General features: G+C 34.6%; 1 protein-coding gene across 1 annotated transcript; it reads right to left on the bottom strand.

Moving 5' to 3' along the window:
- Positions 1-6,170: 6,170 nt before the first annotated feature.
- LOC145248847 (peroxisomal biogenesis factor 19-like) lies at positions 6,171-114,272 on the bottom strand. The gene is made up of 8 exons (XM_080110568.1): positions 113,980-114,272; positions 32,667-32,794; positions 30,098-30,302; positions 27,588-27,673; positions 23,573-23,776; positions 15,578-15,754; positions 14,810-14,854; positions 6,171-6,976 (listed from the first exon to the last, which is right to left on the bottom strand). Exons 1-8 carry the CDS (start codon positions 114,158-114,160, stop codon positions 6,902-6,904), a joined length of 1,101 nt encoding a protein of 366 aa, XP_079966694.1. The 5' UTR covers positions 114,161-114,272; the 3' UTR covers positions 6,171-6,901.
- Between the last annotated feature and the right edge of the window lie 12,589 nt (positions 114,273-126,861).

Genomic DNA, 126,861 nt, shown 5'->3' with positions numbered 1-126,861 from the left:
TAAATGCATTTAGGATTTGCCTTAGGAATGAAACATGAACGTTTCTGTGTAGCTTACTTGCCATATATATATATATATATATATATATATATATATAAGGTCGGTGCAAAAGTTTTGTCTGCAGAAATGGCATTTTAAACCATTGTAATCTATTTTGTACATATTGTTATTACTTAAACTTGGGTGAGTCAACAGAAAAGGAGTCATCTTCCATCATGATAATGCTCGCCTCCACACAGCACTACTGAGCAAAGATCCAGCACAATTTGGTTGGGAAATGTTGCCCAATCCTGCATAATACCTTCACATAGCTTCCTCGAATTACCACTAATTTCTAGGATTACAAAACCATGTAGATGGCCTTAATTTGACATCACGAGGAGACGGAACACGAGTTAGATTCATGTTTCACATCAAAACTTACATTTTACAAGCGGTGTATTTATAAGCTCGTTGGCAGATGGAACCAAGTTATAGACATCAAACGTCGTTATTGTTATGAATAAAGATTTTCCTTTAAAAAAATAAAAGCAGTTTGTCATTTTCAAGATTAAATTTTAAAATCGGCAAAACCTTTGGAACTGTCCCATATATATATATATATATATATATATATATATATATATATACACACACACACACACATAGGCAGCATTTTTTTCTCTATAGCATATTTTATTAAATAAAATAGACGTTTTTTTTGTCTATTAATGCTATTTTCGATCCTTTCTGACTTCTGAATAACAGTCTTCACTTCACATCAGCCAGTTCCTGTCAGAAGTGAAGACTGTTATTTGAAAGTTAGAAAGGATCGAAAATAGCATTAATAGACAAAAAAACGTCTATTTTATTTAATGAAATATGCCATATATATATATATATATATATATATATATATGCGCGAATAGTTTGGTGAAATATTGTTTAAGAAATGCAGCATGTGATTATGAAAGATTTAAGGAAATATTTATTTTCCTATTGGAACTGTAGACGTAGGAGGGGGGGGGAAAAAAAGAAAAAGAAAATCGAGATTATTATAAGTATGCATGTAACTGATGTATAAAACACTGCTCTCGTGTCAAGTTTGCTGACACATTTGGTTTTAATATACCTAACATTCAAAATTATACTAAACTAACTAGACAATTCCTAAGGAAATTAATACCATTATTTTCTTGAACCATAATTTTCATGCTCATTCTTTATATTTGATAAGTGGACCTTAGTATCCTTCAGATCATGAGAGTCAATTCGAATGATGGCATGAGCTTCTACGTAAAATGTTAACCATTTAGTCCTAATGAGAGACAAAAATCCTAACCTGACTGCACAACGTTCTTTTGCAGATAATTCGACATTACATACAAGGTCTATGAACCACTTTAAATTTAAGATTTCAAATTTTAGTTATCTTCCGGCCAAGATCAAAGTGTAGTATCTGTTCTTCAGATGCTACACTTCAATTTTTTGTTCTGTCAGTGGAGGAGAAATCTTTCACGACTGAGACTATTTAAAATTTTTGTTCCTTTCTCCATGTTAAAAAACGACCCTGGTATCTGCCTCCCCACAGGACAGAGTTAAATTCAAAGATTCTATTGTTGGCATTGGTTTCCCAGATATTTTTTTTTTTTTTTTTTTTAATCAGAATTCATTTCACAAAGACTTACGAGAGGGACCATGTGAAGATTGCCAACATCCTAAGTGAAAGTGACCTTACTGGATTCGAACCTGGAACACTCAGGTTGCCAGTTCATGTCGTTAACCACTTGACCACCGTTATCTTCTAAAATTTTAGTAATGAGGACCTATCGATGCAGGCAATACAAAATGAAGATAATTATTTCCTACTTATCTTTATTTTGTATTCCTCATGTGCGAACAATTAAAGTTGTAAATCATAATTTGCTAAAGTTTTAACTCCTTTCATTTTTATATATATATATATATATATATATATATATATATATAAACAGGATAATGTGTAAGGACACTTCTCAACCTATATACTCAATGAATTTTTGATCTACAGACTTGAAATTTGGTATATAGAGTATTCAGACACGTGGAAACTTTTCATCCAACAAAATGGGTTGCTAAAGGATCCAAATTCAAAATTTTGTACTGGGGGGGGGGGGGGGATCATTGGATTTTTTTATCTGTCAACTGTTTCATGACTGCGCATGCATGAATCTTCCACATGACATCTTCCTTATGTTAAGAAGAAGTAGAGTTGAAAACACTTTAAAGGACGTGGCAAGCTAGCCTAATGGTTATCGTACTTGACTCACTGTCATAAGTTTTGATTCCGATCTCAGCTTGAGCATTTTTTTTTCTTCTTTTTTTTTTTTACTACTTACAAGAAGTGAACTCTAGAAAAAAAAGCATAATACTCACATGCACATGTCTCAGTTTATTTCCATTTTTTTTTTTTAAGGAATTTAGCATTACGTTAAATACTGGACAACGCCAGGTAGATCTGCTAGTATATATATATATATATATATATATATATATATATATATTTTTATGTGTATGTGTGTTTAGTTGATTCTGTTGGATGGAAAGAATTCAATAGAGTGCAATATTATGATGGAAATAAATAAGTTTAAATGGTTTCATGAAACCATGGAGTCTGTTTATAAACTTGCTAAGCACTATCCATTGTATCACTAGGCTTTACAGATCATATAATAACAAATTTTTAAGATTATTTGTGAACCAGTAGCTTTATGAACCTATCTACAAGATTGCTGAAATGAATTTATTACATATATTTCGAAATAAAATGTTTCAGTTTTGTATTCAGATATAAATATTAATGAGACCATTTTATTAATATTTCTATTTGAGTATAAAATTAAAAAATTTTATTTCTGAAAAGGTATTTAAGTTTGTTGACATCTAAATTTCGCTTACATCGTAATGTATGATAGCGCAGGGGGGTAGAGGCACAGATTGTCAGCTCAACTGTTGAGTTTTGATCCTGGCTTGAAGCACTTGCTTATCTAGCCACACTGATGAGCTGTAAACAGCGAAACACTACTGTCTGTGGAGGAAACGCACATTGTTTGAAATACATATAGAGGGTTTAATTGTATGTATAAAGAACTATATTATAAGATTTGCTATGAAATGCCTTCGGGTTCAATAATAAAAGGTTTCAAATTTAATCACAAAAGAATGTAATAGGTCTGATATTTTTGCTACAAAAAAAATTGTGATGCCTTTTTTCTTGAAATTTTCGTATTGGGCTCATAAACATGATCTTGTGCATCTACGAAGAATTTATCATCGTTAAATCTGGTTTAACATTCATTTTACATGTTGGATAACTTTAAGAAATTGACCTTCAAACTAACCTTTCCCTCGAGTCCATCCTTATATATTAAAAATAGAAGCCTCAAATGTGATTGCTGTTGACTGTATAATAGTATTTTTTTTTTTTTATTAGGTTGCAGCATAATACAACTGTAAAATCGCAAGTATCATAATGCTCTATCATATTGTTATTGAGCACTATCCACAAAGACAGCAAACTTAATTTTATTTATCTTGATGAACTAATATCCGAAGAAAAGGTATGACATCAGAGCTAATGACAAACTTCAATCATTAAGGTGTAGCTGGGCTCTCGGTTGTATAAGTGGTTGGCCATCGATGCTGGAATTACGATTGGTTAGCCATCTTGACAACCTTGCTCAGAATTACCATGCATGAGTTGCTATAGTGCAGTAAAGTGACTCAACCTGATCAGATTGAACACAGTTACAACAGCATATGCACGTACAGTGCAATTTTATATTATGTTGGCAGATGTTGGACAGCTCAGGGTTTTTGATTTGCACTTTTATACAATGATCCATGAAGATTTGTTAATATATGCCATAACTATTGCTTCATGTTTTTTTTTTGTGATTTTCAGATGGCCTGATGGACGAGTATGAGATAAGAATCTTTCTCCCATTTTAATAGAGAAAAAAAAAAATTAACATACCTTAATTTTATCCGAAATTTGTATGTTAATTCATCTTAAGACTGCAAAATCATGGTTAAACAATTATACACACACTTAATATAAACTTTTCCAATTTTGTATTCAAATAAATATTAATAAAACAAAGTTCATTCAGATACCTCGATAGTGCAATATTAGAGCTATTTACTATAAAAGCATACAATTGTTTCAGCCCATACTGATATTTCTTTTATATATATAGTTCTCTGCATATATGCCCTTTTATTATTCTTATATCAGTGTGGAACTCATCAGCGCTAAGAATATACATAAAAAGCAAAAAGTTACATTGACCTAGAGATGCTTGTCACAGACAGTCCGATACATTCATAATTTGTAAGGTTTGTTTTGTTCACTTTTATGTACATTCTTAACGCTGATGAGTACCTGCACTGCTATAATAAAAAGATATATGGCAAGAACTACATATAAAAATATCAGTAAAGGATCGAAACAATTTTACATTTGTATAATAAATAAAACTTAACCTTTTTTTTTTTTTTTTTATATGAGCATAAAAATGAATATCTGTTCCCAGTGAAGCAGTGCATTATAAAAAGTATATATCGTATAGACAAAGTGATATTTTCAAATGGTATCACTTAACCTACTAAATCTTTATAGTATTACAGCAAAATTAAGTCTACATGACAAATGACACCATGTTATACTTTAAAATATTTAGAACATTGATGAGGACCATCTTCTAACAATGCAATTTGCAACCCCCTTCAATCCATTCGGATGGAATAAAAAAAAAAGGAGGCATTACTTTTGGAACGCCCTTCGTAATTATTATTACATATTACTCAGTTGTTATAGTTTTAACGATGTAAGTTTTTTTTTTTTTATTTCAGAAATTACTTATCAAAATGAAATCATTTTGAGACCAAAAGTATACATGATTGGATTGTGTCGGAAAAGAAACATAAACGGCCAGTTCATAAACATAAGTATAATCAAAAATATATGCAAGGAACTATATATAAAAATATCAGTAAAGGATTGAAACACTTGTATGCTAGTATAATAAATAAGATTGAACCTTTTTTAAGATGAGCATAAAAATGAAAGTCTGTTCCGAGTGAAGCAGTATACTATATATCTATCTATATATATATATATATATATATATATATATATATATATATATATATATATATATATATATATATATATATATATGTGTGTGTTTTGAGGACTGGTTTCTTCTGTGGAAAGCAACCATTTATTAAGTCGTCAGACGAGGACTTCTGTTTTTTTTTTTAACTGATCATTTTTCTGAAACTTAGCATATCTAGTGTCGCAAACATGTAAACTTGTTTATATTAATAAAAATATATCTTGCTCTTTTATTGAGCACTCTTAATAACCTTGTTTAATTCATTAGTTAACAATCTTTGAATACCTACAACTTTGAGTGTGTGTGTATATATTATATCTATTGCTGTATTGCAACAAGTATAATATAATAATATACATATATATACATATATTATATATATATATATATATATATATATATATATATGTAAAATAATGCGCCAACTGTCGTTGCATGTCCTAACCATCCTCAAGGAATGTAAACAAGTTAATTATTTCATAATTAATTTGTTTTTGTAATTTTAATCGACTGTTTAATGTAAACACAAACCAGATTGTTGGAGGCTGAGATTGTAGTATGTCACACAAGTATCGCCAGGCTACATTGTATTATCTATCTATATATCTATAAACTTGAGAATGTGTGAGAGCACAACTCTCAAGCAACAAATTTTTTGATCTATAGATTTGAAATTTGATATATAGGGTATTCAGACATGTGGAAAACTCTTGAATAAGTTTTCATCCGAAAAAAAAAAGGGGGGGGGCTGTTAAGGGGTCAAAATTGAAAAATTGATACTTGAGAGGTCATCAGAATTTTATCTATTTGTCAACTGTTTCACAACTGCACATGCATGAATCATTCATATGACAGCGTCCTTATGTTAAGAATAAGTAGGTTTGAAAGCACTTTTTAAAGATCGTGGCAAACTGGCCTAATGGTTATCGTATTTGATTCACTGTCTTTAGGTTTCGATTTGGATCTAGGCTCGAGTATTTTTTTTTTTTTATTATAAGTGAACCGTTTAGAAAAAACACTCGCATGCACATGTCTCAGTTTCTTTCTATCTTTATTATTTTTATGTAATTTTTTATAAACGAATTTAGCATTACGTTTAATATCGGGCAATGCCAGGTACATGTGCTAGTCATTCATAAAAGACAGCCAATCTCAGTTTTGTTTTGATTACTTGATTAGAGTTGAGGAATTGCATTGTTAATCATGATTGCTAACAATTATGTAAAAATATTTTTTTAAATCTATAAAAAATTTCAAATCGTATAAAGGCTTTGTAATGACCATGTCGAGTTCATACGCATACTACATAGACAGGCATACCTCACACATTCTCACCGACAATAACTAGGTAGTGGGATGGAGGAGGGGAAAGGAAAATGTAAGTGGGTTTGGGGGTTATGGGAAGCGTTTAACACAAATGGGTTTTCGAAGAACCAGAAATGAATGAAAAGATCACAGTTTGTAATTGTTGTCCAGATGTGTCCATTACACCTGCATTTGATTAACCGATTCTGCTTTTTTTTTTTTTTAACGTTACTTTTTATTTTTTAGTCCTGTATCTCTCTTTCTCTTCATCTGACGTATTTTTCTCTCACCTCTTCGCTCTCTCTCTCTCTCTCTCGCAAGTTGAAAGAGAGGAGGAAGAAGAAGGAGCAGTCTCGAGAGAGGAGATGGGCGCAGGTGAGCGATGTATCGCCGTCACTGATATTAGTTTCTCTCTTTGAAACGTGAAAGAACAGGTTACCATGGCAATCTACATCCAGTTACATTATCGTACACTGATCGTTAGAATTCAATAATTTAGGAAAACCATTCGCATCAAATTCTAAACCAGGAGCCTGAAATGGTAAAAACAAAGAAAAAAGTATTAACTCTGTTGCAAAAACAGTATTAAAACGGTTACAAAATGCAAGCAGTTTATTAAAACTGGTACAAAATACAAACAGTATTAAAACTGGTACAAGCCACAAACAGTATTAAAACTGGTACAAGCCACAAACAGTATTAAAACTGGTACAAGCTACAAACAGTATTAGTATTAAAACTGGTACAAGCTACAAACAGTATTAAAACTGGTACAAGCTACAAACTATTAAAACTGGTACAAGCTACAAACAGTATTAAAACTGGTACAGGCTACAAACAGTATTAAAACTGGTACAGGCTACAAACAGTATTAAAACTGGTACAGGCTACAAACAGTATTAAAACTGGTACAGGCTACAAATAGTATTAAAACTGGTACAGGCTACAAACAGTATTAAAACTGGTACAAGCTACAAAGTATTAAAACTGGTACAAGCTACAAAGTATTAAAACTGGTACAAGCTACAAACAGTATTAAAACTGGTACAAGCTACAAACAGTATTAAAACTGGTACAAGCTACAAACAGTATTAAAACTGGTACAAAATGCAAACAGTATTAAAACTGGTAAAAAAATGCAAACATACTATTAAAACTGTTATAAAAAGAAAATGTTAAAACTTATAATTGTATACAGTAATTTCAGTGGCTCTTAAAGGACTTAAAATTGCATTAAAAAGCAAACTAATGATTATATTGTAAGCTTTCTGTATTTGATTAAACCATATACAACATTAGTATATATGGCAGAATCGCATTGACACAACAGTTCTCAATAGATCACTAAAGTTAAGCAACATTGAGCTTGTACCAAATGGGTGACTATTTGGGAATACCAGGCGCTGTATATAGGACATCAACACCTCCCTGCAAAAACTGCAAAAAAAATATAACATTGTCTCAATCTCCTAGCCAGAATATATATGCGACTGAAGACCACTTGTAAATTTTATATTCCTTGGTCACTTCCTCTTTCAGGGGAAGTTGGTTCAACCCACCTGAATTAATTATTATTATGAAAAAAAATATATACAATTAGTCTGGAGAGTGATTAAAAGTTAGTCAAAAACTTTACAAATAAAATAAAAATAAAGCAAATTCAAGGAAAGCGTATGACGTTTACATTCTTTTATCTGCCTTTAGTTTATTAAGAATGATCCATGAATCAAATAGACTTTGTAAATCTATCTCATATTCAAGGAAACATGCATGAATATATACTTAAGATGAAACAAATATAATATTTCCTACAAACTAAGATGATCTTGCTTTTTAAAAAGTAATATTTCTTGGTTGAAAGAATTATTTGTGACTAGCCAGGGTGTCAGGCGTTGCCCGGGTGTGTGTAAGTTTAGCAAAAAAAAAAAAAAAAAAAAAGTGGTAGCAAGCAGGCTCGAACCTGTACAACGAAGGAGGAAAAAAGAAAAAAAGTGACGTCTTTGCCGTTGCGTCCATCTCAAAACTGGAAGTGGCGAACATCAAAATTAAGGCTAGTCAATCATAAAGAGTGGATGACTTGTGAAAATATCTGCAAAAAAAAGCGACCCCTCCTTGTAGAAAAGTGGCCAGTTGAGGGTGAAGGAATTAATGCTTTTGGCCAATTTTTTTGATATTTGTCCGAAAGTTTGAGGTTAAAAACAATACCGGTTTCATCATGTTCCAACGCGTCCAAAGTTTTAACAGACACACAGAATTTTGCCCTTTATATTATAGATACATGTATATCGATATTAAGAAAAAACGTAGGTTTCCTTTGCCATTCCATACCAAAGCAGCACTCATCTTAGGTGGGTTGAACTGGCTTCCTCTAAAGGAGGAAGTTTCATAGATGCATGGAATTCCCAAGCGTTCCCCATGTATAAAAGAAATGCTTACAGAATCTGGTATTCCCTATCTAAGTATTTACCAGGCTCTACATTGCTTAACTTTGGTGATTGGACAAAACCCAGCATTTTCAATATGATATGGCTGTAGGAAGAACAATTTCACCTGATTTTTACGTTAAGGTGAAGAAAGACGCATTTTAAAAAGTTGAAAATTGTTTCTGAATTTTTTAGATGAGGATTGATTAATCATATTTTTTTGATTTTTCGAACTACTGTTCTCATCTTGAACACTGTTCTCACAACATTTTGGCCGATGTAACCTACGACCTTCTTCAGGCATATCTTGTTGAACTCTGCAATGTTTCTGCCAAACTCAAGAATCCGGATGGAATTTTGAACGGAACCCTTTATTCAATCCACAAATGTAGCACGCTCTCGTTCTGTCATCCATAGTTGGATCTTGATAAGTGGAAGTAATTCTCTATGGTATTCAGAGTATCACTGTACTGAGGATTGAATCTTCAACCTGCACAAGTTGAACTTAGAACTGAATTTTATCAAATACTTTACGTACATTATGCCAGGGGTTCTTGTAAATAACTCAAGATGAGAACAGTAGTCTAAAGAATAGAAAATTGAAAATGTTCAGTTTTTCATAAGTTTAATTTTTTTTAATATATTAAAAAAAAAAAGAAAAAATGGAAAGGGTTCCAAATATTAAGAATTATAACATCTATATTTTAAATGCTTACATCATTTTTGGAAGGATATTTAAAAACAAAGACAAAAATGTCAAGAGTTTTCCTAAAGATTCTTACAACTTTTCTTGAAAAGAAAAAATTAAATTCAAAAGTTTTCCTAACAATAAACATTAAAAACTTACAAAAAAAGTTTTTTTAAATACTCTAAAAAAAAAAAAAAAAAAAAAAAAAAGTTTCTATTTATTTGCACAAAATATAAAAAATATTTATTCATGTAACTTGTCAAATTTTATTGTATTGCTTTTCCATTTTTTTTTTAAATTGAAATTAGTATACAATAAATGTCATTTTTTGTTTCGTAGCATATTTAAATTTGATACGCTTTCAGTATATTCCAGCAGCTGCAAGTTTTGTTATTTTTTTTTTTTTTTTTTTTTATTATTATTCAATTTTCACCCCAAACCAGGCACAGTGCCACTTTGAAGTAGGGGCTACTATCAGGGACATAAGTTGCAGGGATATTAAGAAGGGAGTTGAGCAGCAAGATGTCTGTCCACATTACACTTGAACTTCTGCATGTCAGTACAGTTGGGAAAGCAGAATCCCGGAAGGGAGTTCCGAAGTCTAGCAGGAAGAAACTATTGGAGTAGAAGGCTTTCTTACACCTAGGGATCTCTACTGTGTAGGGGTGGGATTTAGCTGCTTTTTGGGTTTTTCGGGTGTAGGATACGAGTGCTTGTAGTTTGTCAGAGCATTCACCATTACAGTATTTGTAGAACAGGCAGAGGGATGCAGCATTTTGTTGATGGGACAGAGGCTGAAGCCTAGATGACAGTTCAGAAACTATCAGGTTGGTGATTCTTTTGAACCCTGTCCAGGAGTGAGAGACAAGTAGCAGATGCACCAGCTCAAATGTGACAACAATACTCCATACATAGGTGAATGGTGGCCTTATAGAAGTACAGGATACTTTCAGGCATAAGTTGTTTTTATTATAGTTTCTTTTTATAATTTAGAAAAATATGCAAGTGAATTAACATCTGTTCATTTTATATTAAATTTAGAAAACAAAACAACTGTTGCCACATCTGGGCAGGAGCTGCTAGAAAGGACTTGTCCTGCCTTGATAGAGTTCAAAATAGACTTCGTAGCCTCGTAGGAGATGTCCTTTTCTCCTCCTTGCAACCTCGATCTCACAGAAGAGATGTTGCGAGTTTGTCTCTGATGTATCGTTATTTTCATGGAAAGTGTTCAACTGAGCTTCAATCTATGGTCCCCCCTCGCCAAACTTTCACAAGAAACACTCGTCTAGCTGTAAACACTATCAATAATTTCCCCCACTCTTTATCTGTGCCTAAACCTAAACGTAGATTCCATGAACAAAGCTTCTTTCTTAGAACTGCACGCCTGTGGAATTGTCTTCCGTTTTCCTGCTTTCCGGCTGACTACAATATGGTTGTGTTCAAGTCTAAAGTAAATAAGTTCTTGATGAGCCGTTCCATATAAGTTATTAAATTTACCAAATTTTCATTACTAATGATTACTATATTGACCAATTTCTACTGTACACTCTTTAACCCTTATCCTTGAGTGGCCTCTGGGCCTTGATAATGTGGTGATGCCTTTGTAAAAAAAAAAACAAAAAAAAACAAAAAAAAACAACAATGTATTGCATTGAATTTTCATTGTAAAAAATTTAAATCTAAATTTTTTAAATCAATTCTTTTTCGCTTTAAAAAGAATTTACTAAAAAATTGTTTTAAAATTTATTATTTGTTTTATTTTTTATTCATAGGTTTTAAAAATTGTCAACTACTGTAGAATTTCCACAGGTTCTGCTAGTAGAAGTAATTACACAATTAATGCAATCAAATTGAACTAAACCCATTTGTGTTGGATATTGGCAGGTGATCCCAGAAAGAGAAACATTCGATGGGTTGCACACACGCAGCTAGATTCTATGTGAGGAATTCTGGATTTTCCACCATTGTCTATTGAAATTTGACCCAGAAATATGTGAGAGCATATCGGTCAAAAGATGGAAACAATAGACAATGAGAAATCTATCTATATATATATATATATATAAAAGTGAATGTATGTGTCTGTGTGTACATTTTCCACCGCAATAACTGTCAATTTTCAGTCTACAGATGCAAAACTTGATATATAGAGTATTGAGATTTGGGAAAATCTTTGTAATCCGTTTTCAGCCAGAAATTTGGTGGTTAAGGAGTCAAAGTTCAACAATTTGACCTTTAAGAACTCTACCAAACTCCTCCGACAATTTTGGGTCTAAACACTTGAAATTTTAGATATAAGTTTCTTCGACATGGATCTAACTTAATAACTTGATTTGAGCCCTAAACAATAAATGTTCAGGGGTCATAATAGGGGTTAAAGTTAAAACAAATTTGACCTCTGCGATCTCTACCAAATTACTCAGACAATTTCTAGTCTAAACATTTAAAATTTGACATAAAGAGTATTCAGAGATAGGGCAAGCTTTTTAATTGGGACAGGGTCGAAAATTTTTAGTTACCAATATATAAATGTATGTATGTTTGCATGTCTGCCTAAAACTTTTGACAGAGGTGACAGATTTTATCAAGATCAGTATTGTTTTGAAGTCCGACCTTTCAAACGACAAATACCGAAAAATTGGCTAAAAACATTAATATCTTCACCTTCAACTGGGCACTTTTCTACGGGGAAGGAGGGGGGGGTCGCTTTTTCGCTGACATTTTTGAAAGTCATCCTCTCCTTTCAATTGTCTAGCCTTAATTTAAACATAAGTCACTTCCGATGTCAGGGACCCCCCCCCCCCGTTCTTTTCCTCCTTTGCGGTATGGGTTTGAGCCTGCCTTCTTACTACCACTTTTTTTTTTTTTTTGCTTAACATACACAATCAAACATCCGGGCAACACCGGGCTAAAATGCTAGTCTATATATATATATATATATAAAAGCGAAAATGTATGTATGTATGTTTGTGTGCCTGCTAAAAACTTTCGACAGACTGAACAAAAATTCAAAAACTTGGTCTCATATGAAAGCCCCATCCTTCGCCCGACAAATATCGAAAAATCAGCCAATATTTTGGAACACTAATGGGGTATGATCCCACACAGTCGGACGATTCTATTTATAAACGATGCTGCTAAGAACTGACGAATCAAATTAATTCACGTTCTACTACCAACCAATCAGAAACCAGAATTGCTTCATAAATATTAAACCTTTTCTGGAGCAATTTCACATGTTCTTTTCCCGGGTTTCGACACGGTAAGAATATTTTGTTCTGTGGAACTGTCTACTACAAACAAGTCACCTCCCAGGACTTGTGTGTAACAGCGAACCATCTGAAACTGTTCTGAAACTCAAAATGGCTTACACTTCTAGAAACGTTAATTTTTTTTCACCCTGAAATCAACACTTTTCTACAGGAGGGGGGGGGGTCAGCAAAAACCGTCCTCTCATGACTAGATCAATTCTACGCATGCGTCAGACGACATCATAACCTGATTTAGTTTAAATATTTTTTCTGTTTTCCAGATTTTTACATTTAACATCGTTCGTTTGCCTTACGTTAGTTTTTTTGTGTGTTTTTTTTACTTCGCTTATTCTTATGTTTTTGGTCTGTATGCAGTTGCGTTAACATCTATCGGCATACGGACAGGACTTGTGATGCAATGGATAATGCGTTTGGCTATGGATCAGAAGATCCCAGGTTCGAATCTTGGCAAGTTCGTAATAATTTTAACCATCATTTTATCCAACGTTTACCCATTATCCTTACCCTTAGTTATGGTATTTTTGTTTTTTCAGTGATTTTGTTTTGTGTAAATGGGAATTTCCCATACTCCGAGTTTACAGGGTAAGCATTGATGGAAAGACGATGTTGAGTGTACTTGATTTTGTGTTTGACTCAGCATTGTGTGTGCCGACATGGTGCAGCCACTAGTTTATGTTACGTATTCATTGCGGCCAATTGTTGAAAATGCATTTGAATTTTTTTTTTCCTCCCTAGATGATTTTTCAGTGCGAAATAAAAGCATTATATTTTATAGATCAACTGTGTTGTTTTACTCGCTGCCCATGTCCATGCTTATACCAGCAATAAAAGTAGATGTTAACAGTTATATAGACTGGACAAATGCATTTTCAACAATTGGCCGCAACGAATACGTAACATTTGGGGGGGGGGGGAATACATTTTGAAATGAAAAAAAAAAAGCATTATAGGAAATTCTGTAAAAGCAGAAAAGCTGAGGAATTAAAAAAAGATTGTTCAGAATTTTCATCCCTGAAAAAAATCATCTGTATGATACACATACCGGTTATGGCAACAAAATATTGTACATCAATAATCACAAATTGATTGAGTAGTTTTATTTTTAAATAAGAAAATAAAATGTATAGCTAAGCAACGAATCACGATCTCACAATGCCATCTTGAAAACAGTCTGAAGGAACATGGACAATAACTCCAAATCGAGATTTTTAAAAGCCATTCTTAACATGGGGAGTGGGAAATGCATTGGGAAAAAACTCAAATTTGCTAAAAAAAAAAAAAAAAGAAAAAAGATTTTCTTTATAAAAATAAAATTACTAGATCAATTTACATGATTTTTGGAATATGATACTTTTCCTTTTGTCATAAGTATGTACATCAAAGATTTTTTTTTTTTTTTACATAGGCGTCACCACTTATCAAGGCCGAGAGGCCACTCACAGATAAGGGTTAAAGAGTGTACAGTAGTCAAAAGGACAATATAGTAATCGATAGTAATGGAAGTTCGGTAAATGTTAACTTAAGTGTAACGGCTCATCAGAAATTTGTTCACATTGGACTTGAAGACAACCATATTATAGACAGCTGGAAAGCAGGAAAACGGAAGACAATTCCACAGGCTTGCAGTTCTAAGAAAAAAGCTTTGATCATGGAATCTACGTTTAGGTTTAGGCATAGATAAAGAGTGGGGGGGAATTATTGATAATGTTTTCAGCTAGCCGAGTGTTTCTTGTAAACGTTTGGCGAGGGCAGACCATAGATTGAAGCTCAGTCGAACAGTTTCCATAAAAATAACGATACATCAGAGACAAACTCGCAACATCTCTTCTGTGAGAAAGAGGTTGCAGCGAAGAGAAAAAGACATTTCCCACGAGGCCACAAAGTCTATTTTGAACCCTATCTTTATTATTTATTATTCTTTATGGGGTAAGGAGTTCTGGATAAGTGTCAATTAACTTTAAAAGAATGTACTTGTTTACATACCATTTCTCCAAGAATTTCTTTTGGAGGCTGACCCAATTCTTGCATCTGAGGGGGAAAAAAAATTCAAATTAAATCAAATACACATCAGATTAAGATGAAACATTGAACAGTTTCTAACTATTATTAACAGTGATAAGATGATTCTAATATTTTTCACAATTCTGATATAATTAGATTCAGATTCTTTTAAAATCTTAATTGGGTGAATGATGGCCTTGTAGAAGGCCAGGATACTCTCAAGTGTGAGTAGTTTTCTAGCACGATAGAGGGAACCCACCTTCCTTACAGCAGCCTTCGCAATGTCCTCAATGTAAAGATTTCATCCAAAATATGTTGGTTTAAAAAAAAATAAAAAATTTTTTTAAATCACCACTCTATACAAATACTGACACTTTCTAGTCCACACACAATATAATGGTGCTGGCTTAAACAGAACCAAGAGGCAAAAGATAATGAAATACCCAAGTCTTATGCACAGCATGAAAAGAAACTGGAATCTTAGTTCAGTAATTATAGTAGCAATCAGATTCATAGAAAGGGATTTTAAAAAAACTAATTGGCAAATATACCCAGTAAGAGAAATACAAACAATTGCATTTAAAATGACAGTTAAAATCTTGAAAAGATCTTTTGGTTGGAGTGTGTGAAATAGGAGGTAAATGCCTAGCATCCAGTAGGATGCTCCTCCTCCACCCAAAATGGTGAAGGGTGAAATATAGAGGGGGGTGGGGTGGAGAAAAAAAACAAAACAAAAACAATCGCACTTACTTCCTGCATAAGTTCCAGTATTCTTTTAAATCTGTGATTTTTGGTATCTTCACTGTCTGCCAAAGTTTCTTTCTCAAATTCTTGACATATGGTTTTCATCAGGTTGTATTGCAGGGTATAATTTTCAATTAACTCCTTGTCCGTCTTTCCTTCATTTTCTTCCAACCACTTAGGATACTTTTAAAATAAACAAATAAAAATAATTTGGAGAAAAGCAAGCACATCCTTGAAAGCATCATTTCGTAAAATTAAAAAAAAAAAAAAAAAAAAAAAAAAAAATTAGAAGACCGAATAATGTTAGAATTTTTTTTTTTTATTAAAAAAAAAAAAAAAAAAAAAAATGAAAATCATTTTTATTTAATTTTCTGAAGCTTTTGGTGGAATCCACCTTAATCATAAAAAACTTTGTAAAATGTGAGTTTTTTGGGTTTTTTTTCATTTTGCTAACCACATTAAATCCATGACCAATTACTCTAGAAGAGAACGTAGACTGTCTGATTTTCATGATGGCTACATTAAAGTCACATCTGGATTATGTGCGTGTGCCACATGGTTGGCATATCTATATTTATGCACAATCTTCTATAATTTAGATAAATTCCACCGAAAGTCTGAGAAAATTAAAAATGATTTTTATTTTAATAATAATGAAAAAAAAAAAAAAAAAAATTAAATCATTACTCAGTTTTCCAATGTTTTTATTTTAAACAAAAAGTAAAAACAAATAAAAATAAGTTTATCATTCAATCTCGTATCAATACCACCCATTTCTAATTGCCTCATGTGTGTGTGTGTATGAGAGACGCTCAAGGGTACAAAAATAAGAATTGTCCCAGTCGTGAAGGATTTCTCCTCCACCGAAAGAGAACAAGAAATGGAAGTGCGGCATCCGAAGAACAGATGCTGCACTTTGATCCTGACCAAAAGGCCAAGAGTAGCGGTGAACCCGTAGAAAAAGAAAAGGAAAAAAAAGGCAGCTGTAAACGACGAAAGGAAGAGAAAGAAAGAGAAAAAAGATAAGATCATAGCTTATGGTGGGAGAACGTGATGACGTTAAATTGGCCATGACAGCCCGTGGGTGGCGAGGATACCAATGAAATTCCGATGTACAAAGCAAACAGTCGACAAACAGCGGGGCGATAAGTGACCCTATTGAAAAGACGCGTGGCCTTTGTGGAATCGGATTCAGCTGTTTTTATGTCCTCTCAAAAATAATTAAGTTGGGCATCTCTGTTTTTACGACCTGTCAAGTTCCATTAGAGAACACCCGAATGCCAACAGAGAAAGAAAGACAGCTCCTTTTTTGGGTATAGGCCGCCTGGCGAAGATTTGACGGACAGTGATCCCTTAATTCTGATTGACCAACGACCTGAAACGGGAAGAGACCCCGTCCACGCCCCCACAATATAAGCAGCGAGCCTTGAGAGATTGACAGTCAGAGTTAGAGAGAGAGCTTTGCTTCCTTGGGTCCGACGAACGAAGATTCCCCCATCGATTGACCCTGTCACGTAGATAATTGAGTTGTCTGTCGGAGAGAGAAGAGAAAACCTCGCAGTTAACAAGTGGCCAGTCCCTAACTAAACAGCTAACTGCGATTGTACCCTGATTGAATACAAAGAAGTTTAAACAAAAAGAAACGCTTATTGACTTGGTCCCTTCATTTGTTTTGCATGACAAGTCTGTTTCAGGAAACCGGCCGTTGACATCATCGCCGAGAAAACACCAGATCCGACAACCGGGGGCATTCCACCACTGGACGACGCGCGGGTGACGTAAGTGTCACATATATATATATATATTAGTGTTGGGACAATTAATCAGAATTGGAAAAATCAGAATATTTGAGGGTATCGGAAAAATTTTACCAATTTTCCGATGCCAAAACAATTCTTTTAATTTTCCTTTTTATTTGATTTTGTTTAAAACAAAATCTTCCATTGCTGATAATAATAAAACAATATACATTTATTGATTTTAAACGACCAGTGAAGCTAAAATTGATAGATCATCCTCCACAAGTGTATTCTTATGTTAAGGAAATATTTGCACATTTAACATGTGTGTTTTTACAGTAATCAGGAAAAAAATACAACTCTATAGTTAAATATTTAGAGATTTATAAAGAATCAGAATCGGTAAAAATATTGGAATCGTTCCATCATATATATATATATATATATATATATATACACACACACACTTCACTGACTTTAGCAAATAGGGTACATACCTTTATAAATATTTGCTAATATTTTCTCTCCTCTGATGAGATGGTAGACATCGAAACCCTATAGGTTAAGGAGATTAATTTTCTAAAGTATTCTTTGTCTTGCTTAGAATAATAAAAATCTTTGATATGAAACTCAACCACTTCATTTCAATAAAGGTTTTTTGAAATTCATTGAATCACAATATATATATATATATATATATAAAAAATAATGTAATTTACAATTTTAAGCATAGTTGCGGTGCTAACTACATAGGTTCAACAACATTGAGATTGGATGGTAGTGTCCAACAGCACATACCTAGCAAAATCAAAAATGGGACATAACGAGCAACAGACAAAGTTGCCAACACATATGCGTTTTCAATAGCTAACCATTTCACTAAAAACCTGTCATGTGCAGTAAACTCCAGCACAAACTCATTTTCAATTCAGAGTTGTGCTCACTCAACCTTCCATCTTAAGATCTTGGAGACTATTCACGTTCGGTTATGGAGACCTTCTCTTTGTAAGCAGAGGGAATGCTTGGGTTTGTGTGATTCACCTTTAGGATCTTCAAAAATGTTTTATTTTAATCGCTTTCCTTTTTTTCCTCTTTATTTTAATAATGCACATGTTTTTGATTTCACCCTTTTAAATCCCTCAACACAGTTTTGAGGAAGTGAGAATGAAACCGGTTAACTGACTCCCCGCTTCATTTTTTGTCCCCCCCCCTTTTTAAAGGTGTTTTACGTATTTTACTTTTAATTATGAATAAGAAAAGTCTTCTCTAAATGATTGCAATATTTAAGTTTTGTAACCCTCTCCCCCAAAAAATCATGACATTAGTGTCTTGGAAGTTTTTAACCTTTAAAACTATACAAAAAAAAAATTGTTATCATTCGTTAGAAACATATTTAGTAAGTCATTCAATCACCTGCAATCACTGCATCAACTTGCTCTTTCGAATTCACTATAGTACTAGTAATAATTGATTTTTTAAGAGATCAACAGTTGTTTACCATGAAACTGTTTATATATATATATATATATATATATATATATATATATATATATATATAAACATATATATAAAAAAATCATGAGATTATATATATATATATATAAATGAGGAAAAGAAATCATGACTGCAAATTAAAATTTACAAGGAAATCTATTGTTTGACAGAATACTCAAAAAATTTTATTTTTTTTTGTCAAACAATAAATTTTAATTTGCAGTCTTGCTTTCTTTTCCTTAAAACAAGCTCTACTTTTTATTGTGGTTGTATTGAGCTTTTTTATTTGGTTGGGATTACTATGTAAATATTAATATTTATATTAGATTTAAGTCTACAATTGCTTTTGTCTGGTAAACTTTTAATTCCTACTGCCTTAAGTGAGATATACATTTTTTTTTAATTATTTATTCAAAGGTAAACAGTTACATTTGGTCGCTACAAACACCCATCAGTTTCAGTCAATGAGACTTCATCAGGCGACCCTGAACCATTCGACGCTATAGAAAAAATATAGCGTTGAATGGTTCAGGATCGACTGACAAAGTATCATTGACTGAAACAGATGGCTGTTTGTAGCGACCAAATGTGTTTACCTTTGAATAAATAAAAAAATATTTTGCTCTTGTTATCAAGCACTATCTAACAATGTCGTTAAGTTCATTAGTTCCTACTCTTGAATATCTCAAGCCTGGATTTATATATAATTATTACTATAATAATTTTTTAAATACCTAGAGACTATAGTGCTTAATCCTTTTGAGAATCATCAGTGTGGGGAATCATGATTACAGCTGGTGGGGAGATTCGAACCCGGCCATAAAACCATCTTCGACTTCATTAACAAGGAACAAATCTCATGGCCAATGTTAAGCACGAGAAAGACAGTTGAAATTTAAACATTTTATATTAAATGTTGAGACGGCCATCCATAGTGATTTAAGGATTATAATATCATGATTTGCAGATGTGAGCTCAAGTGATCAACTGTCACTTCAATTTTAAAGTGCTCAACAATAAGAACCGAGTTCTTTAAGAGGCTGACATAAGTATTACTGTAATCTATAATATTTTTTAAAAATATCTACAGATACTAGTGTTTCATCCTTTCATATATATATATATAACTACTTCATTTATTCATATAAATTTAATATACGAAAGTATAGATTTATGCGTAAACTTAAAGTATTTACTTCAAAAGTGCTCAATACGTAGGTAGAGCTAGTTAGTAATTTATAAAATATATATGGCGATTAAGCTACACTGAATATTTTGCGTTTCATCCAACTATAGGATTCGTCAGGCTTATGCACGAATTTTGTGGTTGTTTCTTGTTTTTATATATGTTGAGGATTTCTAGTTGGCCAATCAGCTTTCTAGTATCCACCGCGCCCCTTCCTATCAGCCAATGGGCATGCATTTTATCAAACAAAGGATCTGTTTTAGAACTAGGTTAGTGGTTTTAGGTAGACGTTCTTTTTTTTTTTTTTTTTATATATACATATAAATATACCTATGTGTACACACATACATGCACATATATATATATATATATATATATGTGTGTGATCGTTTATGTATATTCATGTTTATTTAATTTATTTATTTGTTTGTTTGTTTTCTATTGTTATTGTTAGTTTTAAAGCTATTTTGTATCGCTATCCTAGAGTAAGTTTTATTTTGTGAACACAGTTGTTTGCTATTTCCCGCCTACAGTTTAATAGATTTTGAGGTTCTTTAAAGTACAGGATAGAAAATTTTTCATGGAGGCATAATTTACATGGGTTGTCTAAATGTCTGCATGTGGTAGCTTGTCTCATTATTTTCCATTCGACTACCAGCGAATGTCCGCTTTCTTTGAGTTCCCAGTATTTATTTGCTAGTGTTGTTTTTATACGGTGTTTTTTATTTTTGAATGTGCTTTTGTGGTCATAGTATCGGGTTTCAAAAAAAATAATTACAAATAAAAATATAATTTATTGAATTATCGAGTTTTATCATGCGTTTTAATGTGGAAGAGTTGTGTGGCTAATTCAGTATAACAAACTGATTTATCTCCCTTGACTTACAGGGTCTATTATTTTTAAACATAATTGCGGATGATTTTTTTATTAAAAAATACATTTAGCACGTCTTTACTGGATCATTTTTCATAATTTGTAGAATTTATACTAACTTCAAAAGAAAAAAAAAGAAATGAAAGTAAAAAAACGTTTCCAAAGCAACACCGGATAGGTATGGATAGTAAAATATATAATTTATTAAATACTAGCGAGGGGTACCCGGCGTTGCCCGGGGGTTTGGAGGTATGTGTAGTTTTGGGTAAATCAAAACTTTGGGGTTAAAATAAAAAAATGTTTTGGTAGGTAAGTATGAGGATCGAACCCGAAGCCTTGAGGCAAAGTTGGAAATTAAAGTGTGAAAAAAAAAAAAAAAAAAAAAAAAAAAAAAAAGAGTGCGACGGTTTTAACCATTGGGCCACCGCGAGACGCTAACTAACGGAAAGACGTTTGAATTTATTTAATTACTTGGATTTGGCAGGTGCATGTTTTAATGACTTAATGAGGTTAACTTTTGACTACGGGGTAGCAAGACGTTGGGGGTACTGAGGAAACATTATAGGAAAAGGCCTAACCTACATGCGGTGAGCGAAAACTGTTGAATATTTATCTTCCCGAAGTCGAGCAAATTAAATAGACAGGCGAGCTCCGTTGTTAAATCTGAGATATTACGATTTACATGTGATATAAAAAGTTTTAAAAAGTTGTTAGGCAACCGACCGCTTCTCTGAAAAAAGCCTTTTTTAGACATACGCAAAAAGCGAACATACATTTTCGCTTTTATATATATACTAGCGGGGGTTACATCAAAACTCCGGGGGGGGGGGGGTTAAATAAAAAAAATGTTTTGGAGAGTCGAACCCGTACCCTTGAGTTGGAAATTAATGTGTGAAAAAAAAAAAAAAAAAAAACAGGCAATGTTACCCATTAGGCCACCGTGACATACATTTGAATTTATTTACTGAACTATAAAAACAGGCGTGCGCAATAAAAGTTAACTCTGCTGCTTCCATTTGACCTAATTAAGAAGGTCAAATAGAAGTCACGCAGTTGTTTACCCAAGTTTGACTGTTTTTGTTTTTTTTCCCCCAACAGATGTTGGGGGGAGGGGAACCAGCTCCCAATTATCCAGATTGAATAACAATTGTCTGATGTACAACATTGATCAAAGCTGATTGCTTCTGGACATTTCCCGATGCAATGCCGAGAACGTTGTTAACTTTGAATTAGTTTCGCTTTTTATACGAAAAAGCCTCATCAACATGCGAGAAGCCAAAATAGCAATAATTTTGTAAAAGTCGATGTAAATAAATCTAGATGCGACGCACTTTCCCAAATCGTATATATTATTATTTAGGACCCATATAAACAGTTGTAAGCGATCGTAACGACATCGGAACCATGTGCGAGAAAAGCCTTTTGAAGACATACACGAAATGGTCACACACATTTTGCCTTTTATATATATATAGACTAGCGGGGGCTACCCGGCGATGCCTGGGTGTCTTGAGGTAAATCAAAACTCCGGGGGGAGGGTGTTAAATAATAATAAAAATAAAAAAAATGTTTTGGTAGGTGAGTATGAGAATCGAACCCGTACCCTTGAGTTGGAAATCAATGTGTGAAAACAAAAAAAAGTGCTATGTTAACCATTGAGCCACGGCGACAGACAACTTTAAGCAGGTTTGAATTTATTTATTTAACTATAAAAACAGGCGTGCGCAATAAAAGTTAACTCTGCTGCTTCCATTTGACCTAATTAAGAAGGTCAAATAGAAGTCACGCTGGACGTTTTTTCCCGGCGCAATGCCGAGAACGTCCGTTTGAGCTTAGTTTCAGTTTATTTATACTAAAAAGCCCAATCAACACGCGAGAAGCCAAAATAGCAATAATTTTTTAAAAGTCGACGTAAATAAATCTATAAGCTACATGCGTTCCCAAATCCTAGGACCTATATACACAGTTTTAAGCGATAGTAACGACCCCGGGAGCGTGTGCGAGAAAAGCCTTTTGAAGACATACACAAAATGGTCACACACATTTTGCCGTTTATATATATATAGATAGATAGATAAACATTTTATAATTCTTATTTTTGATGATTGAAATAATAGGTGCTTCTACACTATTGGGACGAAATTTTGTAGTCACTAAATAGAGTTTTCAGATAAAAAACAATGGTTTCTGCTGATTTTTTTATCAAATCTAATAACTCACAATGGTAGCTTCCAAATTATGCAATCGAAATTACTTGAATATTACTGAATTATTTAAAAAAGAAAAAAAAAACTTTAACCGTGTTAACAAGTGAAAAATTGACGCCATCTGGTTTAAATAGAAACGGAAAATCACCCCCCCCCCTTTGAACTTTCCTGTGTCTTACGATCACTTTTATAAAAAAATTTTTTTTATTTTCTTTAATAGATAATTTTCTATTTTATCGATTTTCGTAATTTTTGGATATAATCATCTTAAAAATACGACGAATATGTATGCCATTGTTTTCATGTGAAATTCAGTTTTATGATTTCCAAAATTTCATCCTAAAAATGTAGAAATGCCAAATAATAAAATAAAAAAAAAATAACCGATTAATTTACAAAGAGTAATCTCCTAGTAAACCTAACGTCTTAGATTGGAAGGGCTTACACCGATTATCATTTTTCCGTTTCAGAAGTCAAATTATCTTTTTAATACTAACTTACCTTTTGGGATATTTCTTTTAAGGATGGATAGAGGACTTCTTTTGAGAGGAGCGTTTTCATCATGTTCTGCATGACTGGAAGAATGTCAGGATTATCAGCCCCACCTCCACCACCAGTGCTTCCATCCAGTCCGACGCCAACATTCTCTGGGTTAAGACCCAGATTACTAAATGCTTGGTTCAAATCCTCTTCATTCAAATGTTCCTGGAATTCAAAGAATATAACATAGAGAAAAATGTACAAAAAAAAAAAAAAAAAAAAAAAAAATGTATTATTCATTTCGGTGGATGTAACCTCTGATCTTCAGGTGAGTTCTATTGAACTCGAGAATCTGTATGAAATTTCAAACTGAACCATTAATTTAACATCTCAGGAATTAGATTGTTTTGATTCAGTCAACCATGACAAGGTAGACGTCTTAAGTAATTTGATTTTTTTTTTTTTTTATATCACCTTTAATGGGGATTGAACCTGCAACTTCTAGAAGACTGTTGGAACTGATTATTACTCAGCATTTTATTTTGTTTTGGGGTGAAGTGGATTAAATAAGAAATTCAGTTGGAAATTTTGTACAGATTTGCAGAGTTCAGCAAGATGCGCCTGAAGATCAGAGATAGCATCAGTCGAAACGTGATTGTGACAAGCATGCATGGAAGTGCTCAAGAATTGTATGCAAATGGCTAAGTCAGGCCTACCTATGGCTAAAATGAGTTCATCCAAAGGCTATAAAAAAGCCGATAATAGTTATTCAGCAAGTAACTCCCAAGGTTGCTCTGGTAATGTGCCATGTTGGTCACTGCGCTTGGTATTGTATTGAATTGTCAAAGTGTTCAGATTTGCATCGACAGAGTTGTTTGGGATCATGTCGACAGAGTTGTTCGGGATCATGTCGCGTTAAATCATCAGAGTTGTTTGGAATTGTGCCGTGTCACATTAAGTCAATGGAGTTGTTTGAGATTGAGTCACGTCAAGTCAATGTTCGGGATAGCATTGTGTTACGTCGACAGAGTTGTTCATTATTGTGTCACGTCAAATCATCGGAGTTGTTTGGGATTATGCTGTGTCGAATTATTGGAAGTGACCGGGTTCGCATCAACAGAGTTGTTCAGGATAATATTGGGTCGTGTGGACAAAATTGTTTGTGACTTTGCTACAGTGTGTGATTATTTTTTGTTCTTCCCTTGTGAAACAACAATGATAATATGCAAGATGAGAACAGTAGTCCAAATAATCCAAATTATCAATTATTTAAAACATTTCAAAACATATCAATACTCGTTGTAAATTTTAATAGATATCTTTAATTGCCTGTATATTGCTCTAAACAAAAGAAAAGTTAGTGTTGAAAAGAAAAGAAAAACAATTGTTAACATTAGAAAGCTTAGCAGAAAAAAAAAAAGAACTATGAACTTTTCAACAAATTTGAAATTCAATTTATTCACTATTATTTTTAATGAGTGATAGGAGGATGACTTTCACTGTGAGAGGGTTAGTTCCTCCTGTCACTTCTTACTAATCAAAAATAAAATATTGATCTCGATCAGGATTAAATCTTGAAATTAGAAATATTTTCTTTTAAAGAACATTGACCGATGTTTGTCATAAATAACTGGCAAAACAGAAATAAGTATGTACCTTGCATTAAAAGGAATACATTAATCAAACAGAGAAGACCACATTTCTGAATTTTTGAGATGAGGGTTGATTATTCATATTATTTGGACCCATGCCATAGTGGATAAAGTAAGTGGTAAAATTCGGTTCTGAAGTTACACTCTTCTGGAGGTTGAAGGTTCAATTCTCAGTGCAGATGACACTCAAAAATACAACTGCAAATTACACAGGACATCTACCCAGTCATTACTTACAGGACGATTAAATAAAGGGTTCTGTTTGAAATTCTATGCAGATTCCTTAAATTCAACAGACAGGTTACCATATTCAACAAACAGATTCCCATACTTAACAGACAGAACATCTACACCCCTGATTCCAAACAATGCATTAAACAATAGAGAAAGTATTTTGTTTACTTCTCATAATACTTTTCTTTTTGTAAGATTGGAGATTATAACTGTTGTACATGTTATTCTGTAACTGAAATCTCACTTCATTGATTTCTACATCCGATGATTAAACTAACCAATCAAATCCATCTGTCGTCATAACTTTGGTGAGCCTGGGACCACTGTCAATTATAACTAATTATGGTTTATATATCATTTAATTGGAAGTCATTATCGAGATGAGTATTATTAATTAATTTATCGTGGACTATTATTCTCATTTTTATTGTTGTTTCATGATGTTTCGGCCAATTATTCCGCTGGCCTTTGTCGGGATAAAATCTCTGAATCTCCTAACTTCATTCTCAGCAATTACTGCCATCCATAGCTGGGATATGACAATTATGGATGGCAGTAATTGCTGAGAATGCAATTAAGAGATTTGGCATTCCTATCCCGTTGTGGTTACCACCTAACAAAAGCCAGAGGAATAGTTGGCCGAAATGTTGTGAAACAACAACTAAGAAAGATGAGGATAATAGTCCGTAATAAATAAATTAATAAATATGGTTTGTTTCGTTTAATCCTGTTAAGAGTCAACTCCTGTCTTTCAATCATACGCAGGTCTCTTTTATTCCCCAAGATGGTTCTACTATTTATGGACTTCATATATTAAATCCATTGCTCTTTCTGCTTCTCATAAAATTCATACTCTATTGTTTTAAGCAGTTTCTCAAACCTGAGGCTATTCTAGTATTCTACTATCGGACCATGTATGGAATACGGTTGTCATATTTGGATAGGGTAATCTCTGCTTCATTTAAGCATTCTTGATAAAGTGCAGAAACGTATCTGTAATCTGATCCACCCGAACCCTTTTTCCTCTTTCACAGACGTGATGTTGCTAGTCTCAGTCTTTTCTATAAACACTATTATGGCCGGTGTTCTTCAGAATTGTCTGATCTATTCCCTGCTTCCTTTGTTCCAGTTTGTTTGACTCATTGATCTTGTGGTCTCCAACTTACTGTTCTGATAGCTCATTGTAATACAGTTTCCTTATTCAATTAGCTTCTTTCCAAAACCTGCAATCTAGTGGAACTCTTTCTGCTGACCGTTTTTCTCCTACCTATAGCCTTGATCTTTTTAAGACTAAGATTAATAGGCATCTCCTGTCTTTACAATAATCATCTTTCATTCTTGATAGCTCCTTACATCAAGTGGCTTCACGCCTTGTCTGGAGTGATTTCCATCTATATATATATATATATGTATATGTAGAAAAGCGAAAATGTATGTGTGTATGTATGTACGCTTTTCCTCGATGTCCACGAAAGGCTTTTTTCAGAGAAGCGCTTGCTCGGTTCATAACTTCTTAAAACTTTTTATATCTATAAATTGTAATATCTCAGAGTTACCCACGGAGCTCGCCTGTCTATTTAATTTTATTGACTTTCAAACGTTAATTATTCCACATTTCCTGCATCGGCACGCGTTACATTCTGTTTTCGGTATAAAAAAAGCGAAACTCGACTCTAATAACAGGCCGAAAGCCAGTTGTCTAACGTTTGTTCAATGTCGACTTCGTCATATCGGAATGTAGCTTTCATTTCACTCCTCCTAATAAACAGGGAGCGGGTTTTTAAAAACAAACAAACTGATTTATTCACCTCATTCAAAACTGTCCCGCACAAAATGCTTACTGCTGAATACCTACCGCCGTCACGTCAATCAAAAACACGCACCTGTTTTTTTTTTGTTTTTTTTTTAAACACTTTACTATTTTCCAACTGCACGTCGTGAAGGCTTCGTTTTTTTTCACGGGCACCTGTTTTTTTTCACATACCATGAAAAACACCCAGGCAACACCGGGTACCCCTCGCTAGTTATTAATAAAAACAAAACACAAAAAAAACGATCGGAAATATAATCAACATTTAAAACAAGAGATGAAAGTATAAAATAACAACCTGATGATAAAAAGATCAAAGCAAAAAACTTGTTTCTTATACCTGTAAACCTTCAGCATTTTGTGCCAAACTGCTCAACGTCTTAGCAAGAGTATCAGCAAACTCCTTCTGGGCCTCAGGAGAATCACCTTACAAATAAACAAATCATATAGTCAGTTGTTAAGTCATGCATAACATTTGGTCAAAATTATTGAAAGATAAAAACGTTTTACAAATTGAAATATACATATTAGTGTTGACGCGATTAATCAGAACTGGGAATTGAAAAAAAAAAAAAAAAAAAAAAAAAAAAATTCTTGGGATATTGGAATTACGTGTACATACATTAAAAGGTACTATGGTATTAATATAGAAATTATTTTTACTAATAATAAAAAGATTATCATGACTAAGTTATTTATGAAGAAACTGAAATGCATTCTGGTTGAGTTAATTGCTAAATTAAATTATCCTTTTAGAAACAGGATTAAAATTTTACTTTACATTTTTTATTTCAATCAACTAATAGTAAAAAATAATTTCATTCATTTACCGTCACTTTCCCTTTGTTCAGAGATAAGATGTTTTCAGATATTACGCAGGTTCAATCTCACATTTTCAGACTTCAGCGATTCAACCGTCTTCAAATTCCATTGATTACTTGCTAATCTGACTAATCACTTGCTTCCAAGTTTTCCTTGGCCAGTCAACATTTCTGCAATTTAAGCCATCCTTGCCTTTGCAGTGGTTTATTCAGGAGGATAAATGCTCCATATTGTTACAGATATTGAATGGCTTATGATCGTCTTGGTTGTATAAACAGACAGTTATTTCATTTTTAAATGAATACGAGACTTATTGTTTATAATACAGATTTGGTTTATTTACAATTTACACTTCAAGTAACAGTCATAGCTATCATCATCGCCATGGAGGTTAGAACGAGGGTGGGTCGCAGAGCTTGGTGTCAACCTGTATTTTTCTATGTCTCTTTCTCTGCTCTTTTTATTTATATCACTTTGACCTGTTGATCTTTTTCTCGCCAGCTTGTTTATTGTTTGCAACACTCTGGGTCATAGTTCCTGTTGATTGACCTGTTAACCTTATTTCTGCTAGCATTTGTTTATTGCACTTTCTTGCTAGTTTTAGTCTAACCCATTTAATAATGGTTAGCTTTCCAGGCCGATTGACGTCATGGATATAGGTCATTTTAAATCCCGGGATTTCCCATTGTTCTTTTGTTTACCTGGATCCAGCTTCATAACACTATTATAGGTCACCTTTCCTGGGATTGACTTATTGTTCTTTGATCGCCCGGACTTCTCCCTAACAATATGACCACACTAGCCTAATTGATCGTTCTTAGGATAACGATTATGCTTTCAGCAAATGTTTTAACCTGAGCTCTTGGGTTTAATCAATTCAATATTATTGCAATATTTTTTAATTATATGGTCCCCCACAGGTGGAAGATTCTATTTATAAATGATGCTACTAGGAACTGATGAATAAAATTAATTCACGTTCTGCTACCAACCAATCAGAAACCAGAATTGCTCCATAAAAATTAAACCCTTTTCTTTAGCAATCTTGTAGACATTTTCTTTGTGTCAACACGGGAAAAATCTTTTGGTCTGTAGCTTCCAACTCAATAACTGTCTACTGAGAACCAGTCACCTCCAGGACTTGTATAGAACAACTAACCATCGGAAACTGTACTGAAACTAAACATGACTTACAACTCAAAAATTATCAAAGTTACACAGATATGAGAAAAATGCATTTAAAAATAAAGACTAAAAAGATTAAAAATAATAAAAATCAGACTGAAAGAATTACTACAGTGGATGCTCTTCTAGAACTCGTCATTGATCCGATGGCTACAACGTCATTTTACTAAGAGATTTGTAAATTTTTCATACGAGACTTTAGGATGCTAAAACTAATGCAAATTCAAGAAATTTTAAGAAAAGAAATATGTAACTACTTTTATTTAAAAAAAAAAAAAAAAAAAAAAAAATTGTAAACATTACAAAGTCAAAAAATTTTTATTAAGAAAACTGCAACTTGACTACTTTTATTATTAAAAAATAAATCTGGGATAATTTACAATGAAAAGGTAGCTGTGACTAATTCTTGACAAGAAATAATGAAATTATTTAAAAAAAAAAAAAAAAAAATTCAATTTTGTTGCAATATTTTTGAATTATAATGGGTGGATGGTCCCTTACAATTGGAAGATTCTATTTATAAACGATGCTGCTAAGAACTGACAAATCAAATTAATTCACGTTCTGCTACCAATCAATCAGAAACCAGAATTGACAAGAAATAATGAAATCATAAAAAAAAAACACCAAAAATAAAAACATTAGAAAAAAAAAAAAAAAAGAAAGAAAAAGGTGCAATTACTTTTTTTTTTTTTTACTTTTCTAAAATAAATATGTTAAGGATTTTAAAACTGCAATCTGTAATATTACAAAAGCTAAGGAAAATATTATGATTGTGAGGTGCACATTACGAACTTAAAACATTAGGGTTAAAACGTTAAGAGCATAACTTTCCAGACTCACCGGCCGATTCTGCAGCTTTGGCAAGGATTTCAATGTTTTGCATAAGTTCTGGGTCATCACCAATGAAAGAGCGCATGGCTTCGTCAAGTTGTTCAGCCAGGTCTCTACCAGCAGAGTCGTCTCCTTCCTGTGTTGATGGGAAACCACTGAAGGGAGGCGGAAAGTATGGATTGGTAGAAGCTGAAGGCGGCGACTGAGGATGATTCTGAAATTAAGATGAAATGGTTCTCGTTTAAAAAAAATTCATCACCAAATAAATTTTAAATTTGTGCATGTTGTTTGATAAGTCAGTCAGGATTCAGTTTACAAAAACATTTTCCGCCGTTTGTTATGCTTAAGCATGAAAAAAGAAAAAGAAAAAAGAAAAAAAAGAAAAAAAGAAAAAAAAAGAAAAAAAAGAAAAAAAAAGAAAAAAAAGAAAGAAAAAAAAAGAAAAAAAGAAAAAAAAAGAAAAAGAAAAAAGAAAAGAAAGAGAAAAAGAAAAAAGAAAAGAAAGAGAAAAAGAAAAGAAAGAGAAAAAAGAAAAGAAAGAAAAAGAAAAGAAAGAGAAAAAGAAAAAGAGAAAAAGAAAAGAAAGAGAAAAAGAAAAGAAAGAGAAAAAGAAAAGAAAAAGAAAAGAAAAAGAAAAGAAAAGAAAGAGAAGAAAAGAAAGAGAAAAAGAAAAAGAGAAAAAGAAAAGAAAAAAGAAGAGAAAAAAGAAAAAAAAAACAAAAAAAACAAAAAAAAACAAAAAAAAAAGACAATAAAAGAAGAAAAAAAAGAAAAGAAAATTCCAACCAAGTCCAAGTCTGCCCGGAAGGTTCTCTATGTAAACATGCACCATGCTGTCTTTAGTTGTTAATCATCAATCATGATGATCATAGTTAGCATTCTTCTCCCTGACATCCCTTCATCAAGAATTTCTTCCAGGAGAATATCAGATACTTATAATAGAGACTATGTGAAGGTAGTCAACATCCTTAAGTGAAAGTGTCTCTGCAGAATGACCTGGATTTGAACTTGGCACACCCAAGATGTCAGTTCATGTCATTAACTACAGAACCACTATCACCTCCCTGCTGTTAAGAATAATTCATGTTGATCATAGTTGGCATTCATTTCCCCTGACATCTTTCTAGTAAGGATTTTTTTCTCAAAAGATATTGAGTACTTACAGGAGGGAACCATGCGAAAGTTACTAGGTCCCCACATGAAAGTGTTTCTGTGGAAGGAACTGAATTCGAACTTAGCACATCCAGGTTGTTAGTTCATGTCATTAACCACTGAGCCACCGTCACCTTCCGACATGTTTAATTGTGGGTATAGGTGAAGGCTGAAGATGGTACATCTGTGATAGGAAAATAAACCCTTTAAGAAGAACCAGTTTGTCGTCCAAAAGCAAGAGCAAGATTTGCAAAGCTTTAAACTTTCTCGGTCTCCTGAATTCTGCAGATCTGCTGGCACTATTTTGTCTTCAATACACAAATCTGTACGCAACGCAGGATCATTCGGGTGTTTGTCGGTGTGTGTCTGTAGGAAAAAAGTTTTGGTAGGCAGGTAGGCTCGAACCTAAAGCCTGGAGGTGAAGTTGAAAAAGAAAACGTGACACGTTACCGCTATGCTAAGAGGACAGAGGAAGTGAGAATCGTTGAAATTAAATGCTTGAACATCGGCTTTTCTAGGTCAAACATCACGGCATAGAGAAATTAAATCATGGAGAGCCAGTTAAGCTTTACACTTTCTACATATTTGTTTGTTTCTCCCCCCAAGATGTTTTGAGAAAACCAGCTCCCCACAAAAAGGGGGAGTGTCCAAATGAATAGCAATTGTTTAATATGACGGGTTTTCCCCCGCATTGATCAAAGCTCATTGCTCCTGGACGTGCTGAGAACACACTTCGCTTTCGATTTTTAGTTTTGTTTTTTTATACGGAAAAGCCAAACAAACAGGTGAGAGTAAGAAATAGCGCAAAAATAGTGTGTAAGAGTCGCTCAAATAAAAGATAGAGACGACCTCCTTTTGTAAATCGGCGATATTATAATCTAGGGAGTATATAAATAGTTTTAAGATGTGGTAACTCCCCTGAGTGCCGCCGACCCTGAAAAAAAACCTTTGCCAGACATACAAAGAAGCGCGTGCACACACACACACACAGTTTCGTTTTTATATAATAGATAACACTCCAGATGAGAACAGTAATCCAAATAATATGAATTATCAATCCTTATCTAAAAAATTCCAAAACATTGGTACGGACCCAAATTAATGCGATAAATGGAAAAGTTTTGAAAAACTATATGAAAAACTAGCAAAAATGACTAACCACCTCGCATTCCTATGCAGATGCTGTGATCTTAAGCTAGTTTGTACAGGTTTAACGTTGAAACTGCCAGTCAGTGCAAATAACACTCGAAGATGAGAACTAGTCCAAATATTCAAAATAATATAAACTTGATGTTGATGTTTACAACCACCACAAGAGTATTTGGATGAGTATTTATGAAATGAGAAAAGAAATGCACGATATTTGCCATTGATAAAGTAATCGTTAAGGTCACATGAATGAAAAATGGATTTAGTTTTAAATTACCCTTGATGAATTTGATGCAGCAGACCCCAGTCCTCCAACGCTCACTTCTTCTTGCTCTTCTTCATTTGCACCTAAAACTGATGCACCATAACCACAACCTGGTTGCGTATCAAAATCTTGCAATGCACCTGCAATTACAATAAGTAAAATCATATTAGAAGTTTGCATCTTACACTAGCCACACGTCCGCGTCACTCACATGTTTGCATACCAAAATACATTTGAATAAAAATTAGACAAAGAAACAAACAAAAAAAAAACAAACAAAAAAAAAACTTGAAAAATCAATTAAATTGAACATATTTTGCTGATATTATTTTGGCTTCCGTAAAACCTTAATGAAAAGTTTGAAAGATGTATGTATTAGTGCTGGGACGATTAATTGGAAAAATTCGGAGCTTTTTGGGGTATCCGGATCGGAAAAACTTGAGCCTATTTTCCAATGCCACAATCGATTCTTAAATTATCTTTTTTTATTTGATTTTGGTTTAAGAAACGTCTTCCACCGATTGTAGTAATAAAATAAATATTTATTGATTTAAACCTCCAGTAAGGCTCAAATCTCTATATCATCCCCTCAGAAGTGTGTGTTTTACGTCTGAGAAAATATATGCACATTTAAGATGTATTTTTACAGTAATCAGGACAAAATAACACTGCTATAGTTAAATATTTAGATATTTATAAAGAATTTAGTACGGAATCAGGAATTTAGTACGGAATTGGGAAAAATATTGGAATCGTCCAATCATTAGTGTGTATATACATGTTTACTTTCATTGTGATGGAAAGGATATCTGGATGAAAAGGTGATTGAGGTGGTTCAGAAGTTCTTTTGTTACCTTGGTAATACCATTGGAAGACAAAAAAGAGCTGGTGCTAGTGTAACTGCAATAGTTAGAAGTTCAAGGAACTTCTGCCATCATTATTAATCAGAAAAGTTTCATCGTTGTTCACCAAGGGAAAAGTCTATCAGGCATGGTACATCAGAACAAAGGTATAGAAAGTTGTTCACCAAGGCATACAAAAGGGAACTAAAATAGGATTATTAATCAAGAGCCAAATACACCCTACAATGGAGTACTGTGTTGCCACATCTGAGGAGAAGCTGCCTGGAGATCTTATCCTGCCTGGACAGAGTTCAAAACCGGCTACGAAACCTAGAAGGTGATACTTTTTCTCCTCCCTGCAACTTCTTACCACACAGAAGAGACATTATAAACCCATCTAGTTATTTTCACAGTAACTGCTTGTTTGAGCTTCATTCAATGGTCTCCCTCTTCTCCGTCAAACTTTCACAAAAAGCAATGGTCAAACTACAACTACTATCAACAAGTTTCCCTACTCTATATTAGTACCTAAACACAAGTTTCCATGAACAAAGCTTCTTTCTTAGAACTGCTGACCTGTGGAACTGTTCTACTGGTCTGCTTCACAGCTGACTACAAAGTCCAATGTCAACAAGTCCCCTTTAATTACACTCATTAACCTTTATTCTCGAATGAACGGCTTCTGGGCCTTAGTAAGTGGTGATTCCCTTGTTAAAAAAAAAAAAAAAAAAAATGCAAGAAAAATTGTATTTTCACAAAATATACATTAGCTTAAAAGTCTACCTAATATGGTTAATTATATTTTTTTCAAGTCCGTCTGCTATCTATCATTTTTCTATTTTCTAATATATATATATATATATATATATATATATATATATATATATATATGTGTGTGTGATATATATATACACACACACACACACTGTATTTATTTGCTTCCCCACCAAAGCAAATTAGGCACAAGGCCGTTTTTAATGTGGGGTAAAAATCAGCTTCCCTAAAAGTAGGTAAAAAGGGGGCACTCTGGTTACCAAAAATAATAATTGGCCCAGTATAGAGGGTTTCCCCTCCATTGACTGGTACAAATTATCTGAAGTGCAGAATCTGCAGAACAGATACTATACTTTGATCCCGACCTGAAGGCCAAGATGTATTTATTTGCTTCCCCACTGAGCAAATTAGGCACAAGGCCGTTTTTTAATGTGGAGAGAGAGAGGAAGGGGGAGGGAAAAGGGGGACCAGCTCTCGATGGGTGGGAAATGGGAGCTGGATAGTGACAATTGGTATGTAGGGTTGCCCCTACATTGACCAAGGTCTGATATGTGGAGTTACTCCCACATATGGTCTTTGCTTGCAGTATCTGCCGGAACAGATACTACACTTTGAGATATTAAATTTTTTATTCACAGGAAAAAAAAATACAATTGGGAAAATGAACAAAAAACTTCGGCACAAGGCCAAGTCAAAAAAAGAAGGGGGGGATGGTGAGGTTGGTTGATCCATCTTGTCTCTGTTGTAAATTTTAAATGATTTTTCTCTCGGCCAGCCTCTTTTATCATGGTTACCCCTTTAAATTTGTATTTATGTGTGTGTGGTGGGAGGGGGGGGAGGTCCTACTTAAGCCCAATTTTAGAAAAACGCAAGCCTCTTAGATGAAAATACACACATGTATACATATGCACAATTATATGAACATAGTCTACTATCTCTTTCATCTTTGTATAAATTTTCTAGTGTGTGTGTGTGTGTATGTATGTATATATATATATATATATGCGTGTTGCGTTTGATATAGCATGTATATATATATATCTGAAGCACACATGTATACATATACAAAAATTCCTTATAATATGCATGAACTTTGGCATGGAATAACTCAAAGAGTTTATTTGCTATAAAATTAACCAAACAAGTTATGTAGACAAGAGAAAACTTACAAGAAATTATGGCAATGACAGAAAGGAAGCAGACCACAAATTACAAACAGTATACAAAAGGAAATCGGTTGATTTTTGACAGAAAATCCTATCGATGCAGAAATGATCTAATTTTTTTTTTTTATGGCTATGATGCAAGTAATGTTTTTTCATAGTTTCCTAAAAATTATTACGATATTCTTTAATAATCGCCATAAAAGTCAGAGTATGTAATTTGATTTTTTCATTCAAGTAAAAAATATGAATTTGCCCGATAATCAGATTGATAAGAAAATCAATCTGAAAAAGAAAATAAAACCCATGAGAAATTAACGCAGAAATATAAACAAGAACCGATATTATCACGCTACATCCATTACGTCGGAAGATTCGTTTAACAATCAACTCAAATACCAGCGTGACGGACCAAAGAAAATGCAGTGCTTCTACACTTTATCGCCGAAACTGGAGACGCCATTTTATTTCACGCATTTGTTAAAATCCAAGGGATAAATCAATATTTTAAACTGTGGCCGAAGTTTAGAAATAAATAACAAAAAAATTAAACTAGATAAATTAAACTTCCGGAAAGAACTATGAAAAACAGTAAATAAAGAAAGTGAAAGAGAACATATATCCATAATTGTTTAATTGGAAATGTTTCGATTTAATTAATGAAAACGAGAAAGTTTTTCGTTTATTTTTAGGTTAATTTATTCTTTCCGGAAGCAATCGTTCTCCAGTTTAATTTTTTTGCTATTTATTTCATGCTTGCTTCGGCCATAGTTTAAAATAATGATTTCTCCCTTGGATTTTAACGGCAGGTGCGCGAAATAAAATGGTGTCTCCAGTTTCATCGATAAAGTGTAGAAATACCGAAAGTGCTATTGGAAACACAAGCGCGATGGACCAAAGAAAGTGCTATTGGAAACAAGCGTGACGGGTCAACGACCAGGCTTACAGAGATGGTCGGACACAAAATACAAGGTCCATCCAATCAGCGCATTTTTAGTAATGCAAATGTTATTCTAAACTTAGTTGTGACAGACCAACAAATTGTTTTTAAGACGTAAGGACGCATCTGAAAATGTTACTGAAATAAAAACATGTAAAGCTTAAAAACAAATCCAACAATTATTTTATTATCATCTGAATATTTGATTTAGCAAATCTAGAAAAATTCTCACCACCACCACCGTAAAAAAAAAAAAAAAAAAAAAAAAAAATGAAGCCAAAACAGATTTTGGCAAAAGAAAACTAACTTAGCTTATAATTGGCCCCGAAAGTAATGGCCAAAATAAATATTCTTTTATTACTTTACGGAAGCAAAGGAGGAGGAGAAGGGTCCCGTTGAGAATAAGAGGAAGTATAAAAATGGATGAGACTTATATGAGAAATCAACAGAGAAAAAGGATTGAAGAAATGAAGTGGATAAGACAACCAAACAGACTTCAAAAAAAAAAAAATAAATAAAAAAAATAAAAAAAAGATCAAGAAAAAAATAAGATTCAGTGAAGCATGAAAGAAATGTTGCATTTTCAGTAAAAATAAATAAATACACTTAGGCTCCTTTGAGCAGTATTTTAGAGTTCATAATGTTACAAACAATATCTATTAGTATATAAAAGGAATTTTGTGTCTGCGCGCGCGTGAATGAGTGAGTTAGTTCGCTCCCCATTGAAATGTGCCTGGCAGTGTTCTTTGATATGTTTTGTATGATTGTATCGGAATGTCTTTGATAAGTATCGATAATCAAAATAATCCAATGTAAAAAAAAAAAAAAAAAACTTATCCTCCTCCTTCGCATTTTGAGCAGTTCATAATGTTCCAAACGACAGGCCACGATCAAAGTGTAGTTTCTGTTCTTCAGATGCTGCACTTCAATTTCTTGTTCTCTCTCAGTGGAGGAGAAATCCTTCACGACCGAGACAATTCTTATTTTCTTCCTTTTTTTTTTTTTCTGCGTTAAAAAAACGCCCGGGGTGTCTAACTGCCCGGTAGGGAGGCATTATAAATAGGTACTATTTATAAAAGGAACTTTGCGTTTGCGAGTTTGCTCCCTATAGTCTTGAAAACGGCACGATCGATTTTTATGAAATGTGAAAGGCAGTATTCTTAGATAGGTTTTGTATCGGAAGGTGTTCGATAAGTATCAATAATCAAAATAATCGGATGAAAGAAGGTATAGGCGATTTAGACCTTACACGGCTTAACATCACAAGTGCATTTGAGCAGTTTTATTACCATACAAGCCGAAAGGCCCAACATATAATCAACAGCAGGTTATTCGATATGATAGGGGTGCGTTCAAAATGAATGTTTCTGTTTAGAGCACAATTGCACCAATTATTTGTGACTTTTTTTATTTATTTTAAACTTAAATTCAAGCCATTATCACAGTATGAGCAGAAAGCCCCGGCATATAAAATCAACAGCAGGTTGTTCGATATGATAGGGGCGCGTTTGAAATGAAAGTTTTTGTTTAGACCACAACTGAAGCATGATACTTTTGCATTTTAAACTTTAATTCAAGCCATTATATATAAAATAATTTTTATAAAATCAATAGTAGGTTCTCTACAGTGCAATGTAGACTACAATGTATTGTGGACTAAGTCACTGCGGGTGGGCATGTGAAGCTTCCTTTCGGTGCACTGTGATGAGTCCCCATCTGGAACAGGCAATCAATCGATTTGATTGAAAACTAGGCGAATTCACAGATTTCAATGACAATAAAAATAGAGTGAAAACATTTGTTGATCATCATTCAATACCGGGCAAGGTCGGGTTTCCTTGCTAGTCAGTAGATAAATGATCACAACAGATTGGATAATATGTAATCAAAATTTCATAGGCTGGGTAGTATCCATTAGGCCAGGTATGTCAAAAAATATGCAGCCTGTTTGCCGCATGTGGCCCATTGCAACCTTATTTGGAACCCCCACAGCAACTTGGGAAAAGAAAATATCAAAATATGAGGAGGGGTGTAGAGTAGCAAGAATTTCTCATCCATCCTCACTTTAGGAAAGACTTATGAATCCGTCATGGACAAGGTTTTTTTTTTTTTTTTTCAGGTTATCACTATCCTTATTATCAAGGAAGTCATAGACAGTTATATTACAAAAACTCAAGAGGGATTTACAATCATTCATTTGAAAAGTTTTTCAAAGAACTAAATTAGCGGATCATCATTTGCCATCTGTATCTCTATAAAAATGAGAATTTTTGATCTACAGACTTGAAATTTGGTATATAGAGTATTCAGACATGTGGAAAACTTTTTAATCGGTTTTCACCCAGAAAAAAAAAAAAAAAAAAAAAAAAAAAAAAAAAAAAAAGAAAGAGCCCCTAAGGGATCAAAACTGAAAAATTGGTACGTGGAAGACCACCAGATTTTTATCTGTATTCAACTGTTTGACGACTGTGCATGCGCAGTCAAAAAACAAGTTTCTTTATGTTAAGTACGAGTTGGTTTGTAACAAACTTCCAAATTTTGCTGAATTTGTCAGCTTCTGAATTTCGCCATGAAAACATTTTGCATTATAACTTTCCCCCATCAATTTTTGAATGGCATAAGAGATTCAAGGAAGGCAGGGAGTCTGTGAGGGATGATGAGGTGTGGGAGGAGTAACAAAGTCAGAACATCAGAGTTGATTGGCCAAATAAAGAATTTCATGGATAAGGACTGTCATGTGTGTATAGAAACAATCAGTGCACAGTTTAATGTCAGTGCATGAACGGTACATACAATTAGTCACGAGCAACTGAAGATGCAGAAGATTTGCATGAATGCACTAGTCCACAACTCCATCCTTGTCACAGACTATTTGACCAAAACTTTGCTCTCTCTGACTTTTGGTCATTCCCTCAGCTCTAAGGAAAACCTTTGAGGCTGTCGTTATGAGACAATCGAGGAGATGAAAGAGGCTATGACGAGGATCATGCTCATTGCAGCCAGAGGAGATTACTTTGAAAGGGACTAGAGTTTCATGTGTGTACCATGAATAAAAGTTCCAATACAAAAAAGTCTGGAAACTTATTTAAGACAACTCGTACTTGCATTCTTGAATAGGACCAAACTATTGCGCATCTCCAAACGAAAAAAGTATTCTGTAATAATTTTTATTAAACCACTTCAGTTAGAAATGTAGGAATGCAGCCATTATGACGACATAAACTAACTTCCATGACTCCCAGAGAACTGAGATTGATATGCTTGCATTAGACCATTTATTCACCCCCAGTTTCTTCGTAAGGCATCCTTCCGTAATGATTTAAAAACAACCAGACTGACTTTTCTGAATTTCTGAGATGAAGATCGGTTATTCATATTATTTGGATTCATTGTCTGCAAGGACAAAATCAATTGTAAAAAGCGATATTCTCCTGAAGGTTGAAGGTTCAATTCTCAGTGTGGGCGACCGAAAAATACAATTGTGAATTACTTAAGATCTCTATCCAGTCATGGCTGACAGAACGAGAGCATGCTACCCTTGTGAAGTAAATAAAGTGTTCCGTTCGAAATTCTGTCCACATTCCAGAGTTGAATAAGATATATCTGAAGAAGGTTTGAGGTTACATCAACCGAAATGTTGTGAAAATCACACTCAAAATGAGAGCAGTAGTCCAATGAATCTAAATAATATAACCAATCCTCATCTAAAAAGTTCAGAAAAAGTCAACGATGCCAATATATCAACAAAACCGGCAGAATCTTTTTTAAATACGAAGCAATTACATGATCAAAGATTACATGTAATAAGAAAAATTTCTGTCCTTGTCCTCGTATGTAGTGTTTAATCGTTCTTTTTGAAGAATCTAGTTTAGGTCTGACTTATTACCAACACCTCTGACATCAGCAGATAAACGAGACTTCTAGGACAGGCCTGTTTTCTGGAGGTTGTGGCTTAAAACGCCTGGAAATTAAACTGAACGACTGTCGAATGAGGACAACTGACTTTAGTTGATAACTTAGAGACTGCATCTCGATAAAACACAGACCCCTAATCTGTAATGAGTTATCGTTAGGAAGAGCATCCAGCTGTAAAACCTTGTTTGAAATCTCACCGAGTCTTCCAAAAATAAGACGTGAACATTGAAAACATGTAATTAACGATTTCATGACGAGTTACAAAATACAAATATAGAAACGTATACACAATGCACGTTATTATTACACAAAAATTTACTGAGTAAATATTGTTGGTAATAATGACAATATTGATGCGTGGAACTTTTTTTTTTTTTTTTTTTTTTTGAACAGTCCAAATATTATGAAAGCCAAGAATTGTAAACGATAATTTTTAGTGTTATCAGATCAGGCTGTCTGAAGATACAGGGTCAATTTTTTTTTTTTTTGCCTTTACTTTTACAAAACTCAGTCATGTTCTGCAAAGTAAAAAAAAAAAAAAAAAAAAAAAACAACCACATACTGCTAATAAATATTTGAAGATATAAAAAGTCTAAGCGTAAAACCTTTTCTAAAATTACTGGATTTGGCATGAAATAACCCAAGAAGAGTTAATATGCCATAGAAAAAAACAACCAATTAGATGATAGTTTCATTGAAATATGGAGTGATTTTCAACTTTATTTCAAACTAGCGGGGGGGGGGGCACCCGGCGTTGATCGGAATGTGTTGAGGTGGTGTAACGGAGGGGGGGGGGATCAAAACAACAGTAGGCAGCCCGAGTGAAGAGACGGGTTGTTAAAAAAGAAAAAAAAGTGGTAGTGGTAAGCAGGCAGACTCAAACCCGTAACGTGAAGGAGGAAAAGAAGGTGAAGAAAAAAAAAAAAAAAAAAAGGTAATGTCTTAGCTGATGTGTCCATGATGACACCGGAAGTCAGGAGTGTTGAAATTAAGTCAATTGAAAGGAGACGATGGCTTGCAAAAATGTCAACGAAAAAAATCGTCCCTCCCTGTAGAAAAATGCCCAGTTGAGGGTGAAAGAATTAATGTTCATGGCGAATTTGTCGATATTTGTCGTCTGAAAGACCAATCTTTAAAACAATACTGATTTTGTCATGTTCCGATGCGTCTGTCGGTAGTTTTTGTAAGACACACACACATTTTGCCCTTTTATATTGGACTAGCGGGGGAGGGGATACCCGGCATTGCCCGAGTGTTTGGAGGTGTGTGTGGTTTTTAATGAAAACCTAAGAATAAGCGAAGTAAAAAAAGAAAACAGAAAAACGAACGTTAAAACATAAGTGGGGGGGGGGGTACCCGGGTGGTGTGTTTGTGTGTGGGGGGGGGGGTAATCAAAACATCGAAAAAAAAAAAAAAAAAAAAAACTAACGTAAGGCAAACGAACAACGTTAAATGTAAAAATCGAAAAAAACAAATAAGAAAACAGAAAAACGACCGTTAAAACTAAAAAAAAACAAAAAAAAACACATGAAAAATGGCTTAAATAAGCCTGTTTCAATATTAAAATTTAAAAAATCGGTGGTTATTCCGGGTGTTTTTGGGTGTGTGTGTGGTTGGTTGGGGGTGGGGTGTTAATGAAAACCTAAGAATAAGCAAAGTAAAAAAAAACAAAAAAACAGAAAAACGAAGGTTACGTGAAAAATGGCTTAAATAACACTGGTTTAATATTTAAATATTTAAAAATAATCGAAAAAAAAAAAAAAGACATCTCGCACCACGATTCGAACCCAAAACATTTAGATAATGACCCAACGCTCTAACCAACTGAGCTAACACAACGTACATGAAATTTAGTCAGTTCTTCAACTATTTAAACTAAATCAGGTCATGACATCATCTGACGCATGCGCAGAACCGATCTCGTCATGAGAGGACGGTTTTTGTTGACCTGTAGAAAATTCTTGATTTCAGGGTGAAAAAATTAACGTTTTTGGTCAATTTTTCGATATTTTTTGGGTGAAGGATGAAGCTTCAATATGATACCAAGTTTGTCAATTTTTGTTCTGTCTGTCGAAAGTTTTTAGCGGACACAAACACACATACATATTTTCGCTTTTATATATATAGACAAGCAGGGGGGGTACCCGGCGTTGCCCGGGTGTTTGTAGGTGTGTGTATGGTGGGGGGGGGGGGTTAATTAATAACCCTGCTTAAATATTATAAAAAAGACGATGTAAAAAAAAAAAAAACCCAAAACCAAAACGGAAAAAAAAAATGGCATAAATAAACCTGTGTATGGGGGAGGGGTAAACTAAAAGAATAAGCGAAGTAATAAAAAAAAAAAAAAACGTTGCTCGGGTGTTTAAAGGTGTAAAAGAAAAAAAATTGTTTTGGTCGAGAAGAGGGATTGAATCCAGAAAGCCTTGACGACGCGTAGGTGGAGAACAAAGCCAACTACTTAACGGTCTCGACCACGAGTGAGAGTAATTGATTAGCTGTTAAGTTAAGGCTTATTAAAGCTAGTAAAAGAGGTTTGATTGACAGGAAGACGCTAAATGAGGTCATCGCGGGGTCGTTATTTTTAGTTTTCCCTTCCCCCCAGATGCTGGTGGGAAGGGGGAAAGCAGCGCGAAAGCCGAGCCTAGAACGCAATGTTTTAATTTAATTTCACTGTATTTATACTAAAATGCAGGACAAACAGGGGACAGGGCGAAATAGCGCGAATCTCATAAAAGTCGACGTAAATAAATCTAGAGACGACCCGCGTTCCCAAACCCTAGATATTATGATATAGGGGGTATATAAACAGTTGTAAGCGATAGTAACGAACCCGGGACCTTGTGCAAGAAAAGCCTTTTGAAGACATACACGAAATGGTCACACACATTTTGCCTTTTATACATATAGATAAAGTTCTTTACAATTGTTTTTTTCTAATAAAAATATCCATTTAATAAAAATGTCTTGTTTTAACATTTTCTTTTAGACACCTTATGATTAATAGCTTCCTTAACCTAACTTTCGTCACCTGAAAAGATAAAATAATCAGTTGTCGTCTGCTTGTTCGCTAAATAATTAGGAGAGGGACAAAAAAAAACAAAAAAACTCTGGACCGTTTGGGTTTGTTTGTTTGAATCTTGTTTTCAACGATCAGGTTATTTCATTGTTTAAAAACGAAATCACAAGTGAATTTATATATCTCATCTATATGTAGCTCACTGTCCGTTTGTAAACAGATTAGCAGTTTGAGCACTGTGAAGCGATGGGCAAGTGCTTCTTTAATAGGCACTTAATGAGGGACATTTGCAGGCACAGATTCGTAGCCTTGTGGGTAGAACTGCCATCTTGATGGTTGTAGGTTCGATCTACAGTTGGGGAAAGGTGCTTATCTAGCCACATTGATGAGTTGTGATACGAAATAGTACTTTATGTGGATGCCTATATATATGTCATCCACATACAGTACTGTTTCACAGCTCATCAGTGTGGCTAGACAAGCAACTACCTCAAGCTAGGATCGAAAACTGATTGCCCAGATGACAGTTGGAGTTTCTAACAACGGTTAGAAACTCCAACTATACAGCTGCTGCTATGCGGGCAGTGAATTAATATTTTGACATTGCCCAAATGGCTCAGAGGCTGAGGAATGGGGGTGGAGAGTTGTATGATTTGGTTTCGAATCTAGCTTATGGCCAAATCATATGTATTTTTTTTTTTTTTTTTTTGATCTCACCACTATGTATTAGGTTCAATATAATACTCAGTAGACAATTTGTCTCTATAATAATAAATATGTAATCTGCAGGAATTAAAATATATGTAAGCATATCTTATGACTGGGCAACGCTGGGCAGCCTGCTAGTATATATTTTCATTAACTGACTTTTGAAATACTTCCAGATTACAGATTGTATAATACTGTAAAATTAAAGTCCATATAAATATTAATATCAATATCTATAAGACATCCCAACCAGATACAAAAAGGCTCAATATAGGAGATAGAGTAATAGTATAAATAAAAATTTAGAATTAAATTCTCTGAATAAAAAAAAAAATGATGACAAATTTATTATTCGACAACAAATACAAAAATATTAAATTTTTTCCCTAATCCATGGATTTTCAAATCAATGGACCATCTCATCAGAGTAAATGTTTTCAGCAAAATAATGTTCATAGGCAGCCATAAATTTTGCTATTTAGCACAGATTGAAAATCTAAAAAAAAAAAAAAAAAAAAAACTTGCATGAAAAACCTATTGCACTTTATGGATTTCTCCATATGTATACATTAAAAATCCCTCTATTTGGATTTCTTCATCACCACTTATCAAGGCCCGGAGGTCACTCGAGGATAGGGGTTAATGAGTGTACAGTGGTCAAGGGGAACATGTCAGTCATAGTTAGTAGTGGAAATTTGGTAAATTGGATTACTTAAGGGGATGGCTCCTCAAGAATTTGTTCACGGACTTGAAGACAACCGTATTGTAGTCATCTGAAAAGCAGGAAACATTCGTAATACCCTTCCCTTGACTGGAGAAACAAACCTAGAAACGGATGATCAAGCCTTTATGTGCTTTAGACTAATCATGCAACACAACATTAGCTACTTTTACTTTCTCTACCACTCTCCCTCGACCCAAGACTGCACCATAATAAACAAAGTATCTGACAGCATAGACACAGCACTCTTCTTCGACACTAGCGCCCAAGTACATGTATTTGGTGACTTTAATGTCCATCACAAAAACTGGCTTGGATTCTCTACTTACACAGATGCAGCAGGCAGCGCAACTCATAGCTTCTCTGTATATCACTCCCTATCGCAAATTGTTACTTTTCCAACCCGTTTCCCTGATCCGGAAGAACAACACGCATCACTTCTAGATCTGTTTTTGACCACAGTTCCTGATGATTGTGTAACGAAAGCCGACCGCCCACTTCGGAACGCTGATCATGCGGTGATAATGGTTGAAATCGCCCTAAACTCTAGACCCAAAACTGAAGAGCCAGTGCTCAAAACAACGAGATATTATAAAAAGGCTGACTGGGAAGCCATCAGAGATCTTATCAGAGACGCCCCATGGGGAAATATTTTTTCTCTTCCTGCTGAATAGTGTGCAACCGAGACCACTGAATGGTTCAAAACTGCAATCGAAGCGCATGTTCCCATGCGGAAATTCTATAGCAAGCCCCACTCTCCCCAATGGTTTACTTCGACTTGCGCAACTGCCATTGCTCAAAGGCAGCATGCATTCCGCAGGTTTAACCGACATAAGTCCAGTTCAAACAGACAGAAGTACATAGAAGCTAGAAGTACGTTAAGAAAGAAATAGCGACAGCTAAGAGGGAATTTACGGAAACCACTAAAAAACGCATCAAAGCACAAAAACTAGGAACTCGTGACTTCTGGAAAATCTACAACAGTGTAGTAAATAATGGGCAATCAACAATTCCCCCACTAACCAACAATCACAAGGTTCTTTGCTCAGCAATCGAGAAGGCTAACATACTTGCCAGTCGGTTTGCCTCAAACTCCACACTGGACCCTCTAAACCACCCCCTACCTCAATTTCCTATGCGGACAGACGCCACGCTAGACGATCTGATAATCACCCCTGCTCAGGTGCATGCTATCATAAAAAATCTTGACACTTCAAAAGCATGTGGACCCGATCTCATCCCAGCTGTGCTATTAAAAAAGTGCTCAGCCGAAGTAGCTCCAGTTCTCTCCAAACTCTACAACAAATGCCTTAATGAATCTTGCTTTCCGGGCTGTTGGAAAACTGCTTCTGTGGTACCAGTATTCAAGAATTCTGGCGAAAGAACTGACCCATTAAATTATCGCCCTATTAGCCTCCTCCCACATTTTGCCAAAATATTTGAGACCTTAATTAACCATGCTCTAGTCCAGCACCTTACAGATGCTAAACTTCTGACCGACCAACAATATGGATTTAGACAAGCCCGTTCCACGGCAGACATCCTCACTGTAATCTCTGAACGCATATACCATTCACTGGACAAAGCGGGAGAGGGCAGAGCGGTAGCTCTAGATATATCTAAGGCTTTTGACAGGGTATGGCATGAGGGTCTCCTCAGGAAGATTAGATCATACGGTATCACTGGTAGAATACTTAACATAATTAAATCCTTCTTAGATAAGAGAAAAATCCAGGTTGTCCTCGACGGTCGTACATCTAAACAATATGATATAAATCCGGGAGTGCCCCAGGGATCTATCCTTGGACCTCTGCTGTTCCTGATATTCATAAATGACCTCCCTGACAAAATTGCCTCTGAGATGGGTATATATGCTGATGACACCACACTCTATAGCAGGCACGGCAGGAAAACAAATGAACATATATCTAAAGTAATGGCAGAAACACTAGAGGATGACCTCCAATCAGTAGTGGAATGGGGACAAAAATGGATGGTCACGTTCAATGCCGCCAAGACAAAACTGGTTTCATTCAATAATTACAAGAAACCTTCTCTACCACCTATAGCAATGGCCAACGACTCTTTATCTAAGAGTACGTCTCTCAAGCTCCTTGGCCTAACGTTCACAGGAAACATGAGTTGGAACAATTACATCGAGGGCATTGCCAGGGCCGCTGCGAGGAAGGCGGGCTCTCTCTACCGTGCTAGAAAACTTCTAACACCCGAAAGTATCCTGTACCTCTATAAGGCCACTATTCGCCCATGTATGGAGTATTGCTGTCATATTTGGGCTGGTGCATCGGCTACTAGTCTCTCGCTCTTTGACAGGGTTCAAAAGAGAGTCGCAAATCTGATAGGTCCTAAACTGGCATCTAAGCTTCAGCCTCTGTCCCATTGTCGAAACGTTGCATCCCTTTGCCGTTCTACAAGTATTACAATGGTGAATGCTCTGATGAACTGCAAGCACTTGTGCCCCCACGACGTGAACACCCTCGACAGACCCGACAAGCTGCAAAATCCCACCCCCACACTGTAGAGATCCCTAGATGTAAAAGATCTTTCTACTCCAGTAGTTTCTTCCCCAGAACTGTTAGATTTTGGAATTCCATTCCAGGTCACTGCTTCCCCAACTGTACTGACATGCATAAGTTCAAGTGCAACGTGAACCAACATCTCGCTGCCCTAATCCCTACATGTTACCCCTGATAGTACCTATTTACTATGCCTCCCCACGGGACAGAGTTAGACACCAGGGTCGTTTTTTAACGTGGAGAAAAGGTACGAAAATAAAGATTGTCTCAGTTGTGAAGGACTTCTCCACCGAAAGAGAACAAGAAATAGAAGTGCAGCATCTGAAGAACAGATACTACACTTTGGTCTTGTCCCGAAGGCCATAGTAGCCCCCTACACCAAAGTGGCAATGTGCCTTGTTTGGGGTGAAAATATAATTAAAAAAAAAAAAAAAGTCCCACTGGCGTGAAGTTCTAAGAAAGAAGCTTTATTCATGGAATCTACGTTTAGGTTTAGGCACAGATAAAGAGTGGGGGAAATTATTGATAGTGGTTTCAGCTAGACGAGTGTTTTTTTTTGTGAAAGTCAGGTCAGGGAGGACCATAGACTGGAGCTCAGATGAAAATAATGATAAAGCAGAGACAGGCTCGCAATGTTTCTTCTGTGGGAAAGAGGTTCCAGGGAAGAGAAAAGGGCATCCCCCACTAGGCTATGAAGTCTATTTTGAACACTGTCAAGGCAGGATAAGCTGCTTCTAGCAGCTCCTGCCCAGATGTGGCAACAGTACTCCATCCTTCGACGCACTTGGCTCTTATACATGTAGAGAATTGCATCAGCAGTGAGATATCCACTGGAACGGTAGAACGATCCCACCATTTTCCCAGCAGCTCGGACAACGGATTTGATGTATGTGTTCCATTTCAGATCAGGAGTAAAGGTTAAGCCCAGAAGATTGTCAAAACATGGAGCTTCTTCAAGATGAGAGCCATTCATTTCAATTGATGCCAGACGGGGATCAGAGCGTTGATGATGGAAAGATAAAAGCTTGGAATATCCTTTTATAATCTTGGCTTCTTTCTCCGATTCAGAAGCATCCTGGCTCCAGTGAAAAGCACTAAACCAATTAAGAATAGGAATGGAGTGAGGACCAGATGGAGTAATAAAACTAATCCAACCATCTGTGAATGTGGAGATGGAGCAACACTGCCTTGTCTGCCCTCTGGTACAGCTTGAAAGATCTTGTAGAATGGAACAATAATGCAAAGGACCACATAAAAAGTGGGGAACAGTTGTATAACCATATTCTTCAAAGACATGCAAAGATTTGTAATTACACGCATCTAAAATACAAAAAATTGAGCTTTTTTTACTGGCATACAGATAATTAACCATCATCATTCGTCATTGTTTTTTACAATCCAGATTAAAATTTAAATGTCAGTTTTGTTTAATCTCTATTTTGTATCACAAATAACTTTTAACCAAGTCAATCCACTTAACTGTGACAATTCAAGTAGAGCAGTGAAACAATAGTAATCAAAAATTACTTAAATGTAGAAATCACTTGCAGGGATGCTAAAGTTAAGCAACATTAAACCTGGTTAGAACTAATTGAGTGGCTACTCGGGAATACAAGGCACTGTATGTGGGAGGACAGCGACACTTTGCCGCAAAAACTAACAATGTCAAAATTATCTCCCTCAACTGGGATATATAAATGTGACTGGAGAGTGTTGGTGAATTTAATATTCCCTAGAAATTTCCTCCTTCAAAGAAAGCTGGCTCAACCCACTCAAGATGAATGCTAGACCAGACTAGACTACTCTGAGATACCTGGGATAATCTATAATATAAATCTCACCTGTCTGTTTAAATGTATATATGTATGTCTACCTAAAACTTTTGACAGAGACAACAGAGTTTCATGAAATCTGTATCATTTTTGCAGCTTGACCCTTCGGACAACAAATACAGAAAAATTGGCTGAAAGCATTAATTCCTTCACCCTCAACTGAGCACTTTTCTACAGAGAGGGGTTGCTTTTTTCGCTGATATTTTCGAAAATCATCCCCTCTTTTCGATTGACTAGCCTTAATTTAAACCTACATCGTTTCCGGTTTGGCGATGGGCGCAACAGCAAAGATGGCACTTGTTTTTTTTTTCACATTCTTTTCCTCCTTCGCGGTACGAGTTCGAGCCTGCCTGCTTACAACTTATTTTATTTTTTTTGCTCAACACACACCTCCAAGCACCCGGCCAATGCAGGGCAACCAGGCTAGTCTATTATAAAAATGGCAGTTGTCTATTTTACTTCAGTAAGTTTTAAGAGATCAAGGGGTTAATCCCTCCTGGAACTAACACTTGATTCCATTATGATTTAAATTTATATCTGAGGGCTATTTTCAGAATAGACGCGATTCCCTTTACGGCTGCTATCTGTATTTCATTACAGCTTGGTCTTCCAGGGATTGCTTCTAAGTATTTCTGAAAATTATTTTTTATTAAGCCAGTTGCTTCTATCACAACCGGTATAATGTTTATTTCTTTCAGAGACAATGTAGTTTTTAGATCATATTTTTGTTGTTTGTGAATATGTTTGAATGTCTAATCCAAAACAAAAGTTTATTCAAAGTAGTATTTTCCGTGTTAGAGGCGTTTATTGAATTAATTTTTTATTTTCTTCAACTTATAGCGAGGAAAAAAAAAAGAAAAAAAATTCTGACAATGGAGTATAACTCTGAAATATATTAATTTCAAACAAGTAAATACTTGTTTATTTTCATAATATTACATCGTAATTCGGCTTTCAAACATATTTCATACATACAGTAGAACCCCGGGATATGGTCGCTCTAGGATATGTTTTTACGGTTACGATGTGGAATACAATGTTTTTCTGTGGCCTGGTTATGGCATTTGCCCCACCTTATGGTGTTATTTATGTTATTTGATTATACACATATGTATTATATACTGCACTGTATTTTATTACCAAGTTTTAATGTCGAATCATGGGGTTCTACTGTATTTCAATTTAAAACACAAAGTTTATATTTTCTTGATTGGTTGTTTCCCCAGATGTATAATATCCAAAATTAGAAGAATGATAAATTCCTTAGGATAGAAATGGCAAACATTTCTTTACAGGATAATTAAATTTCATCATACTTTCATTAGTGTGTTTCATCTACTAGAAGAGGGAATATGGTTTTAGTAGTGCTCTGGAGGCCTCTCCAATTTTATAAATTAGTATCCTAGATAGAGCAGGTAGTAACCTAAAATTTACTTAAATTGGTTTTAGCAGTGCTCTGGATCCCAGATAGAGCAGATGCGTTTGAACCCAGCATTGTCCAAGAAACTATTTACTTGCCTCCTCACGAGGGCAGAGTTAGACGGTTTTTAATGTGGGGAAAATCCAGCTTGGATAGAAACAAAATTACCTCAGTCATGAAGGATTCCGTCACCGACCGAGGACAGAAAAAGAAGCGTAGTATCAGAACAGATACTATACTTTGTTCTGAGCCATAATCCATAGTATTCAATATCATCAGATTCCATTTCTTGGAATTGGAAAATGGCCCGGGTTGAAAACATATGTTGAATATTGACGATATAAAATTATTTCTACGTATAAATAGGCTGGTTTCTGTATTATTTTGATTGTGCGGACTACTGTTATCATCTTGGATAATAACGTTTCGATCGATGTAACCTCCGACCGTCTTCAGGTCTATCTTCACAATGCTTGTTATTGGTGAATAGAGAAAAAGAAATGTTTTTGCTATTTTTTTTTTCTAACAAACAAATTCAAATTGTGTGATGTTCATAAAACAGACAAGTGCGTCTAGTCTTTTCCATTTTATAAAATTTAACTTATTTGCAAATTTGGATCCGTACAAAAAAAAAAAAAAAAAAAAAAAAACAGGAAAAGACTTTACACACTCTTTGCGTTTAAAAAGAACATCACACAATGTAAATTCTAACAACTATGGTTGGTAATTCTTTTTCATCATTCACCAATAACATTGTTTGCGAAGATATATCCAAAGAAGGTTGGAGGTTACATAGATTGAAACGTTGAGCTAATAACACCGAAGATGAGAACAGTAGTCCGAACAATAGAAATAATACAAATTATCAATCTTCATCTCAAAAATTCAGAGACAGGTTTGTTTCTATTGTGAGGTGTCGATCCTATAGATAATAATGAACACTTCCACTTAATATAAAGACAGAGAATATGTCTCTCTGTTAACTCACAATTTATACCCAAGTTATGTGTCCTTGGCAGCTGGACTGACATATAACCACACTCCTTATTTGTTATATTTATTTTTCTTTGTTTTCACTAAATACAAACTTGGGTCTTTCTTCCGAAGCCTTACAGAACCACAACAGTTTTGTTATATGTTCAGAGGAATATTTTTAGATATTTGATTTCTACAAATTGGCCACCCGGGCAAAACCAGGTAATTCTGCCAGTCAAAATGGATAAAAGATTCCCACTTCAATCATAGATCTTCGTATCTAATTTCGAAATTATTAAAACTATCCTCATTTGATCCGAAATTATATCAACTGACTATTCATATCCAAATTGTTATTCAATTTCAAAATGGCTGACATAAGTAATAATAGAGAGGATGAAGTACTAAAATAGATAAATTTGTCCCTGCAAATAAGCTGAATAAAATCGGGAAAGTTTCACCCACCTAATTACCCCCTGCTCCTGCTCCAAAGGATAAAAATAGTTAATGCCACAAAATATTGCATTGAATCAGAAATCAATTCATAAATAATGGCCGCATATAAGCTTTTTCACAATCCACGTCTTTTATTTAATGTTTAAAGAGGATAAGCATTAAGTTGCTATTATTAAAACACTGGATAAATCTGATCTCGTGAAAAAAACTTGACGGGACAGAATAAGTACATGTACACAGCAGAAGTAAATGAGAGTTCCAAACAAAACTAATATAGTCATCCGCATACAGTACTGTTTCGCTGTATCACAGCTCACCAGTGCGGCTAGACAGGCAACTACCTCAAGCCAGGATAGAAACCTGTACGACAGTCAAGGCTTCTAACCATTATGCTAATCGGCGGCTGCTGTGCGAGTAGTGAATTAACAATGTTTTGACATCGTTCAAAATACCTAAGCTCGATTTGTTTACACAAAGGCCATCGTTTATACGCTAGTGGTAATTCGTCTATCACTTCTCAATATGCTCAACTCAAGGTAAGGAGCATTATAGCCATCCACATACAGTACTGTTTCGCTGTATCACAGCTCATCAGTGGAGCTAGACAGGCAACTACCTCAAACCAGGATCGAAACCCGTATGGCAGTTAAGGCTTCTAACCATTACGCTAATTGGCGGCTACTGTGCGGGTAGTGAATTAACAATGTTTTGACATCATCTGAAATACATAATCTCTATGGCACAATCATGTTGACACACTGGTTCTCGCCAGATCACCGAAGTTAAGCAACATTGAGCCTGGCCAGTACCAGATGGGTGACCATTTGAGAAGGTTAGGAGGTGCTGTATCTACCGTGCTGAGGCGTAAAAATTTCCAGGTTGGTATTTGGGGGCGCATTAATACACTAGGAGAGATGCACTCTCAGTCTTTGTTAAGACGTGTATCTAGGAGAAGTTGGTTGGTTGGTTGTTTTTGTTTTACGGCATATCAACCCTTTTCAGGTTATTTAATGCCGAATCCGGTGATTTTGAAGATAATTTTTTTAATAGAATATATTTGTTTTTTGCAAGTTGGTTTCTATTGAACCCATAGTTGGGACCCTAACAGGTACTACCACTCTGGGTCAGAGTGGACCTGGGAGCAATGGCAATTAAAGGGTGGCTCCACACTCCCCAAAGCCCGCAAGCTGGGGCCTCACCATCGGATATAGTTTAAGGTCATATCCAGGACCGTATCTAGAAGGAAAACTGATGTAAAAACCTGCGGTCTACTGTATACTCTATCCTGTGGCAGTCATCTGCACTGACAAAGGTTAGCAGTAATACAAATAAAAAGTATGGTTGGTTCTACACAAAGCCTTCACCACTAGAAACAAATCATCGGCGTGGATTTCCGAGCCACTTAGTTCTTTTGACGGAATCTCCTATATCTTAATTGACAGGAGAGCCCATCACCATCATTCATATATATGTGAAAAAGTAACAAACCAAGTTGTGTTCATCAGCATTTCGTTTTTTTTTTTTTTTTTTTTTTTTTTTTACAAAGGCGTCACCACATTATCAAGGCCCAGAGGCCACTCAAGGATAAGGGTTAAAGAGTGTACAGTAGAAATTGGTCAATATAGTAATCATTAGTAATGAAAATTTGGTAAATTTAATAACTTATATGAAACGGCTCATCAAGAACTTATTTACTTTAGACTTGAACACAACCATATTGTAGTCAGCCGGAAAGCAGGAAAACGGAAGACAATTCCACAGGCGTGCAGTTCTAAGAAAGAAGCCTTGTTCATGGAATCTACGTTTAGGTTTAGGCACAGATAAAGAGTGGGGGAAATTATTGATAGTGTTTACAGCTAGACGAGTGTTTCTTGTGAAAGTTTGGCGAGGGGGGACCATAGATTGAAGCTCAGTTGAACACTTTCCATGAAAATAACGATACATCAGAGACAAACTCGCAACATCTCTTCTGTGAGATAGAGGTTGCAAGGAGGAGAAAAGGACATCTCCTACGAGGCTACGAAGTCTATTTTGAACTCTATCAAGGCAGGACAAGTCCTTTCTAGCAGCTCCTGCCCAGATGTGGCAACAGTATTCCATCCTTGGACGTACCTGGCTCTTATATAGGTAGAGAATAGCATCAGCAGTGAGATATCTACTGGATCGATAGAAAGATCCCACCATTTTTCCAGCGGCCTTGGCAACAGATTTGATATACGTGTTCCATTTAAGATCAGGAGTAATGGTCAAGCCCAGAAGCTTGTCAAAACTTGAGGCCTCCTGAAGACGAGAGCCATTCATTTCAATTGATGACAAATGTGAATTAGAATGTTGATGATGTAAAGAGAGAAGCTTGGTTTTAGATGCATTAAAAGTAACCAGCCACTCCTTTCCCCATTGTACTACGTGCTCAAGATCAGAGGAGAGAGAATTGGAGAGAACTTGGTCGTTTACTGTCTTAGATGTGCTACCATAAATGGTTTAATTGCGAGACTTCCTCTAGATGAATGAAATTAAGAAAACAAAACACCAGTAAGAATATTTGAATATATTTGTACTGGTGATCTTCATTTATCTAGAGGAAATCTCGAAATGATGAACACAATTAGTTTGTTCCTATTTTATTTCTCTATTTCATCGGAATACTATTTCCATGTATATATATATATATATATTAAGTAATGTGATTGATAATTTAAAATTTAAAAATCAAATTTTAATTAAATTAAAACTCCGTTTCATAAGAAGGAACAACAACAAAATCAATTATCTGTACGATCGTTTCGGAAAACAATGCTTTTTATTGTGGTATGCATCAAGTTATGTACAATAATTATGTATAGTTTTTTGATAAGCAAGGTCTCCTCATCAGCAAATTTTGAAGGGTTTTTATTGAATTTAAAAGACACCATAAATAAACCTAGCATTAAAAGTAAGGCAGATGAATCTGAAAAATTGAAATAAAAGGACTGGATTTAAAATTTATAATTAATATATTTTTCTCTACTTATTTCTATCTCTAACCCATATTAATTTTCTTATAAATTTTAAATCCAGTCCTTTTATTTCAATTTTTCAGATTCATCTGCCTTACTTTTAATGCTAGGTTTATTTATGGTGTCTTTTAAATTCAATAAAAACCCTTCAAAATTTGCTGATGAGGAGACCTTGCTTATCAAAAAACTATATATAATTATTGTACATAACTTGATGTATACCACAATAAAAAGCATTGTTTTCCGAAACGATCATACAGATAATTGATTTTGTTGTTGTTCATTCTTATGAAACGGAGTTTTAATTTAATTAAAATTTGATTTTTAAATTTTAAATTATCAATCACATTACTTAATATTGAATTAGCTCTAGGACATTTAACTATCGAGCTTATTATATATCTAAATTACAACGAGCACTTTCTATTTCCTGTATTTTAATTAAACTAGTAATTTCACTGTTACATTAAAATACACTCAGCTCTTTAGACTATTGTTCTAATCTCCTTTAAATTATATATATATATATATATATATATATATATATTAAATAAAAATCAAACGGTAACTAAAGACAAAGAAACGCATTTCATATACACATTTAAGATTTATATATATTCCAAAAGAATATAAATAAATATATATATATATATATATATAAAAAAACAAAATCAAATAAAGATTAAAATCAAAAGAGTTTTCTTAATTTTTTTTTTTTATTATAGATACTTTTCAAAATTAAAAAACACTGCAAGTGAGTTGACATCTACTCCTTTATAATTTAAAATTAATCAGAAAAAAAAAAAAAAAAAAAAAAGGAAATTTTTTTAAGTAATACTTTTTAACTTTAAAAAGGCTAAAAAAGAATTCACAACAAAAAATTGTTTTAAATTCGTCGGAATCTGTTAGCGAGATATAATTGTGCTTAAGGGTTAATATCTGTATGGTACTGAAAGTTATGGACCCTCACATCAATTTTGACATACCAGCTCCAGTCACAACAATAACGTTGCTCAGAAATCCACAGATGATTTGTTTATAGTGGTGAAGGCTTTGTGTAGAACCAACCACACTTTTTGGTACAACTGCTAATCTTGGCTGCCACAGGACAGCATACAGTAGACCTCAGGTTTTTCAGAGTTTTTCTTCTCCTAGATGCATGTCTTGATGAAGACTAGGGGTGCATCTGTCCTGGTGAATTAAACACGCCCCCGTATACTAACCTGGAAATGTTTCGGTACGGTACATACAGCACCTAGCCTTCCCAAAATGGTCACCCATGTCATACTGACCAGGCTCATTGTTGCTTAACTTCGGTAATCTGGCAAGAACTGGTGTGCCAGATCACCAAAGTTAAGCAATGTTGAGCCTGGCTAGTATTACATGGGTGATTATTTAGGAAGGCTAGGCTCTGTATGTACCACACATAATCGTTGAAGGAAAACTGATGTAAAAACCCGCGGTCTACCGTATACTCTGTCCTATGTCAGTCATCTGCACTGACAAAGGTCAGCAGTAATACCAAAAAGTGCAGTTGGTTTTACACAAAGCCTTCACCACTAGAAACAAATCATCAGTGTGGATTTCTGTTGCGGTGGAAGCTCATACGTCAAAATCGATGGGAAAGCTCATCATATATAACCAATACATTTATTTTTGTTGCATTAATCTGCATGTGATTTTGTGAAGTTAACTGATGGATGTGGTCCAGGATATGAACACTGGAGGGCAACACTAAGAAACACAATATCATTCGCATTATCAAGATCTGTAATAGCAACATTTTGGCCAATAGAGACACTGAAGAAACCTCCAAATTGTGTACTAAGTGTTAGAGATGAGGCACATCCTAGTCTTAAGCCCAATTTGATATTGAAGCAGACTTTACTTAAAGCTGATCACAAGCAGCAATTTACCAAAATATCATCTCGGCTCATAATCCTCTGTAATTGCAAAGCAATCATCATCATCATAGCGCTTTACTCCATCTTACGGTCCATCGTCAGAAAACGTCTGAAGCATCCCTCAGCTCAGCGTCTGAGCATGCCCTGCTTAAGGGACAGTCTTTGAGGAGGCGTGCCATAACCTGAATGTCGGCTCCTTAGGGACACAGAGCGTCGTGTACATAGCCCCACTTGTGCAAATTGTCCTGTATTTTGGCAACCTTTGCTCGGGCCTGTTTGAGTATTACTCCTTCCAAGGGTGTTCAGAGTCTGCTGGGAAGTCTTCTTTTAGTGTTGGAAGAGCCTTGTTGTTGTTGTCGTCACCTTTGACTGACTCATTCCACTAACGCAAGCGGAAGGATGCTGGTGTCATTCATCCAAGGTCTGTGACAATAGCAAAGCTCTTGTGGTATGATAGTCACTGCAGCATTTCTTGGAGGACTGATTGTCATTGCTCTGCGTGTCATGCTTTGCCTTTGTTATCTCTTGATGAATCTGTGGCAGAACGATTCCAGACATCCTCTAGACAAGCTATAACAATATTAAAATGAAATGGATGGATCATCCATAATCGAGGGCAACCCAAGGACCTCATTTTCGTTTGCTAGTCTATTACACAGAGATGTAAGGGAAGGCGTCATATCATTCCCTGGATCGCTACATACTCTATAATAGGGAGTGTTTAGCAAAAAGGCATCAAGTACCAATTTTAGTATGATTTGACTGAGGATTGAAACCATGTAACAACACTTTGGGGGAGACATCGATAACATTACATGATATTATTCTATCTTTGGAAAGAACAGATACCACATTTGACACTAGTCCAAAGGTCAAAAAGTGCATTGTAGTTAGAGTCTCACATTTGACACAACAACCACATCAGATAAAAATTCTTAACATCTTTTTTTTTCCGCCTTGTATCTTCACGATCAGATGATTCGATTTTTTTTTTTTTTTTTGAAGAAAACAGGTGGAGAATGCTAACTTGCATATCAATATATGAAGTTGCCTTAGCATATTATGATATAGATGCGATGACTACTACGTAAACAACCAGTCGTCTTTTTAGTATAACAACATTACTAAACCAATACTGTGCGGCAGAAAGTCAAAAGATAAGACAAGTAGCCTCTCCACAACAACTTAGATAAACATTGTAAGAAATGCCAAAAGGTAAAACATTTGCTTTGAAACAAGCTATAAAGTAATTTAGGTGACCTCAATAGGATAAAAGGTCACAGATAGGATAAAAGGTCACAGAAAATTAGACTGTAAAACACAAACTGAAACTGTTTATATTCAATGAAGGAGTGTAATTATGTAAGTAGAGAGAGAAGCAGCGTCGGAGGAGACTCCACACCCCATCAACTTCTCAACTGTTTAAGACAGTACATTGTGTCTGTATGTATATATGAAAAAAGAGAAAAAAAAAAATGATAATAGCTGGTGTGGTATTAGCTCTGGGTGAACTATGCCAGCTTCCTCCAAAGGAGGAAGTGTTAACAAGGAATACAAAATTCACAAGTGGGCCCCCAGCCGAATATCCTCGGTCACAGGAAGATGACATACAGTGCCTAGCAATACCAAATGGTCACCCATCTGGTACTGGTCAGGCTCCACGTCACTTGATTTAACGTGAACCAATGTTTCAACATGATTATGCTGTATTATATAAACAATATATTTTTAAACATATAATCTAAAATATAAAGTTATCTTGTCGAATTTTCCATGTTAGCCCTACATAAAAAAATAGATCTGATAAATCGATATTTGATTCTGATTAGCAATTCCTTTTTGTCCTCACAATAAAGTCTTCACACAAAAAAATTTGTTTCTGTTTCTTTCTGAAAAAACAAAAAAAAAAACTCAAAGATTATTGCAATAGAGACAATTTTAAATACGAAACTAAAAGGTTCAAAACGAAAGAAAGATAATTTCTATTTTAACTTTAAAATGTAAAATTACCCCCCCCCCCTTTTTTTTTTTAAATCGCTTTGCCACTTACACATTATTTTAACTAGTGGGACCTATGGAAATTCCACAGTGGCATCTTTTATGTGTAATATATTGCTGCTGAGCATTCTGTAGACATTCAGCATGAATGGAGAAGAGCGATATTATTGTAGCCCTTTTGTTAAAACTGTAAATATATTTATCTAAGTAAGCTAGTTAATGTAGTGTCAAAATATAGCTGGTTATTTACGGTTTATCTCCAATATTCTTATAGGAGTCTGTAACATATATCCATTGTATGCACGCCCAGCACAAATGGAAACCCGACAATATCATACTATCTTTAAACAGAGTAGATACTACTCTTGGATTCTAGCCATAAGACCAAGAAGGCATATTTTAGTTTCACGTACGGTCCAAATCGACATCACTTTTTTTTTTTTTTTTTTTTTTACCTTGCGTCTCTGGTGATCAAGAGATCCTATTTATTAGAAAGGAGGATAGAGGGTGATAATATACTAAACATTAAATTAACGTATCTATATACATTTAATGTTCATAGTATTTTATCAACCCCCTATCCTTCTTTTTAATAAATAGCATCTCCCGATCAAAAAATTTATTATCTGGAAACTGTGACATACATACGGGTGTTAAAAGGTACAACATACAGATTTCTAAAATTTAAACTAAAATGGCACTGAATGCTTAGCTATGCCAGACAATTATACTATATTTTAGGTTTCAAATTCAAAGAAAGTTTTGACCAGAAACTGTCAGCTACAAACTACCAGAATTTTCATCTAAAAACTACAATCATACACATTGTACGAGGGACATTCCAAAATGCCTCCTATTTTTTTAATTTTTTTATTTTTATTTATTTATTTTTTATTCTGCCCAAATAGATCAGAGGGGATTGCAAATTTCATTGTTTTGATGACTGAACTTATACACTCATAATCTGAAAGTTTCTTTTTTTTTTTTTTTTTTTTTTTTTTACAAGGTGATCACCACTTATCAAGGCCCGGAAGCCACTCAGGGATAAAGGTTATTGCATGTACAGTATGTTAGAGTGTGGGTTTAATAAAAATGTCTACTTAAGAGGGCGGTTCATCAGGAATTTGTTTACGTGGGACTTGAAGACATCCAGGTTGTAGTCAGGTGGGAAGCAAGCAGACGGAACAGTTCCACAGGCGTGAAGTTCTAAGAAAGAAGCTTTGTTCATGGAATCTACGTTTTGATTTAGGCACAGATAAAGAGTGGGGAAAATTTTTGACAGTGGTTTCAGCTAGACGGGTGTTTTTCGTAAAAGATTTGCGAGGGGGGGGGACTAGAGATTGGAGCTCAGACGAGCACCTGCTATGGAAATAACGATAAAACAAAGATAGGCTCGCAACGTCTCTTCTATGGGAGAGAGGTTGCAGGGAAGAGAAAAGGGCATCCCCCACTAAGCCAATTTTGTACTTTGTCAAGGTATGATAGGCTGTTTTTAGCAGCTCCTGCCCAGATATGGCAGCAGTATTCCATCCTTGGGCGTACTTGGCTTTTATATAGATCTTTCTGTTGCAGATACTGACAGTGTGGGACTAAGGAAGCAACCCCCCTCTAATGAACGTGCATTAGAAGCAGAGATGCGTCATTGAATTCCTAACAAAAGTGCATTGAAAATGGTGGTGACTATGTAGAAAAATAAATTCTGGACCACAAAAGGTCGCTCGTTTTAATAGCATCACTCCAGTCTTGCTGGAATGATACCATGTTGGATCATAGCCTTAGAACTTTTTGAGTAATTAAAAAAAAAAAAAAAGGAGACTTTACTTTTGGAATGACCTTCGTACATACCAAACCTGTTATATTGGTGCTCACAAAAGACTTACAATATAGCTTTGGTATTGTTGATTGGCCACAAAAGGACATAAACAGACTAGACATTAAAACCAGGAAAATGTTGACACTGTACAAAGTATCATACAGGAGCCAATGTCTGCCTAGACTGTATCTGAGTCTTTCAGAGATGTGCCACTATTGTGAGCACTGGGTAATATCTGATGAGCTCCCAGAATGCAAACTTCAAGACAGTACATCAACATCATGAAACAAAAGCCAACAGAACAACCTCCATCATGAAACTGGCCAAACATTTTGGACAAGACTGTTAAATAAGTCAAAAGAATCACTGTTCTGCTGGCCTGCCTCCCAGCCCACTCTAACATCATAGCCTTCAAGTCCAAATAAACAATGTAAACAAGTTCTTGTTGAACCGCCTTCTTAAATAATCAAATTCTACCCAACTTACACAATTAACGATTACTACATTACCACCGTACATTCATAAACCCTTATCCTCGAGTGGATTTCGGGCCTTGATAATTGGTGACTACCTTGTATAAAAAAAAATAAAAAATTTACAAAGGACTTCCATTGCAAAAAAACTGGAAGAATGGGCCAACCAACAGCATCTTAAGTATTTTCTGAATTCATCCAAGATTGTATAGGTAATGAAGCTAAAAAGAGGATCGTTCCACTATGATCAAGAAAAGATTATAATGGCTGCCGAAGATTAATGCTTGATGAGTAATGCTTATAAGATGAGTGGTCTCAGCAATCACAAATGCTGGTTCTGCCACACTAAGGTAGAGAGTATGAGTTATCCGACATCCAGCTATAAGCTTCTGCTTGGTGATGGCTACTATATATATAGGGCGCATGTAAATATCTCAAGTGGATTATCTATAAAAGTTGAATATTGAATGCAGCAACAAGTCCAGGGAACATATACCAGAGAAAATAGTTGGAAATAAGTCATACACCATTAACCATGACGATGCATTTCCTACAGCTATGTACCTAAAAATATGATGCTAAACCTGGCAGTGATATGGAACATGGAAAAATAAACAACCTTAGAAGATTGCGCTCCCAATTATGTTGGATTAAACAGAGCTGAGAGGGGGAAAAAATACCTGGAATCTTAAAGATGTTCACCATACCAGTAATTAGAGGAGCAACTGGATATATGGAAAAGAATTTCAAAAATTACCTGGTAAATATACCCGGTGAACCAAGTGCAAGAGAGATAAACAACTGCACTTAAAGGGATGGTTGGAATCTTAAAAAGATCTCTCAGCTAGAATGTGAGATAGCGGGTGAATGTTTGTCATCCGGTAGGATGCCTTATCCCCAACTAGAACAAAGAAAATTAAAAAAAAAAAAAATATATATATATATATATATATATATATATATATGCATCTTATGAAATTACTAATTTTTATGATTTCAGATTCAAATGAACAGCTACAGAAGGAATTGGAATACACCCTACTAAAGCCTGATTATCACAGCTGGTGAATTTCAAAAATGCAATCTAGATGTGAAGACACTTTAGAAGAACGATATGCAATAAAATTCTGTTTTAAACTTGGAAAAAATGCAAAAGAAAGATATGCAATACTTAAGACTGCTTTTGTACCATTTTGCATGAATCGAGCATCAGTTTTTGAGTGGCATAAGAGATTCCAGGAAGGCAGGGGGTCTGTGAGGGATGATGAGAGGTGTGGGAGGAGTAAGGAAGTTAAAACACCAGAGTTGATTGGCCAAATAAAGAATTTCATGGATAAGGATCGGTGGGTGTCTATAGGGACAATAAATGCACAGTTTGATGTCAGTGTGGGAACTGTACACACAATTATTCACGAGGAACTAAAGATGCAGAAGATTTGCGCTAAGTTTGTCCCAGAGTGCTCAGAGAAGATCAAAACGACGTTATGAGAGCAGGGAGATGGTGCGGTTGATCAATTCAGATCCCTATAGTTCAGACCTTACTCCCTGTGACTTTCGGTTATTCCCTAAGCTCAAGGAACATTTTAGAGGCTGTCGTTATGAGACAATTAAGGAGATGAAAGAGGCTGTGATGAGAATCATTCACACACACACGGATTTTCAGAAGTTGTCGGAACAATAGAAGTATTGCAGCTGGAGGAGATTACTACGAAGGGGACTAGAGTTTCATGTGTGTACTATTAAGAAAAGTGCCCATACGAAAAAAATGTCTGGAAACTTATTTAAAGTACCTCCTACGTAAATGTACGTGTCAGATTTAATTATTTTTTCAAACAGTACATACTAATAGTCAATACAGAAATATAACAAAAAAAAAAAAAAAAACAACAACGTTCAATGGAGCAGTCTAATGGAGACCGATATTAAGTGACATTGTCAGGTTAACACATCAAACGGTAACATTTTGCAAATGATGTTTGCTTGAATTTAATGAATGGATGCACACAAAAGCCGATGCTGGCTTTTTTTTAATTATTTATCTATTTTTTTAAGTAAATAAAAACAGGACAGGAAACCCATTTATTCGTGGTTCAGACACACACAAAATCAATTTGTGTGAGAAACACAAAGAAATTATTAGACGGTTGCTTAATTGAATTTGAACATCAGAAAACTAAAACTAATATCTATTGAAAAATATATCTATTTAAAAAAATATATATTTCTACTAATCGGTCTAATTGTAGAGTGATAACAACCCTTACAACAATAATGGACTTCAGTGCGGAAAGAACTATGAATATTACACCTTTGCGTTTTGTGTTTACTGCAAGATTCAATTTATCCATCTTAGGTTTGTTTTACTATACACCTAGACACGGAAAAGTTATCAAAGATAAAAAAAAAAGAAAAAAAACAAAACAAAAAAAAACAAAACAAAAAAAACAAAACAAAAAAACAAAAACAAATAAATGTTATCAAAGGCAAGATAAGTTACTTTCCTACCTAACTGGATAAGTTTTTAGTGTTTTTATTTAATGTGAAATGTTTATTCGGTTGGAAAAACATGCATTGTTGTATATTTGAAAAAGACAAATGGCGGCTAGCTCGCTGTTGAATATGTTAAGTTTAGGAAAATGAGTCCAAACTAAAAAATTACACAATATACTGTTAGAAACCCACTCAATATATGTCAGCCTATGTCACGGCAACATATAGTAAGTGAGTTTCTAACAGTATTTTGTATAGTTTTTTTTTACTTTGAACTCATTTTCCCAAACTTAACGCATTCAACAGCGAGCACACCGCCATTTGTCCTTTTCAAATATATCGGAAAACATTGTATGATTTTCAAACCGAATAAACATTTTACATTAAGTAAAAACACTAAATACGTATCCAGTTAGGTAGAAAAGTAACTTATCTTGCCTCTGATAACATTTATTTGTAATATATTTGTTTTTTGACAATTTTTTCGTATCTACGTGAATAGTAAAACAAACCCGCCATTTTTCTTTTTAGTAGAAAATGTAAACTATAGACGGCAACAAATTTTGCTGCTAATAGTTAATCGTACAACTAACACGTTTTTTTTTGTTGTTTAATTACTAAATCACTTAATAACTTTTTCTTATTCAGATAGACTCCACCGTGTATTTATTTATTTGTGGACTATTATCCTCATCCTCATCTTCATAATTGTTGTTTGAGCACATTTCGGCCAATTCATCCTCTGGTCTTCTTCAGGTGATTAACCATGACAGGATAGAAATGCTGAGCCTCGTAACTGTATCCCCATTAATTACTGCCTTCCATAGTTATTGTTGTCTCATCACGTTTTGGCCAACTAAACCTCCGGTCTGCTTTGGGTAGGATTGAAAGTGCTTTCATCAGACAATGCTCACCTGGAATAGTAGAGATTCATCGCCACGGGCCCATGGCGCAGTGGATAAGAGGTGTTGAATCTCTACAGCTCCAGGTGAGCATTGTCTGAAGATAGCGGTTTCAATCCTACCCTAAGCAGGCCAGAGGTTTAGTTGTCCAAAAACGTGGTGAGATAACAAACAGCTATGAAGATGAAGATGACAGTTTGCAAATAAATAAATACACAAATTACTCATCTCAAAGGATTCCAATAAAAAAAAAAAAAATACATAAAACTATCGTGTTAAAAATGAGTAATACCTGAGAACTTTTACATTTTTATGCCAAAGAAAGTCATGCGACTTCCTTCATTACATTTGTTACATATTAGTAAGCCTACATTAGTGGCAATTACATTAGCTAGTGTGAATTTTGACAAGGGTTAAACTAAGTGCATAATAACCCAGATCTGCAAAACAATAGTTTTCAGGGTTGAATAAAAGATGGGGGATGGAGAGACAGGGGGCAAAGGTCAAACACTGCAGAAAAAAAAAAACAGATGAAGAATGATGTCATGTTTTCAAGTGGAGTGAAAAACTAAGGTTTTTTTTTTTTTTACAAAGAAGCCACTCGAGGATAAGGGTTAATAAGTGTACAGTCGTCAATGGGACAGTGAAGTAGTAATCGTTAGTAGTGGAAATTTGGTAAATTGGATTACTTAAAGGAGAACGGCTCATCAAGAACTTGTTTACATTGGACTTGAAGACGACCATAGGTGCATAGCTGTAGGGATTACATAGTCATAGTGGATAACTTGCATGATTTGTGTATATTATGTGCATATGTACATCTACGGCTTCATGTGTATATGCATGTAAATGTGCATGCATACCTCCCTGCGAAATTGTTCAAATTATGTAACGGAACACGTGGCCCAACAAGTTGTACGCATAACTAAAATAAACTTTCGCTGTCATGGTGTTGAATTCTATCAATAGAATCCAATCATTTGCTTTGTATTTCAAGTTCACTTTTCATTACACCTTTTCATATTTGAGAAAAGTGAAGAGAAATATTTTAGTTACCATAATCAACAATGCATCAAAGGCGGTGCTGCATACCTCTGAACCCAGTAACTATCGTAGGACCAATCCTGCTGCAGCCACCCCATCCTTTCAGCAGTGCTCTGGAGGTATCTCTAGTATTATTTTATGTTCCCTGACTAAAAATGTTGTCTGAAAAAATGTGTAGAGTCACTTTTAGTTATAACAACATATGATTTAAAAACAAAACATTATTTCATTTACTTCCTGATTAGGAGGTCAGACACAAGGTCAAGTGTTAGTTTGATGAAAATGGTTTTGTGGAACGGATTGGATTCGAACTTGGCACACCCAGGTTTTAAGTTTGTCTCGTTAACCACTTAGCCACCGTCACTTACAAAATTTCAGCTAACCTCCGACCTTCCTCAGGTGCGCTCTATCGAACTCCGGCATCCTTCGTCTAAATCGAGGATCTGTACAGAATTATGAATAGAACCCTTTATTTAATCCACAGGGGTTGTTTGCTCTTGTTCCATCAGCCATGATTGGGTAGCAATTTGTAATTGTATTCCTAGTACCGCCTACATCAAGAATTGAACCCTCAACCTCTAGAAGACTGTTCAGCAGTCTCCTGATGGAAGCTGAAGAAAACTGAGATTTCAAAATAAATATTCGTCCAAACTCGTTCTTGCAACTCCTACCTTTAACCATAATCTTCTACGATCATTCTCATTGTCTCTTTCTCAGCAGTCCATAAAGAAAACTGTCCAGTGCTTTCTCCTTTATTCTTTTTCACAGCAGTTATTATTTTTTTTTTTCATTACATTTTCACCACAAACAAGGAACATTGCCACTTTGGTGTAGGGGGGCTACTATCAGGGGCAACAACTACTGGGGTACTATGTTGGGATTTGGGCAGCAAGATGTCGGTTTACGTTACACTTGAACTTCTGCATGTCAGTACAGTTGGGGAAGCAGGGACATGGAATGGAATTCCAGAGTCTAGCGGTTCTGGGGAAGAAACTACTGGAGTAAAAAGATCTTTTACATCTAGGGATCTCTACTGTGTGGGGGTGGGATTTAGCTGCCTGTTGGGTTTGTCGAGGGTGTCTACGTTGTGGGGGCACAAGTGTCTGCAGTTCGCCAGAGCATTCATCATTAAATTACTTGTAGAACAAGCAGAGGGATGCAACATTTCGTCAATGGGACAGAGGCTGAAGCTTAGATGCCAGTTCAGGGCCTATCAGATTTGCGACTCTTTTGAACCTTGTCTAGGAGCGAGAGACTAGTAGCAGATGGACCAGCCCAAATGTGACAGCAATACTCCATACATGGGCAAATGGTGGCCTTATAGAGGTACAGGATACTTTCAGTGTTAGTAGTTTTCTAGCACGGTAGAGAGAGCCTACCTTTTTCGCAGCAGCCCTGGCAATGTTTTCAATGTAATTGTTCCAACTTATATTTCCTGTGAACGTTAGGCCAAGCAGTTTGAAAGATGTACTCTCAGATAAAGAGTTACTGGCCATTGCTATTGGTGGCAGAGAAGGTTTCTTGTAATTATTGAAGGAAACCAGTTTAGTCTTGGCAGCATTGAATGTGACCATCCATTTTTGTCCCCATTCCACTACAGATTGGAGGTCATCATCTAGTGTTTTTGCCATTTCTTTAGATATGTGTTCATTTATTTTCCTGTCATAGAGTGTGGTGTCATCAGCATATATACCCATCTCAGAGGCAATTTTGTCGGGGAGGTCATTAATGAATATTAGGAACAATAGAGGTCCAAGGATAGACCCCTGAGGCACTCCCGCATTTATATCATATTGTTTAGATGTACGACCGTCGAGGACAACCTGGATTTTTCTCTTCTCTAAGAAGGATTTAATTATGTTAAGTATTCTACCAGTGATACCGTATGATCTAATTTTCCTGAGGAGACCCTCATGCCATACCCTGTTATTTGTTGTTTGGTATATACGTTCAGAGATTACAGTGAGGATGTCTGCTGTGGAACGGGCTTGTCTAAATCCATATTGTTTGTCAGTCAGAAGTTTAGCATCTGTAAGGTGATGGTTAATTATGGTCTCAAATATTTTGGCGAAAAGTGGGAGGAGGCTGATGGGGCGATAATTTGATGGGTCAGTTCTTTCGTCAGAATTCTTGAATACTGGTACCACAAAAGCAGTTTTCCAACAGCCCGGAAAGCAAGCTTCATTAAGGCATTTGTTGTAGAGTTTGGAGAGAACTGGAGCTACTTCGGTTGAACACTTTTTTAATAGCATAGCTGGGATGAGATCGGGTCCATATGCTTTTGAAGTGTCAAGATTTTTTATGATAGCATGCACCTGGGCAGGGGTGATTTTTGTCCTCGTATGCAAATTAATGCCATATGTATATTAAACTGTCTATAGACAAAAGTTTTTTCTCTTTTCTTTCTTGATTCAGTCACCCAACAGGATAGACAGAGGTGCCATCACTTGTGTAAGTCACATTTGGCATTATTTTTGCCACAGAAGCCATGCAAAAAAGACACCGCCAATAATGTAGACAATTCAATGATCTAAGCAGATTGTTACCGCGATGTTCTGTATGTCTACGTCACTCACTTTAATAAATTAGAAAATAAAGGTAAAGTAAACCGTCTAATAAAGGTAAAGTAACAGTCTCTCTCAGAAGTCCATTCTATCCAAATGAAAACCTTGAAAAAAACTCAGACGTCTCCAATCGACAGCCACTTGGAAAATGCGGCAAAGAGAAACAACGCCAGACAAGGCAATAAAAGATCCCCCCGTATATATACAGAACTTTTATTTGTTATCGAAAAGGTAACATTCACTGCACAAACTGCGATTGTTCACTTGTCTTTGTTTGAATACAGGGCTCAATTCCAACACTGGTTGCAGTGTCGATAATGTGGTCTCAGTTACTGCTTTATCAAAACGATTTTGCTGTCAAACAAAACCCCAACTCCAGTTTGAAACAAGTAACAATGTTTTAAGATGAGAGACGTTACAATGACAAGTTTTCTTCTACTGTATAATAGGCGTACAAACCAAAACAAACATATGCTATTCAAATACAAACAATCCATTAGCTCAAGACCCGTCTATCTCGGAGACCTAGAGAAACCCAACCGATTATCTCTGCTGGAATATAATTTAACTATCGCTAGACATCGCATCCCTATTATGTTACTTAGCATCTTCTCCCTTCTGATGAGAAGCATTAGGCTTCGAAATAACATGGTATAAAGAGTTCCCACCTACCCAACATACCTAACTGATGTATACCCTTATTAAATAAATGAATAAATCGATAGATTTTACTATATAGTTTGTTTTTATACCTTCATTTTCTCTTTTTACTGACTCATATATAAGCTCCAAAACATTTTGTTGAGCTTTGTATTATCCTGATAAGTCCCCCTCCTTTAAAAAATTGATTTTATTCTCTTCCTTTAACTCCCCCATATATATATATATATATATTTAAATAAGGGAGTAGTCACCAACAATGTGTATTTTTTAACATTATTTTATTATTCCACGTCTTGGTTTTTCATTGAGAATTATGTTTGGATCATTGTAATAATGTTTTTAAGTCATTGAAATCGTTTTTATGCGCGTTTCAGACGGTCTGTGATGCGTCCTCATCAGAAATTATTTTCAAATGTGATGTAGATGTAAAAATGGTGATTTTCGTAGTTAATTTGAAGTTTTTCCAAGGGGTGGAGGCTTGGACGAAAATCGCCATTTTTACATCTCCAACACATTTCAAAATAATTTCTGACGCCTCTCCAACCACCGATATCCATGACAAATAGCCCCCTTCAAACTTCTCGGCTTAACATTCACAGGAAATATGAACTGGAACAAATACACTGAGAAGGTTGCTGCAAGGAAGGTGAGCTCCCTCTATCATGGTAAAAAACTATCCACTGCTGAGAGTATCTTGTACCTCTGCAAGGCCACTATTCGGCCATGAGTAAAGTATTGTTACCACATCTGGGCTGGTCCATCTACCACTAGTCTCTCTCTCTCTCTCTCTTTGACAGGATCCAGAAAAGAGGATCTCCAATCTAATAGGTTTCAATTTGTCAACTAGCAACAAAATCACACCCCTTCACTGTTGAGGTCCCTAAATACCAGAAAGCTTTCTACTCTAATAGCTTCTTCACTTGAACAGCTACACTTTGGAATTCCCTTCCTACTACCTGCTTCCTGACTATACTGATATCCAGAAGTTCAAATGTAATGTAAACCAACATCTTGTTAATCTTTCTTAGTCATGGTCCCAATTACTAGCCCTTTACGTCCAAGTAGCGATATGCCTTGTTTGGGATGAAGGCGAGGGAAAAAAAAAAAAAAGCATTCCAATACAAAACCTATGTAAGAACACTCCCTGACACATCAAGTACCTTCGTGTGAAATTAAAAAAAAAAAAAAAAAAAAAAAAAGTCGGCTCAGTTGTATCAGAGTTCAAATGGAACGAACTCATCAAAAGATCCTTTCATATAAGAGTAGAAATAGTCTTTGTTGAGCTAATGTTTTAATAACGATTTAGAAAATTAGTGGACAGAAGTAACTTGCAATACTATCAAATTTTTTTATACACAAGGATTTGCTAAGAATTTAAAAGCCAACTTCGACTTCTTATTCGACAGTTTAAACGCTTTCAAATTCCTTTCAAGTTACAAAGAGCCAAAGTAACGAATACTTTTATTTTTCAACTGTTAACAGACGATCAAGATGAGCGAGATGTTTACAAAATAACAGAAATGAATTCTGGAAGTTTTAATTTCATAATTATTTTTAAATACGATATTTGAATAGTGATTTTAAAGACCACACTACAGCATATTTTATTTCAATAACAATCCATAACTAATGTAGAAGTTACATACAGACGAGAAAAACAAAGGCACACAAGATGTGGTCACACAATTTTATTAATGTACAATCTTGAATATTCTATCAATAACATCAAGGATGAAACTATACAAGTCGCCATCATAAAATGGGAGTATATATTATAAAATCGAGATAATTGATTTTTAACCAATGCAAAGGATGGAGAAGGAATAGGTGATATTCTGTTGACTTCAGCTTCTGCTACTATCATCAGCATCTTTTTTTTTTTTTTTTTTTTTTAATGGGATTAGGAGTGTCGGATAGTTAATCATCACAAACAACATCACTGTGACATCAATCAATCACACTCGGTCAAAAATCGATTTCCAACTAATTTTTAATGTGACGGTTAAATCAAAACATACAAAACACAGGTGTTGATACTACTTCTATATAATGAATAAAAAATAAGACCCCCCCCCCAATAAAAAAAAAAATTTGCAATTCATTCTGACCTGGAAATTACTATTTAAGTGTCTCTTCCCAATCAATGTAAACAAAAACTATACTGTCGTATGCAAATAAATGATATTTTATTATGACTTAAAACGATCATTTTCTCTCTCTCTCTCTCTCACACACACACACACACACACACACACACACACACACACACACACACACACACACACACACACACACACACACAAGAAAATGAAGTTGTTAAACCCGACCGTGATACGAGACAAAAATAAGAAAGAAGCAACCTAAGCAGAAGTTAGTGTCCCCAATGATGAACAAAGCTGAGAGGGAAACGATTGGACCAAGACTTACTTAAAAAATAAATAAATATTCATAAATAAATGTTGCATCCCTCTGCCTGTTCTACAAGTACGTTTTTTTTATTTTATTTATTTTTTTTTTTTTTTTACATAGGAATCACCACTTATCAAGGCCCAGAGACCACTCGAGGATAAGGTTTAAGAGTGTACAGTAATCAAATGGACAATACAGTAATTGTTAGTAATGGAAATTCAGTAAATTTGTAAACTTAAGTGGAATGGCTCATCAAGAACTTGTTTATATTAGACTTGAAGACAATCAGATTGTAGTCAGCTGGAAAGCAGGAAAACGGAAGGCAGTTCTACAGGCGTGCAGTTACTGCAGTTCTAAGAAAGAAGCTTTGTTCATGGAATCTACGTTTAGGTTTAGGCACAGATAAAGAGTGGGGGGAATTATTAATAGTGTTTTCAGCTAAACAAGTGTTTCTTGTGAAAGTCTGGCGAGGGGGGACTATAGATTGAAGCTCAGTCGAGCACTTGCCATGAAAATAACGATAAAGCAAAGAAACTCGCAACATCTCTTCTGCGAGATAGAGGTTGCAGGGAAGAGAAAAGGACATCTCCTTACGAGGTCTATTTTGAACTCTATCAAGGCAGTCAAGTTCTTTCTAGCAGCTCCTCCCCAGATGTGGCAACAGTACTCCATCTTTGGACGTACCTGGCTTTTATATAGATAGAGAATTGCATCAGCAGTGAGATATCCACTAGATCGATAGAAGGATCCCACCATTTTTCTAACGGCCTTGGCAACAGACTTGATTTATGTGTTCTATTTCAGATCAGGAGTAAAGGTCAAGCCCAGAAGCTTGTCAAAACATGAGGCCTCCTGAAGACGAGAGCCATTCATTTCAATTGATGCCAAATGGGGGATCAGAACGTTGATGATGTAAAGATAGAACTTTGGTTTTAGATGCATTAAAAGTAACCAGCCATTCCTTTCCCCATTGTACCATGTGCTCAAGATCAGAGGAGAGAGAATCGAAGAGAACTTGGTCGTTTTCTGTCTTAGATGTGCTACCATAGATGGTAGTGTCATCAGCATAAATGTCTACGAATGATGTAAGGATGTGATTTGGAAGATCATTAATGTAGATCAGGGAAAGAATCGGGTCCAGGATGGACCCCTGAGGGATTCCAGCATTAATACTGTGAGCTTCTAATTTTTGCCCATCAACTACTACTCTTCTAAACCTATCAGAGAGAAATAATTTAATAATTGAGAAGACATTTCCAGCTATACCATAGCTGGAGATCTTGTGAAGTAAACCTTTATGCCATACCCTATCAAGCCTTTGATATGTCAAGAGCAATTGCCCTAGAAAGGTTGCCTGTGTCGAGAGATTTGCTAATCCTATGAGATATAACTGTAAGCACATCTGCTGTAGATCTAGCAGAATGGAAATGATATTGTGTGTCACTAAGGTTATTTTTGCTGAGATGGTTGATTACTTCTCTATTTAACAGATTCCAGCAACTTACTCATGGCACACAAGAGACTTATTGGCCTGTACTGAGAGAGAGATGAGCGATCACCTGAATTCTTAAATACAGGGTATACTGATGAGATTTTCCAGGGTGATGGGAAGCAATTCTCCTTAAGACAATGTTTAAACAGTTTTCGAAGTATGGGCGCTAGTTCTGGTTGAAGTTTTGGAATACTATAATTGGAATACCGTCATGGCTGGTTGCTTTACTGGAATCAAGGTTTTTGATTAGCTTGGCAACATCACATACAGATATTTGCATATCACAGAGTGTTTTCTGATACAGGAGGAAATATTGGGGGTTGGCAGCCTTGGTCGCAAAGGGTAGAATTAGCTGCAAAGTTTTTGGCAAAGAGTTTGGCTTTGTCTGATGCTGACGAGATTACCTCAGGTCCATTGATGATAGTTGGGATAGAGCACACGCTTCTTGCTGGTTGTTAGGTTTTTGCTGAAACTTTTTCGAAGGTATGAAATGGTCTATACCTACAATTAACCATTCCATCAGGTCTGATACTATAGAGGACACATGCTTTTTAAACATGGAATGCAGAGGTAGATCTGATATAAATATATGGAAGCTATCCCAGTCAGGCATATTATATTAATATACTGTACGATGGAGAGGTACGGTAGGACTTATTACATTTCATTTTTATCTTAATTGATACAACAAAGTGGTCGGAAGATCCAAGAGGAGATAAAATGGAAACTGAACATAGTTCAGGGCAAGTTGTGAGAAAAATGTCTAGGAGACTCGCATACTGGCCGTCAGTCGGGCACACCGGTGGGTTCGTGAACAATCTGAGTGAGGTCATAAGCAATGGAGAAATCACGACAGAATCTCCCCTCATTATCGGTCTTGTTTGAGTGGGTTAACCATTCCACATTGTAAACATTGAAGTCTCTACATATGTGAATGTTTGCTGAAGGATAAGCAGATAGAATGTAGTTAATTTTCTCAGATATGCTTTTAAAGATAGTAACTCTGCTGTTGTGGGGCGATAGAGAGTAGTGTGAGCAAGTGCAACCTGGAAGCACATATAGGGTTAGTTAGGATCTTCTCTGGAGATGTCTCTACCACATGGAAAGCCATCTTTAATACAGGCACATATTCCATGCCCATGGCGATCTTGGGGATCAGATTTGGAAGTTAAGTTAGAGTATCCTTTAATTACGAACTCATCTAGGGAAATCGTCTGTCCAATGCCAGTTTCGCTTAGGTCTGGTTTAGTCTCCTGTAATTGGGTTTCAACCTCTGGAAGGTTAGAACGTAGACCCCTGATGTTGGAGAAGGAGACATGGTAGTGGGGGTCTACATTGGAAGTTGGAGATACGGGTTTAATAGTGTATTTTTTCTTGAAACTTGTCATGATGGAGTTTTGGAATTTGTGGATTTGGTCGTCAAACTTGCTTAGAGCAGGACAGAGGTGGAAACTAAGAGAGAAAAAGAAACAAAGAAATTTATTTTTTATTTATTTTTTTTCACTTTAATGGTGAATGCTCTGATGAACTACAAGCACTTGTACCCCCTTGATGTGAATAAACTCAACAAGCAGCTAAATCCCACCCTTTCACAGAGATCCCTAGGTGTAAGAAAACCTACTCCAACAGTTTTACTGTTCCTTCTTTATCAAGGTTTAAAGTTTGAGATTTCAAACTGCCAATTCATTTTCATCCTGTATATTTACAAGGTTCTATTCATAAAATGTTGCAAGAGGCCTTTCTTAAGACTCTAGGACTTTTAATGGGCTGATTGATAGATGCTTCGCATGGTAAGTCTTTCTTTAAAATAAATGATAATAAATCTTTTATACTAAGGCAAACCCTACTTTTACATGGAAAAAAAAAAAAAAATCTTGCTAATATATTACATATCACAAGACGAAGATTCATTTTTAATCAAGTTCGTGTGAGTATACAATTTGTTTTGTGCTAAGAATAAACTCGAACGTTTCTCTTCTTTAAAAGTTCTTACACAGAACATCGTTATTTTCAAATTTATATACATTATATATATATACACACACACACACACACACACACACACTAGCGGGGGTACCCGGCGTTGCCCGGGTGTTTATAGGTGTGTGTTGGGGGGGGGGGTAGATCAAAAAAGAAAAAGAAAGTTTTGGTAGAAAGGTAGACTCAAAAACAAATTAAAAAAAAAAAAAAAGAAAAGTTTTGTAGGTGTGTGTGCTATGGGTTTAGATTAGTTTGGTAAGTTACCCGCTCGCTCACGAAAGGAAAGTAACTGAAACCAATTTCAATTTAACATTTATAAATGGCAGGTGCGCGGCGAATATAATTAGGTCAAAGGAAATGAAATTCCGCACTTAAAAGAACTATCCTGCAGTTAAAATGGAGTTTTTTTTTTTTTTACTCAACATGTTTGGGAAAAACCAGCTCCCCCTTTATTAGGGGAAAGTCCAAATGAAAGCAATTGTCTGATATGACGGTGAAAACCGACATTGACTAAACGTCGGTTTGCTTTCTGGACAACTGCTGATTCGGGTTCAGTTTCGCTTTTTTATACTGAAAAGCAAAACGAACATGCAGCGATCAAAAAAAAATCTTGAAAATAGCGCGTAAAGTCGGGCACATTAAAGATAGACGTGACCCCCGTTCTTAACTCGTAGGTATTATGATTTAGACAGTACATAAAAAGTTAAAAGCCTTTTGCAGACATACACAAAAAGTGCATACACACATATTTTCGCTTATATATATATATATATATATATATATATATATAAGAGAGAGAGAGAGAGAAGATATATACTTTCGTTTGGCCCAAACAAGATATTTTGCCACTTGGACATAAGGGGCTACTACTTAGGAGCATGTCAACAAGGGTCTATGCAAGGAGATGAGAGAGGGGTAGAGGAACAAAATGGATGGCCACAATCAATGCTACCAAGACTAAGCTTCTTTCCTTTAATAACTACAAGAAACCTGCTTAACCACCAATAGCCATGATACATTACCTGAAAGTACTTCTTTCAAACTCCTAGGCTTAACATTCACAGGGAACACAAGTTGGAACAGATACATTGAGGGCATTGCTAAGGCTGCTGCAAAGAAGATGGGCTCTCTCTACCATACGTGAAAGTTACTTAAGCCTGAGAGTATTCTGTACCTCTACAAGGCCACTATTCGGCCATTTAGGCCGGTGCATCTGCTACAAGTATTTTAGAGGTCAAAAAAAGTCGCCAATCTAATAGGTCCTCCACTATCAGCGAAGTTTCAGCCGTTGTCCCATCACCGAAATGTTGCATTCCTCTGCCTGTTTTACAAGTATTTAAATGGTGGATGGTCCGACGAACTATCAGCCCTTGACGGAAATACACCCGACAAACAGCAAAATCCCACCTCTACACAGAAAATAACTATTAATAATTTACAACACTCTTTATCTGTGCCTAAACCTAAATGCAGATTCTATGAACAAAGCTTCTTTCTTAGAATTGTACGCCTGTGGAACTCTTCCAATTGCCTGCTTTCCAGCTGACTACAATCTGATTGTCTTCAAGTCCAACATAAACAAGTTCTTGATGAACCGTCCCCCTAAGTAATCCAATTTACAAAATTTCCACTACTTATGTTTACTACACTATAATCACATTGACTAATGCATACCCATTAACCCTTATCCTCGAGTGGCCTTTGGGCCTTGATAAGTGGTGATTCCTGTGTAAAAAAAAAAAAAAAAACTCTCTCTTTAATAGTTTCTTCCCGAGGACTGCTAGACTTTGGAATTCCCTTTCGGATTCCTGCTTCCCTGCCTGTACTGACATGCAGAAGTTCAAGTGTAATGCAAATAGACATCTTGATGCCCTACTACCTACATAGAACCCCTACAAATTATGTCCCAGATAGTAGCCCCCTACACCTTTGCAGCAGCCTTTGCAATGTCCTCAATATATTTGTTCCAGTTAATGTTGTCTTTGAATATTAAGCCAACCAAGCATTTCTTTAGCGAAACTTGAAAATCAAAATATTGAATTTCACATAAAACCCAATTGTATTTACTTAATGTCACAGTAATGAACATATCCAAAAATTATGAAAAACGATGAGGTAGAAAATTAATTATTAATGAAAATAGTTTTAAGACAATTAACAAAAACTGAGTTGTGCTAAAAAGCTGGAGAGTTTTCGAATCGTAACAGAAGGCGGTAATAATTTTCTAAAAGCTTTGAAAATCTTAGGTTATTTTAGCAAAACTCAATTTTTGCAAATTGTCTTTGAAAACCGTTTTCATTATTAATTTTCTATTTAAACGTTTTTTGTAATTTTTGGATATTTTCATTACTGTGACATGACAATTAAGTAGTCTACTTAATTGTCATGTCACAGTAATGGTTTTAATTGAAATTCAATATTTCGCTTTTCACTATTATGATAAAGAAGCACCTGCTTATCTTCTAAAAAAAATTCCAGCTATCAGTATATCTTAACATGGGTAGTGCCAGATGAATATCGCTAGCTATCAATCAATAGATATTGAATGTATAAGAAAATAAAATGGGCATTTTTCAGAATAGCCAACAAACAAGTAGTGAAAAAATAAATACACAATAAATGTTACCAAAGGCAGGCTAAGATACTCCTTTACGACCTGAATAAGTTTGTGCATTAACTCATTTTATAGTGAGTTTTTTTTACTTAGAAGCAAAGGCAGTATAAAGCTCTTTGAATTAGAATATAAAAACAAAATGGTGGTCTCAGAGTCTAGCCTTGATAATCGCTCAAAAATTGAAAATTAAACAAAATACTGGCATAACATTACATTTTTGCATGATTGGTGACATTTATTGCATATGTTTCTGTCAGCATTTTGTCTAATTTTCGATTTTTGAGCTGATATCGAGGCTACACTACATCTCTAAGACCACCATTCTATTTTTTGTTTTTCGTTCTAACCCAACAGGCTTTACACTACCTTTATTTTTAACTAAAAAAAAAAAATCCATTAAAACAAGAAACTTATCCAGGTACAGAGAAGGTAACTTAGCTTACCTTTGGTAACATTTATTTATTATATATTTTTCCATCCATTTTGTTTTGTTGGTTATTTTGAAAAATGCCAATAACAAAAAAAAAGTGTATTTTTGTGTTTCTTTGAAAGAATGCAAAAGAACAAATCTAATAATAGCTGACATTAAAGAAGTGTCTAACATTTGCCTTTCACAAAACACTTCTCCAACTCAATGTCATGCATAAAAACTTACAACATACAGCAATTTAAAATCTATATTAATAAAATTATGTTACCATTTCTTGGGTTTCTCGTCTACGTGACTTTCATATTTTTTTTTATTATTTATTTACTATTAATCATTTATGAAAATAAAAATGCAACATTGTAAAATAAAAATGAATTTTTAAAAATTTAGATGTAAAAAGTAATTATGAATTTTAATCTACCAGAATGCATTTGCTTTGTCATATACAACGCAGCCATCTTAGACATTTAAATGTAAATTGAAAAGTAGGGAGTAAAAAAAAAAATATTTTAATAAATGCCACATTCATCTTTCCAACCGATTTTTTAAAAAGTGTTTATAAATGAAATTATATAGAATGTTAAGTGTCTATGCAAATTGATTATCAGGGTGACCCCCCCCCCAAAAAAAAAACTAAAAAAAAACAGCACATTCAATTGTTTTTCTGAGCATTTTACAGTCAACGGAGAAAAAAAAGGCCAAAGACCTTAGTGTTTTGATGTGAGGTTTTGATTATAATAAACCAAAGTTTCATTTCATTCGGACAAAACACTAAGAAACGGGACCTAATTAGAGTTGGGGCCCCGTTTTTTTTTGGGGGGGGGGGGGTCACCCTGTATTTGTTATATAATTTTTATATTATATCTACTTATATATATAAAAGTCAATTTGTTTTTGTACGAGTTTGTTCCCTATGGACTCCAAAACGGCTGGGCCGATTTTTTTTATAACTTTCACATATATTTACCTTATGTGCCTGAGAGTGTTCTTAGATAGGTATTCTAGTAAAAAACCTACGATAAGTATCGAAAATTGAAGAAATCCTATTATAGAAGGAACAGTCCAGTATTAACACTTTTATACAGCCTCACATCACAAGTGCATTTGAGAAGTTTTATCACCACACAAGCAGAAGGGCCTGGCGTATAAAATCAACAGTAGGGAAGCGTTCAAAATTAATGTTTCTGTTTAGAGCACAGTTGAACCATTGTACTTGATTTTTGCATTTTAAATTTTTATTTAAGCCATTATATAAAAATCTATATAATTATAAAACTCAAATGACCTTGTAACGAGTGTTGTAACCCAACATCCGGTTTACCACTTCCGGTTGCGCATGCATACATAAGCAAAGAATCGACGCAACAAGAAAACGTATTGTTTTACTGTGTACGTTTTCAGCGTCCAAATTGTTTTTATTTTCGCGTTTAAATATATCAAAATTTGAATTTAACTTTAAGTATTATGGTATTTGTTCAGTGCACATTTACCTATAATTACGTCAAACCAGTTATAATTCAATGGCTGTATGTTTTTTTTTTTTTCTTTTTCAAAAATAAACAATTTTTTTCTGATTATATACTTTCATAGAAATGTTTCTGTTATATCACAAAAGTCTGTTTTTCTTTACGTCACAAGTGTCACGCTCATACATTAATTCCTAAGCTAATATACAATACTGGCCCAACGGGTCACGGGTAGTCTAGTAATTTCATAAAATCAATAGCAAGTTCTCCAAAGTATAATGTAGACTACAATGAATTTTACAGAATGTTATCTTCTGTCATAAAAAGGAATTTGGTTAAATTTCAAACTGAAACCTAAATAGCATTTAAGCTGACAAAAATTAAACTTTGCTACTGACCCACCATTTTTGCTTTACTCTGTATTGACAATATACAATTATTTATTAAAAAAATAAAATAAAATGCTACTAGTCTGAATACTAGTAATATCGATACATTTCTAATTGAATGTTTATTTTAATAAAATAAATGAATAAAATTTAAAAAAAAGCTTATCTCATTAAGGAAATTCTATGCCAAATCCTTCAGACCTGAAATCACCTCTGTCAGATTTTTAACACTATTTTAACTTTACCTAACAAGCATAAGAAATGCGCAATATCAGAAGCATTGGACTAGTAGAAAAACAATTTTCTAGTCCAATTAAAATTAGGCCAATTTTTCTTTTTTTTTTTTTTTTACCTGGACGGTACTCAAAAATTAGACTAATTTACAAAATTTGGAGCTTTAAAGCTAAAACTTAATGAATTGTTTACAAATCTTCTCCATGTAAGTTTTTTATGTTTTTTTTTTTTAATGGCAAAGATTCCAAAAATGATACAACTAAAAAAAGGAAGGAATCACTTTTAGGTCCAGGTTTGTGCAGACGTTTTGAAAAATGTTACATAGAAGAGTTTGTTTTTGTTTTTTTTGCTTAATCAACACCCTTACACACACCTCCACTTTCTTTTACGCCTTCGTGTCACGAGTTCGAGCCTGCCTGCCTACTACATTTTTTTTTTTTGTTTATTTTGCTCCACACACACCTACAAACACACGGGCAACGCCGGGGACACAGGCTAGTCTAATATATAAAAAGCAAAATGAGCGCGCGCGTTTGTATGTCCGCGAAAGGTTTTTTGCATCGGTGGTTCTCACGTCGGTTAGATTCCAGGAGAATTCTTCGCATACTTCCTAGATTATAATATCTCAGATTCGCAAACGGACATGGTTTCTTTCATTTTTCTTTTTTTTTTTTTGAAAAAGTTTTAAAAAAATTCCCGCAGTGCCGGCTGCCGGTTTGTCTTTTTCATATAAATAAAGCCAAACTAATCGCACGCCACCGCCAGCACCAAGCCTTCGCCCGGGTAGTATCTGTTTTGTAATTGGTCCTTGGTCAATGTAGGGGAAACCCTTCATACTGAGACAATTACTATTCTTTTGGTTACTGCCAGAGTGCTCCCTTTTTGGCCCAACTGCCCCCCCCCACACACACATTAAAAACGACCTTCATGGGAGGTTTAACAGCAACACCATTTCTGAAAGTCATCTTTTTGATTGACTCCTTTAAATTTGAACACTTTACGCTTCTGGTCGCGTCATGGAGTAGGGGTAAGACATCAGATTTTCTTTCATTTTCTTTTCCACCTTTGCGTCACGTGTTCAAGCCTGCCTGCCACCAAATTTTTTTTTTTTTTTTTTTTTCCAATTTCAGATTCTGATTAAATCGTCCCAACACTAGTTGCAGCATAATATTTTTCCCATTTCATGAAAGAGTATGTGTATTAGTTTAGTATAGTTATGAAAAGTTTAAATGTAAAAGCATAGAAAGACGGGAGAGACAAGTAGATTATTGATTCTCCTTGTCAGCCGTTGTTCCGGCTACGATTGAATCACCGATGATTGACCAGATACAGTCAAGAAAACTATTTCTGACAAGTTCTATCAGATGTTGATTTATTGATAGAACGAACAAAGGATAAAACAAATAAAATAGGCAGAAAGAAATCTCTTGTCCAATGATGCACAATGACAAAAAAAAAAAAAAAAAAAAAAAAAAAAAACAACATTTCTACTGATTGTATTCCACAATTTACAAAACATATGTATCAAGTTATACATATGAATTTTGAAATATATGTGTCCACAGAGACTGTCTCGCTGTATCACAGCTCTTCAGTGCTGTGATACAAGCAGGTGCCTCAAACGGGGATTAAAACTCGATCGTCAGACTGACAGTCAGCGCTTCCAAACCCTATATGATTAAGTTCAAATATATTGATAACACATACGAATATTTTTCCAAAAGTTCTCAATACATGTGGAGAGCTTTTATAAATAAAATTAGATTAATAATGTTAGGAGTCTATGCAAATTGATTAACGTTTCGATCTATATAGATTTTTGACAATCGTTATATAATTTTATATATCTACTTATATATAAAAGCACTTTATGTGTGTGTGTATGTGTGCGAGTTCGTTCCTTACGGACTCCAAAATGGCCGAGCCAATTTTTTTTTTTTTTTTTTTTTTTTTATTGACTTTTACACACACTTGTATCTTATGTGTCCGAGAGCGGTTTAGGTTTTGTACTAGAATACTTACAATAAGTAAAGAAAAATTAAAGAAATCACATTTATAGAAGGGACAGTCCAATTTTGACCAAAGTTAACACTTTTCTACAGCCTAACATCACAAGTGCATTTAAGAAATTTTATCACCGCACAAGCAGGACCCGGCATATAAAAATCGACAGTAGGTTCTTTGATAAGATAGGGACACGTTCAAAATGAATATTTCTGTTTAGAGCACAATTGAACCATGATACTTGACTTTTGAATTTTAATTCAAATCATTATATGAAAATAATTTCATAAAATTAACAGTAGGTTCTTTGTAGACCAAGTCACTACAGTGAGGCATGTGAAGCTTCACTCTGATGCATCACGATGGGTTCTTGACGAAAGCAGGCAATCGATTTGATTTACGAATGTGATTTCACCAATTTCAATGACAATGAAAATATTGGAAGTGTGGAACATTTATTGATTCTCATTAAATCTCAAGGTACAACGGGTCTCTCTGTGAGTATATATATATATATATATATATATATATATATATATATACACACACTTGTATATTTTGGCAGCAGGTCATTATTCAAGCACGTCTGATTGAACACGACTTAGTTATTCTTTCTTCCGATCTTTCTGGATATCTTTTCCATTTGACAAGCGACCTTTTTATTGCAGCTGGCATGTTACACAGAATAGTGCCCAAAAGTTGTTGTTCGGCCATATTCTATATAACATGCCAGCTGAAATTAAAAAGATCGCTCGACAAATGGAAAAGATATCCAGAAAGATCGGAAAAACGAATAACTCAGTCGTGTTTAATCAGACGTGCTTGAATATATATATATATATATATATATATATATATATATATATATATATATATTCTAAAGAAGCTTTGAGTAAAAAAAAAATGTAAAAATAAAGAATGCAGTTTGAATTCTCGGAAAAAGAAACTAAATTTAACCTATCGCAGACTTAGCACCTACATAATCTGATGTCTGAAAAGTTTGCAATTACAAAATAGAATTCAACTATAGAACAAACAAAGAACATTAATTTTCTTAAATAGAAATAGACTTAGCACTTGCATAAGCCAACTTCTCAAAAGTCTATAATTATAAAAGTTGAATCAACTATGTAAGAACTAAAAAAAACATTAACTAAATTTTTTTTAAATAGAAAAACGGGGATCTTCAGCTGCTTACCATGTAGCTGTTTTGGAGATTTAAAAACAGGACAGCTGTAAACTACATGTCTCTCCAGTGGAAAATACCACTTCCATAATAACAAACTGTAGAACAATACGGTTACTATTTCTACTAATATATAAGTAAATTTAATAAGATTTCCACAGGTCCTGCTAGTATTTAATAATATACTAGAATACCTGTCTCAACACTGGTAAATAAAATTTCCTGAACAGAAGTTTTGCACCACGTTTTCATCCTGAATGATAAAATCAAGATACCTTATATCTAGAATCCTGCATGTTGCTCAACTGCTCCTGCAGAAACTGAACAAATTGGGCTACGAGACTGCATCATCTGCTATATTCACCAGACCTATCACCCACCGATTATTTCAAACATCTTGACAACTTCCGGCACGAAAAATTCTTCAAAAGCCAAGATGATGCCAAATTGGCCTTCAATGACTTCATCGCTTCCAGATTTCTATGCTAATGGGATAAATAAACTTGTTTCTCATTGGCAAAAATGTGTCGATTCTAATGTTTCTTATTTTGATTAATAAAGTTTATTATGAAAGGAGTTATGATCTTTTAAAGTTGAGGTAAAAAAACATTATTTTTGCACCAACCTAACAGTATGTTATCACTTATTCTCATCTATAAATATAAAAGCAAAAATGTTTGTGTGTGTGTGCGTTTTCGTGTATGTCCAAGAAAGGCTTCTTTCCGAGAACCGATCGGTCGCCTCACAACTTAAACTTTTTATATCGCGTCTAAATGTTAACAACCGGGGTCGCCTGTCTATTTAATTTGCCCGACTTTGAAAAGATAAATATTCAACAATTTTCGATTGCCGCATGTGCATTAAGCTTTTTCGTATAATAATAAAAGCGAAACTGAGCTTACGACCTCGTTCCCGGTGCGATCGCCAGGAACGTCCAAAAGCAATCAGCTTTGATCAATGTGGAGTTTCTCCTTATATCAGACACTTGCTATTCAATTCGGACAATCCCCATGTTATGGGGAGCTGGTCCCCCTCCCCCCCAACATCTTGGGGAAACAAAAAAAATAAAAAAATAAAAAAAGCGTTCCTGCAGTACCCCGCAGTCAAAGTTGACCTCATTAAGTCATTAAAACGGGCACCTGCCAATTCTAAATACTTAAATAAATTCAAACGTGTTTCCGTTAGTATTTCGTGGTGGCCCAGTGGTTAACGTCGCACATTTTTTTTTTTTTTTCACACTTTAATTTCCAACTTTGCCTCAAGGGTTCGGGTTCGATCCTTCATACTTACCTACAAAAACTTTTCTTTTATCTTACCCCCTCCCCCGACACAAACACCCGGGTGACCACACACACCTCCAAACACCCGGGCAACACCGGGTACCCCCCGCTAGTTTTTAATAAATGGGATCTCTCAATCAAATAATTTATAATCTGGAAACCGTGACACACGTATGTACATACGTTAAAGTTACTATGGTATTAATATATAGATTTAAAAGGACTTAAAACTTTATCGCAGTTTCACAGTAAATTTAACTGTCAGAAGTGCATTTCAATCCAATACGTCTGGATACATTTGAATGAGAGCTTAACATAAACACACTTGAGTTCCAATGTTTATCTTTTTTTTCTTCTAATAAAAAAAAAAATCAATAGTGCTTAGTATATTACGTCATGAAATTATTTTCACTTACAGCTTAAGAATATTCTTTCATTTGAGACTAGCCTGGGTGCCCGGCGTTGCCCGGGTGTTTGGAGGTGTGTGTTGAGCAAAACAAAAAAGAAAAAGTGGTAGTAGGCAGACAGGTTCGAACCCGTACCATGAAGGAGAAAAAGAACATGGAGAAAAAAAAAAAAAAAAAAAAAAAAAAAAAAAATGTGACGTCTTTGCTGTTGTGCCCATCGCCAAACTGGAAGTGACAAAGGTTTAAATTAAGGCTAGTCAACCGAAAAGAAGGGATGACTTTCAAAAATATCGGCAAAAAAAGCGACCCCTCCCTCTAGAAAAGTGCCCAATTGAGGGTGAAGGAATTAATATCTTTAGCCAATTTTTCGATATTTGTCGTCCAAAAGGTCGAGCTTCAATAAGATACCGATCTCATCAAAATCGGTCACCTCTGTCGAAAGTTTTAGGCAGACATACAAACATTTAAACAGACAGGTGAGATTTATATTATAGATTAAATGTATGGATATATATATATATATATTTTTTTTTTTTTTTTAAATCGTTGTATTATCTATTATAGGGCTGTTGTCTGTATTTGCATGCCCAGCTGAAACTTGAAAAATACAGACCAAACCTCCACAATTTATTTCTTTTTTTATTATAATATTAACTTTTTTTTTTGGCATTAGCCTGAAAAAATTATATCTAAAATTTAGGTGAAAAAAAAAAAAAAAAAAGTCATTCTTTTGGGAATCAAATGGCTATTTTTATCATTTAAGAATTAAACAGGCCTTAATTTTACCATGTATTAATACAGCCCAGGAAACGAGTCAGCATATTTTCAAATTTAAAGACGCTAACTCCGAATTTTATTGTTTCTTAACTATTCTCATTTTCTACAAAGAAAGAGGGTGGATAATTTGGTTTTTGTAGCGCTCTGGAGGCATCCTTCATTCTACTTGATGCTTTTAATAGTGCTCTGAAGGCACTCTTAAGTTTTTTTTTTTTTTCACTCCTAGCATAAAAAAACCATTTCTCTTGGGAAAGGGGGAAGAGGGTAAAAACTTAACACTATTTAACATTTGCTATTTAGTTTTATGGCTCCAGACAATGCCGGCTATCTCTGCTAGTTATGAATAATTCTAAATCACAAAGAGTTATACTTGCTTGTGTTTCAAATTATATGGCGATCCAGAGTTAATTACAGTATAAAAATAAAATATACAAAATAAAAACCGAACACGGCTACTGATTTTTATCTTTGGCCCCCAAAATCAATGGAGATTAGAGTATTCCTGTAATAATCTGGTCTAACGATTGTGGTGCAATGCTAGTTCCATGTAGTTCTAGGAGGTCCACCCTCCCAGGTTTTGTCCTCACTCTTTGAGAAGGGGTTAGTTTATTGCTAATCGCATGAAGTGCCTTTACCAGGGAATGTTGATAGGGTTGCCAAGATACCTTTAGCAGGTCTTTGGGGGGCACCGACTTCTCAATCCCACTTTTCGACCCTGGTGTCAGAGTTCTTGCAGTGGGAGAGAACAAAACGATATGCCATCCCAGTGGATTAAATAAAGGATTCAGTTTGAAATTATGTGCATACCCCCCCCCGCAGTTTGGCAGAAAGATTCCCAGAGTTTGAAAAGATTCGCTTTAAAGTCTGAGTTTACATTGACCAAAATACTGCGAAAATAACATTCAAGATGAGAACAGTAATCTGAAGAATCCAAATAACACGCACGATTAATCCTCATCTAAAAAATTCAGGATGATGAAAAATGTTTTAATAGCAAAGAAATATGTAAAATGAAAGTCCGAAAAACGTTAGTCATTGTCATTTTTTGTCATCCAATCAAAAGAGGTAACTTGATTCAATTAGTTTTTAACATTAATTACCAAGAATTATCAATAATGAACAGAAAATCAACAAAAGCAGCAGACCAATCTAATTAGAAAAAATGTCTCCAACAAAAAGGAGGAGGGGGGGGGAAGGAAAATGTTTATTGGCCGTCTAACATTTTGCCTCAGAAAAAAAAAATGTTTCTGAATTTTGAAATGTAGATCAATCCCATTTGCGATGTGCGTGTGTGCACACCTCTGCTTTCAAATATGCCTCGATATCCAACAGCAAGGCATTCTCAACACGTGAGCCATTCATGAAAATTTTAGGAAGGAAAGGGGCACATCTACAATTGAAAGACATAAACCGAGTTTTAACAAGATTAAATGAAACTAGTCATTTCATGCCACAATCCACAACGGAACTGAGGTCAATTTCTAGATTAACTGCATATTTTAACTGATTCAAGGGAAATGATCGAGACGTAATACCAGAATAGAGAGTGATATCATCTGTATCGATGTTAATCTTCTGAACAATATTCTCTCCCACCTGACTACAACTTGGATGTCTTCAAGTCCAACATAAACAAGTTCCTGATAAACCGCCCCCTTAAGACACTTTATCAGATCTCTATTACTAACGATTACGATATTGTCCCATTGATTACTGTACACGCAATAACCCTTATCCCCGAGTGGCCTCCAGGCCTTGATAAGTGGTGACTTCAATAAAAAAAAAAAAAAAAGAAACAGTGTTGGGCCTAGAATAGAGCCTAAAGAACATGCATAGATAGAAAAAGAAAAAAGACACCAAGAGTTCCTATTTACAATGCCTCCCCACAGGACAGAGTTATACACCAGGGTCGTTTTTTAATGTGGAGAAAAGGAATAAAAAATTTAAATTGTCTCAGTTGTGAAGGATTTCTCCTCCACTGACAGAACAAGAAATTGAAAGAGTTACTCGTAAGCTTTGATCAGAAAGTGCAATGGCCGTACCCTCTCCTGAATTATCAATAAACTGACAGACAGATGCACTATTATAACACTTAAAATATCAGCAATTGAATGAAAATAAAAGCCAAACTGAACATTACTAAAGAGGCACAGACTTTAAAAAATGATCAAACTTGCCATTGATCAACCTTTCAAAAAATTTGCTAGTAAGAGAGGAGACTAACAGGATTAGAATGATCACCAGAGTTTTAAAACATAGGAGTCCTCTGTCCCTAACAAAAAGGGAAACAAGACTGAGATATAGATTAAAACATTTTGAGAGGATAGAAAAAAAAAAAATTCAGGAGCATAACGTTTGATAAAAAAAAAAAAAAAAAAAGGAGAGAAGAAAAAAAAAAAAAAGTGAATCAGGACCTTAGATTGGTCAAGATCAGAAAGAATCGTAGCAACCATCTTTGGAGTAATAATGACAGAATCAAGAGATCAGTTTTCAAATGAAGAACAGCACCAGAATCATCAAGAGAAGAATTGTCAACAAAAAGATGAACAAACAGTCCAGCCTTATCCTTAGAAGACTTGGCACTATTAATAACACTATTGTAGATTCTTCGAAAATCTAGAGCCAATCTTTTGAGATGAGATGGAATCAGAAATTCTTGGAGAATAGCTAGACTTCGCCTCAGAAATTGCTCTCTTGCAGGCATTTCTAGCACTACTGTAGAATTGTCTAGAAGTCTCAGAGTCATTCCAACAATACTGATTAAAGTAATGATTAGAGTTGTGACATTGTTTTGACTCTTGAGTATATATCCATTAATATCTTATATGTTTCTATATAGACTGATGTGGTTCTCAGTTGATTGACTATGTCTTACTTTGTCGGATATATACTTGAGAGTCAAAAGAATGAAAATATTCTGTTACAGTTCTAGTAATGATTATAATAGGAAATAGAAATACACAAATGAAGAGAGAGGAAAATGAGACTCGATTTGAAACGTACGATGAAGACTGAAGGTTTTGATTCCAATAAGAATTGAGTCAGTAATATGACTAGCAGGATCATTAAGAGACATAGCAAAGATAGGATCCCATGGAACATCGCGTGGATATGCAGATGTTAATGCATGCGAAATGGTGTCACCGGGAAATAAAAATAAAAAACTATTCAAAAAATAGAGAAAGAATGATCACAGGAGAGACGTAGATAACATTCACGATCACGTGAGAGGCATGAAGGATGCTTAAGAAGATGCTCTCGTGAGGAACGTCACAGCAATAAAGAGAAAATGAGAAAATAAACGTTGCTACAGAGAACATACAAGTTGGAGTTATTTCCTATTCTTGGTGTTGGTCTCCTTTGCGGCTGAAACTGGACACAGTGCGTGTTGGTTCCCAGACAATGTTACACAGGAGCTGCAAAGCCCATCCCAATCAGCCTTCCTGTACTTAAAAGTCTTTGTATGGAAGGGATGATTAACAGAAGGCTTCATAGAAAAATCAACCTCAACAACAGCATCAGAAGAACTCGAAGGATAAAAATAAATAGAACAGGAGTCAGAACAGAAGGGAGAAAAAGGTCAAGTAAGAATGGTTAGATGTCATTACCAGGAAAGCGTGTCAGGAAGGTGACAATTTGAAACATGTCATGGGAGCCTGTATAACATGAGGGAGGTAGGCGAAGAGTATGTGGGTGTATATACAGAGTGTCCCAATAACATGTATACACTCTTTAAATGACCATAAAACCAACATTTATTATAAGAAAAGTTTCATACATCAAAATACTGTGAACAAATATAGAAACCAGCTAATTACCGAAAGTGTTCAAATTGTTGGTCATTGTGGTCCATGAACAGCTGACAACGCTTACTGAGCAAATCAAAAACGTTCCTAAATCAGTTCAGTTGGTATGCTGACATCATTCAATGGTTGCTTTCAACTCCTTCATTGTAGCTCGTTCTGTAGTGTGAACCCTGCGTTTAACATGTCTCCCCCATCCCTTCATCTGCCCCCCCCAAAAAGAGAAAAATCCATGGGGAGGGGGATCAAATCTTGTGAGTGTGGACAGTACTTGATACTTCCTCTTCATCCTAACTATCTGTTTCGCAGATGACTACCAAGATATGCTCTTACATCATGATGATAGTGGAGAAGTGCTCCATCCTGCCAGAAATGCAATTCCATATTCCTAAACATCTTAGAAATGTGGTATAGCATATTCATGTAGCAATTTGAGATAATTTAAAGCGTGTATACATTTTATTGGGACACGCTATACATGTGTTTGTCTAATCTAGAGTTTGTTGTGTGCGTATGCACATTTAAACACAGTTCATGATAGGAAAATAATATAAATACCTTTACAACAACACAAAGGACAAATCATTTATTTTGGGGTTTCAACATCTGACCAATCGGGAACACATCCAGTTCATCTTTAGTCTTTGTCGTGACAGAAAAGCTGCCATGGAAATTCTCCCCAAGAACAACAGAGCCTCAGGTTTTATTTTCGGCAACTTATATTCCAGAGTGTTTTTTTTTTCTCTCTTTTAGAAAGTAGCAACGCTGGTCCTAGATTCTTACATTTGATAGGCATTAGAGCTCTCGCTCCCCCAGATACTTTGGGCCATTCGACTGGTCAACTTGACTGTCTCCTTCAAAATCTCAACAATTTCCATGTATCTCAAAAAGAGCTTCTCTCCCTCTAAATAACGTCATTAGTAGACGTCACTAAGATAATCACCTGATGTTTTTACATGTCATTATTCTAAGTTGTCAACTAAATTGTTATAACATTTTTAAGTTAACATTTCTGGTAACTATTAAATGTAAATATCTAAATATTTTGAATATTCTAAAGCATTTTAGCTGACAAAATATTCGACCAGCACCCCTTTGGCATTGCCCAGTTAATATCTAACAAAGTCATTAAACAGAAAAGTTAAGACAGATCTCACCAGCTAGACCTATGCGATTTAGGTGAGGGAGCCAGTTCTAATGATGAACAATGAAGTCGCCAAAAACAAAGATAGAGATTTGTCTTAGCAGAATTAAATATAACCATTCATTTATTGTATAAATTGTATATATATTTGTATAATATTTGTTTTGTAGGTTCTTATGTTGTAAATAAATAGGTTTTAAACAATACTTTTTATTTAATGCATAGAATGAGCTCCAACGTGTACTATTACTTAGAGTAAGGGTGACTTCCGAAAGTTCCCAGATTTGGGGCCCCTCATCACTGGATGCATTTTAAGGTTGGAGACCTTGAGTAGATGAGAAATGGGATAGGTATAAAAAAGGGGGGGGGGGTCTGATAAGATAACTTTTAGTGTAGAACAGAAATGAACACCTTGCTCAAGGGTACCCATAGCCATATAGTGTTGTGCATAGAATAAATTCTATTTGATCTATAAATGAAACCCTGATAAGTACAACCTGGAAGGGGACAGTGACTTACAAAGTTCAAATCCAGTTTGTTCCACAGAAAAAACATGGATCATCGAAATTAAGAAACGTTGAGCCTGGTCAGTACCAGATGGGTGACTATTTGGAAATAGCAGATACTGTATGAAGAAGGATGTCAACATCTCCCTGCAATAACTGCAAAAATCCAACATTATCATCTCCCCTGATGGGGATATACAAGCGACTGAAAACTGCTTGCGAATTTTATATTCCCATGAAACTTCCTCCTTTGGAGGAAGCCGATTCAACCAGCCTAAGCTGAGTGTCGCTTTGGTATAGTATAGAAACACTTTCACTTAGGATATTGGCAACCTTCACGCAATCCCTCTTGCAAATACTCAATGTATTTCTAAAAAGAATTTTAACAAGAAAGATATCAGGGAAACCAATGCCAACAGTAGAATCATCCAATTCATACAAAATGAAGAGGTACTATCAATCTTGGTCAGAGTGGATCGGGGAGTAATGGTAACAAAGGAGTAACTTCACACGTCTTCAAACTCCAGATTCATCACCAGATGCACTTAAAGATCATAATCATATTCACAGACAACATGAATTGAAACAAATACATTGAAGACACTGCCACAGCTGCTGCAAAAAAAGGTGGTTTCTTCTACCATGTTAGAAAATTACTCACAGCTGAAAGTATCCTGTATCTCTACAAAGCCACCATTTGCCCATGCATGGAGTATTATTGCAATATCTGGGCTGGTGCATCTATCATGAGTCTCTCTCCCTCCAAAAAAGAGTTTTCAATCTAATAGGTCACCATTAGCCAAGCTCCAACCCTATCGCCGTAATATTACGTCCCTGTGCCGGTTTTACAAGTACTTTAATGGAATGTGCTCTGATGAGCCCATTGCACTTGTAGTACCCTCTAGATGTACATATACCCGACAAACCAGTCTAGCAGTAAAATCTCACTGTAGAGGTTCCTAAATATCGAAAAGCTTTCTACTTTAGTGGGGCAGGTTATCTCAATATTCCATAAGAATCTTTCACTTAGAGATACAAGCACCAAAATTGGCACAAATGACGTTCAGAACATACATTTTAAGATAGGAACGTTAGCCATAAGAAAATTCAAAATGTCTGCAGAACAAACCTGATAAATTTCAATTTTAGTGTTTGTATCACCAAGTGAAAGATTGTTTCAGCAATTTGCCCCACTAAATAGCTTACAAGTTAGAAAAGCATTTCATCCAAGGCATGAAAATTGTTAAACAAAATGTTTTTACTATAGGCTTTAAAAATAAAGGCACAAGATTCAATTTGAAATTTATTTATCTTCAAAGTGCACTTTTATAAATTTTACAAAGTAAGGTATAAAAATTTAATTTAAATTGAATCAAAAAATTACCTTGGATTTATTTTATTTAATGTACATTCTGTTGCACCTTAAAAACAAAAATCATTGAAAATTTTATATCTATCATTAATTGCTAGATGAAAGATGTTTTTAAATTGCAACAAAATGTACAGTACATAAAAAGGCGGACCTGAAGAAACTTGCCCCCTCCCGTATTTTTTTTTTTTTTTTTTTTTTTTCGTCTTTATTTTCAATTTTTTCAGCAGATTATTATCGAATGAACACTAGTCTACCAAATAAACAAAATTAAAAAGTCAATATTTATTTGTTTGGGGTGCTCAGTTTCTAATGAAATGTTCTAAGGCCAAATTTCACAAATTTAACCTTTTTAAAATAATCTAAAAAAGGCTAAACTGCTTAAAAAAGGCTAAACTACTTAAAAAAGGCTAAATTCGCGAAATTTGGCTTAATAACGTCAATTGGTTCTAAAATGGATGATAGATTTACTAGAATGTTTGCACTAGAAACTGAGCACTTCCTACAAATATTTAGATATTGACTTTTTTTCATTTATTTTTAATAATTTGGTAGACAAGTGCCCATTCGATAATCCGCCGAAAAAAAAAAAAAAAAAAAAAAAAAAAAAAAGTGTAGCAAGCTTCTTCAGGTCCACCAAAAGATTAAAATGGCTGGTTTGTTTACGAGAAGAAAAAAAAAATGAAGTTCATATTGGTAGATTTAATTATGTACAAATATTCGATCAGTAGTAAATAAAATAATGTGCAAGTCACGTAGAGGCGAGAAACGTAGACACACGAGAATTTATTACACAATTTTATTAAGATGGGCGACAAAAGTGGAAGATACTAGAAAAATGATCGTAGTTAAACTAATGAATGTTATTGTTTGGATCTTCGTCTGAAAATGTTGATCGTAAGAGAAGATTATAATGGCACTGGACGAATATTAATAACGGTAATGGACGACGTTGAATACAACAAATAAAAGAAAAGGTTTATTCAAAGAATATCGTCAATAGCTGACGTTGTGGAAAAATAAATGGGAGGTTGTGTCAATGAAAAGCCTTGTTCTGCACCAACAACAAAAAATTCCAATAAAAACTTCGTCTGTAAAGAAACAATATTCATTTTCTTATTCACAAAACGGCTGTAAGAGGTCTACTACAACTGACAATCGGTTATATATATATATATATATATATATATATATATATATATATATATATATATATATACACACACATTTTTAATTTTTTGTCTTCCTCAAGAAAGAAAAATAGCTTTAATCGTTTGTTTTATTTTTATTATTATTTGAGAGACAAAATTTGTTGGTTAAATTCTTTTATTTTTTGTAAGGTCTGTTGTTCTTTTACTACTAATAATACTATTACTACTAGTGTACACGCGCATAATAAAAATAGTAGTTTTCATGAATGGATGAATGAATGATTGTATGAATGGATGAAAAAGATTGGTCCGACTTGATTGAATGAATGAATGAATGACACCTGAAAGAAAACGGTCATACGCCACAAATATAAAATTTAAAAGCAACTATTGCTTAAAACTAAGAAATAACATCACATTACGAATGATTACGTATTTTAATAAGGATGTTGCTGGAATAAAAAAATAAATAAAAATAAATAATAATAGTAATAATAAAACCCTAGGATCACTACATGCAGTCTACAAAATTAATAGATGTTTAATCAATAAAACAAATATTTTGTTTTTCGTTCACTTAAACGTCAACATCATGTAAAAATAAAATCTTTTACACGCCAGAATGAGGTTCATTTACTTTTATACTCTATAAAAGTAATATAAAATGATCACCCACCCTGGCCCACCCTGACCAGAAAGTAGTATTAAATCATATAGCGAAGGGCAGAACGCGTAATCTTTTTTTTTTTCTTTTTTTTTTTTTTTTTTTTTTAATTATTTTTGTATTTCAAATATAGCAAGCACTAAGCAGCCATTTTGGAAATACACAAACAAAAAATAGTTACTCGTTCTGTTTTATGTTATATATATAATAAAGAGTCAAGTGCTGATTTTAGGCTAAATTTATATGGTAAAGTGAACCTAAGCTATAAAATCAAAAACATTTTCCAGATATTTCCAGGGTGTTAGTTCATAGTCGTACATGAAAAGATTTTTTTTCTGTTGATAGCGAGGGGGCAAAGGATAAAATTTTATTAAAAGTAAATATATTAATGTTATGACAAATAATAGGAAACGAGAATAAAAAATAAATAAATAAATAAATAAATCGAAACTTTTGTGGGTATCGGAATCTGAAATGTTCCTATCTAGTTTCCGATGCTATAAACGATTCTTTTTGTTTTTCTACTTTTCTTTTGTTTAAAACTTATTTTTCTATTGCTCGTATAATGATGAAATGTAGGTACCTTCAAATCGTTGTGTAAAACGTCACCATTATAGACAAGTAGTGACGTCATCATTTCATGTGTTTGGGTCAATTTCTATAGATCATTTATGCAGAAATTTATGAATAAAAATGTACAATAAAAAAAAAATGGATGAAAAACAATATAAAACTTAACTTTTATAAAACAAATAGATTTTTAACTACACAGACGATAAAATTAATTTTAACCTCTTCTATTGATACAGATATCTAAAAATAGTGTTGCTTACGGGCGTCCGTACATTTTTGGAAAAAAAAGCGCAAATTTTGATTATCACCTTTGCATTTTAAATAATCAAATCCAAACGAATTTTTTTTAGTCGATTTTGCTTTTGTAATTTTTATTATCTCAAGAGTCATATATTCTATTATATGAATACATATATATTTTTTTTTTATTGGAAACGTGTTATATAAAAAAAGCTGTTTTTAAACTTCATATCGCGTAATATTTTGAATTTAATATCATTTAAAGCTTTTTAAAAATATTTTTTAGAATTGTTTTTTTTTTTGTTGCAATTCAAATAATTATATTACCGAGAGAAAAAAAAAATCAAGAAATATTATTTTATTTTTTTAACATAATATTAATTTTATGTCCAATTTTATTTACAACTTAAAGTGAAAAAAAAATGACGGGATTTTATATATATATATATATATATATATATATATATATCCTTATTTAAGAAGCTCAATGATGTAATTACAGAGCATTATAGAGAATAAATGACAAAAAGTTATATTCCAAAATTCATGATGTTGACCATCTTATAATTTATTCCTTTAATTCAGTTGACTTATACAATTCTTGACAGTGTATATATATATATATATATATATATATATATATATATATATATATATAACTATTTTTTAATTATTTGATCTTTTCAGCTTTAAAAAAAATGTTGAAATTTTTATCAACCTATATTTATTTTTTTTAGTTTTCGTAACATGAAATACGGGGCGGGGCTAGAACACATAAAAAACCTACTTTTATTATGTAAGTTTATTTAATAATGAATAAATATCGAAAATTTCAGGAAAATATGACTATTTGATTTTTGATAGATTTTTAAAACGTGGGTGTGTCAACGAACGGCTTAAAAAAAAAAAAACGTCACTACATAGGAACGTTGTTTTAAAGCGTCGATAATGTAAACACGATTTTTGTCTCGCATTTTCATTATTTTTGTATCCTGTAAAAAATTTAAAAATATATTAGTTTATTTGAAGCTTTTTCTTTTAAATGGTAAAAAAAGTTGGATGATATTAAATTACAGTTACATCGTTTTACATACAGGGAGGATTAAAACTGCGGCGGGTGTTGGACTCCAACACCCGCCGCAGTGTTGGAGGTACCTAGTGAAATGAAATTTATAGATTGTATATTTTTACGTTCGGGAAAATATATGCACATATTACATGGACTTTTGCGCCCCCCCCCCTCCCTAAAAAAAACTATATTTAGAAATTTGGAACAGAATCGGTAATTGTATCGGAATCGGAAATAATACTGGAATCGTTCCATCGCTAAAAAATATTGGTCCCTCAGTCCAATCATACTCTCCCCGCCCCACCACACAAAAAGAAGTTTTACTTTCCTTTTGTTTTTATAATTACGTGTAAACACTTGACAGAAAAATAAATAAAAAGAAATTAGAGTGGGGATCAGTTTCCCATATAAATTTAATATAACGCATTCTAGGTGAAAACATTACAATCATGTGTCATTAAAATTGGTATAAATTCCAAAATTTATACCAATAAATGATCCAGTAGAAAAATAATTACAAGAAAAAAAAAAAAAAATATATATATATATATATATATATATATATATATATATATATATATATATATATATATATCGAATTTTATCGTAGGTTTTAAAGTTGGAGTTTTTTTTGTTTTTTTTTAATTTCAAAGCAAAGGAGATAAAGTTAGATTCTCACAAGTTATGAATATCTGACTTATCTCCCTTGCTTTTCTTGAAATTCGCATTGAACAAAATTAAAAATCTCCAACCACGAATCTACGATTTTCTTTTTTTTTTTTTTCTTTTTTAAATACATCTAGCCTATCTACCGGATCATTTTTTGTATTTTTAAAATTTATACCAATTTCGAAATAACATTTAACTGTAAGCACGGGCAAAAAAAAAAAAAGAAAAAATAAACAAGTAGTTGTTGTTTTTAAACGAATTAAACTATTAAACTCCATTATTCTTGAACAACTTTTTTTTTCCAGAAAGATAAAAGCCTGAATTTTATCACATGAAAAGCAGAATAATATAAAACTTTTTCTACTATTTTTAATAGAATTTTAAATTTTCCTGAACCACACCATTCACAACCATTTTTGTTTCAATCGATAAAACCTTTAAATATTTTTGTTTTTAAGTTTTTGAAAATAAGATTTAGGATGATTTACTATAAGAATATACAAAAATATAATATAAGTACCTGAATTTCAAATAATTCCAACTTTTTATATCACTATAGATATACGTAGCGAAACTAAAAAAAAAAAAAAATTCATGATATTTTAAACTACGGAAGCCTGGATAGAACTAAAACTTCATTTAGCCATGTATTTTTAACATTTGATTTTACAATTAAGTGAAGCGTTTAATTCTTTTTTCATAAGCGATATATATATTTATTGCCTACATAACCCCCTAAAGATAAGCAACGATGAGGCTGGCCAGTACCAGATAGGTGACCATTTTGGGAATGCTAGGCATCGTACGTGTTGAAAACAATTCCTACATCTAGTATCATGCTTGGTCCATTATAGGTGAAACAAGAAATTGCAGAAAGAAATTATTGTATTTTTAGCAAAATGCGCAGTTATCTATCAATTTTTTTCTTTTTTGGTATCGATTCTTCAAAGCACTTCCTATTTAATGGTACATTAGCAATATTGGGCTCACTAAAAGAAAATTATTAATTCATTTTTAAAAGATTTAAAAGTAGTGTTTTTCGCAAAAATAATGAAAATATGTATTTTTTGCTAATCTGAAAGATTATACTTATTAACATATTCAACAAATTTCACACTTCAAAAACATAAAAGATGAAAAATAAAACATTCAAAATTCGGATTTAAACCATAAAATCTGGTACGTGCGCAGTTTTTTTGTTTTGTTTTTTAATCTACAATCCTCATCCTCCCCACAACACAATATATTTTGTTCAATTTCGGCCGATTATGTTAAGCATATTTGTGCCCACAAATAAAGGGGGGATGGGTTGTAGGCAAAATATATATATATATATATATATATATATATATATATATATATATATATATATATATATATATAAAAATCGATTATGAAACACAAAAAAAGTACACCATTATAAAGTTCATTCTTCACTTAATAATCGGTGAACATTTCATATTAATTGGATAATTATTTGATTCTTGGTAGATTTTTAAAGAGAGACTCCGTCAAAAAAGTACTTTTCCTGTTTTGGTTGTGCCTACTTAACTACGTAAGTGTTTTTACCTGAAATGAGTTCGCTTCTAAATTTACTATTTTTGTACAAGCACTTATCCTTTTTATAAAATTATATCCATCGCAATGCATTTCGGTTTCTTCGTATAGTCAGCCATAATATTTAAAAAAAATAAATTAAAAAATAAAATTTAAAAAAAAAATGAAAAAAAAAAAAAAGGGAACAAATTACTTTGTAACCCTATTTGCGTATAAAACTTACTGTCCATGCTTGATTGATAAACTTATAAAATCAATCTATAATAAAAAAAAAAAATATATATATATATATATATATATATATATATATATATATATATATATATATATATATATATATATATATATATATACATATACATATATATAGAAATTGAACTTTTGAAGTGTTTACCTTTTAACAAATAAAGTTACGTTGACTCAAGAAAAACGGAAGAAGTCAACATAACTTCCATAAATTACACATGGACATTTTTTTTATTATTATCATCCCCCCATCCTTAAATGAGGTCTTCAAAGCGAAAGACAAGCTTCCTTCAAGGAAAACTCCAGAAAAAGATTGGATATTTATTCAGAGGGACACTTATAGCGATAAACAAAAATGAAAAAGAAAAAAAAAACCTTTTATATTGTACCTATTTATCACATAATGAATATATATATAATACATATATATTCCAAAAATCACAAAAATTGGTCAAGTTTTTCTTTTTCTTTTTACTATTTACGAAAAACAAATCTGCCAATTTTTTTTTACTGATAAGTGACAGACGAGGCCATGTTTTTCTAGAGAACATAAAGGAAGGTAATCAGTGATTGTTTTGACAGTTTCCACTTGCATTAGGGTTGTCTGCCCTTGTTTATCGATTTGCTGATTGTAATATGGACGCTTTTTTCACCATCTTCAAAATAGAGTAAACTTTGATTTTCTTGAATAAAACTAAAACTATTTAATTGTTATTTTTGTTACATACATCATACAGAGATTTCTGTATTTTCTTTAATTTTAAAATATCGCCATAAATGCCAATCTGAATAAGCACCAAAGATTGCATACCAGCGAAGTAATCAAAGTTATGTTGACTCAAGAAAAATGGAAAAAGTAAAGTCAATATAACTTTCATAATTACACATGGATTTTGTTTATTACTAGCATGGGTGCCCGGCGTTGCCCGAGTGTTTGGAGGTGTATGCTGAGAAAAAAAAAAAAAAGTAAATTTTTTTTAACTTTGACTCCTATTATGACCCCCCCCCCTTAACATTTGTTTTGGGCTCAAATCAAGTTCGATCCATGTCTAAGGAACCTATATCTAAAATTTCAAGTGTTTAGACCCAAAATTGGTGGAGGAGTTTGGTAGAGTTCTCAAAGGTCAAATCGTTAAACTTTGACTCCTTAACAGCCAAATTTCTGGCCGAAAACCGATCACATACATTTTCCCAAATCTCAGTACCCTGTATGTCAAATTTCGAGTCTGTAGACTAAAAATTAACAGAGTTATTGCGTAGAGAAATGTACACACACACACACACACACACGTTCACTTTTATAGATATATAGATTATTACTAGGGCTATGACAACAGCATATACTTATCATTGTTTTGGATCGCGAGTATATATCCGACAGTTTATCAACCGAGAACCACATCACTATATAAACGCATATAAGATATCAACGAATACACACTCGAGAGTCAAAACAGTGAAAAGAATATGCTGTTGTCATAGCCCTAATTATTATTACCTCCCATCCTTAAAGGATGTCTCAAAAGCTATAGACAAGCTTCCTTTAGGAAAAGATTGCATACCAGGGAAAGGAATAAAATGCAGCAAGTGTGCCTTTTTAGTACGACTTCATTACCTGCTGCTCAAAATGTTGAGAGGAAGATGAAGTCCCTCAAGACATGAGGGATGCAGTCATCATCACTGTCTACAAAAATAAGAGCGATCACACTGACTGCAATAATTATAGAGGCATCTCCCCACTGAGCATTACTGGAAAATAGTTTGCACACGTCATCCTGCAGAGACTTCACATTCCGGCAGAGAGAATCTACCTGGAATCACAGTGCGGCTTCAAATCTGAAAAATCCACTGTAGACATGTATCTCCTCTCTGCACCTTCTCCAAGAAAAATGCAGACAGCAGATCATGCCACTGTATCTGAATTTCATTAGCTTGACCAAGGCTTTCGAGATCGTCTTTGGAGGATGCTGCCTCTTATTGGCTGCCCACCAAAATTGTGGAGTCTAATTAAATCTTTTCATGACAGGATAAGTAACATGCAGTTTGATGGCGACATCTCAAATGAATTTGAAGTAAAAAGTGGTGTAAAGCAATGTTGTGTCTTATCAACTCTTTCAGCATCTTCTTCATCATTCAATTGAAACATGTCTTTAGGCCATCACACGATGGTGTCTACTTGAATACAAGAACCGATGGTCATCTCTTTAACATTGCTCATTTGCACTTAAAGATAAGAGAAACTATGATCAAGGACCTGCTTTTTGCAGATAATGCAGCTATTGCTTGCTACTCTGTGTGATACTATAAAGTGGACCTGAGGTGGACTTGAGTCACTAAGTGCTGAGAGGAGGGGGGGAGGCAATAGACAAAGAAATAGGAAATATCCTACAATAAACAATAGATAGGAAGTAGCAAACAATGAATCTGTAGGTATTTTTAGATTGAGCTTTTAGAGTTGACAATGACAATAGAAACCTACAGATAAAACAGGGAAGGGCAGCTTCCGGTAGCTGGGGTGGGCGACCTCAGATACCAATGTAGAGGAGACAGTTGACAACTAGATGCCCTTCGTAGCGGATGGGAGTTGGACAGTATTTAGAATTGACTGTGAATCAGAAATAGAGATGAATTGTGACTGACAGACGCACGTAACATCGATAGAACGGGGAGAAGAGACACACACACACTCACAAGTCCAACCATCAATTATATGTGAAACATTGGCGTTTGTGCTTTTCCTTTCTTTATTCCACGACTTATTATATTTTCACTTTGTGAAACCACATGTTCCCATCGACAGTCACCAGCGAGAAAATAACGATCCGGTTATAAGAGGAACAGTCGTATGAAAAAAATCCATAATACACGACGTTTGGAGTCGGCAATATGTCGGGCCGCACACGACAGGTCACACAAGGAGTTTAAATGGATGGATTTTAAAATGCATATGACCTGTTTAGTCTGTCCATAAGCCAAAAGAGATAGGTTTTGGGCCAAGCAACATCACCTGTTATATCCATCAACAGAGCGAACCTGGAAGTTGTAAATCGATTCCAGTACCCAGGTTCAACAACAGACATGCTCTCACTAGAAAATGAAATAAACAGAAGGATTGAAAAAGCCACAACTATGGCCAAGCTAATCAAACATATCTGGGGAAACCAAGCATCTGACCATCAAAACCAATATTCAGGTGTATAAAGCATGTGTCATCAACACCTTACTATATACGACAGTGAATCTTGGGGCCATATGCTCATTAGAAAAGGATGTTCCATGTTCTTCACATGAGATACCTGTGCAGAGTTCTTGATGTCACCTCCCTGCCTTGATAAGTGGGGACTCCTTTGTAAAAAAAAAAAGAAAAAAAAAAAATCATTTCCCAGATCCATATAAATTATGTCACAGTGACATTCATAGGGTGGGTTTTTATCAGTACTTTTTTTTTTTTTTTGCTTAATTTTCAATTTTTGAGCGATTATAAAAACTCCAAAGATGACAGTCTCGTACCTGTCATTTTCTTCTTGTTCTAACTGAAGCACTCTACACTACTTGTGTTTCAAAGTAAACGCTTGAAAATAAAATAAACCACAAGAAAAATTTTTTTTTTTTAAATAGGTGGAAGAGTAACTTATCTGACGTTTGGTAACATTTATATATTTGTTGTTTTTTTGTTTTTTTTATCACTTTTTCGTTTTGTTGGTAATGGAGTTTACAGATTTATATAAAGAAGAATTTTGTTATGAAGCAAATATTTTTTGCTATAAATATTTTAACTGTTTTTAATAAATTATTTTTTCCTAATTTACTAGAAAAAAAACAAAAAAACAAAAACACTCTTCTTTTTGGTCGACATCTCCATTTTCATTGTTTTTATGTCAACTACGAACATGTTGGATTTATGCCAGTATGTAATTTAGTAATTATAAAAAATGTATTTTTATTTTCTCTTTCATACGTCATACTAAATTGATTTAACGCCAATATGTTCAGGATGTCTAATCTTTAAAAAAAATAAGAGACAAGACAATTTTTTAATCTATTGCATAGTCTTTCCGATAAACTTGCAGGGGTCAGGAATCAACGTAATTACCCAATAACATGGGGTTTGAGAAGAGTATCATTAATTCCCAGACAACGCGTATTCTTGCTATCATCATCTTATTTGGTTTAATGTTCATTAAATGCTGGCATGTGTTGGACGGCTTCTAACAAAGCCTGTTAGTTTGTCTTCTTTTCTCCTCTAATATAAAATCAAATCATTTTTTCCCCTGCCACTTTCGACAGTATAGAATTAAAGTAAAAATGATGGGATCCTTCTATCGATCCAGTAGATATCTCACTGCTGATGCAATTTTCTATCTATATAAGAGCCAGGTATATCCAACGATGAAGTACTGTTGCCACATCTGGGCAGGAGCTGCTAGAAAGATCTTATCCTGCCTTGACAGAGTTCAAAATAAACTTTGTAGCCTAGTAGGAGACGCTCTTTTCTCTTCTCTGCATCCTCTTTCTCACAGAAGAGATGTTGCAAGCCTGTCTCTGCTTTATTGTTATTTTCATGGCAAGTGCTCGTCTGAGCTCCAATCTATGCCCCCCCTTGCCAAACTTTCATGAGAAACACTTGTCTAGCTGGAAACACTATCAATAATTTCCTCCAATTTTTATCTGTGCCTAAACCTAAATGTAGATTCCATGAACAAAGCTTCTTTCTTAGAACAGCACACCTGTGGAATGCTCTTCAGTTTGCCCGCTTTCCAGCTGACTACAATATGGTCCTTTTCAAGTTCAGCATAAACAAGTTCTTGATGAACCATTCCCCTTAAGCAATCCAATTTACCAAATTTTCACTACTAACGATTACTACAATATTGTCCCATTGACTACTGTAAACTCTTTAATCCTTATCCTCGAGTGATGGCTGGGTCTTGATAAGTAGTGACTCCTATGTACAAAAGAAAAGAAAAGAAAAACACTTCCTACACACAACTTTATGCTCATCACTTAGTTACTACTAAAGAGTGTTCCTAGCCCACATTACATACATTTTGTCCCTTTATTATGATTCCTATTTTATTCCCTATAAGATATACTCACTCAAATATGTAATCCCATCAAGGGAGTAGCCAAGTCTTTCACGCCAAATTTCTCCTCCTCTGTAATCCAAACTCACTGCTTTTTTTTTTTTTTTTTTTTTTTTGGTAACTTTATCCTATGTCACCAGTTTAGTCTTTGCTTTTCACCGTATTACTTTTTAATGCATAATACATTACGATTACATATCAACTTAATAAATGCTCCCTTATTCTTTATTGCTCATCCGAATAACAGTTTAACTGAAACCTACTAGCTCGCTATACATGTTTACATATGCTATTTTAAGAATAGCAGACCATCACATAAATGAATATCCAAGCTTGCTCAACATGGTTGTCTGTGCATACAACTAGTATGAAGCTTTATCATCATACTATAATAGATTGGCTTTCTTGAAGTCAAATTTTCACATCAGCTTAAAAAAAATATTCCTTGACCACAGGTTTACAATACACATACATAAAGATTACCTTCGTAAATACAAACACCAAATATATGTTCAAGGCCAAATGTATTCACTTCCAATAGAACAGGCTTCTTTTATTTTAATAGGATACTCAAGTTGAATTAGTTTTTGGTTGTATTTCTGTTTCTTACTTTTTTGGGAACAGAAACTCAAAAGACATGGTTGGAATAATTTCACTTACAACAATTACCCGTGTAGAGAGAAGAGTTACCTTTTGTAAGCTTTTTTTTTTTCTCTCTCTCTTTTTCTGACAATGGGAAAAGTCTCCATTGGTTCCGTTTTATTTCATAAATTGTTAGATGAAAGTACACACTGTTTGTCTAAGACCCCACCCCCTTCCCATTTTCATAATTACTTTCAAAATCACGTTATTTTTTTTAGGAATGTGTTCCTATAACGTTCATTTGATATAGGAAACTAATCAAGAACGATTTATTACTTTTTTTTAAAACTTTCTTCTTTTAACATCTTTTTAAATGGTTGAACCGTACTAGATCTTGACTTTTTGAGGGGAGGGGAGGCTATGTGAGATAGTTAACATTTACACTTTTTTGGAGAATTTGCAAGCAAATTATTTTGATTTTAACAGTACTTTTATTCAGTACATTAGATGAAAGTACAAAAACACTTACAAGAGTCATTTATCTTGCCTTTGGTAACATTTTTAGGGGAAAAGTGGGTAAGATACTAAAACTGCTTTTTTTATTAAGGGGTTTACGCTTTGCAAGTTAGCTTATTTTTTTACCAGAAGTTGTGTTAGATGAAAGTACAGAATTTTTAATAAGTCACCACCTGTCTAAGGTTAAGAATGGGTTTTTAAATAATTATTTTAATATTCTCCTTGCCTCCCCACAAGGCCAAATTTTAACAGAAGGTCAGTTCTTAATATGAGATATATCACACTGCACAGAACAGGGAGAACTCTGGGTTGGAACAAAAAAAAATTGATTTAGTATAGAATGATGTTTGCCTCATAACCCAAAAGATACAACAGATACTATTCTTCGTCCTTAAAAAAAATGTTCCTGATGCACTAGGAAAACACAAATACATTGGTTTCAGCATTTTCCAATACTGCTTCATTAATATATGCAGGGCTCTACGGACAAATTTATCTTCAGTTGACCTTTGACAACTAAATATTTTCGTTTACTAGACAAATAGAAAAGTTACTAGCCAAACCCACATGATTTTTAGAATATGACGTTTTCGTTCTTTGACGATTATGTACATAAAGATTTTTCTGTGTTTCTTTTTTAATAAGTGTAATTCTAAATATACAACAAATTTTTTGTTGATACTGGAGGTATAAATATTCTAATTTCTTCCGATACTTTTTTTAAACAACCTTTGTTAAAAAAAAAAAAAAAAAAAAAAAGACTATATTGTTCTCTTAAACTTTTATTGTTTAAATAATTTAACCTTGTTTTATATATAAAAAAAAAAAATTTAAAAAAACTTGAAAAGATATTTTTTCATTCAGTACTAAGCTTTGGAAGATTGTAGGTGAAAGAAATACAATTGCCAAAAATTAAGCGTTTCATTATTTCTAATTGCAACTTTGAAAAAATCACTCGCAAATGCGACTGTTTCACTCGCAATGTAGAGCCCGGATAGATGTGTGTAAATAGTGCAGCTAACGAGCTACTAAGTTGAACGCAAGTGCACAGAAGTCGAAGGGTTGAGGTTGACAGGTTTCAAACCCATTAACTTCTGGTGACAAAACGTGCACCTGCATGCTAAGAAAGGTTACGGGGGCAGGTTTGTGAGTTTTGAGTGCAAGCTGGGTAACGAGGGTTACCACTTCACACATACCCCTTAAAATAAATAGGGATGCACATGCATTTTCTAGTTAATTGCATTCAGTTTGAGTTTGTCGATCGTCAGTTCGTCAGTTCAATAGTTAATGAGAGAATCTTGATTCAAGACGAAAAAAAAAGCTCTGAATTGATTCAGCGATGTGTTCTCCAAACAATAAAATAAAGTTGTGTTTTTGGAGAGCAGGCATGAATCATTGCAAGAGGCACTGACGAAGAACAAGAAAAAGGTAGTGTCTTGCGATCTTATGAGAATAATGGAAATAGTATTGAGGAAATCGAGAAATAAAAAAGAACAAACGGTGTTGTGTTCAACATTGCATCTTTGTGACACACACACACCCATGACTGCAGACACCAATGTGCACACACAGAAGACAGACGGTCACAGCCATGTCATAATTATATAGACACCACATACATAATATATACACTCGAGAATATATACATCTCATCACCCACTCCCACCACACCACAACAGAACATACGTTCATGGAAACAAATTAACCTTAAGTGTATATTCATTAAAAAAAGAATACTTAATATTTTTCACTTAGCCCTTTTTGTTTTAAATAACCTTGGGCAACACCAGGACATGGGGCTTGCTAGTTTTATATATTTTTTAAAACATTTGACTCAAAGCAAGGTATATTACGACAAAGACATGAAGAAATACTATGACAGTGACCATGTTTATACAACTGGATTAGGAGGAGCAGAGCAGCAAGAGGTTTGTTCACATTACATTTAAATTTCTACATGCTAGCACGGACGGAGGTGGGTAATGGAATAAGAAGCAAATTCTAAAGACAAATGGTTTGAGGAAAGGAGCTAGCAAAACAGAAAATCTGACATTTATGGAATACAGTTAAGGGGTGGGATTTTGCTGCTAGTCCGATAGGTCAGTGATAGAACAGTGTGGCAGTGCAACATTTCCAATAATGCTAAACTCTAACATCTGTTGCATTGAACAATAACAAATGAAATTAGCTAGTTAGCGTTACTTTTCAAAATGGCTTCCTGAAACCTTTTTTTATCCTTTTTTTTTTAATTATTTTATTTATTCAATTTTCACCCCAAAAAAGGCACAGTGCCACTTTGAAGTAAGGGCTATTATTAGGGACATAATTTGAGGGGCCATCATGAAGGGAGATGAGTAGCAAGATGTCTGTCCATATTACACTTGAACTTCTGCATATCAGTACAGTTGGGAAAGCAGAATCCCGGAAGGGAGTTCCAAAGACTTGCAGTTCTGGGGAAGAAACTATTGGAGTAAAAGGCTTTCTTACACCTAGGGATGAGACTTAGGTGCTTGTCGGGTTTGTCAGGCGTAGTCACGTAGAGATGGTATAAGTGCTTGCAGTTCGTCAGACCATTCACCATAAAGTATTCGTAGAACAGGCAGAGGGATGCAACATTTTGTCGATGAGACAGAGGCTGAAGCCTAGATGACAGTTCAGGACCGATCAGGTTGGCGACTCTTTTTTGAACCCTGTCCAAGAGTGAAAGACAAGCAGCAGGTGCACCAGCCCAAATGTGACAACAGTACTCCATACATATAGATACCTACCTTTTTCCACAAAAAATCTGATGAGGACGTACAAAACCATCCAAAACGCGTTATGTATATTCAAACTTATATCAATCTATATATCTAGAAAAGTGAAATTGTCTGTGTGTCTGTGTACACTTCCCTACCAAATTACTCTGTCAATTTTCAATCTACAGACTCCAGATTTGACATAAGGGGTGTTGAGATTTGGGAAAATCTTTTTAATCGGTTTTCAGCCAGAAATTTGGCCGTCAAGGGGTCAAATTTCAATGATTTGACTTTAGAAAACTATCAAACTCCTCCGCCAATTTTGGGTATAGACACTTGAAATTTTAGATGTAGGTTCCTTGGACATGGATCAAACTTTTTAACTTGATTTGAGCCCAAAACAATAAATGTTAAGGGGTCAAAATTGAGGTCAAAGTTAAAAAAAATTTGACCCCTCAGCCAATGTTTGGTCTAAACATTTGAAATTTTAGATCAAGTGTATTCAGATATAGGGCAAGTTTTTAAATCGGTTTTTAGCCGAAATTTTGGCTATCAAGGGGTCAAAAAGTTCAAAAGGTTTGTACCTTTGCAGTCTCTAGCAAACTATTTAGCAAATTTTTGGTCTAAACATGTGTAATTTTACATAAAGGTATCCAGACATGTAGCAAGCTTTTTTTTTTTTTTTTTTTTTTTTTTTTAAATCAGTTTTTGTGCGAAAATTTGGCTGCAAACAATTTTCGTAAAAATTTTTTCACTAATATTAATTAGCATAGATACTCCTTAAAATTGAGTCATAGGAAAGCCTTCAAAAAAAAAAAAAAAAAAAAAAAAAAAAAAAACTATACAATAAATATATATATATATATATATATATATATATATCTCTTAGTGACCCCCTGATGAACTTTTATGATCTACGGACCCACCCTCAAACCCACAGTTTGAATTCTTGCAATGCAGAGCGAACCCTTCTTTTCCTTAGTAGAAAAAAAAGAAACATGTATTCAACACCCGAAGAAGGTCGTGGGGTGCATCGACCGAAACGTTGTGCCAATGACACCCAAGATGAAAATAATTGTCCGATTAATCAAAGCAATACAAACATTCACATCTCATCTCAAAAAGTCAAAATTACTTTAGTTTTGTAGTCTATATTGCAAAATGTCCATTTATTTTTTTTTCATGTTAAGGTAAAAATAGAAAGAAGGATTGTCACGTTTTTCATAGTAAACTTAAATTGGTGCTTCTTCATTATAATAGCGAAAATCAAAATATTGAATTTCCAATTAAACTAATGGTGTCGACGCGAAAAGTGTTCGTTAATAATTTTCTATCTTATCGTTTTTCGTAATATTTGGATATGTTCATTACTGCGACATAATTAAATACCATTGGTTTTAGTTGAAATTTAATATTTCAACCTTCACTATTATTAACAAAGACGCACCTGTACTACCCTTATTTTTTTTTTATTGATTTTTTTCTTGGTACTTATGCAGAGAAGGTACCGTGCTGAAATAACATTTAGAAACAGATTCTTAACATAGGGAGAGAAGCATGTTTTGTAATTCTGTACTTTCACCTAACAATTTAATATACAAAAGATACTGAAAACCTTTTTAATAATACTATTTTAAAAAATAGCACGGTACTTTCTCTGCAAAAGTACCTTTTCTATTAATATTTGAATTTATTTTTAATAATTTTTTTTTTTATGTTTTTTTGACATTTTCACTTAAAATCTGGGAAAAATTAAGAGGTTAAGAATGTTCCATGCTTCAACAGAATTTGAACTAAACTTTTTTACTTTTTTTTTTTTTAAACAAACTAACCCTAGCATAAATTTAAGTCTGGTTTATTTCGGCAAAAGTCAATTTGGTTGTTTAAATTCTGTAGAAGCACCGAATATAAGAATTTAACACTGCAAAACCAATTCACTTGCCTCCCCACAAGGGCACAGTTAGACGCAACGTCGGTTTTTAACGAGAGGAAAATCATCCTAAAAAATTGCTCAATCTGAATTCGGGTATACATTTTATTTCTTTTTTTTTGCGATACTCGTGTAGAATACGGATCGTGCTGAAATCCATTCATAACAAGGGGGAGCAGAGGGCGTTTCGTAGCTATTCTGTACTTTCACTTAACAATTAGGTAAACAAGAAAAATGGAATTGAACTTGGAAATCATATCTAAAATGTTACACAATGGGTTAAGTAGAAAAATTGCTTCAGTCTAGGAGGATGTCCCCTTGATTGGTCGGGGAAAGGAAAGATGGAGTGCAGTAGGTGTATAAGAAGTTTGGGGGAATTTTTGACACCCCTAACAGAAAACTGAATAAAATATTAAAAAAAAATCGTAATTTCTCTTTTTAAAGTGGGTTGTTTATCTTCTGTATGGAATATACTAAAAATAAAATAAATAAAATAAATAAACTATTAAAAGTTGTTTAAAAAATAGAAATATTTTTTATTTTTTAAAATAACTTTATAAAATGTTTACAAAATGCTGGCGTGCCTTCATGCAGCCATTTTTTTACGTAATAAGATCAATAGAATTTTACAAGTTAAATATTTTTCAATTTTTAAACTTTAAAAATCTATCAAAATTTTTCTATGGGTTCAATTTTTACCATATTTTAAGGGTCAATGTGAAATTTTATACTCTTTCCAATAGACAAAAATACAATATTTTAGAGAAACGTTTTTTTTTTCAAATTCACCCCCCCTCCCCATTTTTAAATGTCTATTAAAATTTTAATAATTTATGTGCCAAAGTTTTATATATCAGAAATTGAAGATAAAAGATCAATAAAGAAAATATTCTAATTTAAAACAAAAAAATAAATTTTTTTGGGGGAAATTTACTTGTAAAGTCTAAAGTGTAAAACTTTTTTTTTAAAACAACGTTGATTTTTTTTTTTTTTTAAATGAAAGCTCATGTTATGCTTACATCGTCAAGTAAATACCAAACGCTGACGGCAAATATTTCTATTTCATTGAATGTTTTCTTTCTTTAGCTATTTAAAAAAAAAAAATTTAATCGATAAAGAAGTATTAAAATATATCAATCAAAAACTCGTATTTCATTAAAAGAATTAAAAAAAAAAAATAATCAACGAAGCGGATTTTTTGTTCTAGGGGAAAAACTTATAAGTGAATGTTCGTTTCCTTTTTAACTATGGAGGATGAAAAATACTAATTTTGGTTAACACACGCAATAAAAAAAGACATTTATGTCCCTTGAACGAATCCGTGTTTCATAAATTTCATTTTAGCAGCAGCAGCAGCTCTTTAAAGCTTTGCGCAAAACACGTTGCGAAAATACGATTTTCTACGACCCTCGCTTTAAAAAATCCTTTTATTTAAAAAGATACATGGAATATAAAAAGTAAATATGGATAAATTCTTAATGAAGGATAGAACTACCCATTCAATAGCATATTTTTTTAAGTAAGTGATTTTTTGGCATTTATATATATCTATATATTATATATAGATAGTGACATATGGCCGAGTGGTCCTAGACGTTGTATCAAAGTTTACAGTTACCCAAAGGTGTTGAGTTCAATCCTAAACGAAGGCAGTAAAAAAGTAACATTCAAAACAGAGAATCAACAACTATGTCTCAGAGCCTAGCTGGAGTCCGAACACGGTACCCCCCGTAATAATAATAAAGGGTTGGGTTCAAGACTCCTAACAAACGGTTCCCCAGTTCAAGACAAAACACCTGACGGAGGGTAAAACGGCTGAAACGTTGTGACTATAACAACCAAGATGAGGAAGTCAGTCCGACAATCTCAATCTCAAAAATACAGACAATTACTATATAAGCAAGTCAAAATATGTTGATTTTCTTTATATTTTTTTTAAAGAAAACCGTTTAAAAAAGAAAAAAAAAATTACATAATTTGCTATTAAAGCTGTTATTTTTTTAAAATTTGGTCTTTGCTCCTTTAATTGAAAAAAAAATTAGGGTTTGAATTACATTTTTCTAGAAGTTATAGACTTCGAAAAATAGTAAGTTGAATTATTAAAGTTCTGATCATCATTTTTAATGGCTACTTTCTGATACACCTAGTGTATCAGAAGAAAAGATAACACACTGCTTTTAACCAAAAGACAAAATAACAAGAGTCTTTTCATTTAAAATTATCTAAAAACACAAATTTAAGACTATAAATATTTTACATAAATTTATTGTTCGATAGGATATTCAAATAAGAAATATTAAAATTTCCTTAATCCACAGAGTTTCAAAGAAATGCGTTCTTCTCATCATATGAAAGATATTAGCAAATGAATATTATAGCGAAGAAGCTATTAATTTGCTGGTACTGGCATTAATGGAAACACTTTACACTTTTTTTTTTTTTTTAATTTTATGACTAGTTTTCATAGAGCGCTCTGTTTTGGGGTTGTTTTGAAAATGGAACGGAAATTTAAACTTCGTTCCGTGTTAATCTTTTTTTCTTTTGAATTGCGAATGCGCCAATACAATCAAAAGTAATCGAAAAAAAATAGCATTTAACAATCGTACTAATATATATATATATATATATATATATATATATATATATATAAACGAAAGATTTTTTTTTTAAATATAGAAATAAAATTTTATTAAAAACGAAATAATTTTTAAACGAAGAACGGCTTTCCGAATAGACACTCCCAACCTCCCCATGTTAAGAACGGCTTTCGGAATAGATACCCCCAACCTTGTCAGCATACCCGAAAACCTAGAAAAGTTTTCTATGTTGTTGGCACATGCGCAATTAAAAACAAAGATTAAACCAAAAAGAAATTTAAATTTCCGTTTCATTTTCGGTACTCATGCAGAGAGTGATCCGTGCTGAAATGATAACGTTATTTAAAAAGCCATTCTTAACATGGGGAGGGGAGGGTGTTTTGTGCCTATTCTGTACTTTAATCTTACAATTGAATAAAGAAACATATCATAAAACTTTAATTAAACGTGAAAATACGATTTAAAAAAAATAGCGCGGATCAATTTCTGCATTAGCACCTCATTTTCTAATCTTTCATCTGATGAGAACGTATTTCTTTGAAATTCCGCGGATTAAAGAACTTCTGATACTTATGCACTTATGTTACCGTGCTGAAATAATACTGTTTATTATTTAGAAAGCCATTCTTAACATGGGGAGGGGGGACGGTGTTTTGCAATTATTGAGTGCTTTCACCTTAAAAAAAAAAAAAAAAATATCGTAAAACTTGAATTTAACTTGAAAATAATGTTTAAAAAAAAAACAAATAGCGCGGTAACAAAAGTACAGAAGCAGAAGCACCGAAATTTTAATAAAGTATAATCCGGATAAGAGACCCGAATATAAGAATGTTAATGTACAGTGTAGTAACCCGGATATAAGGGTATTATTATACAAACACCGTGACAGCGAATTAGTAAAATCTTTTACGTAGTATTCTGTTACGTTTCGGTGTGCTGAACACGAATCTGAAAACTGGGTTAGGGTTAGGGTTAGGGTACATTTTTTTCTACTAATTCGCTGTCACGGTATTTGTATAAATTTACCGATATAAGAACCCCAGATATAAGTGAAACCCGGACATAAGAGCGTTGTAGGCCCAGGAAGAAGTCTCTTATATCCGGGTTACATTGTATATCTTATTTGAGTATCCTGTCGAACAATAAATTCATGTAAAATATAATTTAGTCTTAAATGGTATTCTATAAAAATAAAAAATAAAAATTAAAAAATACGGCATAAATCACGTTGACACCCACACCGGTTCTCGTCAAATCCTCGGAGTTAAGCAACGTTGAACCTAGTCAGTACTAAAATGGGTGACCGTTTGGAAATTCCAGATGCTGTATGTGCTCTCTGCTTATCTCGGCATTGTTTTCAGTCGTCTAGCACTTCTCCTTGCCATTGGACTCAACAGTGCTGATTCAGGAGAGTGGGGTTGGCCCTGCGCAACCCTTGCCTCACAATTACACCGTACAGCTAACCTTACAGGGTGATATCCATTGTCTCTTGAGGCTGAACGAAAGCATCTATAATCTTGGTTGTATTGAGATTTTTTTTTTTTTGGTTGGAATTACTACATAAACATTAATATTTATCTTCACCTCAAGTTTACAGTAGCTTTTGGCTTATAAACTTAATTTTTACTTCCTCATAAAAATATGTGATCACAAGTATTGTTTTACTAATCAAATTTTAAATATTTTACTAACATAAAATTCAAACCCCAATAATGATAATTATTAATTTCGTTTTAAAGTGCAGAGAAACAGTTTTTATCAGCTGTTAATTCCGAAAACACACGTCGACATTTAAAAGGCAAAAATAAAATCCAACACAACAACAACACCATTGTAGTCACTTAACTATTACTTACTACGACGACGATCACGGCCGAATGCACACACAAATATAATTAAATGCTTATTGCAATAGCCCAGGATTGAACCAACGACACCAGATTTTAAAATAAATAACCATGTAATCGAAAGATTGGTTAATAAACTCAGTTAAAAGGTGTATTTATTTTTAAAAAATAAATAAAAATTTAAAATACAAGAGAGAAAAAAAGTGGAAGCTATTGTAACGGGACTTACTGTCGAGTAGTTCTTTTAGTTCATCATCGACTTCGTTGTCAGTAGGTTCAAGATTGTTGGAGTGATTATTCATGTCTGTCCCATCAGTAATAATAATGCCAGCTCCGGCCACTGCGAGATCAGACTGATCTGAAGAAGACGAGGCGACAGCTGAACAGCTCGAGTCACCAACCGACGACATTTTGCTGCAGCCTTTTCTCTCACGTAGGTGATCTGCCCTTGTTCTGTTGTGAAACTTGCACCGCAGGTGGCGCTGTAAACCGCATCTAACAACCGGTGAACCGGTGAAAAATTACCCTCCAATAAGAAACTAAAAATTCAACAAAAGACCAATTAAATTATCTGGTCTTTATTGGCATTTATGGCGGCACTTAAAAGTAGAGAAAATACGTAAGAGTCTGTATTATGTACGCACTCGTTAAGAATGAACATGTCATATTCCAAAAATTACGTAAATCGATCGAGTAGTTTTTATTTTAACTAAGGAAATCAAAATTTACAAATTTTACAGATTTTACTACTAAACTGTTTTTTTTTTGCTTTTTTTTTTACAAAGGAGTCACCACTTATAAAGGCCCAAAGACCACTCGAGGATAAGGGTTAAAGAGTGTATAGTAGTGAATGGGACAATATCATAGTAATCGTTAGTAGTGTAAATTTGGAAAATTGGATTACTTTGCTCATCAAGAACTGTATTGAACATAAGGTTGATCTTTGACCTTGTGCCAGTTGACACGGTTAAGATTCAGATTAAAAATTGTTATAAAAATAAATACAATTTAGGCACGCAGTATGATTATGATTATGTTGGCGCGTGAAAAATAAAAAATAACTCCCACGCAAATTCCGGCGTGGCCTTATATATTAAATCGATTCAATACGTAGTACAGAGCACCCCACATGATGTTTCCGTCCAATGGGATTTCTCCAAGGACATTTTTCTAAACTTTTCTTCTTAAGCTCGCTGGGAGCTGGTCCAAATAGTATTTAAGCACACACAAACATCAAATCTCGCTCTCAACTGCATTCTCATTTGGACGTTCCACGCGTGTTACTATCACTCTTCCATTTCACCGCTCCGCACGCTTCATACGATTTCACAGGCGAACATTACCTATTGCCTCTCTTACCATGTTTTAACATATGAACAGTTCAACAAAAAAAGACATTCTCCTTTTTTTTATACAAACACTTAAAAAGGACTTCTGAACTCATTATAAAGAGAATTATATTTTATTTGTTAATGGTTGGTTTCTGTGAATAAACCTCCATTTGTTTTGCATGTAAGTCTTCTTCTTTTTATTTTTATTTATTTGTGGAGGAAGTTAGTTCCAAAAAAGGCCTGACGACCCCCACAAGTTGGTAACCCGACTTAGAACATTGCATGCACAACGGAATCTCCTTACAAGCTACACGCGGTTTCCTAAACTACTTGCTATATCATGCGTGAGGTAACACTCAAAGGAAGTAAAAAGACGACGCGAATCTCAAGGGATGATACAAGCCGCCAAACGAAGTGTGGATCTCAGTACAATATAGCAACAAATTAGCGAGTTATGCCGATAGTCGCTATAAAATCGAAAATTAAACAAATCATGACTCAGCGTCAAAACAGTACTTTTGCTCATCAGGCACCCCCCAACAACGAGTTGGTGATAAATAATAATGAACACACACGGCTACAATTCAGCCGATCCAAACGTGAACACGAGCATGTAAAACCCCTCGGAAAATGATCTACCACAATCTCGAACTTCACTCGGCAGTTTAACAGACCTCAGAAGCACAGACCCTAGCAAAAGCAACATTTTTTTTCGATCACGATTTCAAGCTTCGTGTACTCGAAACAAGTCAACCGACAGTTTAAAGGCTTTAAAATCACTTTCAAATGAAAAACAGAAAAATGGAACCTCCCCGGGCTGAAACACCTCTGGCTACATTAACGCTAAATATACCAGCTTTTAATCCCACCAATATAAAGACGTGGTTTATCCAGATCCAGGCCCTTTTCGATGCAAAACGGATTACGTCTCAGCGAACCAAGTATTGTTATTTGGTTGAGAAACTCCTGGCAGACGTCGTTGAAGAGGTGACTGATTTATTGGAGAACGTACCAGAAAATAATCCATACGATAAACTTTAGGAGGCCATTTTGAGACGGACTGGCTTATCAAACGAGACAATGTTACGCAATCTCTTCACCCAAGTAGAATTGGGAGATCGCACACCATCGCAACTTTTACGATACATGCGATCATTGCTAGGGGACAACAAAATGTCCGAAAATATAATGAGAAGTTTGTGGCTGGATAAACTCCCAGACACAACAGTACAAATTCTGGCACCCACAATGGAAGAGACAAGCACTGAAAAGCTCGCCGACATGGCAGACCGAATTCATGAAAATCTGAGGAACCGCAAAGTAAACTCAGCACAAGCACAGCCAAAACAGACGAGAGACGACGAAGTAGCTGGGCTAAAAACTACGATCGAAAATCTCACTCGTCAATTGCAGGAATTAATGTAAATAAACCGTCGTTACTCATTTAATAAACGACCTAACTACCGAAAACGAATTTTAGTAGAGGTCGAAGCAACACACGAGAACGAGCGAATGAAATCTGTTTTTACCACAAAAAATTCGGCACAGAAGCGAGGCGTTGCACTTATCCTTGTTCTTTTAAAAACAAGAACCGGGGAAACGATCATTCCAGCCAGTAGTGACGACAACTGTCGCTGGATTTTCCACTAAAGGTCGTCTATTTTATATTCGTGACAGTAATCACGGATATAACTTCTTAATAGACACTGGAGCCGAAATAAGCGTGATACCACTGCTACGTAAACAGAAAGCTACTCCACAGCCTTACCACCTCCAGGCAGCTAATGGCACACAAATACCGACATACGGTGAAAAGTATTTAAGCATCAATCTCGGTTTGCGTCGCACATTTTCGTGGATTTTTACCATAGCCAACGTGACAACACCAATATTAGGAGCAGATTTCCTAGCACGATTTAATCTATCAGTAGACATGACTAATCGCACACTGACTGATAACCAAACAAAAGTCGTAATTAAAGGTATCATCACAAGATACCAGTCTACTGGGATTAGTTCTGCCTTACCTGAAGAGCCGTACATTCGTCGGCTGTTTCAAAAATACCCACAACTTACTCAGCCATTCAAAGTCATGGATAATATTAAACATAATGCAAGGCATTATATTAAAACGAATAGACAACCCGTCTACACCACCCCCAGACGTCTGAAGCCGGATAAGTACAAGATCGCAAAAGACGAATTTCAACGTATGTTGCAACAAGGAATTATCCGACCTTCCAAAAGTGCGTGGTCATCTCCTCTACACATGGTACAGAAAGCAGACGCGACAACATGGCGTCCTTGCGGCGATTTCAGAAGATTAAATGCACAAACTGTACCGGATAGATACCCTATCCCACACATTCACGATTTTTTTCCTATTGCCTCTCTTACCATGTTTTAACATATGAACAGTTCAACAAAAAAAGACATTTTCCTTTTTTTTTACGAACACTTAAAAAGGACTTCTGAACTCATTATAAAGAGAATTATATTTTATTTGTTAATGGTTGGTTTCTGTGAATAAACCTCCATTTGTTTTGCATGTAAGTCTTCTTCTTTTTATTTTTATTTATTTGTGGAGGAAGTTAGTTCCTAAAAAGGCCTGACGATCCCCACAACCTCGACACTTCGATTTGAGTTGTTTCTCCATATTTATCTCACTGGAGTGATTTTCTTGAATTAAAAAAAATACTTGATCAAATTATGTAATTTTTGGAATATGACATCTTCGTTCTGTAACAAGTTCGTACAGACTTTTTCTATTTTCTTTACTTTTAAATGTCACCATTAGTGTCAATTTGGATAAGCACCTTATTTTTTTTTATTTATAAACACTTTCAGCAGATTTTTAAAATCATAAAAAAATCAACAACTTATGCATATTTAATGAAATTTACAATATTTATTTGCGTATTAACAAACCGAAAAAGTGGTGAATAAACAAATATATAATTTTTGTCTTTTAACTTATTTTAAAGCGTTCTTTTTTTTGTTTGAAACATAAGTAATGTCAAGTTGCTAAGTTAAAATAAGAACAAGACGGCTGACAAAAAAACAGTCCTTGTTGGAGTCTCGAAAATGAAACAAAATAATGATAGAAACCCACCCAATAACTGTGACCGTGACATTCATTGCGTGGGTTTCTATCATTAATAAACACTGAATACACTATTAACCCTGTGTTAGTCACCTGGGTGTTCCAAGCATAATTAGTCCCATGGGGTATTTATACACTCCAATACAAAAATAGTAATTGTCTGTATTTTTGAGATGAGGTGTTTTCATTGATTGAGATTGTCGGACTGACTTCCTCATCTTGGTTGTTATCGTCACAAAACACCTGATGAAGGCCGGAGGGCAAAACGGCCGAAACGTTGTGGCGATAACAACCAAGATGAGGAAGTCAGTCCGACAATCTCAATCAACAATACAAAATGTTCATAGAGTTATTATTTTGTAAAATATAGTTGTTATATTAGCTAAGCTCATAGTTACAAGACTAATAAATTGTAAATAAAATAATAATTCCATCAAAACATGATAAAGAAAATACCAAAACATATTAATTCCATATTAAATATTACAAAGTACAACACCAAACTAGTCTATCAGATCCTTTCCCCACTACAAGTAGCCTTAAGCAAGGCTGTATGCTGCCCAACACTTTTTTCTATCTATCTGGCAGCAATGCTATATGAAATTCCCGAAAACAACTCTGGAATAGCACTACGATACCAAATGGATGGCAGCCTTTTAAATTTTTTTTTTTTAATTACATTTTCACCCCAAACAAGGCAAATTGCCACTTTGGTGTAGGGGGCTACTATCAGGGGCAACAACTACTGGGGTACTATGTAGGGATTTGGGCAGCAAGATGTTGGTTCACGTTACACTTGAACTTCTGCACGTCAGTACTGTTGGGGAAGCAGGGACCTGGAATGGAATTCCAAAGTCTAGCGGTTCTGGGGGATAAACTATTGGAGTAGAAAGATCTTTTACATCTAGGGATCTCTACAGTGTGGGGGTGGAATTTAGCAGCCTGTCGGGTTTGTCGAGGGTGCTCACGTCATGGGGGCACAATTGATTGCAGTTCGTCAGGGCATTCACCACTAAAATACTTGTAGAAAAGGCAGAGGGATGCAACATTTTGTCGATGGGACAGAGGCTGAAGCTTAGATGCCAGTTCAGGGCCTATCAGGTTTGCGACTCTCTTTTGAACCTTGTCAAGGAGCGAGAGACTAGTAGCAGATGCACCAGCCCAAATGTGACAGCAATACTCCATACATGGGCGAATGGTGACCTTATAGAGGTACAGGATACTTTCGGGTATTAGTTGTTGTCTAGCACGGTAGAGAGAGCCCACCTTTCTTGCAGCGGCCCTGGCAATGCCTTCAATGTAATTGTTCCAACTCATGTTTCCTGTGAACGTTAGGCCAAGGAGTTTGAAAGATGTACTCTCAGATAAAGAGTCGTTGGCCATTGCTATAGGTGGTAGAGAAGGTTTCTTGTAATTATTGAATGAAACTAATTTAGTCTTGGCAGCATTGAACGTGACCATCCATTTTTGTCCCCATTCCACTACAGATTGGAGGTCTTCCTCTAGTGTTTCTGCCATTTCTTTAGAAATGTGTTCATTCGTCTTCCTATCATGCCTGCTATAGAGTGTAGTGTCATCAGCATATATACCCATCTCAGAGGCAATATTGCCTGCCTCAGGTTTAGAACACGTACAAACTACACAGGAATCACTAATACGTCGAAAACAACTGTACTCTAGCCCATACTATGGAACATCTACAAACGTTGGCAGACAACTTTTCAAGAGCTTACATACAAATAATATGTGCTCAACATCGACATAGCCAAACCAAAGTACTTCTCCAACCTCGTCCTGGACATCAAACTCCTTCTGAGGATAAAATAACCATTAAGGGAATAGAACTAGAAAATGTACAGCAGTTTACTTATCTCGGCAGCATCCTATCAACAAATGCTACAGGTGAGAAAGACATTGATAGCAGAATCAGAACTGCTCATGTGTCATATGGAAAACTGTATAAAAGAGTATTTAGCAATAAAGGGTTGACGCAATCCACCAAGTGTTCCTCATCATTATATACGTCATAATCATGTTGATATACCAGTTCTTATGAGATCACCAAAGTTAAGCGATGCTGAACCTGGTCAGTATCAGATGAGCGACCAATTTGGGAATACCAGGCGCTGTATGTAGGAGGATTCTAACACTTCCCTATAAGAACTGCAAAAACCTAACATTGTCATCTCCCCCAATCAGGATATACATGCAACTGGGAACCCGCTTGTGAACTTGATATTCACAGGAAACTTTCTCCTCTGGGTGAAGCTGGCTCAATCTGGTTAAGGTTAATGCTGTTAAATACGAAAAAAAATACATTTTTTTCCTCGTCTTTTGACTCACAATCTTTCCCTCTAGATAACCCCTATTCTGGAGTGGCTTTTGACCTTAATAAGTAATGACCCTACTGTGAAAATTCAAAAAACAAGTGAAGCACAGTGAACGAGGCAAAAAAAATGACTAAGTTCAGCATTTGCACCCCCCCCCACACACACACATTTAGCCCTAAAAGTCCCCAGGGGACGTCAAATTCTGGTGAAAGTTAACAAACCGTGCAATTTTAGGCTTTAACATATGTAAATTTGAGTTCTGCACTATGCAAAAAAAGAAATGACTAAGTCCATCATTTGCCCTCCCCCAAAAGTTCCCAAGTCTGTAACATATTTAAATTTGAGTTCAGTACCATGCAAAACTGCGAGACATACACAGAAAATTTTGGACAAATATGGTAAAATAGTCCCAGAAATGGAGTGTTTTTATTAGCCCTAAAAGAGCCCCTGGAGCACACGCAAGAGTTATCGCAAAGTATAGACAAACAAAATTACATAGAAATCAGTTAGTTACAACTTTTCAGAAAGTTTTATAAAAATCCAAGCCATCAATTTTTTTTTAAAAAGCACAAAAGTGTCAATTTTAGCCATTTTAACCCGAAAGGCACCCCTAAGGGATCAACCAGAATTCTCCCAGAAAATCTGTTGTGTTACTTTTTTACTCATATCATGTTCAATGTTTGTGCAAAATTTCAAAAAATTGCAAGGCGTAGTTATTGAGAAAAGTGCAGACAGACGAACAGACGAACAGACAAGGATGAATTTACAGGTCCACCCTCCTTTTGTCGGGAGACCAAAATACTATGTAGCAGAAACAAATGGGACTTTTTTCTTCCTCGAATCAATGCCTCTCCCCTGTGCTATTCGGCCACATCTTGACCAGTCAGGGGTACGGCGCATTGATACTCCCTATCCCCAAAGGAAATCGATCAGCATCCGGTTTGAAGAAGAACAACTCATTCTTACGTAGAGAGACACCAAACGGAACGGACCTTCTTTTCTTCTCTCTCTCTTTCTCTCTCTCCACCTTGGTGTTATCTCTACGGTATTGACGATTCCACTGGAATAACTACCACAATAATACCAGATGCCGGAGTCCAGCTTTCTACAAGGAAAATACCACATTCTCCTCAATAAACCCTTTCTGTGTTACATTTTATGAAGTTGTTGCGTTTGTCATTTCAGAAGCTTGTATCGAATTATTTATTTTATTAAGGTGTGCCCTAAAAGCATTAAAAACCCTAAAACTATTACTAAGACCAAGAAAGTTTGAGTAAGTGAAGTGAAAAGGAAACAGACGAAAGCGCTTGATTCAAACCAATCAATTTTAACAAACTGATCTGAGTCTGTAGTGACAAACTTTAACCCCTGGTGTCCAAAATGAAAATGTTTAAAATCGTTTCTGTGCATATATGAAGTGCCTTCAATAAATTTCCAGACTTTTGTCGTATCGGCACTTTATTGATACACGAAACTAGTTCTCTTCGAAGTAATCTTCTCCGACTGCAATGCACTGGCTATAGTGTTCCAACAATTTCTGGAAGGCACCATGAAAGTCCTCTTGTGTGAGCATATCAATGACCTATGACACAGCCTCTTTCATCTCCTTGTCTCATAACGACAGCCGCAAAGGTATTCCTTGAGCTTAGGGAATAACCAAAAGTCACAGGGAGCAAGGGTGAGGAAATGTCTTGAAGCCCATGACAACGTTTTTCTTTCTGATCTTCTCTGAGCATCCTTGGGACAAACTTTGTGTAAATCTTCTGCATTTTCAGTTCCTTGCCAATAATTATATGTACAGTTCTTGCCTTGACATTAAACTGAGTGCTGAAAAAGCTCCAACCAGAACTTGCCCCCATACTTACAAAACTGTTTAAGCGGTGCCTTAAGGAGAAGTGCTTTCCAACACCCTGGAAAACCTCATCAGTATGCCCTGTATTTAAGAATTCAGGTGAAAAGTCATCTCCCTCTCAGTACAAACCAACAAGTCTCCTGTGTGTCATGAGTAAGTTGTTGGAATCCATATTAAATAAAGAAGTAGTCAACCACCTCAACAGAAACAACCTTCTTAGTGACACGCAATATGGTTTCCGCTCTGCAAGATCTACCGCAGATGTGCTAACAGTTATATCACACAGAATTAGTGAATCTCTTGAGAAAGGTTTCCTTTCCAGGGCAATTGCTCTTGACATATCGAAGGCCTTCGATAAGATATGGCATAAGGGCCTACTTCACAAGATTTCCAGCTATGGTATTACTGGAAATGTTTTCTCAATCATTAAATCATTTCTCTCCGATAGGTTCATAAGAGTAGTGGTTGATGGGCAGAAATCAGAGGCCCACAGTATTAATGCTGGAGTCCCTCAGGGGTCCATCCTTGGTTCAACTCTCTTCCTGATCTACATCAATGATCTCCCAAAACACATACTTAAATCATTTGTTGATATCTATGCTGATGACACGACCATCTATGGCAACACATCAAAGGCCGTAAATGACAAAGTTCTCTCTAATTCTCTCTCCTCTGATCTTGAGCATGTGGTACAATGGGGGGAAGAGGTGGCTGGTCACTTTTAATGCATCCAAAACCAAGCTTCTATCCTTACATCATCAACGCTCTGATCCCCATCTGGCATCAATTGAAATGGATGGCTCTTGTCTTGGGGAGGCTCCATGTTTTGACAAGCTTCTGGGTTTGACCTTTACTCCTGATCTAAAATGGAACACGTACATCAAATATGTTGCCAGGGATGCTGGGAAAATGGTGGGATCCTTCTACCGCTCCAGAAGATATCTCACTACTGATGCAATTCTCTATTTATATAAAAGCCATGTACGTCCAAGGATGGAGTACTGCTGCCACATCTGGGCAGGAGCTGCTAAAAACAGCCTATCCTGCCTTGACAGAGTACAAAATAGGCTTCGTGGCTTAGTGGGGGATGCCCTTTTCTCTTCCCTGCAACCTCTCTCCCACAGAAGAGACATTGCGAGCCTGTCATTGTTTTATCGTTATTTCCATGGCAGGTGTTCGTCTGAGCTCCAATCCCTTGTCGCCCCTCGCCAATCTTTCATGAGAAACACCCGTCTGGCTGAAACTACTGTCAATAATTTTCCCCACTCTTTATCTGTGCCTAAATCAAAACGTAGATTCCATGAGCAAAGCTTCTTTCTTAAAACTGCATGCCAGTGGAACTCTCTGCCGCTTGCCTGTTTCCCACCTGACTACAACTTGGACGTCTTCAAGTTCAACATAAACAAACTCCTGACAAACCGCTCCCTTAAGTAAGACACTCTATCAAAACCCCCAATACTAATGATTACTACAATACTATCTCATTGATTACTGTACACGCAATAACCCTTATCCCTGAGTGGCTTCGGGCCTTGATACGTGGTGACCCCCATGTAAAAAAAAAAAACAAAAAAACTTATTGTTTCTATAGAGACACGACGGTCCTTATCAATGAAATTCCTTATTTGGCCAATCAACTCTGGTGTTGTGACTTCCTCACTCCTCCCACATCTCTCATCATTCGTCACAGACTCCCTTCCTTCCTTGAATCTCTTATGCCACTTAAAAACTGATGCTCGATTCACGCAAGATGGTCCAAAAGCAGTCTGAAGCATTCCATACGTTTTTGTTGCATTTTTTCCAAAAAATGCAATAAAATTTTATTGCATATCGTTCTTCTAAAGTGTCCTCATGTAGAGATTGCATTTTTGAAATTCACCAGCTGTGACAATCAGGCTTTAGTAGGGTGTATCCCAAGTCCTTCTGTAGCTGTTCATTTGAATCTGAAATTATAAAAATTGGTCAGTTATCTCGTTAGATGTATAGCAAGAACATACTGAATTTTCAGGGGTCTACAACAATTTTAAATGCTTGTACAAAAAAGTCTGGAAACTTATTGAAGGCACCTGGTATCTGTGCGCATGCACTTGCCTGAATAAAAATAAATAAAACCACTTCAAATCACTCAGATACATGTCTCGGAATTTATCAAATTTGCCGTTTTCATCCACTCTGAATGCATAAAAAGCCACCTTTTTCTTTCAATAAAAGTTTGGAGTCAAAGTCCACGATAGAGGTAATATCAACTGTATATCAGATTCCCTCACAGATGATGGGGAAACTAAGATAATACATTTCTCAAATTACAAATGCGCACACGCAAAACACACACACACACACACACACACACACACAGTCATAAGTAGGGGCGTGACAACAGAATATTCTTTTCATTCTTTTGACTCTCGGGTATATATCCGACACAGTTAGACACACCTGATCAACCGAGAATCACATCCGTCTATATAAAAACGTAGTGGATATTAACGGATATATACTAAAAAGTCAAAACAAGGACAGGAATATGCTGTTGTCACGGCCCTAGTCATAAGCAAACATACTATGACGCTAATGTGCACTCCTACACACAATGTATTAATTTTTGTAAATTATCGTCTGCTCAAATGTACAAACTTGTTCATTTTAATACTCCTAAACTTTCTACAATGAAAACAAATGAACGTTGACTCTTATTAATAACTTTTAATCAAGTGTAATTTGTGTGAGTGAGTATGTTTTGATTTTGATTTTTCAAATAATTCATGACATTTAAATTATTGACTCAGGCTTTCTCGATTTCTCAGCTAATGAATCCCTCTCAAAATACAAACAAACATTTCGTGTTTTTCTATGTAAACTTCCCCTTTAAACATATATATATGAAAAACAAAAAACAAGCAGGCCGTCCAGCGTTACCCAGTCGTAAGATACGTTTAAATATGAGATTTAAATTCATGCAGATTATGTATTTTTTATTATAGTGACAATTCTCTATTAATTATTTTATTGAACTAAATATATAGTAGTGATATAAAAACTAAAAATATATATGTGATTTGGGTGCCATCACCAAAAATCGAAACCTAAACATGCAACTCTCCACCCTTATTCCTTAGCTTCTGAGCCACACACACACACACACACACACACACACACACACACACACACATATCTATATGCATATGGCTCAGAGGCTAAAGAATGAGAATAGAGAGTTGCATGTTTTGGTTTCGATTCTAGCTGATGGCATCCAAACAGTGACTTACAATGAACTTTCTCAGGACAGGTGCTCAAGTGAAAAAACTGCAAAAATACAGCAATGGTGGGGCACAGGCCTATAATACATTCCTCTGAAAAGGGCACTTTTAAAACAGGAGTAAAAGGGGCAGGTGTTTGGGTACTCCTACAAATCCCCTTCTGCACATCCCTGCACACAGATCATACATATATATATATATATATATATATATATATATATATATATATATATATATATATGATCATATTCAAGGTAGTGTTTTTTGTGTTGGAAGCATTGATTGAATTGGAATTTTGAATTGAAATACATATGAAATATGTTCAAAAGCCAAATTTCAATGCAATAAAAAATAAACAAGTATTTACTTGTTTAAAATTAATATATTTCGGAATTATACTCCTTCATCAGAATTTTATACTTTTCTTCTTTTTCTTCGCCATGATGTTAAGTTGTTGAAAAAAATTAATGAATAGTCCCTGTGCTGTTATATGCGGTGTTGTTGGATTTTATTATATATATATATATATATATATATATATATATATATATATATATATATATATATATATATATATATATATACCAGCAAAAGTACACGTCGTTGACTGGGTTCAAAAACAGCCTACAGAAAATGGAATCTGATTTATGAAAGTATAGGTTATGAAAGGGAAGTGTTGTAAAGAGATAGCTTCGAATTTGGGGGTATCAAAACCAAAGCAACCGTTTTTTTTTTTAATTCTTAATTTTTTTATTTCCATACTTTGTGGACCAGGCGTGTACGCAGACCCCACAATTTTAATGAATCATCATTATACCAGATCAAACATACCCATTCCTGTGTCTCGATACATCTTCTATCATTATATGTGATCAGTTTTCTATAATAGTCAACCATATAGGAGCCTATTCGTGACCAGACACACACACAAACGTTCAGCTTTATATATATATATATATATATATATATATATATATATATATATATATATATATATATATATATATATATATATATATATATAAATTCACCTGCCATCCCTTTTTAAAAGAATAGAATCGCTTGATCGTCGAAGACAAGATGCAAGCAAGCAAGAATGTAAGCAAGGTACACAGAGTTTTATAATTATATAGATATGAATTTTTGCTTTTGAAATCATTATTTTGTTTATGTTTATCGTATATCATTTATATCGATCACTCACTGGAGCAGTGGGATGGTGAGAGCCACTGATATCA

Source organism: Euprymna scolopes, chromosome 27 (assembly GCF_053919585.1).
Source record: "Euprymna scolopes isolate OS-2025 chromosome 27, ASM5391958v1, whole genome shotgun sequence".
NCBI classification, from domain to species: Eukaryota; Metazoa; Mollusca; class Cephalopoda; order Sepiida; family Sepiolidae; genus Euprymna; species Euprymna scolopes.
This window is presented reverse-complemented; position numbering and strand designations above follow the sequence as displayed.

What these genes read in the sequence shown, in the direction of transcription:
- LOC145248847 (XM_080110568.1), bottom strand. Translation starts at nt 114,160, where the DNA reads ATGTCGTCGGTTGGTGACTCGAGCTGTTCAGCTGTCGCCTCGTCTTCT. An exon ending in TAAAAGAAATATCCCAAAAG is followed by an intron (nt 15,755 to 23,572) that starts GTAAGTTAGTAT and finishes TTATTTTAAAAG; the next exon opens with TATCCTAAGTGGTTGGAAGA. An exon ending in TACTGGAACTTATGCAGGAA is followed by an intron (nt 14,855 to 15,577) that starts GTAAGTGCGATT and finishes TTTCCCCCTCAG; the next exon opens with ATGCAAGAATTGGGTCAGCC.